The 137,170-nt window shown below is 40.1% G+C and overlaps 1 protein-coding gene across 2 annotated transcripts; it reads left to right on the top strand.

Moving 5' to 3' along the window:
* The first annotated feature begins 35,144 nt into the window (after positions 1-35,144).
* LOC132778223 (signal transducer and activator of transcription 5B) lies at positions 35,145-118,244 on the top strand. Of its 2 annotated transcripts, none has more exons than XM_060780981.2 (18): positions 35,145-35,240; positions 48,330-48,371; positions 87,740-87,877; positions 91,322-91,478; positions 91,639-91,728; positions 92,948-93,122; positions 93,326-93,456; positions 93,591-93,742; positions 98,166-98,321; positions 100,533-100,712; positions 101,531-101,618; positions 103,023-103,445; positions 104,808-104,902; positions 104,997-105,127; positions 105,498-105,653; positions 108,073-108,124; positions 110,140-110,247; positions 112,251-118,244. In XM_060780981.2, exons 3-18 carry the CDS (start codon positions 87,750-87,752, stop codon positions 112,375-112,377), a joined length of 2,349 nt encoding a protein of 782 aa, XP_060636964.1. In that variant the 5' UTR covers positions 35,145-35,240; positions 48,330-48,371; positions 87,740-87,749; the 3' UTR covers positions 112,378-118,244. The 2 variants fall into 2 exon arrangements, with proteins under 2 accessions (XP_060636964.1, XP_060636965.1); XM_060780982.2 differs by having other exon boundaries at positions 87,737-87,877.
* Positions 118,245-137,170: the final 18,926 nt, after the last annotated feature.

Below are 137,170 nucleotides of genomic sequence, written 5' to 3'. Positions count from 1 at the left end.
GCACTATTTTAAATCTTTATAAACCCTCTCTACACACTTATACACTACTTCACCCTCCCTGAACATGTTGTTCACATAATCCTCGGCTCTGGCTCTATACGCAGAGGCAGCCTCTCCATACAAATGCTCTTAAGTCCAGAGCGTTTCTGAAATTTATCAAACCAGCCCTTGGTGGCACTCAATTTGCCTGATTTGGTAGGAGAATGAGTTGATGTCAATTGTCGTGTTCATCATCGTCGTTGTCATCCTCTTGTTGTTCACCGCCATCTTGGTCCTCCATTTTCTCTGCCATGCGATCGTAAAGTTGCTTGGCTTTAGACCTACTAAGCACACATGACAGTCTGATGCTAAGAGCAGAGAGGGGAAGCCGCACATGGGATTATTGTTTTACTGAGTACCGTAAAAACCCGCAAAACAGCAAAAATACAGTGATAAATATTTTACATTAATATTTATTTAAAAACTGCAAAACAGCGAGTCCATGAAAAGCGAACCGCAAAGTAGCGAGGGATTACTGTATATGTTCCAACTGAGGGCACCATAGCCTGATGCCCCCACTTCACTCCCCTGCCCCCTACTCTAACCACACTGCCTTCAACTTCATCTCTCCACCACTTGCTTCAACTCAAAAGCTTCACTCTGAATACATAATTCTTCCACAGTGGGTGGCTCTGGGTGAACCTTGAGACCTTCTGTGCTGCCCTTGGCACAGGAGATCTCCACATCCATCCCACAAACAAAAACTTAGGACTGAGACCAAAGGAAATAGGTTGGATTGGTGTCAATGGAAGGAATTAATCTATTTCTCGTTTTAGTCGGAATGTAAAGAAACTATCCAAGAGTTGAACTTCCTTTTGGGATTAGATTTAGAACTTTTAAACTTCAAAGTAAAACCCACCCCGCTGACATCAGACCTACTGCACCTCTGTTCTCTCAGGCATTTGGCAGGCTCTGGAGAACTACACATTTCCTATTTCACTTTCTTGTCTAGCTATGTATATTCAAGTTGGCTGTGACATATGGTGGTCCTACAATGAAGGTCTTGGCCAGGTTTCTTCAGAGGAGGTTTTCCATTGCCTTTCTTTGATTGTTCCTTGCCAAAGATTGCCCAGTGGGCTTTCAAGGCTGAACAAGGACTCAAACTCTGATCTCCCGTAGTCCCAGTCCACCACTCCAACAAGCATACCACATTGGTTCCTCTGGTTCTACAGTGCTGCAATGTTCTGGTACCTCCACATGGAGAGCTTGCTTGGTCATTTCTCAGCAGAAGTGCTTCATTCCTGGCAGATGAGAGGCTCTTTAAAGACGTGTCAGGACATTTCTGGCATTGGTGGTTGAGGTGGTGGCTGGATTCATTGTTTTCATTTAATACCACTTGAGGATGCTTGCTCCACTTGGTTGTTCATTTCTGGTGTTGTCCTACTATCAGCATTAGGTGCTGATAATTTTCCAGGCTCTACACAGTGTTGCAGTTCCTGCCTCAAAGGTTTACATCTCCCTGTATCTCACTGAAAAACTGGCAATACTGAAATAGTAACACATGCATGTTTAAACTGCTGTGCAATCCTTGCTCCAAGGCACACCAGTTTTCAGCGTATCAGAATTAATTTCCAGACCAGTGAGATATTGTGTGATGATAAAGAAACATTTTCCATAATTGGTAAGGGGTTGCTGTTCAGCAAATCACTGGCCAAGCTCTTTCTCAATGTGCTACTTATGCTGTTGTAGCTTTCTGGGGACATTCAGGTGGTCATTTTGTGTTGTGGTGGGTTAGATGTAGGTTCACATGCCAGATCAGCCTTCCTGATAACTCTTTATGCTTAGGGTAAATGGAGAGCTGTTTGCATAAAGGGCTATGGATTAAGTCCCTTAAATGTAGATCTGCATAACCCAGATTGGCATAACGCTTCAAGAGGACTCTGACCTCAGATTTAAGGCTCCTGTAATTGCACAGAAGACATTTGAATTGTTAGGCAGATCTACTTGTTGCAAACCAAAAGAAGAAGTAGTGTTAGGCATCAATGAGATGCAAAACAGGATGGAACAGATATTAGTCATAAAACAACAAGGATAGAGTTAAAGCCAGACTTGCAGCCCCTTGACATAAATAAGATGTATGTTAGTCATGACTGAGTTGTTGGGTTCATTGATTTCAGTGCTAGTAAGTGACACCACTGAGCTGCTGAACTTTTTCATCATCATCATCATCATCATCATCATCTTTAATTACTTATTAATCGCCCTCCATCCAAGATGCTCCAGGCGATTTACATAGCAATTATACGGGATAAAACACATACATACAAATATTAAAATTAACATGGATCAAATGCTCTAGTAAAAAGCCAGGTCTTAAGTGCTAGGATAAAATGCCCTAAGTCACGCATGGCTCTCAAATAGGGAGGCAAGGAATTCCATAAGGCAGGGGCAGAAATAGAGAAGGCCCTGCGTCTGGTGCTTTCCAAGTGCACTTCCCTAGGACCCGGTATATAGAGCAAATCGCGTTGGGATGGTCGTGGCGACCTCCAATGATGGTGGAAGGAGGGACGGTCTCTAAGATACAATGGATCCTGGCCATATAAAATTTTAAAGGTCAGGACCAGCATCTTATACAAACCATGATACTCAATTGGGAGCCAGTGTAGATGCCGCAGCACTGGTGTTATGTGGCATTTCATGGGTGTTTTTGTGAGTAACCTTTTTGACCAAAAGGTTGCAGGTTCGAATCCGGGGACCGGTGTGAGCTCCCGCTGTTAGGTCCAGCTTCTGCCAACCTAGCAGTTCGAAAACATGCAAATGTGAGTAGATCAATAGGTATTACGTTTGGATGATGAGTTGACTCGGGGTGGGTTTTTAGTGATAACTGTGTATTGATGTTTGTTTATTGCTAGAAATGGAATTGTGTAGTTTAACTGTTTGATTCATTGATTACTGCTGTTTTTACTGTCTTTGTTGTTTGCTTTCTGGAAACCGCTGTGAGTCGCCCTCGGGCTTGAGATACAGCGGTATACAAGAATAGTAAATAAATAAATAAATAAATAAATAAATTACTCCAGTGGAAAGGAAGTTGTGCTCCATGCAGTCATGCTGACCACATGACCTTGGAGTTGTCTACGGACAACTCTGGCTCTTCGGCTTAGAAATGGAGATGAGCACCAACCCCCAGAGTCGGACACAACTGGACTTAATGTGAGGGGAAACCTTTAACATATATATTTATCAATATCTATATGTATATAGAATTTGCAGAGACTTGCAAATATGTGAGGGGGAAATTCATATATAAAAATAATATATACATACGGATACAGAGATACAGGAAATCTCTAGATATCTATATGTATAAAGGATTTACATTTTTATTTTTATTCTTTGGCTTAGAAATGGAGATGAGCACCAACCCCCAGAGTCGGACACAACTGGACTTAATGTCAGGGAAAAATCTTTACCTTTACCTTGAGTCCTAGAAAGTCTGGATCCAACCCACTAATTTCTAATTTCTCAAATCAGACATAAAAAACCCCTCTCCTACTACATATTTTAAAATATTATAAAATGAGATAGAATTTCATAGTCATGTAGTCTGAGCTACATTAAGATTCTCTTAGGTCTTGTTTTGAGTGCCTTTCTCATTGTGTGTACTATGTAAATACTGTTTTGTTTTTTCAGAAGTCCCAGCTTTTGGGTTTCTCTTTTTCCATAAAATGGACAATGCCCCAATTTTAAAGGATGGAGCCACTGAGTTCAGGTAGAATTATTTGCCCAAGTTGACATTTAAAACTTATATGATGTTTCAGTGTTGGTCTTGACTTTATTGTAGGAGAATTTTAAAGATGTTTGTGCTACTGTTTTATTGTACACTGTGCACTGCTCTTAAATCTTATTTGACAAAGGTTAATAGAGAAGGACAAAGAAGCAGCCAGTTCTGTCACAGCCATAGTTAGGCCAATAAAAGTTATTTGTTAAAGATGTGTGCAGGCAAACATGGAGTGAAGCAATAACACTTTTAGTCATTAGATGGCACAGTTCTTCATTCTCCATTGTAGTTGATAGAGTTTGAACTGGACATGGAATGAATAACTTCCATGGGGCTCCAATGGTAATGAACTCCCATGGTTTAAATAGGCACAATGAAGGTTTTTGAGTATTCCATCTTGTACATAATTCAGTATATTTGCTAGTAGATACAATGAGAAATTGGTTGCACATACAGGTAGTTTTATATAAGTGCACAGTGAAATATATTATAGGAAAACTGCACTGCGATGGTGGTTTGATGGCATTACTCAATGACTAAGTTAATCCAGGTGGAGAGAGATGATTTAAAATTGTGGTGGAAATATGTGGAAATCAACCATGTTTCTGTTGGTGGTCCTGCTAAGAGAACAGAATGTTCTGAAAGCAAATTTTGAAAGCCACTGGAATTAATTCTTCTTTTTACATTTATGTTTCAGTTGATTTTAAATCCAAGATTACATTTCAAGTAAAATACTCTGATTTATTCCTCCATGAAGGAATACGCCCCATTGCTGATTATAAACTGAGGGATTGGTCTCACTTTCAGAGAGAAAGGTGGGGTATAAATTCATTAAATAAGTATATAAATAAATGTGCAATGGATGTGTTCCCAGACTCCATATACACTGACCATGTAATGCAGTTTGGTTGCATTGAACTGCATTATATGAGTCTACTCTGCCATATAGTGCAGTTCAGTGCAGTTAAACTGCATTATATGGCAGTGTAGATAGGCCCTCAGATAATCTGAAACAAAGTGTAGGATTTCAAATCATCTCCATCATCAACCATTTATTTATTATTTATTTATTTACCCTATTTATATCCCGCTTTTCCCAACCTCAAATTGGACTCAAGGCGGCTTTACATATAGGTAACAATCCAATGCCTTAAAACAACATACAAGGCTTGATACCAAAGCAACATTTTCACTTTCCTTCTGAAGGCCAGGAGGGAGGGGGCTGATCTAATGTCACTGGGGGGGGGGAGTTCCAGAGCTGAGGGGCCACCACTGAAAAGACCCTGTCTCTTGTCCCAACCAGTCATGCCTGCAAAGAAGGTGTTTAGAGCTTTATAGGCTAAAACCAACACTTTGAATTGTGCTCGATAGCAGACTGGCAGCCAGTGGAGCTGACACAACAGGAGCTGACACAACATCCTCTGTCTGTGCGCTGTTCCGGTGAACAACCTGGCTGCTACTACCTCTGATAATGCTTGCCATAGATGCAGGTGAAACGTCAGGAGAGAATGCCTCTAGACCATGGCCATACAGCCCGAAAAAATCTACAACAACCCAACCTGGCTGCTGCCTATTGGACCAACTGAACTTTCCTAGCAGTCTTCCCATGTAGAGTGCAATTCAGTAATCTATTTGGGTTGTAACCAGAGTGTGGATTACCGTGGCCAAATCTGACTTCCCAAGGTATGGGAGCAGCTGGTGCACAAGTTTTAATTGTGCAAAAGCTCCCCTGGCCACTACTGAAACCTGGGGTTCCAGGCTCAGCTATGAGTCTAGAACTCCCAAGCTGCAAACCTGTGTCTCCAAGAGTAGTGTAAAGCTGTTCAACCTATACCGTTCGGCCTTCCAGCTGAGCAGGAGAACTTCTGTCTTGTCAGGATTCAATTTCAATTTGTTCACTCTCATCCAGACCATCACAGTGGCCAGGCATCGGTTCAGGACCTGAACAGCCTCCTTAGCAGCAGGTGGAAAGGAGTAATAGAGTTGTATGTTATGGAGAACTGTGGCCACTCAGTTAGGGAGATCCCACTGCTTGGCACCAGTTATAGAAAACTATGGCCACTTATTATAGATATCTCACCAGGTGCCACCAATGATAAAGGATACCGTCCCAAGTACCAGGAATATCCCACCAATTATAAAAGACTCAGCCCACCAATGATCACACACAATGGAGGACTGGGGGAAGAATCTGCCTGTGACACACACACACAAGATGGAGGACAAAAGGCAAACCAAAATTTTATTTATTTATTTATTTATTTATTTCGCTTACTTATACCCCGCCCTTCTCACCCCGAGGGGGACTCAGGGCGGCTTACAGGGAGGGCACAATTAGATGCCTAAATCACACAATGAACAATACAATACAACAATTCAACAGTCAAATTAAAACATCAATACATAATAACATAATAAAGTAATAAAACAATCTCATGTCAGAGTCCATATAACAGTGTCCATATATCCATTCATTCCATTTGTTCTCGTCTATTATCAGGTCCTTAAGTTAGTTGTCAGAATGACCAAAAGCTTCGTCCCACAACCAGGTCTTCAGTTTTTTCCTAAACGCTAGGAGGGAAGTCGCCGATCTGATCTCCCCGGGGAGTGAGTTCCACAGGTGGGGGCCACCACCGAGAAGGCCCTGCTCCTCGTCCCCGCCAGCCTCACTTGTGACACTGGCGGGGTCGAGAGCAGGGCCTCCCCAGAAGATCTTAAGCTACGAGGTGGGATGTAGAGGGAGATCCGTTCGGACAAATACACTGGGCCGGAACCGTATAGGGTTTTGTAGGTCAAAACCAGCACTTTGAATTGTGCTCGGAATTGGATCGGCAGCCAGTGGAGCTGACGCAACAGGGGGGTGGTATGCTCCCTGTACGCTGCTCCGATGAGCAATCTGGCTGCTTCTCGCTGGACTAGTTGGAGTTTCCGAGCAGTCTTCAAAGGCAACCCCACGTAGAGTGCGTTGCAGTAATCCAACCGGGATGTGACGAGAGCGTGGACCACCGTGGCCAGATCAAGGTTAGGCCGTGAGGGAAATCAGAGTACCCACACACCCTCACTCACAGAAAGCCCAAATAGTGGAATGCCACCACTATATATATTTTATTTTGCCTTTGATCCTTCCAACTGTTTATTAAGGATCACTTCCGCTACCATCTTTTACTATTTCATTATAGGTCACCTCCTTTACTGAAATGTTCAAAAGCCACGCTGAGACTTCAGTTGTAATAAAAACAGGAATTGTTGTTTATTTAGAACAGTCAAATAAGCTTAATGGTCGCAGTTAACTTGCTAGGCTTTTCTTCAATAGAGAGGAACAGTACTTAAATCTTAAGTTTTTTAGAACAAAGTTCCAGACATAGAAATTCAAACAGAAATGCTTTAAAATCTTTTGAATTCTCCCTTCCTTCCAGCACTCTAAACACTTTAGAGGCCTATTATTCCTCAAAAAGGTATCTTTCCTATAACAACACAGTTCCCAAGTCTCTTCCTTCCTTCCTTCCTTCCTTCCTTCCTTCCTTCCCTTCCCTTCCCTTCCCTTCCCTTCCCTTCCCTTCCCTTCCCTTCAGTATCCTAGTTCCTTCTTCTTTGTTACCATTTCCCCAACTTCTTCTTCCAACCCAGTCTCCTGACTGATCTTAAAATGGCTGCTGTCTCCTTTCTTTGGCTCTGGCTCAACCCATATCCAGCTCCGCAGCTTTTCCCTCCAATTTTATCAGCCAATCAGATTACACTTCGGCTTAGAGACAGCCCGATTCCCCCCCCCCCCGCCCCCCACACACACACAAACACACCCCGGAGCTCTTGCTTAGCTTCAGCAAGCAGGCCTGGCATCTGCCTTTTAAACCAACCCTTGGCATGGGGTTGGACTGTATGGCCCATGTGGTCTCTTCCAACTCTATGATTCCTTTATACACACCAAACCTTCAGAGTAGACCAGTCTATTACATACGTCATTACATACAATATCTCTTTACAATAGATAATTAAAGTATTGCATTAAGTTCTATTAAAGCATAGGTTTTAGTAAAATATACAATTTGTGGTACTATATTAGACACAAAATCAGCATTTATTTTAAATATATATTAATTTACATGATGATTACACAGCCATGAATGATCTAGTTAAATCAACCACGTTTAGAAACATCCACTTGCTGAGTAAGTGACTTGTTAAAATTTGGAATAAAATAACCATAAGAGACTTTTAGAACAACCTAGGAAAGGTTGTGTAATAGAGTACAAGAACTTGTCTCAAGCCCTTGATAATACCAGCAGTGGAGGAATACATGAGAGCCCGTCTCAACTTTGGAATTTGTGTTGTATGCCAAACATTTTCCAGTAGGAGTAAGTTGATCAAATCTCATAATGACTTTCTCTAACCCTAGTGAACACCACTAATTATTGATTTAGAAGCTGGTTGTGGAACTGCCCTCTTGTTGTGGTTTGTCTTCAAGTCATTTCCAACTTATGGTGACTCTAAGGCAAAACCTATCCAGGGATTTTTTATGTATTTATTTATTTTTGCTGCCATGTATGTTCAGAAGAGGTTTGCCATTGCCTTCTTCTGAGGCTGAGAGAGCATACTTTCCCCAAAGTCACCCAGTTGATTTACATGGCTGAGTGTGGATTTGAACTTTCATTTCCAGCATCATAGTCCAGTGTTCAAACCACCACACATCACTGGGCCTTCAACATACTTTTGTATGTGCTATATATTTCTCTTTCTCACTAAATCTTTGTAAGTTTCAGTTGCTTTTTATCTTTATTTTCCACTATGTTCTCTGTAAGTTCTTCTAGACTGATCTATGATCACAATAAAGTTGATTAATTGTCTCTGCTTTGAGGTTACTCCAAGGACAACATCTATTGTTCAGTGTGGTTTTCTTATATATGAAATTTAATACGTGAGAAGGAAGAATGTTAAACCTTGCCAAATAAAAAAGGCTTCCTGTATTATAATTAGCTTTCCTAAATTTATGAAAGGAGTACACTGGAGCCAAAGTGTGCGGGAGTGAGTTCCCTATAATGCTTTTTGAAACTCTTAATAGTTTGTGTCCTGTAGTCTCTGTGTGCTAATAAACTTGAATGAGACCTAGGACTTGTGTGCCTTTCAATAATTTCCAAATTACTGTGACCCCAAGGCAACTCTATCACAGGATTTTCTAGCCAAGAGTTGCTAGAATAGATTTGCCATTGCTTTCCTATGAAGCTGAGAGAGTGTGACTTGCCCACCATTGTCCAGTGGGTTTTCATGGCTGAGATGGGTGGGATTCAAGCCACGGTCTCCCAAAATACAAATCCAGCACTTAAGGAACTACAACAAACTAGTTCTCCATATAGGCAAATGGAACACAGATGGGAGGGAAATAAACTTATTATGATTTAAATGATTGTGGTGCATCTACACTGGAGAATTATTACAGTTTTGACACCACTTGAACTACTATGGCTCAATGCTTTAAAATGATGGAGACTTACAAGGTCTTTAGCCTTCTCTGACAAAGACTGCTGGTGCCTCATCAAACTACAACTCCCAGGATTCCATAGGATTGAGCCACGGAAGTTAAAGTGCTGTCAAACTGCAAAATTCAACAGTGTAGATGTACCTAGACTCAAGTTGCATAAGGCTTTAGAGGCCATAACCAGTCTTTTGAACTGTTCCCAGGAGAGAAAGGGTGGTCTGCAAAACTTTTGCAACAAAGAAGTTGTGTGTTCCTAGTAACCAGTTCTGGTCAGCGGTCTGGCTCAGCATTTTGAACCGGCTCAAATTTCCAAACTCTTCAAAGACCGACTGATGCAGAAGACATTACTGTAATCCAAAGGGACGTAACTAAAGCATGGTAGATTGTTTACCACGGCAACCAAAGACATTTTTGTTCCTCAACTGAGCCTGAAGCCAGATTGAAATGAATTCAAATCTATCTCATCGGGGAGCTGAGTTGCTAACTAGCCAATGAGTGTCCTGAAGGATGGGGTATTGGGGAATGTCCAGAAACCATCCAATACAGTCAGAAAGGATAAGATTTTATATTTGAATATTTCATTCTGTAAGAATTAGTAGAGAATTTTGGGCATAAAGAATAATAACACTATTTTAATCAGAAATGCAGAAACTGTGACCATCATACCTGGCTATTGGCCATACTGGCAGAGGCTGATAATTCCCAACACTTAGATTAAACACAGTTCTGGAAAAATATTTGCCATTTCAATAATTTGTGAATAATAATGTCTACACATGCAAGGAATATTTCTCAGTGTGGTTACTAAATCCAGGCTTTTGGCTAAACAACACCTTTCCATATCTCTAGAGACTTCCCAATCATTCCTCAACTTTCCAAACTTCCTGTTAAAATGAGGTACAAAGATGATCAATGACAGACCTGGAATCCAATTTTGGCTGGAGGTTTGATTAATAATAACCTCAAAGTCTTATTTGTCTCCTCTTCCTCCTCTGTGTAACCCTTTTCCAGATGCTTCTTTCTTTTTCTCCACTAATAGGCCTTTTAGATGTTCCTTCTAAACTGTATGACACATGCCTTTTGAATAAATTGGAAGAGTGGGAGAAAGGGAATCATTTACTCTGTTATAAACATCATTTCAGAAAAGGTCAAAAGAAAACTGATCATTGCAACAAAGCATTAAGATCCCTACTAGACATCTTTATGCAGCTTTTATGGACAAAGCGTGCAATTTGGCTAAGATAAATAATATATAAGGCAAATTACCATGAAGAAAGGTGTTTTGGTTTGCTTCATGTTCCACAGTAATATTGGGGCAAAAATCAAAGGAGGAATTTATCTTTCATGAAACAAATTGCAGAGACTCAATACATTAAAACTTGGTGTAAAGGCTTCCTCTTCGTTGTCTGATATTCTATTCAATCTAGTATGCTGCCACCATCTGTGAGGTACTAGGCTATGCTGCCACCAATTAATAAGGGTTTCCTATTTAGTTTATTAATGGATTCCCGTATTTTCAAATAGATTCACTGCTACCACTCTGTAGTGTTTCTTTTGGTGTGTAGAGGTTTCCTTTTTTTTCTTTGAAATAGTACACTGGAAGGGTCTTAATGGTTTCAGAGTTCTCTTCTCTTGAGGTATAAAGCTTTACGAGTTAGTTTCAACAAATCTTAATATAACTTTAGGATGTCTTTTACTTCACCAACTAGTTCTTTAGTTGTTACACTTCTAAATATGTTTCCTTATTTGACAGATTAACTAAGGTCAGCTAATGCCCTTGTCTCCCTTCAGCTTCCAGCTGAAGTAAAGATTCCCAGTGGGATTTCTTCTCCTATTAGCACAGCTAAACCACAAACCTAAATAAGTCCCCTTGACTTATTTAAATCACTCAGGCTAAAAGCTTTCCCTTAGTTTGGTTCACCACACGTTTGCACCACCTTCTCTTTGGCTCGATGACCAAAGGACTGAAGCCTCAAAATGTCTGCTTCTGGTAAGTGCAGTTGGCTCCACCCCTTTCTCCATGGCAACCTAACTCAGAGTGCTGAGCTTGGTCCCATCCCCCCTAGTTCTGCCATTTCTAAATGGTTAACCCTTGATGTACATCCATAACTGTCTTTTACCTCCTGAACACATTCATATAATAATATTCAACCATCTAAGCATATATACACACACATACAATCATATTTAACTGTAGAGACACATATACATAACTATGCTTAACTTACAGTTAAAAATCAATGCTTCACCACACTTGGCTTCTAAAGTTTTCAGTTTTTTAATTACCTATATCACTGTGTAGTCAATCTGGTCTTTTATTCTTTCCACCTTCAAATGATTTCCATTAAGTCTTCTGTTCTTCTTTATGTGGATAATATAATACTTTTTAGATGTGTAGACTTGTCATTCAGACTTGGCTAATGCTACAAACAAAGTAAGAATAATAATCATGAAAAACTCCAAGTTCTTGTCTTTGGAAAGAAACGGTACAAATAATGTTGTTCAGTAGATATCTTTTGTAAGATTAATTTGTTCCAGGTAGTTTTTGGCAGTATAAAAATGATCCTTATAACTCTGTTTAGTTTTTTTGTTTTTCTAAACTCAACTTTCAGACTATGATGTTGGCCAATATTCCTGGCCTCTTTTGGCTTGAACTGTGACAGATTTCCAGCTTTTATTTTTCTCTTTGTATTTAGAAACCTGTTTTACATGTCTGCTTTACATTTTAATTGGATTATATATATAAAAAATAACAGTAAATGTATGCCACCTATTGTTAGATAATAATCCATTCATTAATGGGATCTCTTTCTTATGCTTGTTGCTTCAAGTCTTTGTGCAAAGAGCTTTTCCAGAGAGGTATAGGGGAAGCTTTCTGAGGAGGACAGGAAGGCTTCTAAGCTCTGGACGCATTCTGCTTTGGCTCAGGCCCCTTCGATCCTTGCTTCAGCTTGTAATCAGCCAGAGCGGCCTTAACGGCATCCTCTGCCAGCATAGAGCAGTGCAATTTGACCGGAGGGAGGCAGAGCTCCTTAGCAATGTCCGTGTTCCTGATCTTCAAGGCTTCATCAACCGTCTTGCCCTTCACCCACTCAGTTGCCAAAGAACTGGAAGCAATGGCCGATCCACATCCAAACGTCTTAAAGCGGGCGTCAATGATTTTGCCGTTTTCATCCACTTCAACCTGCAGCTTCATGACATCGCCACAAGCCGGGGCACCCACCAGGCCAGTGCCCACATTCTTGGCATTCTTATCCAACGAGCCCACATTCCGGGGGTTTTCATAGTGGTCCACAACTTTCTCGTGGTAGCCCGCAGCCAGGGAGGTGGAGGCTGGGCTCGGGCGAGGCCGCAGAAGAGCTGCCGTTGCGGTCCGCATGCTGTTGGCCCAAAGCGCTGCCATTTTGAATGTTTTGAATAGAGGACAGCGAGGAGGAGTTGAGGACCCTTATAACCTAGAAGAAGAAAGTGCAAAAGCTGGGTTGTAGTTAAACATAAAAAAACAAGATTATGGCAACCAGATTGATTGATAACTGGTAAATATAGGGAGAAAACATAGAGGCAGTGACAGGCTTTGTCTTTCTAGGCACAAAGATTACTGCAAACACAGACTACAGTCAGGAAATCAGAAGACCTTTACTTCTTGGAAGGAGAGCAATGATCAATCTTGATAAAATAGTGTAGAGACCACACTGGCAATGAAGTTCCACATAGTTAAAGCAATGGTATTCCTCACAGTAACCTATGGATCTGAGAGCTGGACCATAAGGAAGGCTGAGCGAAGGAAGATAGATGCTTTTGAACTGTGATATTGGAGGAAAATTCTGAGAGTGCCTTGGACCGCGAGAAGATCAAACCAGTCCATACTCCAGGAAATAATGCCCGGCTGCTCACTGGAGAGAAGGATATTAGAGGTAAAGATTAAGCACTTTGGCCATATAATGAGAAGAAAGGAAAGCTTGGAGAAGATGATGATGTTGGGAGAAATGGAAGGATAAAGGAAGAGGGGCCAACCAAGGACAAAATGGATGAGTGTATCCTTGAAGTGACTGGCTTGATCTTGAAAGAGCTGGGGGTGGCCAAGGCTGACAGGGAGCTCTGGCGTGGGCTGGTCCATAAGGTTACGAAAAATTGGAAGCAAATAAATGAATAAACAACAACATACATTGTTATAGCAATGCTCAAATTTGATCTGAAGATAACTCTTTTTTAATGCTCAGATTACTATTTTTGATTTTGAGAAATTATTTTGAGTGCGTTCTAAATTAAGAATTCATGCTGGGTACTTGTAAATGCAGTTTGTAGCCTATTATGCTTTTCAATTTGTTTGAATAATTTGCAAAGGCCATAAGTAATAGAGGTTTGGTCTGGCCTAGTGAGTCTTTAAAAAGTAGAAAATCCTCCAAAACAAATAAATATTGCTGTTTCATTTGAAAGTGGTAGTCAGGTTACTGTATACCAAATGTCATAAGCAGGCAAACTCTCAAATGTCACATTAAACTGTCGGATATTGCTGTTCTATTTGGATTAACTAAAAACTATGGAGTATAATTATGAGACAAGACGATACTCGTTTTAATTTGAATGTGAAACAAAATTCCCTTTTCTATAGATTTTTTACTTACTCATCATTTAATTCTGTTTCCTAGATTTTTTGAACTTTTTTTTTCATCCAATGGATTTATATGGTTTTAAAATTGCTAATGAAATACTGTACTGAAATCCTCTCTGCCCTCTCAACAGAAAAAAATGAAAGATCTAGGATCAGTTTATAATCCGAATGGTAAACCACAGTCTTGTGAGATTACAGCAGATAATAATACACACAAAGAATTACTGTAGTGGGAAAAACAATTGCCGATTGGTGCTTCTTCTTTTATGTATGTTTTCTTTCTTAGTTCAGTGCCAGATCAGACATGAAATGATAACACTTAGAAAGTTTCTTCTCAAAAACCAGTTCATGTGCCCCCCTCCCCTTATCCAAGGACTCATTTACTTATGTTCCAAAAAGTAATCCTCCCTGCAAGTGTTTTTGAGCCTCTCTAGGTCCTTCAGTGTGATTTTGCAATATGCTTCTAGACCAAGTATAGTCAAAATAGAGAGTTTGCTATTATTCTGTTTCAGATATCCATAGGGAGTCTCGTAACATATCCCCTGTCGATATTGAGGTCATACAGTCATTTCCCAAATTTGCGATTTTGACTTTGTGGATTTTATTATAGATTGGGGGCGGGGGGGGGGGGGGAGAATTAAAATGTTTTATCTAGGAATCTCTAGCTCCTCCAATGTAACTTTATGATCAATTTCCTCCAACCATGCTAAAAGACCTATAGATTTCTAGAAAGAATACCTCTCTATGAATCTCTAGGTCTTCAAGTGCAATCCTATGTTCAACTTCCAGGAAGGGTTGACCATGGAGTAATGCTGGAACACCTAGAAAGTCCTAGAAAGGTATTCCCTCAAGTAAAAAAAAAAACCCACCCCAACCCAATTTTTTCACTTTCATGGTGGCCCTGTGCCACTAACCCCAGCAAATGTGGAGAGCTGATTAGAGGTTAGTAATGAAGAAGTGAATTGTTACAATGCCTTTTGCTGCTCTGAGGGGCATTTATTAAAAATTTCCCCTGACCCACTTCCTGTGGACTGAGAGCAATGAAACTTGACACAGTTTATTAGTCCTTCTTTACATAGGTGCCACCTAGGGAAACACACTTCTCCCATCTTTTTAAGCAACTATAAACACCTCGCTTGTAGAAATTGACAGGTTGCTCCAAAAGCTACATTGGGACTTTGGAAATCAGTCTTATCATCTGAAAAATGCTTGCCCTTCAAAAATAACTTCATTGTTGGAAAAGATGGAAGTCCGATGGTGTGAGGTCAGGTGAATAAGGGGGATGTGGTAGACTTTCAAAGCCACAGGAGCATGCTTCCATTTGGGTAACATGTGAGTTCTGTGAGTTTGCAGAAAGCAGAAACCTTTGGTGAGCATGCAACGTCTTGTGGTTTTGATGGCCACCTGAAATTTCCACAGCAGTGAAGAATTGTATGCCCCAGTGATCATGGTACCCTTCTTTGGTAGTACCTTCTTTGGAGGCGATGAATCATGATAATTCCATTGCATCGACTGGACTTTAGTATCAGGATCATAGTGATTGAACCAACTTTCATCCTGTGTGATCAGTCTGTAGAAAAAGTCCTCCTGGTTTCCATGGCACATTGTCAATAGAGCCCGAGAGCACTCAGCTCATTCCTGCTTCTGGAAAGGTGTGAGCAGCCTGGGGATCCAAAGAGCTGATACCTTATGCATGTGAAGATGGTCTTGGATGATTTTTTTTCCCATGGACCCCACACTAATCTTGACATTTTGGGCTAGGTGGCGAATGATTACGTGGCAATTTTCCAAAATGGCGACCTCCATTGCTGGATGGTGTGCTCATTAATAGCAGGGTGGGGTTGACCTGGAATTGGAGCTGTTTCCACTGAAGTGGTCACATTTGAATTGATGATGCCAGTTCTTGACTACATTATATGATGGAAAATCATCACCATAAACCTCTTTCATCTCATCGAATGTCTTCTTTTGTGTGCGGCCTTTCAAGTAAAGGAACTTGATGACTTCTCTGTGTTCCACTGGGTCCATTATCAACCCTCACACCATTAAGCACCTGTAAAATCAAGACCGTTATCTATTCTGAGTAGTAAATTGGCACATAAGCTATAGAGACTTATATCATTACACATGTGCAGTTTCATTGTCTTGCGATAAATAGAAGTGAGTCAGGGGAAATCTTTTATGAACGCCCCCCATACTTTTCAATTACCTTTTGTTAGGGCTTAGATCCTGTTCAGTGCTAACAGAGCATAAAGTATGGTTGCTGGGCTTTTCTTTCTGCTCCAAGACTTCATCTCATCTTGAAGTGTTAAGGTACACTCTCACAACCGATTCATGGGTAGGCAATTCCTCGGGGGCAGGAAGGCTTCCCAAACATTAACATTCTGAAGCTCTGCAACTTGGAAAAAGGGAGAGCGGTTGCCCTCTTGGACCTTGGGAAACCAAGGGCCCTTTCGTACTACACAATTATAATGCAGTGATTCCACTTTAACTGTCATGGCTCCATTCCATGGAATACTGGAATTTGTTGTTCAGTGAAGCACTGGAAGCTCTCTGGCTGGGAATTCTAACCTCCCTCACATAATGTCAGTCCTTGGTGATTAACATGGACCACAGTGCTATAATTGTGTAGTGTGAAAGAGCCTCAAGTTGATCAGGGACACAACAAATCCAGGAGATTTTTGTAAAACTCTAGCCTCAAGGTACTTGAGAGCCCTTTGGTTCCTACAGCTACTGATAAAATCATAGAATCATAGAGTTGGAAGAGACCTCATGGACCATCCAGTCCAACCCCCTGCCAAGAAGCAGGAAAATTGTATTCAAAGCTCCCCTCGGCAGATGAGGCACTAACAGGATGAATCTGGAATGGCACTGAGACAAAAGTACTCTGAATTGCCCCTGGATTATTTTTGCTGGTGTACTTCCAAGCTCTGAGTAATGTGCTGCCTGGATGGAGTTGCAGGCTTGAGTTAACTCTACCAACTAGTTCATGGGAAGTACAAAATGATGTTATAGTGCCGATAAAATTATATATCGCTTGAAGGTATATGTTAGCCGAGCAACTTTTACTCCAGGGCCCTGTCCTGCTAGGCACCATGCACTGGGTTTAAAAAGAAGGAAAGGGAGGTGTTCCCCAAATGATTCCATCTAGCAACTGAACAGGAACAGAATGTTCTGTTTCGTAATAGGAGCTTTTCATTATTTTCACCCGCCCAGCAGAATGCTGCATTGAGCAAGGGCCGAGGAAGCTTTGGAAGTGATTTTCTGGCTCATTAGCAGGTAGAAATGCCAAGGGCCCAGCCAGACTCTCATGCTGCACGTGAATTAATTATTCACTTATTTATTTATTGTTTGGAATTAAACTTTCTCACCTTTCCTGCTGCATCCAGTCTTCTTTTGCATACAGATACAGCAAAGCCTCTAGTTCCTGTAAAGAGGGAAAGGGAAGAGAAATACACTTACTTCTGGGATTTGACACCTGAAATGTTAGCTTTGTTTTCTTCCACTATGTTGCAGAAGATATTTTATGATAGTAACCAAGAACTGTTGAGTTGCAAGAATAATGCACTTGGCTGTTGAGCAAGAAAAAGACAGAAAAACTATTAACACTTAACAAATCGTTTTCTGTTTAATGACTGATTGTTGTGACAAGTTGCCTAGGAAATATGCCCTTCTTTTGGGTCAATCTCTCTGCATAACTTCCTCCTTCAATTGTCAGCAGAATTATCCCCTCCAATAGAAAAAAGAGTATTCATAGAGAAAGGAAAGGAAAGAGAGAGGGGAGGGGCATGACCTCTTTGCTAACACTCTGTGCAAAAATATTCGGGGGAATGGGACAATCTTTTTACCAAGCCTAAAGAAAGGAAGGAGCTGGGGTTCAAGAAAATGGATAAGATGGAAAAAGAGGAAAGGAAAAGCAACGCTTAAGGGCACAATAGCATGATTGGAGGCAGTGTGAGAATGATGGTTCTCAAATGGGTATGTCGCCAGCATGTTCCTCTTTGCAGTACCCATGCACCAGAGGTTTACATCATGCTGAAAGTGATAAATGGATGAGTTCCCAGTTCCTCATTTGTGCAAAAGTGTGAAGGACATTTCCATTCAGAAACATAGTATTACCCTGTTTTATTTATAGGCTGTTTCGCCCAAAATGACTTTCAGAACTGTTCTGTGTAACTTATCCTTGTGATTGGTAGATGTCTCCTTTAAAACAGATAACCATTCCTTTCAATCCAAACACTTATTTCTGTGCGACACACATCAATAATCCAGATGATACTTACAAATAAGTGAGTGAGTCCTAAATTCAACAGTAAGATGGAGCTACTCTGATTGATATGTTCAAATGTTTAGGAGATAATACTGTATAATGCTGAATTCTGTGCAGCACATACCTTTATGTATGTGTAGAATATTGTCATGCCCCCGCGACCCCAGAATAATAGTAAAAATAAGCAGTCTATTGCCCTCCACGGGTCTTGTAAACTCAGGGTTATTGTGTTGTCGAAGGCTTTCATGGCTGGAATCATTGGGTTGCTGTGTTCCGGGCTATATGCCCATGTTCCTCAGGCATTATCTCCTGATGCTTTTCCCATATCCATGGCAGGCATTCTCAGAGGCTGTGAGGTCTGTTGTATATATCAGATACATAAACCTCACTTTTTTCAACAGCCTCTGAGGATGCCTGTCAACCCTCCCATTTAAAAAGCTCCACTGACTGCCAAAAAGTTTCCAGTCCCAATTCAAGGTACAGGTTATTACCTATAAAGCCCTAGACAGTTCGGGATCTACCTATCTTTGCAACTGCATCTTCCCTTACAAACCTGTATGATCTCCAAGATCTTCCAGGGAGGCTCTCCTCTCACTCCCACCCCCATCATAAGCAAGGTTACTGGGAACAAGAGAGAGGGCCTTCTCGGTGGTGGCCCTCTGGTTTTGGAACTCCCTCTCCAGGGAGATTTGGTTAGCACCCACCATGTCCATTTTTTGTAGAGATCTAAAAATGTGGATGTTCTGCTGTGATTTTGACTAGACAATTCCCCAGATAACTTGGCCCCAGGTATGACCCAAAATCCCATCCTTGCACTTTACTACTGTTCTCTTCCCAAAGATATAATGTTCCATTTTACATTGCCCTCCACCCCTAATTTTGCTTTTTGACTTATGCACTTTATCCATCAGCCTTATCCTCACAATTGTGCATGCACATGCCACATGCACAATGGAGGACCTTCTTGCAGCAACACCAGAAGCACTCCAAGTGGTCAGCTACTGGTCAAAGGACATTTAATCAACTACCAAACTCACAAATTTTGTATTTTGTCTGTTTGTTTGCTTTGTTCTGCTAGAAATGTAATATAATTGACTGGTTGCCTTGACACGACAAATAAAAATCCTCACAATTGATTTGCACAGTCCACCCGCCCGTGCCCAGAAACCGATATTATTTTAGGTTCATTGGTTGTGGATTCGATGGTTGCTTTTATATTCTGTTATAATGTTGTTTTATTCTGTTTTATACTGTTTATGTATTTTAGTGTGTTATAGTTTAACTATGTTGATCCAGCTTGTCCCTATGTAAGCTGTCCTGAGTCCTTTCAAGGAGATGGAGGCGGGGTATAAAAATAAAGTTGTTGTAGTAGTAGTAGTTGTTGTTATATGCCTGCCATAGATGTGGGCGAAGCATCAGGAGAGAATGCTTCTGGAACATGGTCATACAGCCTGGAAAACTCACAGCAACTTGGAGCTATTGTTTCCTTAATCTGTAATAATTAATTCTACTTAAATTTAGCTTACATCATAAGGAATGAAAAAAAACCTTGACAATACATGTATAAAACTCCCAAAATAGTACACATTTCACACATGCAAATTGTTTCAATTAGCAGAGACAAATGGTGTGTAACTTCGGCTCCATTAGAACGGTAACATATTCTCGGAAGTGGTTGTTGCCCTTATCTCAGCAACTACTGAAAGTGAAAGTGCAGGAAACTCCCAAGTGTCTGCCTAGAGCACTGAAGTATAGACAACTGCTGTGTATTGCTTCCTGCATTAGAGTATACAACATTCATGGGAACTGCTTTCAGAACAGAAAGGAAGATAAGTCTGAGTCGGAACATTTTCTGCTTTTTTCAAGGGTAGCTCTCAGCTTTTCAGAGAAGTTCGTGTTTCTATTTTACGCTGCACTCTCTGGGTATTCATATAGTATTCATTTCTGTAGAATTAGGCTTTTTTACATTCATTTCTGTTGTTCTTTTCAGTTGCAAAATGCTTTCGACTTTTTCGTAATTTTTAAGAGTTTTTGGAGAAACAGGGCGGGTATGCTCAGTTTAGGAATGGTTCCAGCAGCAAACCACTGATGACATATGCTTCGTCATTTAGCAGATGAAACCCGCTAAACAATATCATAGTGTAACCAAGATGACAAAAATTATTAATGAGGAAGAAATTAATAGCCGTGTGAGTTTTCAGTAGCTTTTGCCTGAGTCTACAGTAAAGGGCAACACATTCCCTCTGCTTCGTTAATGGATATCAAACTACATTTGCACTTTGAATTTAGTATCAATCCAGCAACGGAAGTAAGACAAAAGTGAAGGAGGAAAGTGGGAAGAGGAGAAAGAAAGGGGGATTAACCAGAGGATTAACTGTAACTGTCCCCACCAAAATGGCACAGTTCAAAGATGAGTAATGACAATGCACCAGACCAAAGATATTTGACCACCTGCTGGAAATGACACTCTCAACTTCAATGAGGTAGGCAAAAGAAGAATTACGGATCCTTTGCCAATGTTACCCCCCCCCCCCCCACAAGTACTGCTCCTGCCCACTAGTTGCTCAGCACATATAATCCTCAGCAAAGGCGTACATAACTTGGGACCTCTTTAACAGAAGCAGCCTCTTATTTCACTATCACATACAATCTCACCACCACAGACAGGTCGTACTAAGGTGCGATTTCCAATAGTACTTCACATTTTTAGGAAAGTGGACTTTGGCACTAGAGTTGAGCTCAAGAGAACTCTGGCTGATTAAATCTTGTAGCTATCAATGCAGTAAAAGCACAGAAATAGATGTCTCATGAACAGTTACTGCAATATTTGCCATGGGGCTTAGTTCATAATTTATATTGTTAATTCTTTTCATATGTTTCAGTCTTATTACTTTTGGTAAATATTACAGCAGACAGTTTTGCCTGCTAGCTATTTTCACCATGGATGTTCTGTTTCCTGGAAGCACTCTTTCTTCTTGTAAGCTGGAAAGAGAGTAATACAAGCTGTCCTACCACAATTATTTTACTTTTCATGGTTCCTCTGTGTCTGTACATATGTGCATGTCTGAGGGGAAAGAGCTAATGATACTTCTTAAAGTCTGAAGTGATTGGTGCTATATATTTGTTATTTGCACAGTAGCCAAATAAAAGGGGGAAAGGGGAGGAGAGGAGGTCTGAAAAATGGCTATAATATTTTGATTAATAATAATAATAATAATAATAATAATAATAATACTTTATTTATACCCCGCTCCATCTCCCCCAGGGGGACTTGGTGATGCTTACATGAGGCCATGCTCATCAATACAGTACACACAATATAACACAAAAACATAGTAGAACAAAAAAATATATACATACAATGCAAAACCAATATATAAGCGACACAGCAATATAAAAGCAAACATTAAAAACACAGAAGATTTCACTGGGCAGGGACAAATTCAAGGATAAAATTTTAAAACACTGAGAGATAGGACAATGTAAATTATAAGGAGGAGGATCCGGGAATGAGGAAGGATTAAATTGCACGAACCATAAAATAAAGTGCTTCTAAGGACATTTTGTGCAAAGTTTAGTCAGGGAGTATAGTTTGCCAGTTCATTTTCTTTTGACATGAATGAGATACATAGGGCTTTGCACTTGCTTCATGAAGTATTATTTATTTATTTATGATATTTCTATCCTGCCTTTTTCAAGCCCAAAAGCGACTCAAGGCTGCTTACAAATTGGCAACAATTTGATGCCATCATAATCCGCAATATACAATTAAAACATTTAAAACAACACTATAAAATCCATACAAAAACCATTAAAACATATAGTAACCAATGTCTTCCTGTTATGAGTCTTTGTTGTTCTGTGCTCAAGTAACCTACATGCCTTTAAGGCAATTTGCCTCCAGTCACAACATTCATGCTGAAAGACCAGTTTGTTTAAGACATTCTTACACTGGTTTTCATCTGGCTGTCACCAAGAAGCTTCCATACAATTATCAAATAAATTGACACCAATAAGAACTAGGCAATGAAACATTATGGAACATTATGCAATGAAGGCTATACAACATAACAAACAAGAAATGCTGACACTCTCTGAAAACCTATGCTACAATCTTCAGTCTGCTTGGAAAAGTTGTTTTTTGAGAATTACAAATTAAAAAATTCTATCAGCTGGGTTGAAAACTCAAAAAGTTGAGTCCTATAGCTCTGTGCTGTAGGCTACTGAGAGAGGAGACACCCCCATGGCATTCTACCAAGGAAAAGTTGAACAGCAACTCCAGCCAAAGCATGAATAGTCAATGTGTTGGGTTGTTTTATTGTCCACTCAGGCAAGGCGTCTCAAAGGAGGTCAGAAAATCTATTACTGTATCATGTTACAGGCAGTTGATTGTTGAAATCCATTTAACTAAGAACATATCAATTTACTGTGGAAGCTCTGTGCTCCCTTCTTGTACAGGAAGGGAATACCAAAGTTCCTTCCATTTCTAGTTTGCTTCAAATTCACATATAAGATATAGTTTTCCCAACTTAGAGCTGGAAATACTGAAAAATAGCCCTGACTGGGGAATGTGTAGCCTTCTAGATATTTCTGGACTGCAGTTCCCATCAGTCCTAATTAGCATAGTCAAGTAAGGGATCTGTGAGCTCCAGAAGCATCTAAGAATAACACTTTGACACTTTATTATAGTCTGTCCTTCTGGTGTGTGAAATCCAACGACCCCTATTTTTAATTCTTCTTTGTGGTTACCTGAAGATGAGGAGTATTTTAATCTGAAGATCCCAGTGGAGTATGTGTGGATCAGACAAATGGAAAGAGGCATCTGTGGTCTAACAACTTTGGGGTGTTGCAACTGGTTTATTTTGATTTTGCACACAGAAATGAGGTCAAATGCAATATCCCTGAACAAGTTGCTCATTGATGAGTTTACATTAATGTGATTATTCTACAGGATTATATAAAGCCTGACTTACTTGGTGGCGTCTGCTGCCCGTGGAACTGCTACTACGGCTATTAAGTGGTCATGGGAGGAAGAGAGAAAGGAAGTGCCTGGACAGTGCAGACCACCTCTCATTCCCTTTCAGTCCACAGAGGAATGACAATTACTGCTCTCTCTCCGACAAACTGCAATGGGACAATAGACCATTCCACAGCACAGTTGCTTACCTACTTGTCTGCAGCTAGGGCTTGGCGGCTGTCTGGATGATTGTTTGGGAAAGAATGCAAGAGGTTAGAAAACAGCTATCTGTATGCCATTCAAAACAGGACATACACAAAGCTGGCAAGAACATTATAACCAGTCATGCAAACAAAGCATTAGCAGACCAGTGATTACACCCAAATCTGAACACAGAGCATCCCAGAACAAACAGTTCAGGACAATGGCAGTATTATAATGTCATTAGTACAAACTATCAACTGTATTTTTATTAAGAAAATATGGGGAGTGGGGAAGGGCAAAAGAACTGATATAAAGTAATGGTATATTGAACAAAATCTCAACACAACTGGGCAAGAGATATTGCTGAAAAAACGTCCCTTTCCAAACTTAAGCTGCAACCTGCTTCAGTCAAATTTCACAAAGCAGAAGGCATCCTAGGTTCTTTGAGAATCCTAGGTCACCTACAAACAAAACAAGAGTACCATTTGATAGAACTGATATAGTCATATCTCTGTTGAAGTCTTCATCTTTCTGCCTTCCAGCCTTCATTTTAAACACTATTTAGTTCAGTTGTGCCTTGTGCCGCCATACTCACAGTTACTTCTTTTACATAAGGGTTTTGATCCCATATGTGAAAGAGGTAATGAGAGGGACCAAATGCCACTATATCTGCTTCTCTTCTACACTCCTCATGTCTTGATAAACATCCAAAGTTGGTATTTTTGGCTAGACTTACTAAACAAGAACAACAACAAAAACTTTATAGTGGTGCATCTCCCTCTTCCCTGTGTTTCAAGATACTTCACATAGGGTTCCCAGATATCAGTGCCTAGAATCTCTAGTCAAGTTCTCAGGGTAAAAGCATTGCTTTGAAATATTCATCATATATATTGTTCTCATTATTTAGACTTGGTTTTTTGAAACATCTCAATGCCATACTCATCACCAGAGTGTGTTCCCTGTGACACCAAGGGATCACCTCTAGGTCCATGAAACGGTAGCACTTAAAAAGTATTTATTCAAAAACCATGTTATCTGACCCCCTTATCCAAGGACCTAATTGCCAAAATTTAATTTTACTTATGGTCCAAAAATATTCTCTCTGGAAGTATTTCCGAGCCTCTCTAGGTCCTCCAGTGTGCTTCTGCCTCATGTACAGTCAAAATATAGGATTCATGATTATCCCCGGTTCAGGTATCCATAAGGGGTCTTGTAACATATCCCCTATTGATATGGGGATCATACAGTCATCCATCTACATTTGTGATTTTGACTTTGCAGATTTTATTATTTGTGGATTTAATTAAAATATTTTCTCTAGAAATCTCTAGCTCTTGCAGTGTGATTTTATGTTCAACTTCTTCCGGTCATGCTGGAACATCTAGCAATCTAGAGAGAATACCTCTCTAGGAATCTCTAGGTCCTCACCTCTAGGTCCACAAGTTTAGCCTTGAACTGTCAGGATTGATAGGCTTGATGTCACAACCTTACAGGCATTTCCAGTATGATCTTGTATCCATGGGAGTAGTATCTGTGGTTTCATTTATCTACATCTAACAAAATATAGGCATTTTCTAGATCCTCTGGTGTGACTCTATGAAATTCTTGGGCCAGATGTCCTACATTTCAAAAGGAGGTATTATTATCTCCATACTATAATATTTTTCCATACTCAGGGTGGTCAGCTAATTGAACCTGCTCTAAAAAATTTCAGTAGCAAAGTATTGGCACAGATGCTGTATGGTGCAGAAATCTGGGGCCTAGATAATAACACTTGTAAAACCTTGGAAATATTACTGAACAAGTTCCTCCCAAAACTTTATTCTCTCCCAACTGGAACTCCCGCAACACTTCTGCGTACTGAGAATGGATAGCCATCAGTCAAGACAAAAGTAGACTGTGCCCAATTAAGATACTTTAAACAAATTACCGCTTTACCAAGTAACCATCTTCTAGCATTGTGTTACTTGGAAATAAGTAACCATCAACATTGGAAAATAAGGTTAGAAAATCTCCTACACAGCTACAACCTCTCCAAGTTGAATTTGGCCTTGGACATGGATAAGAGGCAATTACAACAATGATTCAAAAAGGGATCTGCATTCAATCAGGAACACAAAGTTCTCCCCATGTTTTCCCTTGTTGAAATTCAAACATTTTTGAGCCAGATATGTGACTAAATTTAAGCCATCCTCCTTAAGAATTGCCTTCACCTAACTGCAATTCCAAGTAATGCCCATTGCAGTGTTAGATGGTCATTACCAGAATGTGCCACTGGAAAACAGACTTTGCTTCTGTAGCCAGTGTCAAGTGGAAGACATTGTGCACTACATGCTAAACTACCCTTTGCATAGTGACCCAAGAGAAAGATATTTGAGAAAAATATAGAAGTCAATGACAACTGTCTTGTAGAAATGGTTCAGTTTTTGCTAAGCGATTCCAATGATTATGTAATACTATATATAAAGTAGCTCTCTTTGCTTTGTTTGCAAAAATGATCAAAAAGAGAGAACTAGATAAAATTGCCATCAACTGCTACGGAGACTCAAGGGGCTAATTTGACCCTCCCCCAGTAACTATCGACAATTCACATTTTTTTGTTCTTTGCATGAGCATGAAGCTCGCCTATGGTTGTTATCTTTTGCTTCGTGTTTGGTACTATTCTGTGTACCCTGTACCTATATCTTTTTTGTCATGGCCTTACAATAAACTATTTGATTATCTCAATACAAAGTCTGAGAATATATCTCCTGCAGATACAGGGGTCAAACGGTACATCCATATATGTAAAATATGGCTAAACCCATATTTTTGGGTTTGATAAACCTTGCTTTGGAAAACAAGTTTGTGTCAGAGAAAAGTCCCACTATGTTCACTTTGAATTATTTTCCATTTAGGGCACATAATATGGCAAATTGCCCAAAACAATTTGGGAATTTCCCTATTAATTCTTTGTACTGGTTGGAACCTATAATTCATGACTTACACCAGCAAACATTTCATCTAGCTAAGTGTATGTCTTTCTTCCTGACAGGCATACTTGTGGAAGAGTAGGGCAGCATAAAAATATCCCTGTCATGAAAGAAAGCTGCACTACCTGTTTCCAAGCAGCCTGGGAGCTGGCAGGACAGCTTTAGCTTCTGAAGGAGATAGTTTCATTACCAAAGATCAAGACGAATCCTCTAACCACTGCAGGAGTCTAACATATACCATGCAGTTGTGGACAAATCTACATAGGAACCACCAAACGCAGTGCCCAGACACGAATCAAAGAACACGAAAGGCACTGCAGACTAATTCAACCAGAGAAGTCAGCTATAGCAGAGCACATAAACCAACCTGAACACAGAATATTATTTGAGAACACAAAAATTCTGGACCACTTTGACAACCAATATGTCAGACTACACAGAGAAGCCAGAGAATTCCACAAGCAAGTTGATAATTTAAACAGAAAGGAGGAAACAATGAAAATGAACAAAATTTGGTTACCGGAACATCCGAATCAAGACAGTAAATAATGAACACTACTCAGGAACAGGAGAACTCCAGACAGTAAGCAATCAAGGACCAGCTAACACTTCTCAAACAGAAAATGCCTCTAGACCAGTGGTTCTCAACCTGGGGTCCCCAGATGTTTTTGGCCTTCAACTCCCAGAAATCGTAACAGCTGGTAAACTGACTGGGATTTCTGGGAGTTGTAGTCCAAAAACATCTGGGGACCCCAGGTTGAGAACCACTGCTCTAGACCAGTGTTTCTCAAACTCTGCTTCTCCAGGTGTTTTGGTCTTGAAATCCCAGCCAGTTTACCAGATGTTGGGAATTGTGGAAGCTGAGGTTCAGAATATCTGGAGGAGCACAGTTTGAGAAACTCTGCTCTAGGCAACAAAGACCAGGCTATTTCTATGCATATATCCTTACTGATTGACTTTGTAAACTTCATGGCTACTCAAATGCTAATTGAAGCTTATTAATTACAACATTAACACTATCTTTAAACAGACAAAGGGTTCTTTCTCCCACCCTGGATATCAAGGTATATGTACACTTCACTGGCCTCCTTGCCAACAGAACCCTCTAAAGATGCCAGCCATGTTGGTTCTCTTGGATATCTCTGCAGCTTGCGATACATCAACCATGGTATCCTTCTAGAGTGACTCTCGGGAATGGATCTTGGGGGCATTGTACTGGAGAGCTGCCGCGGTTCTCCTGGCGCATAGAAGTTATTTGCCAGGAGAAAGGGGGGTGGGAAGAGGAAAATTGCTCCCCCCCCCATTTCTCTTGGTGCATTATGGAAGGACATCTGGACATCCACCCCACAAAGCATGCACTTTCTGGGGTGTCTGTGGACAGGGCCCCAGGAAAATTCACGCTTTTTAAACACAAATGCTCCTGGCATAAAGTCCTGTCTGGAAAGGCCCTTAGAGAGTCTATCCTATGGCATTCCATATGGCAGTTTAAAAAAGGGTTCATCTGATTTCCCATCCTCCTCGAAAATACAATTGGGAAGTTGGGCACGTCAGCAAATCATTATTTCACTGCAAAACATGTTAGAAATTGCAGATAGATTAATTGGCATTTATAAGACGTACATTACAACAAAAAACTGTTACAAGTGATTGCATCAAAAGGACTCACTTAACTTTTGAAATATCCCTCTTATTAGATGTAACCACAAATCGTTTTTCACAATGGATTGTATCAAGATGGCTAAAACTGCATACTAATTTACTTTTAGAACCTTCACATGTGTATGCTGTCATACACATGCAGTGATGCTTCAAATTAAGTGGTTTTACCTGCATGTACAATAAGCAGAAGGTTTTGTTTTTGTTGCTGCTGCTTTAACAGTCACTAATTTTGTCAAATTTCCCTGGTATTATGGTCTCATATGGGAGGAGGTCATGAGGGTGACACCATGTGTAACTGCACTGGGTGACACCAACCCTAGTGACGTGATTGTCTGGTGTTTTCTTTATCATTTTACCGTTGCATGTCAGTAAAGGGACCATTATGATTAGTAAAGGGACCAATAGCATTTTAAGAAGTGTACATGCAATATTCTCACTACAAAAAAGGGAGAGAGGAGTAATCTTTTCCATCACAGTATGGTTTCAGTGCCTCCTGTGTTGCTTTTTGCAAAATGTTTAAAGCTGGATTAATCAATCTCTGACACAAGCTTTGCTCGAAAATTAGATTGTTTATTCTTCCCCATTCCTAATTCTGAGGAAATTGAGAAATCGAACCTTGGGGACAAGGATTCTGATTTAGTAATCTCTTTGGGAAGAGGTTAAGATATTCTTTTTCAGATTTTTTTTGATAAGCCGGGCCTGCACTGTTCTTTCCTCCCCTCTAGCTTGTATTTTTGTTTTCTCCTTGCTGTATATCTTATTTAATAATAGTATATGGCATTTATTATCATTCTAAATTTATAATAGAATGTATTTCGTTATCTTATATTGACAAACAACAGGAATTGACAGACAACAAGAATGTAAAGAAAATAATGTGTGTTTATGTGTGTGTTGTTAAAGGCTATATAAATTTAAAGGTGCAATTCTTTCTTATCCATAATCAAATGTGTTTTGCTTTATTTGCTCTGTTGTCCTGCTGCTTCTTCCTTGTGAGTTCTGTACAAGACAGGTGGGGAGGGATCTGTTTTAAGGAAAATATCCAAATGGATTCCAATGCTAGATATCTGTCAGTCACTCAAAATCCTATATTTTTTTCTTCCAATATGAGACCCAAGGCAGCTAATTTTAATGTTTATATGATTTTAATGTTTATATTAGGTGGTTTTAATTTTTATGTTTCTATGTCTAAATGTTGTTTTGTCTTATTAAAAAAAATCTTAATAAACTTTATTTATACCCCACCACCATCTCCCCAATGGGGACTCAGGGCGGCTTACATGAGGCCAAGCCCAAACAACAAATTACAGCAAAATAAAACCGAAAACACAAACAGTAAACAACAACATCATAACTACATAAAACATAAGAATGCATAACAATATAAAATTTCAGTAAACACAATCACAGTGACAATGGATGGGATACATTTAATGATAAAAAGAAAAACTAATTTAAAAACTGATTAAAAACTCGGGTGATATAAAGGAAAAGGTTATTTGCGGAGGAGGGCTCATTAAAACGGAGGTTGTGGAATCAGACTTTCCCACAAGGGGGACACACGTATACTCCAATGACAAAATGTTGAGGCTAAGCAATAGTGTGAGGTTGTATACCTACTCACCAAAGGCACAGCGGAAGAGCCAGGTTTTAAGGTTCTTTTTAAAGGTGTCTAGGGTAGGGGCTTTCCTAATCTCTCCAGGTAATGAGTTCCAGAGTTTGGGGCGGGGGGGCACCAAGGAAAAAGCTCCCTCCCTTGTGCTTACAAGGCAAGCTTTTGAAACTGGCAGGGATGAGAGAAGGGCCTCCCCAAAAGATCGGAGGGCCTGAGCTGGTTCATGGAGGGAAATACGGTCACGAAGGTAGGCGGGTCCCAAACCGTTTAGGACTTTATAGGTTTGTCTTATTGCTTTTAATGCATAGTTATATGTTTTGTTTGGATTTATGATTTGGTTTTATATGTATGTGAGGCATTGAATTTTGCCATTATTTGTTGTAAACCGCGTTGAGTCCCCAGGGGTGAGAAAAGTGGTATATAAATACAATAAATAAGTAAATGCAGTGTTTTTAATGTTCACAGTTTATCACTGATGTTACTACTCCACAATGCTGTTAAAATATGAATAAGTAACATATAGAATAAGTATCATTCACTGAAGGAGTGCAAACTTTGCCACAGTAGTGAGGTGATAGATGGAGGCCAGGATAAACAGGGGAAGGATGTGGGCTCTGCTGTATCAAATGTTTAAGAACAAGATGAAGACTAAAAGAGGCTGCGTGTCAACAGGTTCACTGAAAAGGAGAGTTTTCAAGGGTACGAGAAAGGACTTGCTTAACTGTTTGGAGGAGGAGGGAAGAAATGCCAGATGTGTGGGCTGCAAGAGAGAAAAGGTCTGAGAGCTCTTCAGACTATGTGTGGTGGCAATGTGATACGTGCATGTGTTCTGTATGTGCTGTCAAGTTGTCTGTTGACTTATGGTGATCCCATTATTTCATAGGGTAAACTCAGAGAATCCTGAAAATGTAATGGAGATATACGGGTTTGCAGAAAATCTGAAATGTTCCAGACTCTAAAATTATTCACATGGCTGGCTCAGATATAACACACAAACTTTGTTTCTTGCATAAAAGTTATTAGAAGTCTTGTGTGTAAAATTAACTTCAGGCTATGTGTATAATAAGATGCACATGAAACATCAAGGAATTTCATGTTTAGACTTGGGTCCCATCTCCAAGATGTCTCATTATGTATACATGTAAATACAGGTGGAGCGTCTCTTACCAGGAATTCTGAAATCGGAAATGCTCCAAAATCCTCCACGTAGGGGCCTTAGATAGTGACACCTTTACTTTCTGATGGTTCAGTGTACGCAAATTTTGCTTCATGCACTCAGTTTCATGCAAAAAGGTGATTTAAAGATATTGTATAAAATTATCTTCAGGCTATGTGTTTAATGTGTCAATGAAATATAAATGAGCTTCGTGTTTAGACTTGGGTCTTATCTCCAAGATATCTCATTATGTACGAACATGCAAATACAGGTATCCTAATTTGCTCCCAAATCCAAAACACTTGTGATCTCAAGCGTTTTAGATAAGGTATGCTCAATATTCTCAAATCTGAAAATGCCCGAAAACCAAAACACTTCTGGTCCAAAGCATTGTAGGCAAAGGATATGTAACATTCCCAAATCTGAAAAATTTCCACATCCAAAACACTTCTGATTGGAATCATTTTGGACAAGGGATACACAACATCCCCAAATCAATAATAATAATAATAATAATAATAATAATAATAATAATAATCTTTATTTGTATCCCGCCACCATCTCCCCAAAGGGAGAGATTTAATAAATGTAATAAATTTCAAAATGGGAAAAAATGAAGAGAAAATGTTACTTTATCTATCTGCTGCTGCAAGAATTACAGTGGCACAAAAATTGGGGGGGGGGGGGAGGACCCCCCGCTAATAGAAGACTGGATATTCAAGATAATTGAATATATGAATATGGACAAACTATCGCAAATATTGAAGAATGCAAACAAAAAGAATCAAATTAACTGGGATCCACTTAGAAGATATTTGCAGAATGAAGTGAAACTCCAAAGTAAATAAAATAAGAAGAAGGGGAAAAAATGAACCAGAAATATTTAGTGAAGGAATTCAAAGAAAGAAAACTCAATTCAAAACTGTCCCTCTGCGGATCGAACCGGAAGAAATCTCAATCCTTTATCTGTTCCTTTTCCCCCTATTCCCCCACACTCCTCTCCCCAAAACCCCTCTTTGCCTCATCCTTTCCCCCAGTTATTGCTCCCCCCCAATTCTTCTCTAGATTTTCTTACTTCTTCCCCCCCCCCAACCTTATTGTTCCCCCTCTTTCATTGTAATTTGAAAAAGTCTATAATAAAGATGATTAATACAAAAAAAAATCATGAGTAAACCAGGTTTTTTTTTAACCTGAAATTTTGAGGGGCCTGGCAAGAACAGGCCTGGCAAGAACACATAATCAAAGCCCTCCAGACAAAGAGCCATCCAGCCATAGATATAGATCAGGGGTCCACAAACTTTTTAAACAGAGGCCCAGGTCACAGTGCCTCAAACTGTTGGAGGGCAGGATTATAATTTGAAAAAAAAAATGAATGAATTCCTTTGCACGCTGCACATATCATATTTGTAGTGTAAAAAATACTTTAAAACAACACAATAATTAAAATGAGGAACAATGTTAACAAATATACACTTATTAGTATTTCAGTGGGAAATGTGGGCCTGCTTTTGGCTGATGAGATAGGATTGTTGTTGTTGTTGTTATGTGCTTTCAAGTCGTTTCAGACTTAGGTTGACCCTGAGCGAGGGCCGAGTAAATGACTGTAGAGGGCCGCATCCAGCCCCCGGGCCTTAGTTTGAGGACCCCTGATATAGATAGATAGATATAGTATCATCGATTTGACAGGGACCCCTCAAGAAGGACAATTGTATGTTGCATGTTCCACAGTAGGCAAATCAGACAATCTCCACATCAACACTGATAAAGAAACAGCAAGAAATACTCTTTACCCACAAGCAGAAAGAAATTAGATATATTAGAAACCAACACTTTCTCTGGGTTGTTGTAGTTTTTTTGGGCTATATGGCCATGTTCTAGAGGCATTCTCTCCTGACGTTTCGCCTGCATCTATGGCAAGCATCCTCAGAGGTAGTGAGGTCTGTTGGAACTAGGAAAAAGGGTTTATATATCTGTGGAATGACCAGGGTGAGACAAAGGACTCTTGTCTGCTGGAGCTAGGTGTGAATGTTTCAACTGACCACCTTGATTAGCATATAATGGCCTGACAGTGCCTGGAGCAGGGGTCCTCAAACTATGGCCCGGGGGCCGGATATGGCCCTCCAAGGTCATTTACCCGGCCCTCGCTCAGGGTCAACCTAAGTCTGAAAGCACACAACAACAACAACAATCCTATCTCATCAGCCAAAAGCAGGCCCACACTTCCCACTGAAATACTAATAAGTTACAATGGTTCTTCATTTTAATTTTGTATTGTTTTTAAGTGTTTTTTGAACTACAAATAAGATATGTGCAGTGTGCATAGGAATTCATTCATGTTTTCTTTTTAAATTATAATCTGGCCCTCCAACAGGTTGAGGGACTGTGACCTGGCCCTCTGTTTAAAAGGTTTGAGGACCCCTGGCCTAGAGCAAACTTTTGTTGAGAGGTGATTAGATGTCCTTGTTTGTTTCCACTCTGTTGTTGTGCTGTTGTAATTTTAGAGTTTTTTTAATACTGGTAGCCAGATTTTGTTCATTTTAATGGACAACTAATCACTAGGCTTGGGTAACAACGGAAAAATTTGGTTCTAAACTCGTTTCGTTTTTAGGGGGGCCCTTGCGTTTCGTGTTTTTAAAGAATTCCGAAATTTTCCTTTAAAAAAGTTCGAAATATACAAAATTTTGTAAAATTATGAATCGATTCGTTAATGGTGGACGCGATTGCGCAATATGCTAAAAAAACCCTCCAAATGGGACAGGGGGAACTTCTGAAGCTTCCCTCTCCCTCTGTTGTTGACTGTTGGTGTGATAATTTATTTTTTATCACTGATAAAACAAACAGCAACTATAAAACTTGCACCAGACATACGGAAATAATTACGAAACAATTTCGAAACAATTTTGAACCAATTACGAAACAATATGAAATAATGTATTGTCGAAGGCTTTCATGGCTGGAATCACTAGGTTCTTGTGGGTTTTTTCGGGCTATAGAGCTATGTTCTAGAGGCATTTTTCCTGACATTTCGCCTGCATCTATGGCAAGCATCCTCAGAGGTAGTGAGGTGATGAGGATGCTTGCCATAGATGCAGGCGAAATGTCAGGAGAAATGCCTCTAGAACATGGCTCTATAGCCCGAAAAAACCCACAAGAACCTAATACGAAATAAATTGGAAAAATTGTTTTGATTTTTAATTACTCTTCACAGTAGTCCTGCATGGCTCAATATTGGATCGTAAGCTAATTTAAATACGAATTAATAACGAATTACGAAATTAACGAACGAAACCGCCCAAGCCTACTAATCACCTCTCAACAAAAGTTTGCTCTAGGCACTGTCAAGCCATTATATGCTAATCAAGGTGGTCAGTTGAAACATTCACACCTAGCTCCAGAAGACAAGAGTCCTTTGTCTCACCCTGGTCATTCCACAGATATATAAACCCTTTTTCCTAGTTCCAACAGAACTCACTACCTCTGAGGATGCTTGCCATAGATGCAGGCAGGGCCGTAGCCAGAAAAAAATTTCGGGGAGGGTTGACAATTTCGGGGGGGGGGGGGTTGAAAATTTCGGGGAGGGGGTTTGAAAATTTCGGGGAGGGTTGAAAATTTCGGGGGGGGGGGGATTAAAACCTGCCTCCTAACTCACGCTGAAGCAAAGAGCACAGCAGGGGGCAGAGCAGCCTTCCATAGCCTGCAGCTCTGCCCCTGTCAACCACCTCCACCAAGTCTGGCCTCCTTAATGAGAGCGTTCAACACACACACACACACCCAACTTGGTTGCTTCACTACATCAGCTATTGCTGCAAGTAATGACAGTGTGAATAAATTGTCAATATTTGCTTGAGATAGTGCTTACAGTTCTGGAGGGACTCTTAATTTCTTGCATCTCATAGACTTAGCATGGGGATTTGGTTAACCAGTTAAAATTCATGAGTAAACCAGGTTTTTTTAAAAAAAATCTGAAACATTTCGGGGGGGGGGGGTTGAACCCCTAAAACCACCCCCTCGCTACAGGCCTGGATGCAGGTGAAACGTCAGGAGAGAATGCCTCTAGACCATGGCCATATAGCCCGAAAAAACGACAACAACCCAGTGATTCTGGCCATGAAAGCCTTCGACAATACAGTCAACACTTTCTCATTACTTTTTTTTTTCCAGATCACCAGACTGGGCCACAGCAACTCCTGGCAGGGGACGGCTAGTAAACATAATAAAACCATAGTGCTATTAAACATGGAACCTATAAAGAGACAGCGAAGAGAGAGAGGAATTCCCGCCTTGTTGTTGTTGTTGTTGTTTGGCGCCTCAGTCCAGAGCGGAGAAGTCTGCGAGGGGGACGGACCAATGAGGGAAGAAGAAGAAGAAGAGGCAGCAGAGGAGGAGGAGGAGGAGGAGGAGGCGGTGGCCTGGGCGCCTGAGGGAGGGAAAGAAAGAGGGAAAGAGGCGGGCCTGGCGGGGAGGGAAGGAGGGAGGGAGGCGCAAGGCCGAGGCAGGAAGGGCTGTGGCTGGAGCCGGGGCCGAGCCAGGCCGGAGTCGACGCCGAGGGACCCTTCCCGCCGGCCCAGGTAAGGAGAAAGCCCCCAACACGAGGGGACAGCCTCGGAGCGCGTGCCCGAGGAAGCAGCGCTGCGCGTGGGGCGGGCACCCGCGCCTCTTCCCTCGCCTTTCCTCTTGCGCCTTCAGCAGCGCGGGAGTGAGCGTGATCGTGATCATAACAGTCCTGCCTCCCTCTTTTTGGGGCACTGTCTCTTTAAAAGGGACACACACGGGCTCAAGTGGGAGTTGTAGCTCGCCAAGATCCTTCACCTTTTCTGTCAGGAAGCAGCAGTTCCCTGGAGCAGCGATGCCATTTCTGAAGTGGGTCGAACTCAGGCCAGAATTAGAAAGTATAGGATTAATTTCCAGACGATGCAAATATATACTAGGCTATAACCTAGGCCAGGCTTGGGCAGAGTTGGGCCCTCCAGGTATTGTGGACTTCAACTCCCACCGTTCCTCACAGCCTCAGGACCTTTTCTTTTCCCCCTCAGCCGCTTAAGCGTCCTGAGGCTGTGAGGAATGGTGGGAGTTGAAGTCCAAAACACCTGAGGCTGTGAGGAATGGTGGAAGTTGAAGTCCAAAGCACCTGAGGTTGTGAGGAATGGTGGGAATTGAAGTCCAAAACACCAGGAGGGACTGAGGCTGTGAGGAATGGTGGGAGTTGAAGTCCAAAACACCTGGAGGACCTGAGGCTGTGAGGAATGGTGGGAGTTGAAGTTCAAAACACCTGGAGGTCCTGAGGCTGTGAGGAATGGTGGGAGTTGAAGTCCACAACACCTGAGGTCCTGAGGCTGTGAGGAATGGTGGGAGTTGAAGTCCAAAGTACCAGGAGGGATTGAGGATGTGAGGAATGGTGGGAGTTGAAGTCTACAATGCCTGAGGCTGTGAGGAATGGTGGGAGTTGAAGTCCAAAACACCTGGAGGCTGTGAGGAATGGTGGGAGTTGAACTCCAAAACACCTGGAGGCTGTGAGGAATGGTGGGAGTTGAAGTCTAAAACACCTCGAGGGTCTGAAGCTGTGAGGAATGGTGGAAGTTGAAGTCCACCACACCTGGAAGGCCTGAGGCTGTGAGGAATGGTGGGAGTTGAAGTCCAAAACACCTGTGGTCCTGAAGTGGGTTGTGAAGAATGGTGGGAGTTGAAGTCCAAAAAGCCTGGAGGGCCCAACTCTGTCCATGCCTGGCCTAGAAGATAATAGATTGCTTGGGCAAGAAATTTAGGAAGAGTTCTATCTCGAGAAACATTACAACTTCTCTGGAAGATAGAATTCAATTTTACAATAGGGGAAATGTATATAAAATGTTTGAAAGACGTTCTACAATACCAGCGAACTTGCAAAAAATAGTCAAATCTCAGGCAGACAGGCGTTGGAAGATGTAAAAAAGCAGAAAGGAAGTTTATTTCACGTGTGGTTGTCCTGTGAGTGCGTTCAAGGATTTTGGAACAACATAATAAAGGAAATGAACGAAATGTTGAGCAATAAGGTTTAAAAAAAATCTAGGGATAGGTCTGCTGGGCTTATTTAGGGAAAGCACCAAGAATCTCTTCCACACAGCTGAATAAAATTTTCTACATTTTCTGCTTTGAACTGGAATATATGGCAGTGTGGACTCAGATAACCCAGTCCAAAGCAGATATTGTGGGATTTTCTGCCTTGATATTCTGGGTTATATGGCTGTGTGGAAGGGCCCTGGGCTATCTGAGGGCTCTTCCACACAGCCCTATATCCCGGAATATCAAGGCAGAAAATCCTACATTATCTGAGTGTGGACTCAGATAACCCAGTTCAAAGCAGATATTGTGGGATTTTCTGCCTTGAAATTCCAGGATATAGGGCTGTGTGGAAGAGCCCTCAGATAGCCTAGGGCCCTTCCACACAGCCATATAACCCAGAATATCAAGGCAGAAAAATCCCACGATATCTGCTTTGAACTGTGTCAAAGCAGTGAATTGTATACATTCTCAATAGGAATTAATGGCTAAACCCATTAGAAGGGTAAATAAGAATTGCTATAGGCATCATAGTGACTAGGGGTGGAAGTTAAGGTGGTGGGTGCAGGATGTAGACAAGAGGGTTGTCTTATATGTTGTATTGTGTGTCATATGTGTGGTATGTATACTGTCTGTATTTATTATATTTGTAAATATATATATATATATATATATATATATACATACTAGCTGTCCCCTGCCAGGCTTTGCTGTGGCCCAGCCTGGTGATCTGGAAAATAAAATAATGAGAAAGTGTTGGTTTTTAACATATGTAATTTCTTTATGCTTGTGGGTAAACACTATTTCTTGCTGTTTCTTTGCCAGTGTTTATGTGGAGATTGTCTGGTTTGCCTACTCTGGAACATGCAACATATCATAATCCTTCTTCAGGGGTCCCTTTCAAATCTCTCTCTCTCTGTGAATCATATCTATCTATATTTATGATTTACCCGAATTCAGAATGCTCTTTGATTGTCGGTGAACTATAAATCCCAGTAACTGCAACTCCCAAATGTCAAGATCTATTTCCCCCAAACTTGATCTGTGTTCATATTTGGGCATATGGAATATTTGTGCCAAGTTTGGTCCAGATCCATCATTGTTTGAGTCCACAGTGCTCTCTGGATGTAGGTGAACTATAACTCCCAAACTCAAGGTCAATGCCCACCAAACCCATCTAGTGTTTTCTGTTGGTCATGGGAGTCCTGTGTGCCACATTTGGCTCAATTCCATCACTGGTGGAGTTCAGAATGCTCTTTGATTGTAGGTGAACTATAAATCCCAGGAACTACAACTCCCAAATGACAAAATCAAATGTTTTTGAGTGAAGGACATACATTGGATTGTTAGGTGTATGCTGTCCAAATTTGGTGTCAATTGGCCCACTGATTTTTGAGTTCTGTTAATCCCACAAACGAACATTACATTTATTTATTTATATAGATATATATATATATATTTAAAGTCCAAAACACCCGGAGGCCTTAAGTTAAACCATACCTGGTTTAACTGCATTTCTACACTGTACAGGAAGTCCCCAAGCTGCAAACATTCAACTTACAAACAACTCCTAGGTTGTTGGGTTTTTTTGTGTGTCAGGAGCGACTCGAGAAACTGCAAGTCACTTCTGGTGTTAGAGAATTGGCCATCTGCAAGGATGTTGCCCAGGGGATGGCCAAATGTTTTACTATCCTATGGGAGGCTTCTTTTATGTTCCTGCATAAGAAGCTGGAGCTGACAGACGGGAGCTCACCTCGCTCCCCGTATTCGAACCGTCGATCTTTTGGTCAGTAGTCCTGCCATCACAAGGATTTAACCCATTTTGCCACCGGGGGCTCCTGGCTCCTAATTAAGATCAGGAATAAGACAACAGGAAGTGAGATGAATCTACCCCTTAGATCGGAAATTCACTCTGAAAGAGTTAACATGGGGGAAAGGTGTCTCTGATGAAGCATTTTCACCAATCCTTGTTTCCATAAGAAGCCAATTTTTTTCAAATTCTCACAGGGACAGAAAATGAGGTGAAATCTTCTAAATGGACATAGACAGCAAAACAAACGCCACAGGCATGTTAACCTTTCTCTATACTATTCAAAGCTAACATACACACGCACATATATAGGTTGGAGTTGCACTTAAAAATGTACCTGTTCCAGCTTACATACTCAACTTAAGTACAAACCTACAGAACCTATCTTGTTTGCAACTTGGGGACTGTCTATATATGCAGGGGAGGTGTGATATAATAACGGAGTGAGGTTGGTTCACCCGCCCTCCTTGTCTCTCTCATGCTCTGCCTCTCTCTGTATACATTCATGGTGGTAAATATTTGCTTCAGTGTGTGACACGTGCTGTTGACCAGCCCTGAGTGTGGGCTGCCAGCAAGATAAGGAGGGCAGGGTATTTGTTGCAGTGGGTATTAAGAGCTGCTTCAGTAATGAGGACAGCCTCTGTGTTTGTTTGTTGGGTTCACGAGTTCCTTCAGAGGAAGGCCGCGACGGGAAGGAAGACAAGACGGAACAAAACAGCAGGCTACTTTGTCACTCAGGATCGGTTCTTGTTCTTAAATTGCTTGAAGTTTCTCTGTTATTCCCTACAAACCCTTCTTCTGAAGCAGCGTTGGGTACATGAACGCTTTCTCTGTGTGTATACTATGTGTGTGTGTGTGTGTGTGTGTGTGTGTGTGAAAAACATTAAGTATGCAAAGATAGAAGGAAAACATTCAGAACATGAACAAAGTATACTGGTACATATAGGAAGGAAACATTAGGTATAGGAAGCATTTGTGAATATTCATGTTCTGAATGTTTTTCTCGAAATGCTTCATATACCTAATGTTTTTTCCCTATATGTACTGATATATTTTGTTGTTGTTCTGAATACGGTGTATATGTCATATATTGCTCATGTAGTGAATGCTTTTCATACATTCACACACACACACAGAGTTTATGTATTGAACATTTTGCCCCTATTATTTTATGTTCTTAATGGTTTTTCTCCCCTTCTCTCTCAATATTTATCCAGAACATGAGAAATATAGGTACATGAACCAATTAGACAAAAATATTCAGAACATGAGCAATATATCTATATATGAGGAAAACATTCAAAACATGAGAAAAATATATAGGACAAAAACATTTGATACATGAACAATATGTATATTTGTGTGCGTGCGTGTATACATTTATATATATATATACATATAGGAGGAAAACATTTAGAACTTGAACTATATTTAGAGAGAGGAGAAAAATAATTAAGTACATGAAATAGGAGAAAAATGTTCAATACATAAACTATGTATGTGTGTATGCATTTATGAGTGTGTGTGTGTGTGCGTGTGCGCATGTATCATCCAGTACATGAACAATATAATTATATATAGGAGAAAACTATTGGATACATGAAGCAATATGAGGAAAACATTTTGTACATTGTGTGTGTGTGTGTGTGTGTGAGAGAGAGAGAGAGAGAGAATATTCGCTATACAAATATAGGAGAAAAACATTCACTATATATATATATATATATATACACACACACACACATACACACACGGTTTTTGAATTCTGCCAATAGGTTTCTTCTCATATGAAGCCCTTGCACACAATAAAGTTTGGGGTTGATTGTACTCTTAAAATCAAATTATTATAGTTATTTATTTATGTATTTATTTACTATATATACTGCTCCTCTCAGCCCGCAGGGTGGTTTACAGTCAGCATCAAAGACAAACATACAATTAAAACAGTTAATTTAAATATAAAACCAAATAAAACAATATCAATAAAAACGTGTATCAGTTTCAGTCTCCTAGTTGAAAGCATATCCAGTAGCGTCATCCAGTAGTTCCGTTTTTTTCTCTATGTCTGTTATATTGTATCTGCAAACGCTTGTTCAAAAACCCAAGTCTTTCTTTTGGAATGTTAAAAGGGAAGGGGCCGATCTAATATCCCTAGAGAGGGCGTTCCATAGCTGAGGGGCCACCACTGAGAAGGCCCTGTCTCTCGTCCCCACCAGATGTACGTGTGATGAAGGCAGGAAAATCACATTCAAAGCACCCCCGAGAGATGGCCATCCAGCCTCTTAAAAGCCTCCAAAGAAGCAGCCCCCACCACACTCCGGGCAGAGAGTTCCACTGCTGAACTGCTGAACAGCTCTCAAAGTTAGGAAGTTCTTCCTAATGTTCAGGTGGAATCTCCTTTCTTGTAGTTTGAAGCCATTATTTCGTGTCCCAGTATCAAGGGCAGCAGAAAACAAACTTCCTTCCTATGACTTCCCCATACATATTTATACATAGCCATCATGTCTCCTCTCAGCCTTCTCTTCTGCAGGCTAAACATGCACACATCACACCAGTTAATGAGTATATAAAACCAATAAACACAAGGGGCCAGCTGAACTTTATGTATCATGGGTGATCAACAGCTATGCAATTTTTTGTGGGTTTTAAGTGGCCTGTTTCCCCCTTCTTCCCTCTTTTTCTTTTCCTGCTGTGTTGTAAACAGTGAGTTCTGTATGGTGAAGGTGGTGGAATGTTTACCTCCCAGCAGCAGCAACAGGGTAATAAATCTGCTGGCTCCTTCCCCTCCCTTCCTCTTCCCCAAAGTTGCTGTGGACAGTTTCAATTTCAAAGCAATGTCATTGGTACAAGGGTTACGGATATGGGCAATATCCTGCCTCTCTGTTGCCCAATGCTCGCCTCTTCCTGTCGCTTTTGATAGCATTGCCTTTTGGAAAAAACAGAATGTGAGCAGGGGAGGATTTGTGAATCAAGGGGCCAATATCCCTTGTAATTGAGTTAATTTTTAGATGGAATCTCTGTCAGGGAGAACTTGGGTACCATTATTTATTGTTTAGAACCAAGACCTTTTGCATTATGTAGAATTGCTCACAGTTCCAGGCACCAAGGCCTTGGGGACATAAGCTGAATTTTTCTGTGAACTTCATAAGATTCTTGGTGTCATTGCAAAATCCCCCCCCCCCCCCCTTGTTGGACCACTTGTGGATATCACAATTACAAACATTTTAAATAATAATAATAATAATAATAATAATAATACAACTTTATTTGTACCCCACTCCATCTCCCCGATGGGGACTTCGTGCGGCTTACATCAGGCCAAGCCCAAAACAACAATTACATGAAATAAAACAAAACCGAAAATGCAAGTAATAAACAATAATAACGCAATTACATAAAACGAAAGACAACATAGCAATATAAAATTACAATAAACACAATCACGGTAACATGGGCAAGCTACATGTAATGGATAAAAGAAAATTGGGTAGAAACAGATTAAAAACTCTGTCAAGATAAAATTACAAAATTAAAATTAATTACAAAATTAATTACAAAACAGTAAAATAGCAATATATTTAGAAGTCAAAACAAATGAAATACTTTTGGCTGGTTCAGAGAGAATACAGAAATAGTGACATTAGATGAGCTTCTCAGTGAAAGAATTCTGTAAATAAGATATTAGAGTTGAAAAACTCTACATGGTTGTCATTTACTTTGCTTCAGGTAGTAGGAATTACTGGAAAAGAACCCCCAAAATGACCTCAGTATATGTGGAGGTTGCAGTTGTAGCACTTTGAGTTGGTTTCAGTTCTGTTGTTATTTAATAGTGCTTAGATCATAATTTTGTATATTTTAGCCATACATGCTTTATTGTATTGTCTGCCTTTTGGTAAAACAGTTTTGGGTTGAAGCCTGAAAGAAAGGTGGAATATAAATAAAACATTGAGTGGATGAACTTGTACTCAGAAGTGGAGTGGTAACTGGCATAGTTCTTTAAAAATCAACATGATGGCTGAGATTCTACATTGGTGTATGATCTCCAGATGTAGTGTTATGAATAATAATATTCATAATAATAATAATAATAATAATAATAATAGTAATAATATTGTTCAACTTTATATGCATTTGCATGCTCAGCTCTCCTATGTTAATGTAAATTGAATATGGATGTTCCATAATGGATAAAAATGGCATATTGGTTTTGGAACTTGCATTTGTGTAAGATACGAACAAGATTCTGAACAATATATTGAAAAAGGTTGGACACAGCAATCCAGCTGCTAGTTTTCAAACAGTCTTTAAAGGCAGCCCTACTTGCAGCACATTAATCAATTCTAAGTCTTATCAGGGCACGGGGTTTTTTTTTGGGGGGGGGGGGGTTGTGTTGTATTTTTTGTAGTGTCATGAGCAACTTGAGAAACTGCAAGTCGCTTCTGGTGTGAGAGAATTGGTCGTCTGCAAGGACATTACCCAGGGGACGCCCGGATGATTTGATGTTTTTATCATCCTTGTGGGAGGCTTCTCTCATGTCCCCGCATGAGGAGCTGGAGCTGATAGAGGGAGCTCATCCGCCCCTCGCCGGATTTGAACCTGTGACGTGTCGGTCTTCAGTCTGCCGGCACAGGGGTTTAACCCACTGCGCTACCAGGGGCTCCAGGTAGCTCCAGGGGGCTCCAGGGCATGGGTAACATGAGGGCAATGGTAATACTAATTTTCATGGACTAATTCGATTTTCTATTTTTGGTATTAAATCACGGATGGATGGATGGATGGATGGATAGAGGTGGTGCTGTTCAGTGAGCAAATAATGTTAAATATAATAGCCTTTTGAAATAGCTTGAGGTACAGAGAAATGATTTGGACACTCTCTGGATTGTTTGTTTCTCCTGCACTAGATTTGACTGACAGTAATAAAGCTTACAACTACTTCAAGTCGAGTTGCTTGGTGATCCTTGTAGTTTTCTTAGTTTACACTATGTGATCTGACTTTCTTGTGTTACTCATCCTCACCTTTTAACTCTGTAAGCTGCTCCTGCAGTGTTCCTTCAGATAAGGCATCTCCTCTCCACACTTGGCTTTAATGTTTATTCTGAAGCTAAGTACATACAAGTGCCTCACCCCAGTCTGTCTAGAAGACAAAATATACATGGAATCAAGTTTCCATGTATGCAAAGAATAATTGGATGCAGAACTTTGGCATTGTATGTCTTACCTCTTGATGATCCAGTAGCTAGTTTTCTTTTTCACTCCAGGTTAAAACTTGGAAAAATGTCCTTTTCTAGACTCTAAGTCCCAGATTCCTCTGGTCAGCCTGACCAGTTGCCCTGTTGCTTGGGGATTCTGAGAATTGTTGAACAAAGGAATATTACCAAACTACTCCAGTTAGAATATTGGTAGTGGCATTGAATAACCATTTGGGATCCTGGGTTTTGCTTCCCCTTCTCCCCTAAACATCAGGTGCTATATCTGATTAATTCATTAGGGTGTGAGTAGGATATGCAAATGTAGCTGATTGAGGCAACAATCTCTTACACCAACCTACCTGTCATGATTGTGAGATAAAATAAGATCTCACTTTGCATCTACCACTTTTAAATTCCTTTGTGGAAAGACACGGTACAAACATAACTAAGATATACATGGGCATAGGTATGATGATGAGGGCATATAAACCGGCAAACCACCTCTGAGAATTCCTTGCCTAAAAAAATCAGTTGGCCATTGAGGTTCTGTGTGTCAAGTTTGGTCCTGGTGGTGGTAGTCACTGTCTCCGAATGTAGGTGAACTACTCCCAGAAATTAAGGTCAGTTCCTCTCAGATCCCTCCAGTAAAAAAAAAATGGTTTAGCAGATATGCGTGCCAAGTTTGGTCCAGATCTATTGGCTTTTGGTTCACGGTGCTCTCTGGATGTAGGTGAACTACAACTCCTATAAATCCACCCAAAGATTGGCAGTATTTTTTGTTGGTCATGAGGATTCTGTATGCCAAGTTAGTTGCAGGTCCATCGTTGGTGGGGTTCAGAGTGCTCTTTGATTGCAGGTGAACTATAAATCCCTACAACTCCTATAAATCAAGATGAATTCCTCCCAAACCTCTCCAATATTTTGGCTTGGTCAAGGGGGTTCTGTGTTCCAAATGTGGTCCATGCCCATTGTGGGTGAGGATCACAGTACTCTGTCTTGCTGCAGGGTGAACTACAACTTTCATCACATTGAGTCAGTCCCCCAAACCCCTCCAGTATGAGCAGTTGTTGATAAATTCCTCTGTGTTTGCTCTGTGCCATAGGAAAGAGCAGGAAAGGGTTATTGGAGAGTCATGCAAATTCCACACCAATGGAGAGAGAAAGGATATCTGTGGTGGAGGAAAATCATAAAATCTATAATGAAATGGTCCCCGTATGAAAGCCTTCACTTGGGTGAGGGGCAGTATGGTGTTTGAGGAGGACATTGGCAGGACTCCTGTCATGTTCATGGCACTCACTGTAGCCTGCAATGTCATTGGAGGGAGGGCCACTGGTGTCTCCTGAGTGATGGGAGCTATAGCTGTTTGTGGAGGCAGGAGCTTGTCTATAAGTGGACACCCCAGCCACGTACACACATACATATGTTCTTATTATGTGTATAGATAGGAAGTAAATTGCTGGGTGTGTATGGAGTACTTGTCCAGTGCTCTAGATACTGGAATTCTGCAATGATGCTTGCAATTGCAGCCCTTTAACTTTTCTTTCATATACAGAATATAGACAGATGAATTCTGTTCCTCCTGTCCTGCAATATATAGATCTTCCATTCTGCTTTTTAGTCATGCTATTGGGTGTTTTTCTGAGAAGCACACTATTGCTTTGGGGAGCATGGTGGTGTTTTGGAAGTTTTGAAGCAGAGCCTGGATGGCCATCTGTCGAGAGTGCTTTGATTGTATTTTCCTGCATAGCAGGGGGTTGGGCTGGGTGGCTCTTGTGGTCTCTTCCAACTCAGTGATTCTAATAGGGCTTTGCACATGAGTCTGCAATGGCCAGAAGTATTGTGTGTTGTGCCGTACTAACTCTTCTCATGATACATTTCCCTCAGGGGCAAATGTGGAGCAGTCACTCTTAAATAGGGTAGCTCCTTCTACCAGCTGGTCTGAAAGTTGATTCCAATTGCTGTTAAATGAGCAGTTTAGAGCTATCACTGCTTAATTCTTATGCAGTGGAATTAAATAACTTTATTTGTATTCCGTCCTATCTCCCCGAGGAGACTCAATTGATAGCATATTTTCTTTCTAGTTTCATTTGAAAAGTCTTTTTTGCATAATCGGTGTTGTTCCATACCTCTGACACTTTACATACGAAAACTGGGAGACATGTAGCCAAGCAACGCCAAAGTGTGTTGAAGATGGCAAAGTTATTAATGAGGAAGAACACATCAGCTAGGAGATGCTGCAGCAGTTTCCTTTTGTTTGAACCTACTGGCAAGATTCTGGTCTCTCCTCTTCCTTTGCTGACCAATGAAAGTAACTGTTTTTTGCACTTTGAACTCAGTTTGCAGCAATTGAAGTAAACAGGACTGTACTGAGTGAGCTCAGGGTTCTTGTCTCCTATTGCATTTCTTACAACAACCTTTCACATAGTTCAGATCAGGAAATAGTGACTGTCCCAAATTCACGCCGTAAGTTTCATAGCTCAATGATGACGTGAACCTAGATCTTGTGAGTCCTAGTCCAGTAATACAGGTTGAGTATTTCTTATCTGTAATGCTCGGGACCAGACATGTTTTGGATTTTGGAATGCCTTTATGTGCATATACATCTATAATGAGATATGTTGGAGATGGGACCCAAGTCTAAACATAAAATTAATTGATATTTCATATATACCTTACTAGTGTATGTACCCAACATTGCCTGGATATGCATTTTCTAATGGTTTTAATAAAAGTTTCAGTACTTAGCTTTTTAGCACAGATTAGCTCAGGTTAATCCTTTTCTCCATAGATAAAATACATTGCCCTGAAAATAGGTTTCTTTTAAGAGCTGAATGATTACCCAAGTTTTGTCATCTTAGGGACTTCTTTCTTCCTTTTCCAGCTCGCTTCCATCTTTGCCTATCCCTCTAAGGCCTCCCTTAGAATGTCTCCATGGCAATGCTCTGGCCCTCTGTGAGGGACTCTTAGAGTGTCTCCCTGATGGCACTTTAGCCCTCTTCCATTCGTCATCTCTCCCTCTGAGTTAATTTTTCAATCAATAATACTACTCTCTTGTTATTGCGTCTGAGCACCACATACATCCATAGCCATTTATTCATTCTTAGGGCCCTTGCCTCTGGATTTTAAATTGAAATCCCACCAATATTTTAGGCTGGAACATGAAAGCTGTGTGTATCAAGTTTGGCACAGATCCATCAAGCCATGTAGGAACCTTTGTGGAACATACATACATAAAGTCACATAGCATAAAGGGAATTTTATACCCAAAATTCAAAATAATTTTATGCCTGAAACAAAGTTTGTGTATAGAGAACTAGCAAAGGTGCCACTATCTCAGCCACCCATGTGGAATTGTTTTTGATTTTTAAAGTATTTTTTAGTATTGGAATTCTAAACAAGGCCTGCCCAACCTGTAAATCCACTGCAACACACCGACTGTCTTGAAAAAGCTAACCTTTTTTTGAGCAGAAGCTTTGTGCCTTCAACAACTGCCTGGGAAGGTCAAATTCAGTTACTGAAGCAGCTTTTTACTGTCACTGTCTCCTTGTATGGTGAATCCTTGTGTTTGTTTTTCTTGGACAATGTGGCCATGGCACAACATATTTCTATATTTGTAGCATTACATAATAAGGCTACAAATTATTAAATTATGTTGTTGTTTGATACAGCAAATCAAAAGTTTCTAGAACAGTACCCCAGGTTTTCTTCTAAGACTAATTGGCTGCTAATATGTAGTAAATGCATAGGTTGCTTCATTTCTGATATTTTGTATGTATAAACTCCTGTTCTTGTTACAAGACAGTAAATAGATTGAAGGATTATAGAAGAGTGAGAAAAGAAACTAAACATCTTGAATACTATTGCAAATACATAAAATGGGTATTTAGAATTAGACGTATGAATGGATCAATTTGAGGGGGAAGGTGTTATTTGTGGTTTGAGAGTGAGGGACCTGATCCCAAAGCTTAAGGATGAAACACTCTTCCTGTTCAGGTTAGTATATGTACTGCCTGTGACTATTTATTCTGCAGGTTTCTTTTATAGTGGGCTTCCCTGCTGGCAGTGCTTTGTGATCTGGATCAAATGAGTTGGTATGAGTAGTTAACTGGGGATGGATGGTTTTGATGGATGTTCATACTCCCATTTGAGATCTTACGATTTTAACTATAAACGGATGTTAAGCAAATTGTGGTTTATGGCTTGTGTTATATTACATTCATTATATCTCATTTTTCTTACGAACCGAAAATGTTCGGTTCGTAAGAAAATGTTTAACAGTGCAAAATGTTAAAACATACAGGGACCATATTTTTTTCTTAATTGAATTATTTTTGAAATATGATGGATATATAACTCATCCTTGTAGAAGAGTCCAGTGAGATTCCCTTACCCTCTTTTTTATCATTGAGGAAGGCAAGCTGAATTCATAATGCAGTGTTTTGCACAAAGTGAGATTTTCGTTTGCCTCCCATGTGCAGAGAGTGGAAAAAAATACTTTCTTGCCTTGAAAGAGAGGAGCAAGGAAACCACAGTCAGTCTATAGCCTGGTTGTGTTAGGAATTGGCGTCTGAATACTTTGCACTGCACTGCATTTATTTTATTCTTTCCCTCTTTATTTTTTGTAGTGGTATTCAAGAATTCCTGTCAAGTTCAAGGAACCAGGGGAGGTAAGTGGTATATAAACCCACTCATATTCATATAGATCCTCATTATTTTTGGTGTGAGCTCTTCTTCTGTCATTTATTCTTTTCTTTCCCCTATCATTGATCTTAGTGTATGCTTTATGTATCCTCAGTGAAATTAATATTTTCCCTAAGACCCTGTGGCCAAGGATGATGTAGTCTGCTTTTATTGTGGTTTGCATTTTCTGTCAGAACACAAATCTGACAAAATGTTTTCATGGAATACAAAGGAGGCAGAAGCTTAATGTGAGCCAGCAATTTCTAAAGACTGATCAAGAACTTTTGAAAACAAAGTGTGCCATAAAATTAGTCTGATGACCAATATAATTCTAAAAGATTAGCTGTATGTCAGCAAAGCTGTGGCTAGTTACAACAAGCATCTCATGTGTAGTTCCGTTCTGTTTGTTAGGATTGTCTTTCCTTTCTTATTGCTTTCTTAGCCCATTGAAATGAAATTTCAAAATCCTCTTGCTTTTTCTCTTTTTGCCACCACTTCCCAGTTTTGCATTTCTTTCCCTTCAACCAATTTCCATGTTCATCAATCCTTCTGTAAAGCTTTTGAATCTTGCCCACTCTCAGACCTGTTTCCTTTTCTTGTCTATTAGATACATGATAGCCATGGATAAATAGGTGAGGAGAAGTCAGGGGGAGGAGGGAGCAGGCTTGTTTTCTGCTACCTTGGTGACTAGGACACAGAACTACAGGAAAGGGGATTCCACCTGAACCTGAGGAAGAACTTCCTAACTGTGAGACCTGTTTAGCAATGGAACTCTCTGCCCCAGAGTGTGGCAAAGACTCTTTATTTGGAGGTTTTTAAACAGAGGCTGGATGGCCATCTGTTGGGGGTGCTTTAAATGCAATTTTCCTGCTTCTTGGCAGGGGGTTGGACTGAATGGCCTATGAGGTCTCTTCCAACTCTATGATTCTATGATTCTTCTGCATCCATCTTCTCACTAAGAGACAAATACACCTTCGTTTATGCCCAGTTCCTTCTTAGCCTAAAGAAATCCCCCTCCCTTGGAATTACTATAATTTTCCACCATAAAGTAGCATTACTGTCATTACTTCCTTGCCGACATTTTTACACACTTTCTCTTCCTGCGTGGTTAGAATGGGTGAATAGAGAATACCAACTTACTAGGTGGTAAATGGAGGGAGGTAGACGTTTGCCTGCTTTTTAACAGTGTGGTAAAATTCAGTACAAACAATTGTGGCTGGCTTTGTAGCATTCTGTGGTTGCTCTTACTCCACCTCTTGTTACTGACAATTCTGTTGCAATGAAGAGAAGATCTATCTCCGTGATTGGAGCTGTCTTTTGCCATTACTTCCTGGTTCTTTGTTTAGGGAAGCAGATTGTCTCATAGTTAAAAGATTTAATGGTGTTACTTTAAAAAAATAAATAACAATTTATTTAAAATACAAAAAAATTCATAGGAATGAAAAATATATCCTTACATCTCAACTACCACTGCCTTGTTCTCAGAGGGAGAAAAGAACCTGCCATTCCTTTTGGTGTCTTGTCTCCAGTTACTATTTAGCTGAGGCACCCACTGGGGCCAATGAAAGCTTTACTCTTGGAACTAATAGTAATTTCAGAACATGATTTTCATCAGGATTGCTGTGTGGGCTAATGGGTTTCAATTCCCTCTCCACATGCTGTGAATCTGATCTTAATCCCCCTTCTAATAGCTGCTATATACAATTTTAAGAAGATATACATAATACCAAGCTGTCTGATTACTATTATATGTATTTGTCTCTTAAACTTAACATCTTAAAGCCATGCAGAAAAAATAGGGAAGATTACATTCTTCCTTGGTTATTATTAGTTGAAAAAAAATCTGTAAGTGATTTTAGTTGCAGCATGTATTGCTTAACCATCTTGCCTCATTGACAGACATGTGCAGCTTTCAGACAGTGTTATCTTTCATTTGTAATAACCCTTCCTTCTCTTTTCATCACGCTTTTCACCTTTTTTCCTTTCACAAAAAATAAGGGGGATTAGAAAGAATATCTGCACTTTACCTTTTTATTATAATATAGATCAAGCCATCAATCAAAAAATAATCTATGGCCTGAGGATCCTTTCTCTACTCCGTGTCATCTGCCATGGGATTGCTAATGCTGACCAACAATTTATTTATGCATCTGTATTAAGGCTGGTGTTTTTAAACGTTTACAAAGAAGATAGGCAATGATCAGCCAGGATATCAAATTTGCTGACTGAATTTGAAGACATAGACGTGTTAGTCTGTAATATGCAAAGAGATTTGTATCAATGTATTGTCGAAGGCTTTCATGGCTGGAATCACTCCGTTCTTGTGGGTTTTTTCAGGCTATATGGCCATGTTCTAGAGGCCTTTCTCCTGACGTTTCGCCTGCATCTATGGCAAGCATCCTCAGAGGTGAGGTCAGGAGAAATGCCTCTAGAACATGGCCATATAGCCCGAAAAAACCCACAAGAACTGAGAGATTTGTATCACTTTAGAGATCAAGAGAATGGAGTCAGTATTATAATTTTTTGTAGACTAAGTTTAATTCTCCAGATTTACAGATGCTAGTGAAGAATGGTTATATCAAAAAGAGATGCTAGGGAACTCCAAAAAGGGGGGAACAGTCAATTGAAATTATAATAGCAAATGAGCTTGAGCAGGGGTCCTCAAACTTTTTAAACAGAGGGCCAAGTCACAGTCCCTCAAACTGTCAGAGGGCCGGATTATAATTTGAAAAAAAAATGAAGGAATTCCTATGCACCCTGCACATATCATATTTGTAGTGCAAAAGCCACTTTAAAACAATTTTATTTATTTATTTATTTATTTAAACGTTTTGTATACCAGCCTTCTCACCTTTCTTGAGGGATTCAGACCGGTTTCCAACCATAATATCACATACAATCAATAAAACATCATAATACATATTACAGTAAAACATTAAAACAGCAATTACAATCAATAACTATAATGGTCAGTCGTCACACCAAAATCGTTGCTCATCATCCTCTATCCATATCTCAGGGTGTTGGCTCACTCGTCGAATGCCTGTCTCCATAACCAAGTCTTCACCTGTTTCCTAAATGTCAGGATAGACGGGGCGGTTCTGATCTCCAGTGGGAGAGAGTTCCAGAGTCGAGGGGCCACCACTGAGAAGGCCATGTCCCTCGTCCCCACCAGACGCGCTTGCGAGGCCGGTGGGACCGAGAGCAGGGCCTCTCCTGACGATCTTAATAATCTTGATGGTTCATAGGGGAGAATACGTTCGGAGAGGTAAACAGGGCCGGAGTTGTTTTGTTAAAATTGAAGAACAATTTTAACAAATATAAATTTATTAGTATTTCAATGGGAAGTGTGGGCCTTCTTTTGGCTGATGAGATAGGATTGTTTTTGTGTGCTTTTGAGTCGTTACAGACTTAGGTTGACCCTGAGCAAGGGCCGGGTAAATGACCTTGGAGAGCCGCATCCAGCCCCTGGGCCATAGTTTGAGGACCCCTGAGCTTGAGTTTAATATAAAATGAGACGCATTGGACAAAAAGGTACTAATTTCACACATTTGCCAATAGCGATTGAGTTTGTGCTGACTGATCAAGCAAGGGATCTTCAAGTAGCAATTTATAGCTTGATAAACATGTGTGCTCTTTGTAAGATTGGCATATCCTAGGACCTAATTCTAAGTTTCCAGTTTTCATGGGCTATATCCAGAGAAGAAATAAGGGTGCAAATTCTCCAGACAGAAAGAAATCTCCATCTCAGCTCTTAAAGCAGCAGCTTGCATCTCAGCTCTTAAAGCAGCATTTGCAAGAATTAATTGATTTCTTGTTGTAATTTGCACATTTTCAAATCTTTTGTATTTATTTTGCTAGCTACCGCCTCTCCTTTCAGTCTTGTGGTGACAGGGCTCATTCTCTGCTCTGCATTCACCTTCTGGATAGAAACAAGTAGGCTGGAGTAAATGTTCTTTATTATGTCCTCTTAAGTGAGAACAAATAATTTCCTTATTTTTCATTTATCTATCTAAGTCCTATTGTACAAATTGGGAAAAACAAAGTGTGTGTTTGTGTGAATGAATGACAAACTGTGATCACTGTGGTTGGTACCTCACATGTAATCCTTAATGAGATCACTAGAGACTGTCTTCAATTTTTTGATTTTGTCTTGGAATCTTCTAGCCTTAGATGACCGGGAACTGGCAACCTTACTTAAATCCTAGCTTGTTGGGTGATGACTTTAAAATCTAATAGAAAAGGGGGGAAAAGTAAAATTCCATATTAGAGATATTTGATGATATGTGATTTGGCTATATAGTGTTTGCAATTGCATGTACATTTTTGTCATTGCACTTAAAAATGGCTGGAAAAGCAAAAGCAAATTGATGCAGGGAAATGGAAGAGCTTCTCCATAGGCAAGGTTTATAATATTTGGGACTCTGTAGCTTAAAAAGATAATGAGAAGGACATTATAGAGATTTTTTAAAATCATGTTTGTGATTATTATTTTTTTGGTCGTGTCAGGAGCAAGTCGCTTCTGAGAGAATTGGCCGTCTGCAAGGACATTGCCCAGGGGACGCCTGGATGATTTGATGTTTTTATCATCCTTGTGGGAGGCTTCTCTCATGTCCTCGCATGAGGAGCTGGAGCTGATAGAGGGAGCTCATCCGCCTCTCCCCAGATTCGAACCTGCGACCTGTCGGTCTTCAGTCCTGCCGGCACAGGGGTTTAACCCACTGCGCCACCGGGGGAATTATCATTTTAGAACACAGGGGCATTAAATGAAGCCAAATGGCAGGAGATTCAGAACAGAGAAAAGAAAATACATCTTTGTTCACTCTACAGTGAAACTGAAGAAAATTGTCATATGATGTTGTGACAGCAATATAGATTGTTTTTTTAAAAATTAGATGGATGATAAAGCTATCCACAGCTACTAGTATATTACTTCAGTATCGAAGGCCCCTGTTTACCACTTTTAGAGAATGTGAAAGAACGTGGAAATCATGTACTGCTTGTGGCCTTCCGAGAAACATCTTTGGAATAGAATGATGGACTGAATAGATCTTTGATCTGATCCCAGAGAGCTCTCCTAACATTGTTAAATGCCCTGTGTCTATTGTTTGGGTTTTCCAATAAAGCTAGAACAAATGCTTAAAACATGATAAACAGAAACCTCCCATTCATACAATTCATAAGGCAATTTATAAATATGTGATAGACTTATAATATGCCTCTCCAGTAGGAAAGGTTCATTTGGCACAGGCATGGCAGAGATGGGGAGGAGATAATTGTTTGCAGAAATTGCATTGTTTCTCAGTAAACAAGATAAAATGTAAGAGTTTGGGATCTCTTAATGTTGGGTCAGGTGTGTTTTATATTTATTTTTATTTATAAGAGATGCAAGTTTGGTCTAGCGATGGATGCAGAATGAAGCCTCTGATTTGAGAAGAGATTAGAACACAAGCCAAACCAGCTTTGTCTATGTTGGTTTCCTTGTTTAGCTGTTCTCTGTAGCTTTTAGGTCCACAGAATTAAAGATGTACCAGCTCTTGGGAGAGGGAGTGTCGATTGGGAATATAAATTGGAAAAAGGGAAAAAGGAGAAGGATTAAAGATCATCTCACTAGCACCACTGTTCCAAGCACATACTAACACACACATTGCGGTGGTTGTCTTTAAGCACAAAACAATATGTTGAGAGATCCCATTACATGTTCCATGAGAAGCACAGTTTGATTCTCTCATTAGATTTTGCTTCTCTCCTGCTCTCATCCATCTCCCTTTCCAGCCATCCCATTCCCCCTTCCAAACATTTTGTCAGTTTTTTGTTTCTCTTATTCAGTAGGTTCTGGCGTTGGTGCCAAATAGGGTGAACTTACAAAGACTAGAAATGGGACTGTGCATGCCAGCCCTCTTAATCCTTTTACTTTTCCCAGCTGGGAAACTATGTTTCTATCATTGTAGGCTCAAATAACATTCACCTTCTTTTCTATGGCATGTTTCATGTTCAATAATAATCCCAAGAGGCACAGGGCAAACAGCTCTATCTCTCGTCTTCATGTAAGGGCATAAAACTGAGTGACTTGTACAACATTTGCACACATTTCCAGAAAACAAGCACATTTGCCCTGTTTGTGGACTAATCATCGTTATCGTATTCAAATATGGAAGCATGTTATTATGTACATATGTACAGTTGACTGAATGTGGTATAACTACGGTGACTCATAATGAGATCTATTCAGTTTCCTCTGAGAAACAGTCATTCTGTTAATTGCTGAGGCATAAAAGGAACTTGTCACAGAACAGGGCCATGGAATGGGTGCATCACCACAACATGACATTTGCTTTCCTTCTGCAGCCATGGGGAAATGGTCGAATGTTACGCCAAGTAAAGATCATAGTTGTCATCTTAATACGTGTGCGCTCTTTGTAATGGTGGCATGGGAGTGTCTAGCATATCATGAGTTATTACTCACCTATGAAACTGAGAGATGCTTCTGTTACTCAGTAATGAAACACACCTCTGAATTCGACTTGAGAAATATGCTTTTCCAGTCATCAATGAATTTATAGGATATGATAATACAATATTTCTTTAATTCTAATACGTTATCTCTTGTAATTTCAGTATTGCCAACAGAAAAAAAAAGCTTTATTTATATACCTATAAGAAGTACCCACAATTCTAAGACACGCCTGTTTTTAGAGATGTTTGTTTTTATTTGCTTTTCCTGCATGGCAGGAGGTTAGACTAGATGGCCCATGTAGTGGCTTCCAACACTAAGATTCAATTATTCTGTTTGGAAGGAAATGTTTATCTTAGAATCAAAGAAATACAGTGATTTTAAGATTACTTCTATCAGTTCATTTAACACCCTTGGATCAAGTTCATCCACTGCCAGAGACTTTAATTCATTTGGGGTAGCTAGGTGTTGCTGTACTGCTTTTTTACCTTTTCAAGAATGGGCAACCTGGAAGTCCCTGAATAGACTCAGAAGCGGAGTGGGCAGATCAAAAGACAACCTGGCAAAATGGCACTACCTAAAAGAATCCCATACCTTGTGTGACTGTGGAGCAGAACAGACAACTCTGCATCTGTATGCTTGTCCATTGTGCCCTGCCTCATGTACAGAGGAGGAATTGTTGGAGGCTACAGACAGTGCCATTGCTGTTGCCTGTTTTTGGCCAAAAGATATTTAGCCACCTGCATACCTTCTATTTTATCAGTTTTATGCAATGCTTTTGATACGAAATAAATAACCTTTTCCATGTTGTATTTCTCCAGCTTCATTCCCCAGTATTGAGTATTTAGCCCATATATGTTTGTGCATATATATGCAATCACTTCAGATATGGAAGCATGTAATTGTATGCATGTGAATACATGTGCAGTAATCTTCTTTGTGCTGTCTCTGAAATTGCACATATGGGTATTTCCTGCGCCTGCGCAGTCAGTTCAGAATCTTCTAGAAATTCTCTAAGATACATTTTGGTAGATGCAGGAAATACCCATATGTGCAAATTTCACAGATGTCCGCTTGAAAAAAACATGGTTATAGGTAAGCAACCATCTCTTAGATGCTTACATATTTGAAAGTGATTGCCATATAATTGTCCATATTTTTGAAATGTGCACACTTAGCGGGCTGTACTGCTTCATTGTTATGCTTAATCAAGGTCTGTTTCCTGCAAGCACCCTTGAGTATGTGACCATAGCTTCTCTTTTTTATGGTTCATTTTGTGATCAGGAGAGCATGTATTTTGTACATCTCTGATCACACAATGTGCTTTCAAACAGTGTTTATTCCAGGTACAGAATTTAGCACTCTGAATTTCAGATGTAATGTAGAAAAGCTATGGGCATCAATGACATCTCAGAAGCCCAAGAAAAAGGGTCAGGAGAAGCACTTTGCTCCTCTTCATGTCTTCTTACTCCTTTCAGTGGTTAACAAGGCAGCCATGCAGAATAAGTATGTGAACATATTTGCAAACAGTTTTGAAATTTTGCATTTATAGTTATGTTTGTGGAGAGTTTGGATTTCCGGGAAATGATGAATCTACAGCATATGTTTCCATGATTGAATACGTAGAAATTTAGATCTCATAGCTCACACTCCTAACTACTAGAAAGTGCATCTAACGCAACTAAAGTATTGTTTTGTTCTCTAGATTTCCTTAGAAAGTTCCATTATGGACAATGTAGGGCTGAGTTGGAAGGCTTGGGTGCTTGAAGACATGTGAATCTGCACTGTACTGAGGTTGACTCAGTCTATTTGTCCCAGTATTGTCAAGCCCATCTAGTGGCTTTCCACAGTCTTAGCCAGATATCTTTACCGACACTACTAGAAACTGCTTAAATTGAGAAGGCAGGGATTAAACTTTTGTCCTCCTGAATGCAGAGCCTGTCTTCTGCAATTAGAGGCAAGGTGAAATAGCGGGCAGATCAGAAAAGGCTTTACTGAGGATGGAGAAAGGAGGTAGTGAAATGGATGACCTCACACATTCTGCCCAAGGCGTAAGAGAAAGGCATAGACGTGGAAACAGAATGGGGAAACAACTAGCTGTATATGGATATAGATACATGTCTCATTTCCCAGATTCAGGGGATCACAGTGAATTCCCTTTTTCAGCTCCCACTAGGATGATAGCCTATGGACGTCCCGCATACTACAATTATTTTAAATTTACGTGTAGCTGGCAACATTACTGCTCCCTTTCGGTGAGTGTCACATGCTAGAAGGATCAATTAGGAGTCTTTTAGTCCAGAAGTGGAAACGGAACAATACAACTGGCCAAATAATTACCCTACAATGTAGACCTCAATTTAACTTGGTTTGGAAAGGCAGACAGAAGACATCTTTTGTTGTAATTAGCGTCTTTGAAGAAAGTTCTACCTAAAATGAAAATAATACATTACAAAGCCATCTTAATACTTCCCTAGCTTGCTCGATTCCTGTAAAATTTGTTCAGATAGATTTGGCAAATTTTGGAAACAAGCTCCATATATATCATTTATTTGTGAAACAAATGTTATGTTTCTGGCAAAAGCTTAGAGCTACCATATGTTTACCCACGGTACAAACCCTGTCAGCCAGTTCTTCTCCTTTGCCTCTTTATTCTTTCTTTTTATTCCCCTCCTAAATTCTTTTAGGCCCTTCTACTCCTAGCAATAGGCCCGTATATGTATAATATGTTTCATGTCACTTGGCAACTTAAGGAGACACTGTGAATTTCATAGTGTTTTATAACGTAAGAAGTACTTAGATAGTTTGCCATTGCCTTCCCTTGTAGAACAAGACATGTGGCTCCTGCCTGTCTTGTTTACAAGTGAAATCATTCCCTTGGAAGTGTCCTAGGAGTGTGACTGCTTGCAAACAAAGACATTTTGTTAAGGGGAAAGCACGATTTTATTTTCACTACCATTTCAGCAGATGTCAGAAGGGGTGGGGGACAGTCCTGTAACCTTTGATGGGTGTCTGTGTGGTCTGCTACCAGCAATTCTTGAACTTTATTGACCAAAAATCAATTCATTTTACTAGACAGGGTGTACGTATGATGCTTTCAGTCAATTCTATTATTTTTACATGGACTGATTTTTCATTATAAAACACAGGTGACTTGTAGGTACACCTCCCGCCTTCACTTACACCATTCCTGTTGTAAAGTAGTCTTAGAGGTGTGTTCCTTTTTTGCCCTTTTCCTCTACTGGAATAGGGTCTTAATTTATATTCAGTTTTGTGTGAGTTTTTAAGGGATGTGGTGCATACAAGTTCATAAATTGGAAGAAGAAAGGTGAGATATTACCAGTGTGAAATGTAGGCAGGAAGACTGGATCATACAGAAAAAAAGCCATGTCTTTGATTTGTGGTTCGGGCCTTTGCCTCCTTGCTTTGGACATGTCTATAGATACTAATTTCCATGGAAGATGGCGTGAGTTGTTTTGTTCTAAAGTGCTTCATGGAAAGGCCCTCTCATTCTTTTTCATTAGTTTTGCCAGTTTATACTCTTGTTGTTTCTAACAAGATGTGGTTTTGCTGCCTATGAAGAAATTATCCTTTTCCCAGGTACACCAAATCTCTTTACCCTCATTTAGCCTAGTTAGAGTTGGCGATTAAATGGCTTGATAGGACACCATGTCCTCACAGTTATCTTGGTGTGGTTGTCATAGGTTTTGCATGGCAAAGGTTTTCCATGGCAAAGGTTTTCCATGGCAAAGGTTTTGTGTACTCAAAATCCACATTTTATGAGCTGATCTGGAAAAAAATTCAGAAGGACCTACAGAGCTGGAAATATTTGAAGCTATCTTTATTGGGCCGTATCTCCCTAATAAAAATGAACATATTGCCTAAGATATTGTTCCTATTCCAGAACATACCGATAATCAGAAATCAGACTATACTTTAAAAAATGGAATAAAGATCTGCTGAAATTTCTGTGGGATGGGAAAAGACCAAGGATAAAATATATAAATTTAATAGATAAGAAAACAAAAGGAGGATTAGGATTCCCAGATGTAAAGACCTATCACAAAGCCTGTGCCCTCTCATGGATCAGAGAATGGATGTTAAGAAAAGAAGCATGTTTAAACTTAGAGGGCTATGACTTACTTGTGGGTCTGGCATGCTTATGCCTGGTATGATAGGGAAACTAAAGAGAAAAAACTTTGGGAATCACTTTGTGAGAGCTTCTTTGTTAAGGACCTGGATAAAGTACAAAAAATATTTCTATAACAAAACTCCGTTATGGGTCTCCTCGATGGAGGCCCATCAGAGAAGACTGTTGGGCTGGCGAATCTGGCCAACATACAAAGATATTTTGGTTAAAAACACAACCAATATTAAAACATATATGAAGAATTAAAAACCACATTTGGTAATATTACATGGCTCCACTATTTACAGATTAAATACTATTATAACAAAGATAAAAAGATGGGTTTTAACTGGGAAGAAACAACTTGGGATAAGATATTAAAATTGGAAAAGAAAATAACAAAAATTATAATAACTTGTTAACGTGGACAACGGAAAAGGAAGAGGTTAAATCCTGTATGGTTAAATGGGCGGAAAATTTAAGAAGGCCAGTTCAATTCAGGGAATGGGAACTAATGTGGAACAAAAAACTAAAATATACTTAAGCCATGGACTTAATGAAAACTGGATAAAAATGTTCCACAGGTGGTATACCTCACCCAAACAATTAGGCCACATGTATAAAAATATTTCGGACAAATGTTGGAAATGCTGTGATCAGGTGGGTACATTCTTTCATATGTGGTGGACTTGTAAGGTAACCTCAACATATTGGTCACGAGTCCACAAGGAGTTTTAAAAATCCTAAAGAGGAGTTTTATAAAGAAACCTGAATACTACCTCTTAGGTTTCACAGACTCGGACTTACAGCTTAGTGAAAATGATGACAAACTTTTTTTCATTTATTACAACGACTGCAAGGATTACTTTTGCAAAAATGTGGAAACAGGAGCAAAATTCAGCTCCTGTGGATTGGTTGGACAAGTTGAGAGAAAGAAAAGATATGAATTGACTTTTTTTACTAAGGAAGAACACCGGGAATATACTAAAAAGGACTACAGTATATTCTGGCGTATAAGACTACTTTTTAACCCAAGAAAATCTTCTCAAAAGTAAGGGGTCGTCTTATATGCGGGTGTAGTCTTATGCATGGGAGTTGACTTAACTCTATATTTTAACTGGAAAAGTTGGGGGTCATCTTATACGCCCAGTCGTCTTATATGCCGGAATATACGGTAATTGGGATCTTTTTCACGACTATGGCAATAACAGTAGAGATAAAGGTTAAATGTAGAATTAAAGTTTAAACAAGGACTACAAAGTCAAGAAGAGAAGAAACCATGAAGATGGAATGGAAGTCAATTTTTTCTCTTTTTCTTCCTTTTTTCTCTTTACTTCCCACTTTCCTATCCTCTTTAAAATATTCCCCCACTTTGATGTAATTATATTTACTTTCAATAAAAATTACTTATTAAAAAAATCACATTTCACCCTTAACCATTTCCCAGTAATAATGTGTTTGCTCATAATTAACACGAAAGTACATTGAGTGTGCTTGGGATTTCCCACCTTTCTGTCTATATGTTATATATAATAACAAAAACTAAACATTTTATTAATCAGGAAATATTTCCATGTCTCGTGTTTGTCAAGTGTTATGGGAGTTGTGTAGGAGAGGAGGCATTTCTGGTAACTATCTGAATTCTAATAGATGAGTTTGCTTATGACAGAAATTTAATTGATTCATTGGTTTCTCATTTGGGCAGTAATGCGGTCTGTTCTGACTTGTGATTTCCAAGTGCTACCAGAGAATATATTTTAGTGTGTTTAACAAAGGGAAACTTGAACATTTAAAGCCTTTCTTCCAGAAATCTCCATTTCTGTCCTCAAATATTGTCTGTTGTTGATATTTAACAGCCAGGATTTTTAAATACCCACTTCAATCTATCTTTAATTTTTCAAACCTTCTCTATTTGCTCTCAGCAATAAAACCCAGGGTGTTTTTTTTAAATCAAACCTTCATTAGAATCAACCAGAATGCAGGAAAAGTGTTTTAATGAAATTCTAGTGAAAACTTACACATTTTGTGATATTGCTGTTGATCATAATACATAGGAGTCCCTGGTGGTGCAGTGGGATAAACCCTTGTGCCAGCAGGACTGATGACTGACAGGTCGGAGGTTCGAATCCAGGAAGAGCATGGATGAGCTCCCTTTGTCAGCTCCAGCTTCCTATGCAGGGACATGAGAGAAGCCTCCCACAGGATGATAAAACATGAAAACATCTGGGCGCCCCCTGGGCAATGTCCTTGCAGACAGCTAATTCTCTCACACCAGAAGCGACTTGCAGTTTCTTGAGTCGCTCCTGACACATACAAACATAATACACGCATCCCTGCTTATTCAACAGGTTCAGAACCAGACTTAAAAACTGGAAAAACTTGATCTGTGGAACCCAGGTTTTTTTTTTAGCATACAAATGCATTTTGCCACCAAAAAGAAACCATAAATAATGCACTTGAAAATGTGGGGAAAATTGAATAGCATAAATGATTAAGAGAAAAGTAATGTGTGACCAGAAAAACATGTGGAAGTTCACACAAACAATAGGCTGAACTCCAAACGTGTGGATTCTTGTTATACTTTAAAAGGATCATAGTAACAGATCGCCAAAAAGTAGATCGGTGAAAAGCAGAGGATGTATATAAGGGTGTTGCCGAACTGGAAATTTTGTATTTAGTGATGGAACAGCACTGTTACTTTGCTTTGTGCGCGAATTCGCTTCAGGGGATTGGAGGAAATATGTCTTGGCAAGAAGGCATGTTCTGTGGTGTGCTTTTCAGTAAATGCTTGCTTTCTTCTGCCAGGACAGACATGAACATCTGTCAGCTGATAGAAGGTGCGTTGCCTTTAACTGTTCTTCTCTGCAATTCTGGGAAGTGTTGGGGGTGGCTCTTTGCAAGCACCGCTTCCTGGATGATATGGCTAGGCTCAAGCTGCTGATAAAGCAGGATTCCCCCATCTGACTGGCCCAGACTGTAGAATAGCGAGTGCCTTCATTCACTTGCAAAACTCAAAAGCACTGCTTAATCTGCTGTCTCCACTGTGCATAGTCCCCTGTTGTATGGGCAGCCTATTGTTGATGTTCTTCTCTCTGAGAAAGTACGTTGGTTTCCCAACTTGGTGCTAACAGTTTCCCACTGTGTAAAATTGTATTTTTTGTTCCATGATTTGGAGTGCTCTTGGTTCATACAATTGTTGGTAAATTTGGCAGCCACTCTTTCCTTTATAAAAGTATATGCAGGCAATATACTTTTTGTTCTTGGTTGCAGCAAAGCTGCTCCTGTAAAACTCTTGCAACATCATGCATGCGGAGAGTGTTTGTTTTTATTTTAAAGACCGTACATTCGGTACATTGCTTTCATGTTTAAGGTCCTATTGTTAATTCTGTGAGCTGGGTGTTTTGCATGCTTGTCTGGTGATATCTGCTAGATGGAATAGGGAAAGCCAATGAAACATTTGCCTATTTTTGTATCTTGCACAAATAGGCAGCATGCTCTAAAGCAATTCAGAATAGCCGTGCTGTTTTTTAAAATTAAATAAAGCTGTGACCTTCCCTGACTGCCAAGCTTGCGTGTTTGTGACGTCTCTGGCTGCTGGCTCTGGCTGCACTCATTATGGTCTCCTTTTGTATCTCTTTCTCATCAGCACCTCTTTTGTGCTAATAAGAAAACATCAAGTAGTGCTCCTAGGTGACAGCAGAGGTCTTAATTGGGGTGGGTAGGTGCCATGGATTGTGACTGTCAAACCCTTTCAATTCCTTGGGTACATGAAGTAAACCTGTTGATAGTTTGATTCCGTTTCAGAATTTTCCAATTTTAATTCTTTTCTCTCCCAGTTGCCTAGAAATGCATTTGTACCAAAGTGTTTGCAAATTTAATTTGTTCTAAACTGATAAGGAAATTATGCTGGGGGAAAAGGCAGATATGGGTTTAGTATCCTTTATCCAGAATTCAAAAATCCAAAATACTCCCAAATCCAAAATGGTCTGTGTGGGTGGCCGAGATAGTGAAACATTTACTTTCTAATGGTTCAGTGTGCAGAAACTTTGTTTCGTGCAACAAATTAGAGATAATATTGTATATAAAGTTACCTTCAGGCTACGTATACATGTTGTATATCAAACATAAATGAAATTCATGTTTAGACTTGGACCCCTATCTAAAAGAACTCCAGTTATGTATATGCAAGTGTTAAAAATATCAGCTATACTCAACACTGAACCGTTTTCACCATCCCCTCTGTATATGCTTCTAATAATAATAATAATAATAATAATAATAATAATAATGCCCCAATTTATCTTTTCAAAGCTGACTCAAAGCGGCTTGACATAAAAGTATTAGTTTACAATTTAAAATATACAAATATACAAACTTTAAAATGGAATTAAACACAAACAGCACTAAAATATCAGTTCAAATCCATCAGAACATATTCAAGCTACAGTACCCCCTGACTAGATCTTAAACACCTTCATCTTTAAAAAGCCTGTCTGAATAAGAAAGTTTTAACCTGCTGCCGGAAGAACAACGGGGAGGGGGCCATTCTGGCTTCCCTGGGCAGGGAATTCCAGAGTTGTGGGGTAGCCACTGACAAGGCCCTCTCACTCATTCTCACCAACCAAGCTTGAGATGGAGGTGGGACTGAGAGAAGGGCCTTGGCAGGTTCGTTCAAGAGGATGCGGTCAGCCAAATAGATGCTTCTAGATACTCCTGCATTCACCCTGCAAGCTACATTCACCACCTGATGATTCTGTAATGATTCCTGTCACCGGGGTGAAGCAGAAGGCTGTGTGTGTATTGGCACAACATTGATGGAAATACTTGCCTACACTCCAATTGTAGAATCAGGCAGAAAGAAGTTCCTATAAAGTTATAAGCTTCTCCTTTCGTTTTGGATAACAGCTAAAAATATGTATGAGAGAGAGAGCTATCCCTCCACACCAGTCTTGTGATATCTCATATATCTGCAATACTGAATATGGCAACAATCCTAAACAGAATTCATGTACAGGTGTATATGTGTATATGTTAAGGTCTTACTGTAAAATTGGTTGCAGTAGATATTCTGGGAATATCTACATTTTCTGTCTGCAAAGTAGCTGTTGTGGCTTTTATCGTCTTGATGAAATAGGCGCCCATGTAGAAAAGAAATATTGTATCTACTCATCTATAAATTGACTATGTATAAGTCAAAGGCACCTTTTGAGGCGAAAATTATGTACTTTGATGTGACTTATGGATAAGCTGAAGGTTTTTTCTGCAGAGAGGGAAAACTGCTAGCACAGTTTCCCACCCAATCATTCAAAAAGTCCAAAAACTGTGCCAGGAAGGAGAGTGTAGAAGGGTTGGTGCTTCTACCTGATTCTCCTGGCACAGACTAAGGTCTCACCTGTTGTAACTTTATTCTGAGGTGATTCCTTTTCTGATTGGAATAAAGTTGCAATATTTTCATTGACTCTTAGACAAGTCAACTCAGTTTTTTGGGTTGACTTTTTAAAACTAAAATGTCTAGACTTACATATGACTATATAATAATTTCTTCCTTTCATTCCCCACCCCTTGCTTCATTTTTTATATCTATTCAGTGTATATTCTAGTTGGATGTCCATGATGATTTGCCTGAATTACTAAGGTCTCTGTTCTGAATTCCAGAGGCAATACTCTTTCTGTGATTTTTTTTTGTTTAAATAGGATGTGAGTGCAACTGAAGTAATTCATTCAACATATAACATGGTAGCTGAAGTATAGCCACCGCTTCTTCAGCTCTGACCTCAAAGTGGCCCATGGTGCCTCTTGTCTTGTTGCATACTCCTTTGTTTCTTTGCAACTACTCTAAACGTTCCTTATACATTTGCTGTGTTTACATTCTTTAAAAAATGTAAGAGAAACCATCAAGAATGACAGCATGTAAGCAAATAAAGAAAATGGTTGACATAGGAATCTCACAAATGCACTTGCAAGTTTCTCTCAAAGGCCAGCCAGTTAGTTTCATTAAAATTTCTATTGAGATGACTAGAATAGCTATGTTGTCAGGAAGTCCTTCCAAATCTTTTGGCAATGTAACAGGATTGTTCAAAGTCTAAGCTTGTTCAAATAGTCAATGAATTGGAAGGTTTTTCAACAAAGTTGTTCTTTCTGCTTTTTCCTTTGATATACCTTATGCTCATGGCCAATTTTCCATATAATGGCAAGTCAAAAACTTCTTGGAACCATGTTTGAATATTCAAATCATCTTAATACTTCAAATGTTTGGTGATTTGCGTATGAACAACAAAAAGAAATTGCAAAATTAAGTATTTGTTATTTAACAATGCATTACTATGCAGAAAAAAAAGAAAAGTATTGACTCCTTTTTATGATTTTTTCTTTCATAATACCTTCAATACGTTTTTAAATACAGTGTTCCAGAATGTAAGCTCCATCTACCCACATATGAACTGGCATTCCTTGTACCCTGCACCTCCTTTGGCAAATTTCTTGAACATCTTTGCAAAGTAGGAAAGGTTTCAAGGATACTAATGCCATCTATATATAATTTTAAAAGCACTTCCCCTCATTTTAGCAAAGATGAAGTGGAATAGTGAGTTAGTCAATAATTTTACCTAAATCTCATCTGGAAGAACTAAATTTTATTGATCTTAGTTGGGTCCATACTTGTTTTAACTTTTGAAACTAATAAATTACAGATTTGTAAATCAGCCCCCTTGTTCCTAGTTGAGAGAACAGTTCAAATCAACTCAAAAACTAGTAATTGCTTTGGAGGTGTCTGTAGTCATTTGCTGTGTTTCAGGCTTCAAACATCCAACCCAGTGGTTCTTGTATTGGACAATTTCCTTTTCAGCGATAATGTTTAAATTTCGAATCCATTAAATAAACCTGTAATTGATAATCTGTTGTGTATATGTTCATTGTTTTCTCATCCAATAGGAAAATACAACTTATAGAGAGGGCAGGGGAAAATAATGTAGTTTATTTTCTACAGCATTATTTCATTTCTTAAATAAGTTTATAACCAAAGCTAAGTATTCTTTCATCAATATCAACAAAATGAGTTCCAAAATTCAAATACTTTTAATGTATCTAAGGAGGGGATAATGGTACCTTTGTACAGAACAAAATAATTATATATAAATAGAGCAGAACTTTTGTCTCCCCATTCAAAATTACCCCTTTGGTTAAGATTAAGGTGATCTGAATTTATTCAAAATCCAAAATAGTCAATTCAGCTTCCCCACCCCCTCTTTAAGTTGATATAAAATTGACTTTTTTTGCAAGGTAAAGCTAGCAAAGTCTTGAGTTTCACACATTTATATTTGTTTTTTTGACTTGAAATCCTTCTATAACCCCTTACTACTGTCTTCATTGTGTCCCAGTTAATGTGCTAGGCACTTCATTAACTGAAAAAAAAAAGATTCTGATGTTTTTTGTAAATCTTGGCAAAAGGTTTCTTGTAAAGCAGTGAGAGGTGGAGACACTAAACCTTTGTCCTTTTATCAGGCTTGGCCAACTTCCATGTTAAACTCAGAGTTGTGATCAAAAGCTGTAGCAAGTTGGATTGTTATGTCTCCATCTTTATCAATCACATCGCCAGACACCCACATGTGATCTATATTTGTATAGAGTTTGTGCAGATCTGAGTAATGGGTGTATTCCTTGCCTGTTAGGTATTTCCACCATGTAAGCCCACAGAAGTAAAGATTGACAAATCCCATAGAACTGAATCTTGTATGTTTACTTTTAATAGAGTGCTGTCTAATTTGGCATTGGATTCAGTATTGAAGTCAGTATCAATACAGTATTGAAGTCTCCTCCCTAAAAGAACAGATCATTCCAAGAATGCCATCAATTTCTGTAGTAAATGCTTTTTTATTGGGTTATTATTATTATTATATTTATTTATACCCCGCTTTATCTCCCCAAAGGAGACTCAAAGTGGCTTGACATAAAAGCATAAATATACAATTTAAAATATAAAAATAATGCAAACATTAAAATAGAATTAAACACAAGCAGCATTTTAAAATTCACAGTTAAAATTAAGGAAAACAGTTAAAAAGCATGAACTTTTTATTTCCAGCATTCCCTTTAATAACAATAAATCTGTTACCTTGATCTACTGAAATATCTTATACCTGTAAGGTATTGTAACCCATTGTCTGCCAGAAATCAACTTAATTTTATCCAGGATTGTAACTTGTAGTTAGAGCTGATCAGGTATTAATTTTGCTCTCTGTCACTCTGGAATTGACATAACAGCAATCAAAACACAGAGAAATACAGGCATTCCTCCTTTCTATCTACCTCCCTTTCGGTGGATGGCTAGAAACTATCCTTGGTCTCCGCTGTTGTACCAACTGAGGCAAGACTACTTGGGAAAAATAGAAAGTACAAGACTACCCTCTTGAAAAATATTTACCCCTGCCTCTTCCTTTTGATTAAACTAGACCAACAATTATGTAAATTCGGTAAATGTGAAAGAAGATTGCCAAAACAAATTTAAAATTTGAACTATCTCAGCAGTAGAGAGCAAACAAGATGGCAGTGTGTCCCTCTGTCCAAAATGTTCTAAAATATTACTCCTGCTTGCCAAACAAGATAATTATGTGTGATTCCTTCATTTCTTTCACCCAGTTTCCTTTCTTCTTGTCTTGGAGTATATTGCTGCAATCCAGGAGTTTGACAGGGTCTAGATAGGAAAAATGGGGGGGACAGGTAGAGAGGTTGTGTCCCATTACTCTCTACTGTTGGCCATGTGCTCTGCTGTATTTGTATTCTTAACTTTGCACCAATGCAGATCTCCATCTCTGTTGTCCCTCACCCACAGGTCTCTAGACATCTTGGGTCTCCATTACCTATATGTTTCTATACATATAGAAACATATAGGTAATGGAGATGTGTCTCTTTTCTACTTTGGGGTGCGTATTTTTCTACTTTGCAACTTAATAACAGTCTCTCTCTTTTGCACTGTTATGGATCTCTCTGCACTGCCGTTGGTCATCAAGCCTTTTTTTCTCTATGAATCTCTTCATCTCATAGCATTTTCTTTTCTTTGTACTACACAGATCATCTGCTGCCTTTTTTTCTATTGCTCATCCATCTTTTAGCCTTCTGTTTCTCCATTTACTCCTTTTCCTCCTTGTTCTGTGGTTGTTTTTCTTTTTCTTTTGCTGTCTTATTCTTTGTGTTTAGTGTAACATCACAATGATATCATTTCCCAGCAATTCTCATGCTAAGGGAATCTCAGGCACAGATGCGTCTTGTGTCATGACATGTTGGAATAAGTCAGAAAAGTTGTGCCAAATTCTCTACAGCTATGAAGATAGGCAACACTGCACTTCCATCCATACCTGTTTTTATGTAGCTGGAGTGTGGGGCACATAGGCTTCATTTCTTCTACTCCACCAGTCTTCCACAGGCAAATCCTCTCTGTGACTATGATTCTGAGGAAATTCCAAATGTTAACCCTCTGTGGCCGCTTCCTGTGCCTTTATTAGGAACATCTAAAATGTAATCATGTCAGCAGCTATTCCATAGGCGTAATGCACCAAGTTTCACACCACATGGGAAAGGCACATGCTATAGCTCCCAACTGTTCCATCCTTGTCTCAGTTTCCATAGCAGAACTTACAATGCTAGTATGTCACACAAGCCAGACAGCATTTATCCTCTGCCCAGCTGGTGTGAGAAGGAAGCTTCTGATTGGAGATTATGAGAGCTGTAGTGCAGAGAATGAGAGAATAGCAAGTTGGGGGAAAGCTGTGCTGTATGCTGTTGATGTAGGAGCTATTGCAGTGTAAATCCTTCTCACCAGTGTAGCATATGAAACCACAGGAACTGAAATTCAACACCTGGAGGGCCACACATTCCCCAGCCCTGCCCAAAATAACCACATATCTGGTCCTGCAATAGCATTGCAATAACCCAAGTTCCTTTTGTGCTTCACAATTCTCTGTGCTTAGAGACAGGTGGCAGTTCTAAACTTGGAGGATTTTTGTTTGGCAGTCTAGACAAAGATGCATGCCAACATGACATACTTGAAGACAAAAGTCCTCCCTCAAGACAGAACTTAGTGGTCTGATTGCCTGAGGCCTTCAGAAGCAAAGCTCATAATTTATGGATGATGGTCACTAGTTTGTAAAAAGGCTTAAACAGAATCAGGGAGGGTGGTAAATCCCCCAGTGGATATTAGCCATGCTGGCTAAAAGGAACTGCCACATTGAGAGGTAGTGTGGCTTTTAAGTACCAGATGTGGTGAAGCAACAGTGGGAGAGGTTTAGTTCTGCTTGTATCATCTGTTTGATCACTGTGGGAAACAGGAACAGATGTCGGACTAGATCATTGCTTCTTAAACTGTGGGTCTTGACCTCAAATGGAGTTCTTTTAGCTTGAGTTGGAGTCCACGAAAAATTTGTCAACTGTAAAAAGTTTCTGAATGCCACACATTTGCACAATCTCTTAGCAACAAAATGCAGTGTTTATAATGACTCTGAAGAAAATGCTTCAGTTGTACTCCACAAAGAGGAAAATCAGCCTGTTTAGTAAGCCTTGCAAATGCTGATTTATTATTAATATATCTATTTTATATACCTATATACCTGGGGCCAGATAAACATTTCTCAGGTGGAAAGGGTCATAAGTAGAATAAGTAACCTTGGACTAGATAATGGACAAGGAACATATCACCCTTCATATGTTGGATTTCAAGCACCAATCAGCTTTGAATGTTGGTAACAACGGTTAGAGCTGAAGGGAGCTGCAACCCAGTGACATTTGGAGATAATAGCAATAGTTCTCCATGAAGAAAAATATGTCCATGAGGTATGGCTGTTACTCATAAATTTCTATACTCTACATTAACAAAAGGTAATATATATATATCTCATTAGATCATAAGTATATCACTTAGCCTTAAAATCTATGGATAAATCAAACACTAGCCTTCCATAGGCAGCTTATAATGGGTGTGTTATATTGCTCGTAACTAGTTTAGATTTTCTTAATATTAAGAGATCTCCAGGTTTAGTCTCAACTTATGCTACTTCCTAATAAGAAGGGTTTCATTTTGGTAAGCTTGACAGAGGATCATGAATTTAGTTTTAAGAGATATTGTGTGCTTTCGAGTTATTTGTGACGTATAGTGACCTCTGAGGCAAACATTTCATGGGAGTTTCTTGGCAAGATTTGTTCAGAAATTTATTTATTTATTTCAAACATTTATATCCCACCCTTCTCACCCCCAGACTCAGAGCAGCTTACAGCTAGCAATCATTAGATGCCACACAAACAATAGCAATAACATCCCAATTAAAACATTAACTAAACAGTAAATTAAAAACATTCATTAACAAATCCAAATTCAAATTCATTGCTTTGGATCCACATTCAGAGGTCTCCCAGGAAATTTCCAGAGTTGAGAAGGGCTCAAACTCTGGTCTTCCAGAGTCCTTAGTCCAAGACTGAAACCATTATACCATGTAGGCTCAAATGTAGAATGAAAATGTTTTGTGTTGAATTCAGATTTCATTATAAGCTGCATCCCCATAAGCTGCATAAAATTCAAATTTTATCAGAATTAAAGAATTTTTAAAAAAATCAATTAAAAATAGAATCTTGTTGGACTAGTGATGGAATAAAGGAGTGCAATGGAACTAGAAGCGAAATGATATGCCTCCTTTATATTGCAGCCAATTGTAGGCTCCCTAATATCAGTTCTTGAAGGCTAGGGAGACTTCAGAAGCTGGTTTTGAGTCAACATGAAGGGCTAAAAGTGTGTGTGTGTGGAATGATTCTGTAGTGACTACCAACACAATGTTGAATTTAATGCATTCACCCACCAAGAAAGTCTTGAGCAAGGCAAATAAGGCTCAGGACAGGGGCTGATTCGTTAAGATCTCCTCCCCAATTGGAAAGTCAAGGTAACTAGAAGGTGAGATCTATGTCAAGGGTTAAGTTAACACAAGAAAGTATTATGTTGCTCTGGAAAAAGTACTGCTATTACTCATTTCTTTAAAGGACTTATCACTACCTTTGCAGATGCAGATCTTACAAACCGACAGGTGGAAATCAGTTAAGAATTTCTCAGTTTCTGACCCACATTCTTGTTCTGGTCTATTTTCATTTCAGATTGCAGGATTTTATTTTCAGCCCCACATGGAAACTGTGCATATTTTGGTACACATTTGAAGTGGTTTTAATCCATGTTCTTTGCAACGACTAAAGCATGTTTTGCCTTCATTTTATAAAATGCCCATAATTCTAGTTGTTGGCATTTCAAAAACACTTGCAGAATGCAACACTAATAGAGCCATCGAGGCATAGTGGTTGGGTTTATTGTAACTGTTTATTGTAACTATTGTGTTGTAACCACAGTTCAAACCCTTTCCAGGCATGGAAACCCACTTAGTAATCTTGGGCAAGGCAAAAAATCCCTTGGACAAATCTTGCTAAGAAAACCCCATGATCGGTTCAATGCAGTCTCACTAAAAGTTGGAAATTACTTAAAGGCACACAATAACAACAAACCTCACAGGTTTTTAGGCAAGATACATCATAGTCACTTGTTAGTCTTGGGAGAAGCAGAATTGGTATTTTAATTTGAAATTTAACATTTAACATTTCACGAATTTAACATTTCTTCCTCAGTGATGATTAAAAGGTTTCGGATATCAGTACCTGATCTCAAGGCAACCAGACACCTGGATTTTCCTAGTTTTATTGCGGTACTTCCCAGACCTCCTACACAAAAACCAGTCAGCTCTGAACTTGTTCTTGCTCATCATGGTAAACACACTGGTTTTAACTGTTAGCATCATGGTGGTTTTTAAAAACTGTACAGCTTTCTCATACCCTGGTTTGCCTTGAACTTTGGAACCAGGATGCATATTTGTACAAGATGAAGCAGAAAGACTTTCAAGTTTGATTCTAGATGCTACTTTCTATCATATACATATTATTGACCTGGGAACTCTGGGAATGTGCCGTCTGTCAGTATTTGCAAAATGACACATTTTAAAGTGTATCTGTGCAGACAGATGCTGCTTTATCCGGAGTGATTTGTTATTATGTTAGAGATTAAGGACAGGTTTAACCTGGAATCTCCCAGTCGGATTAGGGTTTTGTTGGCATCTCTCATCACAGAGAAAGAAAAATACCTTGTCCCATCTATTGGTTGAGCCCTGGGGTTTAGTTAAACAGCTGCTGTGGCTGGTTGCATTTGGAACTGTAAACATATCTTTTTGGTGCCTTTTGGGCCTAGTGCATTTCTACAGAAGGGTTTCTGTATGAATGTGTGTGGAGGCATCAACAATTTCATAGGAGTTTGGGAAATCAGAAATTACTTCGAATTTTACTTCAAGGATAGCATTTAACAGAACTGGAAGGATCTCGTCAAGGCAAAAAACCTGATACAAGTGAAAATCCTATCTAAAATTCTTTAAATGTTCAATTCTCATTTATTACGGGTTGTGTGGATGGGTACCCAAGTATCATTCCTGAAGGCAATATTTTAGGTTAATAGGTATCTTGTTCTTCCCAGACTTTGGAAATGTTCTGTTTCGTTGCTGAGGAGTTTCAACTTTCCCCTCTTCTAGCAGCAAACTTGCAATTATTTCTATTTTCCAAAATAAGGTTGTGTGAATTGCCTTGGCCAAGAATGGCCTAGCTTTGTTGTACTAGTGGTATTTCATGCCAGTTTCTAAAATCTACTTTTATTTGAGTTGTTTGTTTGCATTATGCTCCCTTTCTGAACCACTTGAGTATTGTCATACTCACACAGCTGTTAATAGTGGGAACTATCAAGAAGAGGATATTTTCCTCAAACATTAATGGAAAAAATGATGAAAGTTCTGAAATATCAGGTACTATGGTCTATATTTCAGACTTAGGCAGTGCAAATCAAACTCTACATAACTGGTATATCTGATAAGAGCATGTAAGAGGTCTTTCTTGGTGGCTACTCTAAGGCTATGTAGCTCCCTTCCTAGGGATGCTAGACTTGCACTATTCTTTCTTTCCTTTGTAGGCAGGTGATCTTTTGCCAGATCTTGAGGGCTGACTGCTTATGGGGAAGAACTGTTTACATTTGTTCTTCTTTTTTCTATTGGTTTGCTTTTAATTTTAGTGGTAGTTTGATTGTTTTTTTAAAAAAACTTTTGTACAATGTATTTTTTTAAGCTATGTGTGCTTTCACTTTTTAAACTGCATTGGGTCTCAGACATGTGTTATGAGTACCACTACTTCCTTCACAACAAATCAGGGAGATTCTTTACACCTCTCACCAGGGCATCCCAACAGTGAGTTTTCTGTGCTTTTTACAACTGTTTAAAAGTTGCTTACATCACTCTCCTGTTTGTTCGCTGATAACTGGCATAATAATTTAGAGGAACCTGGTAGTTCTGTTCCTTTTCTTCTTCTTCAGCATACTAATATAGGAAAGAGTGTACGTTTCTGATATGAGATCTTTGAAACACCCCCCCCCCCCGAAAGAAATGAAACTTCATTTCCTTTCTTCTGACTCAACCTTGTAGTAAGTAGAAGGTCTCTCAGATGAAGCTTGATTCCCTCTTTATTTAACAAAGAGCTATTATGGGCAATATATTGGTCACTCAGTCCTTTTTATTATTGAAGGATGTTACAGCAATTAAGTAAAAAAGGGAATTTTGACAAGAGGCATCTGCTGAAATTCTCTCTTTTTCACAACCATTAAAGATATAAAAACTGTCTTCAGTTTTCAATCTGCCAACCTTTGTCAGAGAAGGAATTTAATCAATGTATTCAATTATGAGGGAAGACAGATATTTTTTCCCCTTTATGTCTCATAAAAGTAGAACTTGGGATACAAAATGAAACTGAATGATAGTAAATGGAGAATTGGCAAAAAAAGGGAATACAGTACTTCATGCCACACATAAAACTCTGATGTCCTGGATGGAATCTAATGCATTTTTGGGGACTATCAGCTAGTTAGAAATATTCCCTTCATGGGCAAGGTACATAGGAAGGTGGCAACTGGACAACTCTGATGTGTTCTTGGATAGCCACTCATTATCTGGATCCATCAGCAGAAATTGCTTTTGGTATCCTGAGGAATTTCAGCAAGGGGGTGCTGGATAACAAGCAATCTGCTGAATGTCTACTTCTTCATAACTATTAAATAAACAGCATCTCTTTTCAGTTTTCACTCTAGCCTGGTGGGTAATCTATGCTAGAAAAATGATGGAACATCTGAAAGTCCATCATTGATCAATACTATCAACCATAGCATCATTGTAGATAGGTTCTTCCAAGTAGATGACATGATGTTTTGCCTTCCTGTCCTGCTTGAAGACAGAGAGAAAAAGAGCAATTCTAGACAGAGGTGCTGGGAAACTTTTGCTAAACCCTGTGACAATTATCCTGCAAGAGTTCCATTATATCTTTTTTTCTAATTTTTTAACTGGAGTGGAGAAAGTGCAGTTAGGACCAATGCCCCCCCCCCCCCCCCCCAAGAATATGTTGCTTCCTTTTGGTTTGGTGGCAATTTTACCTTTGGGGGGAGGAGGAAGTTCAGCTGCTCTTAATCCTGGTGAGTGTTTTTATCAAATAGGACCTGATGTAGAAGTTTACATTTTGGGCAATAAAAAGGGAGCAGTGGGGTAGCTTTCCAGTAGCCCTCAGGGACAGTGCAGGTCTCATATCAATGACAGCTTCCTATCCATAACATCTGTTTGAAACCACTGGGAGAAATCATCTTGGGATTTTGGATGAGGTGTTATCAACAAAATCTGAATGACATGTAACTGAATTTCCCCTTTATATCTGAATCAAGTGAGGCAGTGGAGTCGCTGAACTGGTGTCTGGGATATGTAATGGACCAGACAAAGAACTAATATTTTGTGATTTCTATATTTATTAGGTTTATATCTTATTTTTCTCCCTCAAAATTGGACATAAGACAGATAATAAACAGAAGCAGGCCTACTGAGATGGAGTAGTTTATCTACATTGATGTATTCTGCCTTTTCTGAACACTGTTATACTACTGCTAACAGTATACTACTGCTACCGATGGGGATATTTGTGGATTCAGGTTCCTTACTGGAGTTTGGCCCGAAACTGGAACAACAATCTGCAGACTTGCCTATGTGCTATACACAACACTGCCTTTGAATTGCTGTTGCTATGTGGTATACGTGATACTACCTTTGAAAATAGTCTGAAAGGTTCAGTTAGTTCCAAAGATAGGACCATGGTTATTAGCAGGGGCTCAGGTATGGAAGAACATTATTTCAGCACTTAAGGATGTATCTGAATTGACTGCTGGTCTGCTTCTGTGCACTGAAAATAGCGGTTTGCCATGGTCAGCAGGGAATCCTTGTTAAATTGGACCTGAGTGCATCTGTAATTGGAGGGCTTCAATTGGCAGAGCCATAGGAAGGAAAATCAGGGTCTCCTGTGGGTTTCTTAGCCAGGAGGCTTGCTCATGTTTACCTGACCAAATCACTGTGAGCTAAATTGCTCCTGTCCTGGCCATTCATCAGGCTATTACTGTCTCTTTACTTCACCTCTCCCCAGAGTCCGAATAAGCAGTCAAGCAAGTCATTGTTCTGCACCAGGAGTTGTGATAACTTGCCTTCTACATGGAAGACTGAGCCATATAACTGTACCTCCTAGCCAACATACAGATGACATAGATTGTACTGTGAGCAGATATGGGCATAGATTTATTCTTCTTCATAATCAGGCAGAAATGTAAGGGACATTAAGTACTTAAGCTGTAGTCTTTGGATGTTGAAAGTCCTGTTCAGCATCCCTGCTCATGCTCTTAGATTTCATTAGAACTCTGTATTCTATACATATACATTCTGGACAATCTTAAGGGGAAAGAAATGCGTGTTTAACAAACAAAAATAATTACAGCATATGAGATTATCAGAGTACCAAGTTCTTTGTTATAGAATCTCTGACAAAGTTTACAGGAGTTTGCTATAAAAGAAACGAAGGATGCCATTTGTTATAATGTTTATCTATCCAACAAGATTAATATAGGAATACGGGTACATTTCACCTGTATTAGAGTTACATTTGCCTGAAGTACAGGAGAAAGATTTCGCTGTTGTTTCTACCAGTTAAAAGAACTCTCCTCTGAGGGATTTTCCTCCCTGCTGTTCTTAATAATTGCAAAGTTTTAAATACTTATCTGATTGACTTGATTCGTTTTTAAGGCTTTTGCATTTAATGTTGTGTTTATGTTTATCTTAAGTGGTCTGGTGGCCCTCTTATACTTTAGTTTGTTAGTTGCCTTGATCTTTCTGAATAAAGAGGCTGGAATAAATTCATTGAAACAAGTAAAGACCATAGATTTGTGCTATTCTTCTTATTTATGTAAACAAATTAATTTACAAGCTTTGTAGCCTGTGGTGACCAATTAGTTTTGTAATTCGTTTGGAAAACAGCACAACATAGTTCACGTTGGGGTCCCTTTTGCAACAGGAGAAGTGGCTGCTTTATTTATTAAGTCTAAGACACTGAACAGCTGCTTCATGTGTTCCTACAGGAGTGTTGTGAAACAACAACAAAAAAGCAGAGGCAACAGTAGGAAAATGTCAGGAGCAAGTTGGTGATGTTATTGTCTTCAAGTTGGCTCTAGCCTAGGAATTCCTCAGTTTGGGAGCAGCCACCAAGAATGTCTCACCAAGAACTTGCTGGTGGGACTGAGAGAAAGCCTTCTCCTAAGGATCTTGAAACATAAGCAAACTTAAATAGGAAGATATTGCCTTTCAGATCATCTTGTATAGGGCTTTATAGGTCATAATGAGGACTAAGAATTGCAGCAGTAACCTTAATCCATTTCTCTGGATCCAGGCCATAGTGTGGAATCAAAGAACAGTATAGCTCTTCCGGCTCCCGGGACAGATGTATGAAATATAGAACTTGTATCACATTGGAGCATGGTTTCTTTTTGTATTGGCCACCCCAACCTATTTGTTAGGGTATTCTTTATTTATCCCCATGGTCCTCGTCATTCAAATAAACTCAGAATTGCTCTGCTGCCGAAACCACTCCTACTGCAACAACTCCAGGAGTTCATAACACTGTGCATTTGTTTCCCAGGCAAGTAAAAAGCGTATGGGTGAATGCTGATGTTGAACGTTGAGTGGGAGGAAGCTGGTTTACTAGTGGCAGCTGATGTGCTGGAAGGAAATTACTCTTTCCTGTCGGGGGCAGCTGGAAAGGCAGCAGCAACAAGAACTGTGAGGCCCAGGAGGTTACTGCATGAATGAAGCTACTGGTGGACACGTGCTTGTGACCCATCAGTGGAACCCACCAGCTGCTATTAGAGAGATACCAAAATCAAGACAGGTATCAAATATGTGTAAGAATGTCATAATCTGTTTGGCAGGCTGAAGTCCCGGACTGCTTCATTCAGAAGATTATAGCATTAGATGCGGGTATGTGATTGTGGAAGGGTAAGATGCTGCATTGGTTTGGAAAGAGACAACGTGTTCAATTGCACACTCAACCACATGTTGGGGGGGGGGTATATTATTAAACTTTTTGCAGAAATTTATTTTTAAAATTCTATGGGGGCAAGAAACCTCCAAACATGGTGGAAATGCTTTCTGTCAACCACAGAAGGCATTTTTTGGGTATTTGGGAACTCTCTCTCTATTTATGGGGATTCTCCTTTGCCCACTTCTGGTGTAAGCAAACTGTTTCAACCAGAGAGGTAGCAAATTTTCTCTACATTCAGAATAGCCAAAGAGATAAAGAGTTTCTTATATGTATTGAGTAATTTATGGGACCAGGATTTTGTATACTTGCATGCTGTGTTTTCGCTGCAAATCACCACTGCATGAATTATAACCCCATATTGTGCTGTGAGAATGCACAATCAAAGCACTCCTGACAGATGGCCATCCAGTCTGTGTTTAAAAACCTAGAAAACGAGACACCACCTTATTCCAAGGAAGCATATTCGATTGTCAAACAGCTCTTACAATTAGGAAGTCCTACCTCATGTTTAGGTGAAGTCTCTTTTGGTGTGGTTTGAATCTGTTGCTCCACGTGCTAATCTCTGGAGTAGCAGAAAACAAGTTGGCTTCATCTTCAATATGAGTAGAGTGCAGGACTATTATTTTGTTCCATTGCATTGCTCTGTAGGTAGACTGTTGTTCTGTATAACAGTTTGTGCCTGTGCTTCTGGGTTGTTGTGACCTTGTTTTTTAAAAAAAGGTTATTTGAAATGTGTTTGTGAGCATCTCAGATTTTATATGCATGAGAATCTTTGATGTGTTTTAAAAATGGAATCAGATTTATGAGTTCAAGCTGCAAGTTTATTATACCTTATCTGAAATGCTTGGAACTAGGAATGTTTTAGACTTTGGATTCTTTTTTGGATTCTTTTTTTTAAATTACAGTACCTATATTTGCATAAACATACATAATGAGATTTCCTAGAAATGGGACCCAAGTCTGAACATGAAATTTAATTAGTTATGTTCCATATATAGCCTGAAGGTAATTTTCTACACTCTCTTTAATAATTTCATGCATGCAAGAAAGTGTATGTGTACGCTAAACAATCGGAAAACAAAGGTAGCACTATTTTAGATATTCACGTGGATCCTTTGAGATGAAGTGAGCATACCAACGATTCTTCCTCCATCTGATGAGGTTGTAAAATAAAAATGTGGTTAAGTGACCAAAGTTTCAGACAGCAAAGCTCGTAGTGCAAGAAGATAATAAGAATAGTGAAAGAACCAGTGGAACAACTACGGACTTGATTTTGGATGGGATGATTTTAATAACTATTTTTAAATCATGTTGTTTATTGCTGGGTTTTAATATAAATGTTATTATATTATCGATGCTTAAATTTTTATACTTTATGTCTAAATGTTCTTTATGTTTATGTTTTAATTTGGTTAGGTTAATTTATAGTTATATGTTATTGTCTTGTTATCTTTCGATTTTCACATGTATGTACGACATTGAATTTTGCCTTTATAATGTTGGAAACTGCTTTGAATTCCCTTAGGGGGAGAAAAGCGGTATATAAATGTAGCAAGTAAAAAAATAAATAATTTTTTTGATATGGGACTTCCAGATAAGTGATGCTCAACCTGTACTATAATGATTTAATGGAGGGACAATGGGAATCAACATGGGAAGAAACTCATAGGGCTTGTCCTTTCTCCACCCACTTCCAAAGTCTTTTCCCCCCACTTAGCTGCTTTTAGGTATCTATTCGAACAGGTAAAACTTTTCCCCCTATCTTTTACTACTTCTGGAAAGTTTCATTGAGATTTCTTTTATACAGTATCAGTTCCATAGATGAAACTGAAACAAATGACAGTCCCTTTCTACCGCTCTTCTATTTCAGAGGTCAAATTTCTTGTCTTTTCACATGCCCAAACTCTCAAGGTTGACATACATGTGCACATGCATATAATGTTATAAATAACATGTGTCATATTTGCTTACTCTTATCCTGAAAGTATCACTTTGGCAATTTTAAATATGATTATTGGTATCTTGGCATCTGAACGTGTTGTATTTTGAGTTAGACCACTTTATTTATTTATTTATTTATTTATTTACTACATTTGTATACCGCCCCTCTCAGCCCAGGGGCGACTTGGAGCAGTTAACAATAGGCAACAATTTGATGCCAGGACAGTTACAACAATTAAAGCAATCATAAAATATTGTTAAAACACTAACAACAATATAAAAATATAAAAACCATACAAAGCATTAAAAACATTATCCAAGCGTCTCCATATCAAATAATTGTCCAGTTGCATCATCAGTGGTCGATAATATCGTATAACAATGCCATATTTGGGAAGGCCTGCTCATTGTAATCAGTTAGAATTGCTTTTATTCAAGCAGTGATCCTGAGGATGCAAATCGTTTGGAGAACATGTGGTCCTCCAGATGCGAGCAGCTCTGCGCATAACCCTTACAATTTCCAAATAATGTTGGAACTATAACTTCTATTATACTTTACCATTGGCTATGCTGGAAAGGACTCCTGAGAACTACAGTTCCCATAGCTCATTGTTTCATTTTCCTGTCATTTCGCAGTTTGGAATAATTCTGCAGCTTGTGACCAAAGAGTCATCCATTTTTATTTTAGTGGCTACTATTATTGCAGCAATACTATGGAAAGCTGTTGCATTTCATTTTCCAGTGCATCTCACAGGGTTTTTCTAGCCTAGGTTCCTACTTACTTTCACAATATAATAGACATTGACTTCCCTCCATGGCCAAATCTACATGAAAGAAGTAATCATTTATGTTATGCAAATGTTATTCGAATTCTTCATCCCCATTCCATCATTTTTAGTCTATAGTAGGAGTGTGGGGGGGGGGGGAGTACATCGTGTGGATGCCGTTTTGGTCAATTCATCCTTGCAGTCCCTCTGTTTCTCTTAATTCCTCAGAATCCATCTGCTTTCCCCCCAAAAATTCAAAACACTTAAGTTGATTTTGAAGAGATTTTCACCCAAATGGCCCCAAATGTCAGAAAATCACATACAAATGAGTTAGCTTTGCTTCCCCATATCCCATAATCTCTGAAATTATACTATTTTCAGCTGAAAACTGATTAAAAATGGTGAGCGGAAATGATGAACCCTGACATACAGATTGGTAGTGGTAGCAGAAACAAAAATCTAGCCTTGAATCTATGGGCCCTTGATCTCATGGAGGAATAAGCCACTTTTTAGAAAAGGGAAGAGGTTGGCTGTAACGGAATCCCTAATAACTCTGTCACCAATTCACTAAGTATAATCATGCTGATGACACACAACCCTCATACACACAGGGAAGGCACCAATCACCTAGAATAGGGAAACACCATGATGGCACGGCATCAGAGGCCCCTTCCACACAGCTGAATAAAATCCCACATTTTCTCCTTTGAACTGGGATATATGGCAGTGTGGACTCAGATAAAACCAGTTCAAAGCAGATATTGCGGGATTTTCTGCCTTGATATTCTGAGTTATATAAGCTATATGGAAGGGCCATTAGAACGCAATCTTAACAGTATGATCCTGATGATATATTCTTCTTGGAGATCTTCTAAATCAGTGGTTCTCAACCTGTGGGTCCCCAGATGTTTTGGCCTTCAACTCCCAGAAATCCTAACAGCTGGTAAACTGGTTGGGATTTCTGGGAGTTGTAGGCCAAAACACCTGGGGACCCACAGGTTGAGAACCACTGTTCTAGATCAAGGCTGGAAAATGTATGGTCCTACAGACACATCCACTTTGGTCCATTAGCAGCCACTACTTCCAGATATTGTTGGAATGCAATTCCCAACATTTATTACTATTGACTATGTTGAGTAGAATCAGAAAATGGGAGTTTCATCAGTATCAGAAGGGGCATGTGAGATGTTTTGAATATGTTTTGATGGATTTAAACTGTGAATTTTTAGTGCTGTTTGTGTTTAATTCTGTTTTAATGTTTGCATATTTGTATATTTTAAATTCTATGCTAATGTTTTTATGTCAAGCCACTTTTAGTCATCTTCAAGAGCGAGATAGTGGATGTTGTTGTTATTATTATTATTATTATTATTATTATTACAACAACAACGTGATACTTTCCTTCCTTCTTTTTTTCTTCTGCTGTATGCTGGTGCTTGTTCCTTCTAGCACTTTTCTTGTTCCCAACTTTTGTTAAGAGTTAGATTTCCATCACCATAGGTGGCAATCCTGTACATAGGGACAATGCTAGGTTTCATTATGGTCTTCACAACCACAGGGAGAGCCTGATAGTGATGATGCATGATGGGAGCAAGTGCAACAGTGATGGCTGAATGAGTAATTAGGTGTCATTGTCTGGTTCTCTTTTTATCTGATATTTCTCAGTCAGCCTTCTCCATTGGCCATACATTTCCTAATAAGTCCCCACTGAAGATTGTGTTTAAGAATTTGCCTATTGCAGGAGATGACTGCAATGGAAATAAAAACTTTTTAGTGTAGGAAGTTTCATTAGACTTGGCCTTCAGCTTCTGTTTGTTCTGCTGCTGTGTGTGCTTTGGCTGTGATTAGTGCAAGGAAAAAATCAGCTGTTTCTGTTGGCAGAATATTTGGTGTTCATCAGCAGCAATGGCTGTGCTCCTGATAGCTGTTTCTGGTGCATGTTACAAATTACCCCTGAAGTTTTGATTTGCTAGCAGTGGAGCCCTCCTTAAGGCTAACTGCATATAGTGAAGCCTCCATATCTATGGATTCAACCACCCATGGCTTGATTTTTAAAAATCCATAAAGCAAATTTTCTTTATGCTATTTTTATGTAAGAGATGCAATTTTACTGTGCATCGTATATAATGGGATTGGTGCATCTACAGATTTTGACATCCATGTGGGATCCTGGAAAGTTGGTGCCAAAGGAAAATGTCAGGCACATCTCTCCATTAATAGGAATGCCACGAGTGGGGTGCCAAGGCTGAGAAGACTCTGCTCCAGTAATCACCTGTCTTATTTCAGATGACTCGTGGCAGGTTCACATAGCATCTAGTAGTCTTCTCAGGGAACATTTGTGCTGTAAACTGCAGAGGAAGAAGTACAGCTTTTATATTCCTATCCAAGATAGGAGAAAGAAGGGGATCCTACTATGAACCACTTCCCTTTTCCATCTCCTTAATGTACTAGAAACAGAAGTGGGTAATGCTGGTCTCGTGCAATGTTTTTCATTTCCTCAGTCCATTCTGGTCTTTTCCCAGGCTGTCCTTTGGCTCGGAAGATACTTGCATTTATTTATTTCTGAGCTTGCAGTGGTATGTCATGTGCTTCAGCGGCTGGCAATTCTCCGGCTCTTCCTCTCCCCTTCTTCTGAACACATGGTACTTCCTTATTTTTGATCACTATTGCGTCATCTCCTAAGATTCTAGCTACTGAATCTGACTTGTCAAGCTTCAGATGTAAACGTGACAAGGCAGCGGCTTGCTTTTTATAGATGGATTGCCCTCATCTGTCCTTTCTACACAACATTTGTTGTGCCTAGTACAATACAAGCCAGTTTAAATGCCCAGGGTCCTGAAATAAACTGCCAAGCTTGAGTGTCGCCCAGGGCAAAAATAGAAGTTGGCATCTCTGTGCTGGTGTTGGGAAGTCTTACCAACCCAAAATAGCACCACGAATTCAGTGACGGGACTCATCCTATCATCATGTTCTTGTGGCTGGATGTCTTACTCTGTGCGACATCCCAAAATCCATATAGAAACGGTTTTGCTTTATCGGGCCCAAGGCCTATCTGTCTGGTTTAATCCAACGGCAGGAAACCTACTGGGGCACTTTATTACTACATAATTATAGACTGTATTCTACCTCCATTGCCTGTGTAATCCTGGGATTTTGCAATTTATGGAGGGGTTTTTATAATGGTCTGCTGGGGAATTCTAGTACCTCAAAACCTCCAAAAGTTGCAGCCATGACAGTTAAAGTAGAATTATACTGCTATAATTGTATAGAGTAAAAGGGCCCATGCTATTCTTATGCTTTCCCCATAGCAACAGATGCTGAAGTGTAAGCTCCCTTTAGCAAAATATATTGACATGTAAACTGCTTTTGTATATGTATTCAGTTCATTAATTTTCATTGCACCATTCTTTCAGTGAACTCAGAGATCTTACCCTTCCCCTACTTTGTCTTTACAGCAGTCCAGCAGATAAGTCATGTTGTAATTACCCAACGTCACCCAGTTTGTTTCATAGCACAGTGCGGATGACAACCTGCATCTCCCAGTGCCAGCCTAGCAGTTTAAACACAATACAACATTTGGTCATCAACAAATTTGGCCTTATCCATAAATGTGCACAATTATCTTAGGGCATATGATCGTAATGCTATTTGTGGTAGTAAATTCCATTAAGTTGATTCTAAGTTATGTGAATCAAACCATGCTTTTATAAATCACATCAGTCAATCTTAAAGAATGCTGCTCCCCAGGTATTTGTGTTACGAAAAGGAAAAAGATTTCTGTGTCCAGAGTCTAACATGGATGAAGACTATATTGTTATAGAATCATAGAGTTCTCAAATCTAACCAAAAACCATGCAAATGTATATAAAGCACTAAACTGGTGTAAGTTATGGCTATACCAATTTAATGTGATAAACCTCCTTATAAAAGCTTTTAGTGTTGAAAAGAAAGATATAATTACCAGAATATCCGTCAAAAATCTTGTGACACCTTGAAAAACTTAACATTTGTCACAATATTTACCATACTTTTTGTTTAATTGTTGTCTTGTGTTCCTTCAAGTTATTGTTGAATTCTGGCAACCATAAGTCTTGGGGTTTTCTTGGCACGATTTGTTCAGAGAGGGGTTTGAGATTGAGAATATATGACTTGCCTAACGTCTCCCATTGAGTTTCCATGGCTGATGATAATTTGAAGCCTGGCCTCCAGAGTCACAATCCAGTGCTCAAACCAGTAATGGTCACCATATAATATATAATGATCTAGGTGTTCAGCTTTTGCAATTCGGTTCCTACTATACACACACACACACACACTTCCAATCCAAGCCAGTATAATAAGTATCTGTCAAAGGAGTCAGCATCCCATGCATCAGATGAAGGGGTTGTATTCCATAAAAGCCCTCTGCTATAATAAAATTTGTTAGCCTTTCAGATGCCACTAGATTGTTTGCTCTTCTTTGCAGGATTAATAAATGCACCAAAAGATATGCAATTGCTTTTGTGATATAAGGGTTACTTTTCAGAAAATATAGCTGTGAGATTGATGCTGTTAATTTTTTGGTGAAATTGCTGCAGGCTTTCTGTGTGCTTTCTGTGTTCTTTCCCATCTAAATGGCAGGCTTTTCCATCTGCCGCAGGCTAAGGGACTGGGAGCACAGAACCCCCCCCCCCCTCCCCGGAAGGAAACTATATAAATATCCCATTTAGTCAAACCTATATAGTCCCATCAGGAAACCAGTTATGAATGATCCAATGTAAAATGTATTATGACCTTTGGTTCCTTTTCCCACTCTAAATTATAAAGAGCTCCAAATAGCTTAGCCTCTTAGCCTGGGGCCTCAACAATTAAGAGGGGCAATATACCCTAAGGCAGTGGTTCCCACTTTTTGGTCCTCCAAGTGTTTTGGACTTGAACTTGCGGACATTTTACTTGCAGTTAGGAATTTTGGGAGCTGAAGTCCAAAACACCTGGAGGTCCAAAGGCCTTAAAGGCAGCAGATGCTATAAGTAGAGTCACTTCTAGTTAGTACTTGAGTGGAAATGAATGCCAGGTACTGAATGCTATGTTTTAGAGGAAAAAATTGGGAAAACTACCTCTGAGGATTCCTTGCCTTTAAAAAAAAACTCCTATGAAATTCATAAAGGTAAAGGTTTCCCCTTGCCCTTAAGTCTAGTCAAGTCTGACTCTGGGAGGTGATGCTCATCTCCATTTCTAAATCAAAGAGCCAGTGTTGTCTGTAGATGCCTCCTAGGTCATGTGGCGAGCATGACTGCATGGAGTGCCGTTATCTTCCCACCGAAATGGTAATAATAATAATTTTATTTTTTTACCCTACTTCCATCTTCCCGAAGGGACTCGGGGTGACTTACATGGGGACAAGCCCGATCAAGGCAGTTAAAATGTAACACATTAAAATACATAACAATGTAAAACAAAGTAAAACAATAACATTGTAGGGTTGTTGTAGGTTTTTTTGGGCTATATGGCCGTGTTCTAGAGTCATTCTCTCCTGACGTTTTGCCTGCATCTATGGCAAGCATCCAGGATGCTTGCCATAGATGCAGGCGAAACGTCAGGAGAGAATGCTTCTAGAACATGGCCATATAGCCTGAAAAAACCTACAATAACCCAGTGATTCCGGCCATGAAAGCCTTCGTCAGTACAATAACATTGTACCTATTGATCTGACATTGACATGTTTTAAAACTGCTAGGTTGACAGAAGCTGTGGCTAACAACGGGAGATCACCCTATACTGCGGATTTGAACCACTGATCTTTCGGTCAGCAAGTTCTGCAGCTTAGCAGTTTAACCTGCTGCACCACTGCACCCCCCTATGAAATTCATAGAGTAGAATTAAGTTGACAGGAAGCCTGAAGCACATACACAGTCAAAGAGCCTGTGAGCATGGTAATTTCCTTGCTCTCTGTTTCTCTTTCTCTTTCATTCTCTTTCTCTCTCACACAACATTTAAAAACTAAAGTGGTCCCTTGTTATCTTTTGGGATTTGGTTCCAAGACGCATTGTGGATACCAAAATCCATGGATGCTCAAGTCCCATTATGTACAATGTCTTAATAAAATTGTGTCCTTTATATTAATTGAAAAATCAGGGTTTGCTTTTTTAAAACGTATTTTCAAAATGTGGATGGTTGAATCTGTGAATGCAGAATCTGTGGATGAAGTGGGCAGAATATACAATCAGTTACTAGAGCTTAGAGAAAGGGTCTTTTGGCTTCGAGAATGCAGAGCAGTCTATTTTACTTCTGGACTATAATCACTATAGATGTACTTAATCCACCCACTCTATACTTATTTTCCCTTAGCTTTTCTGGAAAGAAAAGGATAAAATGGTTAAAATAAAATAATTAAATAATTATAAAAGAATCTGGGTATTTCTACACATCTGTATTTGAGCTATACGAAGATGCATAATAAGGAACTACACATTCTGCATGTGTAGCTTTAATCTATAATGGGAGGTTGGGGTGAGTCCAGAGCAGCACAGGCTAAGGATGCATTGATCTAAAACAAAGGTGGGTAGTTGTGAGAAGGTGAGGGGGCTACATTAACTCCCTCTCCCAGTAACCCTTCTTTCGGTCCCACCACCATCCCAAGTACAGTTGGTGGGGATGAGAGAGAGAGCCTTGTTGGTGGTGCCCCCCCCCCCCCCCGGCCCTAGAGAATTTAGGATAACCTCTTGTGTAGATTTTAAGGGTTAGTCTGAGGACTTAGTGTTGGCATTATTTTGGCACTTGGTTCGCTAATTGGAAACAACCAGTTTTATCCACAATCATGACTGCATTTTATGAATTTTAATATTTTATTATGTGTTATTTTGTAATGTGTTTCCAATTGTAATCTTACGTTATTATCGTTTTTATGTCTATATATTGTTTACTATATGTGTGGCACCTTGGAGTGCTTTGTCAGCTCCCTGAGTCCCTTCGAGGAGATGGTGGCAGGGTACAAATAAAATTTATGATGATGATGATTATTTAAGGCTGTATCTCCCATATCGAAAAACAAAAGAAAAACCAAACCCTTTTTGCTCATAGAAACCATCAGTTTTGCGAGGCTCCTTATCCTCAAGTAATTTAGGCTCAGGAGAGATCTTTTTAAAAAACAGAAAGTGATTGTAAGTCACTCTTCTTTTACTTTCTCTTTGAAAAAGAGCCTCTCCTGGTCCTAAAATGGCCCAAGAAGTCCAACAACATGGCAAGTGTTGTTTAGAGGCAATTTGAGGGCATAAAAAATTGTAGGGCCACATTGGCCTATGGACTGCACTTTCCCCACCTTGAGCTAGAGGCCATATAATAATAATAATAATAATAATAATAATAATAATAATAATATCACACAATCCTAGACACTTGGGAAGTGTCTGACGAGTGATCAAATACAAATACCAGCATAGTGATCTTGTTTGCTGTCTACTAATCTTGTTGTATCAAATAATAATAATAATAATAATTTTATTACCCTTCTCTCCTTGTGTCTCAAGATGGGGTACAACATGGATTATATGTCATATTTATGTAGTATTAACAAGCCACCTCTTCAGCAGGTCCTGAGCTATGGCAGTGTGGATCCAAGCCCAGCAGCTGCAGGGGGATGCCCTGCGACAGATGCAAGCCCTTTATGGTCAGCACTTTCCAATTGAGGTCCGCCATTACCTCTCACAATGGATTGAAAGCCAGCCATGGTAAGTCAGCCTAGCTGTCCAGGGCCATCTTCAGCCTTGCAGCGGAACTAGGCATTGCGAGTTCATTGCAGGTCCTTTATGAGTGAAGGAAATCCTCTGTTGCACATTGTGGAACTGTCAACTGCTGCCATAGTATATTTTGTAGGCAGCCCCTCCCACATATGTCTCGGTATCTCTGTTTTGTACTGGTACAAAACAGAGGTACCAGAGCAGTGGCATTTTAACCCTTTGCTTCCTCTCATGCAATCCAGTCCAGAATAGAGCCCTCAACTGCAATTTATGTCATCTTATTAAAATGGGGATGATGTCTCTGACAAAGTAAATTGCAGGTCCTACTCCCAGTGTTAGAACCACAATGGGCCTATGGTAACAGATAATTTTTGACAGGGAAAAGATCCAGGCCACAATGATGCAACTGTGATAGCATATATTTTGGCCTTCATTCCACATGACTGGCAAGCTACTTTGGTTTTCCAATCAAGATAATTGTCTGCTATATGTGCCTTCCAGGTGTTTTTATCTCAAGCCAATTTTTTAACTGGTTGCTAATTCTCATATCAGTCACTTGCTTCTATTTTGCATCTTCCAGCGATGCTATCTTGAGACTACTCTAAATAGTCGGTGCCTGCTCAGCGGACATACAGTTCTTGGACAGTTCTTTCCAAATATTTCTCAAACAATCTGCTATTCTAGCTCCACAGTCCTCATGAAAGGATTCTATAATTAATTCATTTGTCCAGGTAGCTTTCATGTTAAACAGCTTCCTTTCACTTGCTGTATTCACAACAACAGACAATTCTTGCTGGTGAATCCTGCCATACCATTAGTGCTAGTCAAAACTCTTGCTCATACTTAGATTTTTCCAGAAATGTGAATAGAATTTTTAAAAAAGCATAAAATATTTTTCTTCCTGTAGGATCCTGGTTTGTTGATGCCAAACAGGCCAGAGCTTTTCCTCAGGTTACAAAACTATAGAAACAGACTATATCTCAAAACCCATTGTGGATACTGCCCTTAGAGGCGGGACAGAGAAGAGAATTAGTTTGGGAAAGTTGGCCTACATATAAAGAATTACTCACAAAAGAGAAAGGAAATTACAAGCTAAGAAAATAAGAAGTAATCAATCAAAAATACAAAAATGTTTCCTGGTTCCAATATAGACAGCTGAAAATACTACAATAAGGACAATAATATGGGATTTGCTGATAAAGACTCTTTCTGGGATAAAATAATGATAACAGAAAAGAAAGTCATCACAAAAATTTACAAAAAACTGCTAAAATGGGCCACAGAAACAAAGCAAGTCAAAGAATACATGGTAAAATGAGTGGCCAAAAAAGGTCACACAAAATTTGAAGAATGGGGAAAAAAATCTGGAATCATAAGATAAAATACACCTATGCGTATGACTTAAAAAATAATTAGTAGAAAATGATGTACCAGTGGTACGTCATCCAACAAAAACTTGCTAAATGCTATAAAACCATACAAAATAAATGCTGGAAATGTGAGACCCAGAGAGGCACTTCCTTCCACATGTGGTGGACATGTGGAGCTGCAAGAAAATACTGGAGAGAAGTTCAAGAGAGAATTCAGAAAATGTTGGATATAAAAATCAAATTGGAACCAGAATATTTTCTATTGAAAGTGTTTGACACAGAAAAAGAGAAAAACACCTAGTAACAGCTGCAAGAATAGACTAACCCAACTGTTGTCAACATACCAAAGAAAACTCATGATCCAAACCTACTGGCAACCTATCAAAGAATATTTGAAGTGAGAAAAGATGGAAATATTAATATGTTCAAAGAAAAGATTCAAGAAAATAGTTGTTTCACACGATAGTACAAAAGGAGAAGTTGAAAATAAGAACTTTTGAAAGGACAAATAAATACACCACTATGGAGTAGATGAAGTTACAATACCCTTTTTTACCTGCCCTAATTTTTTATATTACTCACCATCTTTTTCCTTCTCTTTTTTTCTTTTTCCTTTTTTGTGAAAATGTTTTGTCTTTACTTCCCCTTTCCCTTTCCCAATGGCCTACCCCATATTTCTTCCTTTTTAATAATATTGAAAAATACTTATTTGTGTTAATAAAAAGTATTTTAAAAAAACCAAACCTTGTCTTAATTAGGAGCAACATATCAGGCCTTTGTTCAAGTTGTATGCATTTTAGGCTTGCTATTTTAGGCTTGCTAGCCACTTGTCTGAAAAGAGGAACCAAATCTAGTGCTGAATGTGCACTACTATGCAGTTAATTCAAAGTAAGTTTCCCAGGAAGCTTATTTACTATTTGATATGAATGACGCCACCGCCTGTTACCCAATTTTGGTTTCCTCATCTTCTCTGATTGGGGAAAAGGCAAAATATTACTTGAGTTGTAGGACTATTCTAAAGGGGCATGTGTCATGTATTTTCAAGTTGTTTTCTCTCTGTGACTGAAATTTTAGACATTTCTGCAGCTCATTTGAAACGGGCTGTGCCCATTTTAAAAATTAGAAGAGAAAGGTTTTTAAACAATTAAAAGTTTATGAAGTATTTAAAAATATTTTGATAACAGCATGCCCCATCCAGTCTGCAATGATAGGAAAGGGTGATGTCTAAACCTGTATTCTGTTTGTTTATGTGCACATCTATGACAGTGGTACAGTGGAAAGGTAGTGAGAAAGATCTGTGCTCTATGTTAGTGTCATGTGTTTATGCACACTGAGCTAAGTGACAAATGAGTGAATTTCTATTTGATTTGAATACCTCTTTATGAAGAAATTGTAAATTGTAATTAGTGATTGTAAGAAACTGGGGAGTGGTAGTACTTTCAGATGAACTAAAATCATGCAGAGGGACATACGTGTGTTACAGAGCTAAGTAAAGGTAAAGGTTTCCCCTTGACATTAAGTCTAGTCGTGTTGGACTCTGGGGGGGTGGTGCTCATCTCCATTTCTAAGCCAAAGAGCCAGCGCTGTCCATAGACACCTCCAAGGTCATGTGGCCAGCATGACTGCATGGAGCACAGTTACCTTCCCGCTAGAGCGGTACCTATTGATGTATTCACATTTGCATGTTTTCAAACTGCAAGGTTAGCAGAAACTGGGGCTAACAGTGGGAGCTCACCCCACTCCTGGAATTTGACCTTTTGGTGGGCAAGTTCAACAGCTCAGCGGTTTAACCTGCTGGCCCCTGTTACAGAGCAAGATAGTCTCTAGATCAGTGGTTCTCAACCTGTGGTCCCCAGTTGTTTTTGCCTACAACTCCCAGAAATCCCAGCCATTTTACTAGGATTTCTGGAAGTTGAAGGCCAAAACATCAGGGGACCCACAGGTTGAGAACCACTGTTCTAGATCTTCCTGTGGCCAGCTTGCCTCATTTTGGGATAGAGCCCATGGGCAGAAATTGCCCTGTGAAACTCATGCATGCAGTCCTGATTTGTATCTAATCTAACAGGGACTCCATTGACCTGGACAATCCCCAGGAGGGTGCCAAAGCCACTCAGTTGCTGGAGGGTCTGATTCAGGAACTGCAGAAGAAGGCAGACCATCAAGTGGGTGAGGACGGCTTCCTTCTGAAGATCAAACTGGGTCACTATGCCACCCAGTTGAAGGTGGGTTTCAGCTGCTGGGGGATATAGTAAAAATTGGGAAACAATTGAGAAACTTTGCATTCAGGATTCCTAATGGATGGGTGGGCTGTGGGGCCACTTGCTACTTTTTCCCATTCTTTCTACCCTGAAATTTCATTTTGCTGCTTCTTATTGTCTATAGAACACATATGAACACTGCCCTTTGGAACTGGTGCGCTGTATCCGGCACATCCTCTATCATGAGCAGCGTCTAGTCCGAGAGGCCACAGATGTAAGTGAAAAGTAATTGGTGGAATGGCAATTGATATAGTTGGTTGGAAAGTTATATTTAGTTATGTTTAGTGAAGTGAAAGTTATGTTTAGTGAAGTGAATGAACGAGAATCGGGGGACAGGTTAGGTTAGATATAGGAATAATCAGTGGTGTTTAAGGCCTGCAGTAGTTTGGACAGGAGAGAAAGAGAGCATGAGATATGTTTTAAATGTAATAAAATTGTTCTGCTTTGTCACATTCAATTTCAGTTACAAAAGTATGTGTCCTTCTGGAATGCAATATATTATAAATCTCGAATTCAGACACAGTATCTGTGGTGGAAGCAGTGAATAAAGAGGGGTGATATAAGTTGGATAATAGTTCACATAGGTCACATCTAGATTAGGGCGTCTGGGAGGCCGCTGCAGTTGGTGGCTACAACAGAAAGACAAGTCCATGCATGGGTAGCAGAGGGGAACAAAGAAGAGCCCTCACTTTTCTATTCTGCCTTGGTTAGACCACACCTGGAATATTGTGTCCAATTCTGGGCACCACAATTGAAGGGAGATGTTGATAAGCTGGAATGTGTCCAAAGGAGGGCAACTAAAATGAACAAGGATCTGGAGAACAAGCCCTATGAGGAGCGGCTTAAAGAGCTGGGCATGTTTAGCCTGAAGAAGAGAAGGCTAAGAGGAGACATGATAACCATGTATAAATATATGAGAGGAAATCAGAGGGAGGAGGGAGCAAGTTTGTTTTTTGCTGCCTTGGAGACTAGGACACGGAACAGTGGCTTCAAACTACAAGAGAGGAGATTCCATGTGAACATTAGGAAGAACTTCCTGACTGTGAGAGCCGTTCAGCAGTGGAACTCTGTGCCCCGGAGTGTGGTGGAGGCTCCTTCTTTGGAAGCTTTTAAACAGAGGCTGGATGGCCATCTGTCGGGGGTGCTTTAAATGCAATTTTCCTGCTTTGTGGCAGGGGTTGGACTGGATGGCCCATGAGGTTTCTTCCAACTCTATGATTCTATGATTCTTTGTCCCTTTCTGCTCCCCATGCATGGACTTGTCGTTCTGCTATGGTGATGGCAATGAGATTTTGGGTAGTTCTCATATTTGGTATCAGCGAAGGTTTGGGAGAACCTCATACCTGGTGGAAAAGTTGTGGGATAAAGGAATAAATTCCTCACAGTAGTGATCATCAGTGTTTTTCTGTTCCTCTCTGCTGCTACATGTACAGAGCCCCTCCCCAGCTAGCAGTCTGGCTGATGCCCTGTCTCAGAAGCACCTACAGATCAACCAGACCTTTGAGGAGCTTCGCTTGGTTACACAGGACACCGAGAACCAGCTAAAGAAGCTTCAGCAGACGCAGGAATACTTCATTATCCAGTACCAAGAGAGCCTTCGTCTACAAGGTAAGGCTCCTTGAATCTCTGGACAGTGTTAAGAAAAAAAAGTGGACAATTCCAAGTTGAATGACCTGAGAGGGTATCACCTCTTATGCTCCTAAGCTGAATTTTTCAACATTACTGATGAGCAGCCGAGAAGACAAGATTCCTCTTTCTGTCATTGCCTGAGGTGACCTGGGAAGGTAATACTTTCTTCTTCCTGCTCCCAGCCCAACTTACTCAGCTGGCTCAGCTAAACCCCCAGGAGCGGATGACCCGTGAACCTACTTTGCAGCAGAAGAAGGCATCATTGGAAGCTTGGCTGCACCGGGAGGCACAGACATTGCAACAATATCGTGTGGTGAGTGCTGACGTTCAAGTAGCACACTGAAATCCCTGCAAAGCAAACCATGCTTCTTTCTTTCTTCAATTTATCTTGATACTGTGTTTCTGGTTATTAACCCCATGTGCACATTTGCTCTTTTTCTTCCTTAGGAGCTGGCTGAAAAACACCAGCAAACGCTGGCCCTGCTCCGCAAACAGCAGACAATCATTCTGGATGATGAACTTATCCAGTGGAAGAGACGGCAACAGCTAGCAGGAAATGGCGGGCCACCCGAGGGCCCTTTGGATGGCCTCCAGGCCTGGTAAGTTAGGATGGTAAATTGGGAAAGCATGAGAATGGGGATGGAGGAGTGCCTGTCTCATTCATTCAGTGAATTATGATGAATGAAGGCATCATACTGGACAAGGACAGTAGGAATCAAGAACACATTTGTCTTGGCTATATGCAGAGTCCCCTTTGCATCCAGCAATGGTAGGCTGTGTATTCCAGATACTAAACGGAGTCAAAATTAATCCAAAAATATCAAGATTTTTAACATGAAAAGATGAATTATGGAAGCCAGGCAAGGAGGAACTAAAAGCTACATAAAAGGCTGAAGCTTTGTCCAGTGAAGCTGTTAATGTCGCACCGGGACTGTGGATCAGCTGGCTGGAAGTCAGCTGCATTAAGATCACTACTGACCAAAAGGTCATGAATTCGAAGCCAGCCCGGGTTGGACTGAGCTCCCGACCAAATTTGTGTAGCTTATTGTCAACCTTTGCAGCCCGAAACACAGTTGCATCTGTCAAGAAGGAAATTTAGGTACCACTTATGTGGGGAGGCAAATTTAACTAATTTATGAGGCCATAAAAAATCTTCAAGAAGTATGCAAAGAATGAGGACGCCAAAGCTCCCTTGGTGGCCAGAAGCTGGAATAATAGCCTCTGTGTGTCCATCTATATATGTTGTGTGTCTATGGCATTGAATGTTTGCCATGTATATATACACTGTAATCCGTCCTGAGTTCCCTGTGGGGTGAGAAGGGTGGAATGTAAATACTGTAAATAAATAATAAATAAATTATTCAACCACCCTTCAGAATCATCAGGCACACATTTCAAGAACATTATTGAAGCCAGAAAGAAATGAAAACTTATTTTTAAAAAGAAAGAAATCTGACATGCTTAGTAATTTGTACCAATTTATGCTTTAATAAATAAAAAGAGCTTACAGGTCACATTAGGGCAAGGGTGAGCTTAGTTCAGTCCATGGACCCCATGTGACTCCTGGGCCCTGTTCTTGCAACCCTCAAAGCCCCCAAAATAACCCAAAAGGTTTTTTAATGTCAGCATGATTTAGGTCCTGCAAAGCATTTCACCCTGAAACTACAGGAAAATTCCACAACATGTAGATAAAAAGCGCTAGCCCGAAATAAAAAGTCACTTATGATCCCCTGCCAAAGAAAAACCCCAGCCCCTAGCCCTATTTTCATTGGAATCCTTCTCACCATGTTGGGAAATTCTTAGATTAAGATAGAATCATTAAGAAGTATTATCAGGGCATTCTGTCCATGGGGGTGAGTAGACCCCTGGATTTCAGACAGTTGTTCACCTTGCATTCAAGGAAAAAATTCCAGAAAGGTTATATTTTGCTTTGATGGAGAGTTGGATCTGGAGAAAGAAGACCTCCCTGATGTGTTTCAGGAAATATATATAAGAAAGCAATATTTTAGCACTTTTCCCTCTGTATTCTTAGGTCTAGTCAAGCCGTCAAGTCCAGTTTGGAAGTGTTATTTAGTCTTTTTATAGTTTTAATTGATGTCTCTAATTCATACCCAAGCTGTCAATTCAAGGCTAATTTCAGGATATCTTTTCTTTCATGGCATCTGATGAATCTCACCTTATTTGTTTGTTTGTTTGTTTGTTTGTTTATTGTTCTCACATGAATTCTGTGTCAATGGCCTTGTTGACATGTTTGATTTAGGGTTATGTATATGATTACTTCCATCATTTTTCTGCTGGTTGGAGAGCAATTCTTCATGCAGGGTCTGGTTGAGAGTAGGAATGTTGTCTGTACACAATCCTTACAAATCTAAAACGAAGATCCGGTCCCACCTTCTCAATTACATCCTGCTGTTGATCAGGACATGGATTTAACATTCTGGCTATACTGCATTGGATGGCATTCCTAAATTGTGAGATGATAGTTTTTGTGGGACTCCTGAGCAGAAGAACCCTAACAGGGACATTCAGTCTCTGTTTTAGTGTCCTGACTTATGTAAGACTGCATTTGAGGACCTGCTGAGCAGTACTACCTTACTGGGGACAGTCAGTTTCAGTTTTGTAATCCTGGTTAGTGAAAAGATCACATCTTTGAGGGCCTACCAAGTAGTATGACCCTAACTGGCAAAGTTGGCCTCCGTCTAGGAGTCCTGAATTGTGAGAATATTGTTTTTTCATGGCAACTGAACATAACAAGGACAGTCAGTCTCAGTTTTAGAGTTGTTAAAATGTCACATTTGAAGACCTACTGACTAGTATGGCCCTGACGGGACCACTTGCACACAATTTTTGGGTCCTGAATTGTGAGAAGATTACCTTTGTTGTTCTACTGAGTAGTACAATTTTAATGGGGACTGTCAATCTCAATTTTGAAGTCTTGAATTATGAGAAGAGCGCCTCCTAAACAGTGCTACCGTAACATTAATTTCTGATGATATTTTCCTCTTTTTTCTGTTTTAAGAGAAATCTAATATGTATTGTCGAAGGCTTTCATGGCCGGAATCACTGGATTGTTGTAGGTTTTTTTGGGCTATATGGCCATGTTCTAGAGGCATTCTCTCCTGACGTTTCGCCTGCATCTATGGCAAGCATCCTCAGAGATAGTGAGGTCTGTTGAAACTAGGAAAAAGGGTTTATATATCTGTGGAATGACCGGGGGGGGGGGGGGAGGGGGGGGCAAAGGACTCTTGTCTGCTGGAGCTAGGTGTGAATGTTTCAGCTGACTACCTTGATTAGCATTTGATGGCCTGGCTGTTGTTTGGTGTGGCTTGTTAGTGCCTGGAGCAATCTTTTGTTGAGAGGTGATTAGATGTCCCAGATTGTTTCCTCTCTGTTGTTTTGCTGTTGTAATTTTAGAGTTTTTTTAATACTGGTAGCCAGATTTTGATCATTTTCATGGTTTCCTCCTTTCTGTTGAAATTGTCCACATGCTTGTGGATTTCAATGGCTTCTCTGTGTAGTCTGACATGGTGGTTGTTAGGGTGGTCCAGCATTTCTGTGTTCTCAAATAATATGCTGTGTCCAGGTTGGTTCATCAGGTGCTGGTCATCCAGATGTTTCTCCTCTGTTCCTCATGACTGAAAAAACAGTCTTGGGATGGTGGTGGTGTTCCTTTGAGGCATGAACAATTTAGCAATGTCAAAAGCAGTGAGGATCTGGCTGTACTGTTGAGGCCCTCTAGAGGCCAAAAAGAGCAAAAACAGGCACAAAAATGGCACTCTCCTGATTCTTCCTTTGTTTCTTTTTTCAAAAAACAAAATGTTCAATAAAAATAGAGGAAAAATAATCTCCCTTTGTTGCTAAGGAGAGGGAAGGGGAATGTGCTGGTGATGGTTTCTCCCTTTCAATAAGTGATGGCATATTTCACCTATATCTTCTATAAGGAACTGTGTGCCTTCAGTCTCTCTGATGGCTTCAGATAAGGAAGGGGGAGAGTGACAGCCCAGATGAAGAGAAATATCCTTTTTGTATGTACAGTCAGCCCTCTACATTCACTGAGGTTAGGGACATCAGTGAAAGTGAAAAACTACAAACATATATATATATATAGAGAGAGAGAGAGAGAGAGAGGGTTGCTGTGAGTTTTCCAGGCTGTATGGCCATGTTTCAGAAGCATTCTCTCCTGACTTTTCACCCACATCTGTGGCAGGCATGCTCAGAGGTAGGGAGGTCTGTTGGAAACTAAACAAGTGGGGTTTATATATCTGTGGAATGTCCAGGGTGGGAGAAAGATGTCTGTTTGTGGCAAATGTGAATATTGCAGTTGATCACCTTGATTAGCATCAATTGCAACATTCACACTTGCCTAGTCTCCAACAAACCTCACAACCTCTGAGGATGCCTGGATAGATGAGGGCAAAACATCAAGAGATAATGCTTCTGGAACAATGGCCATACAGCCCGGAAATCTCACAGCAACCCAGTGATTCCAGCCATGACACTGGAATCACACTGGAAGACACTGGAAATTCCTAGAGAGAACCTATCCATATTTAATCAAATCTGCAAAAGTGTTTTAAAATTATTTTAGTTGTGCACCATCCTGAGTTGTGCACTGATCTATTACTATACCGAGATCTCATGCTATAGTGAAGAATATAAATATTTGTATAAATGAAAAATCCAGATGAGGCTCAACTATAGACAGGAAGGGAACACCTTCTTACTTTTTGGGACACAGTTCAGGGATACAGGGGTTCACAATCTTGGGAAATTCTGGCACAGTGCTTCTGTCTAGGTTTCAGTAGCAATTGGTTAGGGTCACTTTTTTCTGTTTCAGCTTTGCTAACGGTGACTGTTGTGGAGATAAGATGTCCATAGGAGGAGCTATATGCTTAAATGTCCAAAGCAAGGAGATGACTAGAATGATGAGTTAGCGACCTGGACATCTTCTGGATTCAACTCATCTCATTTATGACTTCTTGCCTTTCTTATCTATCCCTAAACTGCTTCTTCTCTCTCAAGGTGTGAGAAGCTGGCTGAGATCATCTGCCAGAACCGTCAGCAAGTTCGACGTGCTGAACATCTCTGCCAGCAATTGCCTATACCAGGCCCCATTGAGGAGATGCTGGTTGAACTCAATGCCACCATCACAGACATAATTTCGGCCCTGGTCACAAGGTAAGTAGATGGCTGAGATGGACAGAGTGTTTTTATTTTGTTTTTTTTCAGAAAGGGAAACACATGTATTTTAAGGGGGGATGGGTTGAAATGTGGCATGTATGGTTTGTTGATAGTGTTGCATTCCACTCATCTGTTATGAAATGTCAGGAAAGATATAATTTCTGAAATGCTGGGAATTGCTTTTTTAGTTTTGGCTTCTAATTTGCAACAATATCGGCTCGAATTCTCTTGGGAATTTATGATAGTGGGCTTCAGAACTGGCCAATTCCACAATGTCTGTATCTACTAAAGGACTGTTGTTATGTTCCTATGTAGGGGAGCCAACATAGTAATAGATCAGTCCTGTTGTTCCTTGAGATACTGGCTATGGAGTGTCGACATACTTCAGGACACTCTTCCCACTGTCCCATTATGCATCTTTTCAAGTCACTAATGCAGTTTATCAGTTTCTCTTCTATGTAGCTAATATATTTAAAATTACATAACATAGAATGTTATTCATTTTTCTGTTATGCCTAAATATGCTAAATAATAATAATAATAATAATAATAATGATAATAATTTTATTTCTTACTTATTTCTCTTTGAGGCTCAAGGCAGTTTACAGACTAATTTAAACATGTACACATTGTAAAAATACCAGAAATACCAGGCATTCATTCAGAGGAGGTATGCTATCCTTAGTTGAAGCTAAAGACGGCAAGTGCAATCTGATTGTGGTAGCTGAGCAGAGCCAGGATTGGTTACTTTCTGAAAGGGAAATTGCCAAGGAATACTTGGGTGCGTAAGCTGTATTCCAAGGAAGGCAATGGCAAATCATCTCAGAATAGTCTTTGCTTAAGAGAACCCTGTGAAATTCATGGCGATACCAAAAGTCAACAGGCATAGATTCATAGGTTGATAGAATCATAGAGTTGGAAGAGACCGGATGCATCATTCAGTCGAATTCCCTGCCAAGCAGGAAAAGCACAATTAAAACACCTCCGACAGGTGGTTATCCAGCCTCTGTTTAAAAGGCTCCAACAAAGAAGCCCTCCACCACATTCCGAGGCAGTGAGTTCCACTGTTAAAACTGTTCTTATGGTCAGGAAGCTCTTTCTTGTAATTTGAACAATTACTCCTAGTCTCCAGGGCAGCAAAAAACATGCCTGATCCATCTTACATGTTTAAACATGGGTATCATGCCTACTCTCAACCTTTTATTCTGCAAGCAACTTGAAGGCATATTCAGTATATTATGATATTCACCTTGGACCAGAAAGTTATATTTTAGACAGTTTCCCCCAGAACCAGCACCTAGCATGATGACCAACAAATACATATGAAATAAAAATGTAGTTATGGGCCTGGTAACCATTTCAGCCTTTTAATTCGTATTTTCGTGCCATTTGTTTCATTCGAATGGCAAGAAACGGTACACTCCCCCCCTCCCCCTACGGTGGGAACGGTAATCGTTTGGTTGCCTGATTTTTGCACTCACCTGCAGGCCATGGCAGGCATGGGTGCTTTGGGTCTGCTCTGCAAGCCACACACGCACTCTCTTTCCAATGAGAGTTCATGTGTGGTTTGTAGGTCCAAAACGCCCGTGCCTACAGCCAAGCGCTGAGCACTTCTTTGGAAAGAGAGTGCATGTATGGTGTGCAGGCCCAGAAAGTACCCACGCCTGCCAGTGCCTCAAACTGAGGGGAAAGGGAGTGTGCGAAGGCCGCCCATTTCCACAAATGGGACGAAAATACTAATTTTTCTGGACTTGGGATGAAAAAGCTCATTTGAATAGACACCTGTTTTGGGGAGAGACACTTGAAAATGAAAATGGGGCCTTGTGAATGAAACAAACAAACTGATAGAGTTTCTATACAAATGCACAAGACTATAAAAATGTGTATCAGAAATAGAGGTTCCCCATTGTGTAAAACTTGAAAAAAGTTACTTGCTGGAAATAAAAGCTAATAAAATTTAGGTAGTCCACACTCGTTGGGAGAGTCTGGAAACTGTCATCTAAAAAAATAACTTTCTGGAATTTTAACTTCAGTGGATAGTAAACCCTTCTTCCCTTTGTTCTTCCCACAACATGAAATTCAGTTCTTTTCAAAAGTTTAATGGAAACTTAGAAATTAGAAACACTAGTCAAGTCAAGCATTTTCTATGATTACCTTATCTCAGTGTGTAAGCAATGTTTCCCTTTGTTTACTCCCCTCTCCTTACAGCACCTTCATCATTGAAAAGCAACCCCCTCAAGTGCTGAAAACACAGACCAAGTTTGCAGCCACAGTAAGGCTGTTAGTTGGTGGAAAGCTGAATGTTCACATGAACCCCCCTCAGGTGAAGGCCACCATCATCAGTGAACAACAGGCCAAAGCCCTTCTGAAGAATGAGAGCACACGCAAGTATGTATAATCCTCACACATCACTTGTGTCAAAGAAACAGTGGGATTTGGCAAAGAAAGCAAGGAGATGTTACACAGTACCAGAAACCAAGAAGAGAAAAGAAGCGGAGCTGCATGTGGAGGCATGAACTTGAACTTTATGAAATCTTAGAGAAGTTAGTCATCCCATTTGGAAAGCAATGGCTAGGAGTGATATAAGAACAAATATTTTCCTCTTGTGTGCAGGAAGATAAGGAACTAAAATGCAGAAAAGTAGAAATTTCATCCTAAGGAGTGATATAAGAACAAATATTTTTCCTCTTTTATGCAGGAAGATAAGGAGCTAAAACGTAGAAAAATAGAAATTTCACCCTAATCTTTTTTTCTCCAGAAATTTCAAAGTTTCTTTATGTACCTGCTTCCTTGTTGTGTGTGCTTTTAAGTCTCATGCCAAGTAGGCCCTTCATGCCCAGTACATGAGTACAGTATGTTCTTGTTAAACTTTCTTCTGAGGAGAAAACTTTATGACATGATAATAACTTACTCCAAGACTGTCAAAAGGGCACAAGGGGAAAAGCTTTCATCCACTTGTAGCCTTTTTAATATGTATATCTATGTATATGTTCTGTTTGTTGATTTTATTCTAATAATGTATTTCTAGTTTTAAAAATAACAAGTTTTTGTTTAAACAATTTGCAAAAACTTGAATTCTCTGCCAGGTGAAGTCACATCACTAGTCTCTCCATGATGAACAACTGGACACTGTCCATGGGAAAATAAAACTTTGCCCATGGTGCAGTGCTTGCATTCTCCAAAGCACAATTATTTTCTTTTGGCAGTGAAAGCAGCGGTGATATCTTGAATAACTGCTGCGTGATGGAATATCACCAAGCAACTGGAACACTGAGTGCTCATTTTCGCAACATGGTGAGAAAAATGTCTACTCTAACTCCTGCTCCATCTTCCTAATTCCATATTGCCCTTTTACTGTTTTTAAAAATGTTAGTAATACTCCAATGCTACTTTCTAGTAAAAGCATAGACAAGTATGTTAAGCAGGGGACATCTTCTAAAGCAGAATTGGATAGGTTTTAATGAATGCAAAAGGAAATGTTTCTTATCTTTTCTTATTTCTCTACTGTTACAACGAACACTAGGTATCAATTGGAGTTTAGCTTGAGGACATACACATACAAACCTCATGGATACAAAATCCATGGATGCTCAAGTCCCATTGTGACATTATAGAATGGTGTATTTTATATAAAATGGCAAAATCAAGGAATCATCTTTTTAATAATTTCAGGCTGTGAATATGAAGAGCCTACTGTATGCCTACATCTACCTACATGGGTAAACTTTCTAACTTGGGGGCTGCATGCTAGCACTCCCTGCTAGGAAGACTGGCTGCCCGGTGATGGAAGGAAGGAAGGGAAGGAGGAAGGAAAGAGAGAAGGAAAGAAGAATGAAAGGGAGGAAGGGAAGGATGGAAGAAGAAAGAGGGACAGAGGGAAGGAGAGAAGAAAGAGGGAATGAAGGAAAGACAAAAGGAAAGGAAGGATGAAATGGTGGGAGGGAAAGATTGAAGGAAGGAAGGGAAGGATGAAGGAAAGAAAGGGAAGGAAGAAGAGAGAGAGAGAGAGAGAGGAAACCAGGACAGAAGGGTGGAAGGGAAGGATGGAAGGAGGAAGAGGGAGGGAAGGAGGAAGGAAAGAGAGAAGGAAGGAAAGACAAAAGGGAGGAAAGGATAAAAGGGTGGAAGGAAGGGAAGGAAAGAGAGAAGGAAGGTGGAAAGAGAGAAGGAAAGAAAGGAAAAGAAGAAGAGAGGGGGGGAGGAAAGGGAAGGGTGGAAGGGAAGGATGGAAGGAGGAAGAGGGAGGGAAGGAGGAAGGAAAGAGAGAAGGAAAGAAAGACAAAAGTGAGGAAAGGATAAAAGGGTAGAAGGAAGGAAGGGAAGGGAAGATAGAAGGAAGGAGGAAAGGGCAGAAGGGAAGGAGGAAGAAAAAAGAAGGAAGGAAGGAAGGAAGGAAGGATAGGATGGTGAGAGAGAAGATGGCCTGAGAAAAGAGCCCAAGGGACAGCATCTGGCTCCTGAGAATGAGTGTGCCCATACATGGCCTACATAATAAACTTTCAAACTGTAGTCACTGAAAAGCTCTTTGGACAGATCAGTTCATGCTAAGTTTTGTCCCCTCTGCAAATTTGCTTCACTGGATAGCTCATGCATGTAATTCTCCCTGTGTTTATCCATGCATATTGCTTCTTTGCTTCTGACAGCATGCATGTGTTTTTTTCCTTCTATGTTTACTTCCCCCATACCTCTCTTCCATAGTCCTTGAAGCGGATCAAGCGCTCAGATCGGCGTGGAGCTGAGTCAGTGACTGAGGAGAAGTTCACCATCCTCTTTGAGTCTCAGTTCAGTGTTGGAGGCAATGAGCTGGTGTTCCAGGTGAAGACATTGTCTTTGCCTGTGGTGGTGATTGTGCATGGTAGCCAGGACAACAATGCCACTGCCACCGTATTGTGGGACAATGCTTTTGCGGAGCCGGGCCGCGTGCCCTTCGCTGTGCCTGACAAAGTGATGTGGTCGCAACTCTGTGAGGCTCTGAACATGAAGTTCAAGTCTGAAGTCCAGAGTAGCCGAGGGCTCACTAAGGATAACCTTCTCTTCCTGGCTCAGAAGCTCTTCAACAGCAACAGCAGCCACATAGAAGACTACAACAACATGCCTGTCTCCTGGGCTCAGTTCAACAGGGTAAGATGCTGTGCCTGTAGGGAACTGGTTAACAACAACAACTCCTTTTGCCAACCTGTTTCCGTTTCCAGTCTAGGAAAGTCTTGTTCCCAACCTGTTTTGGCCATTAGCTCCCTTGACCCCTCATTGTTGTTTATGCTTGCTCAGGCTGATGCAATTGTGGCCCAAAATTTGGAGAGTTCCAGGCTGAGTAAAGAGACTAGAACAGGCATTGGCAAACTTGGGCCCTCCAGGGGTTTTGGACTTCAACTCCCACAATTCCTAACAGCCTATCGGCTGTTAGGAATTATGGAAATTGAAGCCCAAAACACCTGGAGGGCTGAAGTTTGCCCATGCCTAGATTAGAAAGTAACTTGGCCTGTAAACCATTCCTGTCACCATTTCTGTATCTTTTCTCTTACTCCCAATGTATACTACACTGGCCCCTGGATCTTAAGAAGCCTGAAAACATACCTCTGCTGAGCCTTGGTTTCCCATGGCAACCTTTTCGAGTATCATTATCTTAGTTCCAAATCTGTAAAAAGGCATAATAATGATCCATATGAGGTGATATAGAAAAAGGGGAATTGAGATTTTGACATTATAGTAACAGCTCATTATCATCATCATGTATTTAGAGGGTAATAAAAATGTATAAGTGAGATTGGATATTAACTGCCGATATATAAATAAATGTAATGTAAACTTAACCTGCAATAATAAAAAATGATTTTTTAAAAAGTCTTCCAGCAAGCTCTTGGACAAACTGAGATTTGAAGTCTGTGCTTCCAACTTCAGAATGCATTTTTTTCAATCACTATGCTATACCAGCTCTCCAGGTGTTTGATAATCTGTGCTTTCAAGTTAGCTTCTTAAAGAATGCTTGCAGCGAGCTGGCTGTGTGAACAGTTTGCCTTCAAAGTCACTCATTTGATACACTATCAAAATTCTTGAAGTAGATTGAAGTGTAGTTGGCAGGGTCAGTATTTGAGCTCTGCCAGCACCACTTGCGCAAACTTTCCAGTGCAGTGTTTCTGACCTAGATTGAAAACGTGACCCGACACATGGATAAAAGTTGTATACATCTGACTTAACTTCATAGATAGATTTTTCATCTCATTGAAGAGCCTTCTGTGTCAAATTGTTCAAATCCATAGAGGCCATTCCTGCTGTTGATGTCAGCCAACTGGGAATCAGAGTCAAGTTAACTTATGGGTTGCATGTGGAGTTTATGAGTAATGGGGCCACCTGTGAACTTTGCCACTGTATCAGTCGGTGCTTTTTGTAAACCATCAGAGAACTTATAAATATACTCTGCTGCTTTGAAAAGACTGCAAAGTGAGATACAGGCAGAAATGTTGGTCTCTTGTTCTATTGAACTAGGAGAATCTCCCAGGGCGAAATTACACATTCTGGCAGTGGTTTGATGGAGTGATGGAGGTCCTGAAGAAGCACTTGAAGCCTCACTGGAATGATGGGTGAGATCCCTGCGTACCTCTCTGTTGTGTTATCTGAGTTTTCCAGGGTGAATTCAATGCAGCCTGATGTTATTCTCTTTCTCTCTCTTTACAGGGCGATTCTAGGTTTTGTCAATAAGCAGCAGGCCCATGATTTATTAATCAACAAACCAGATGGAACGTTCCTCCTGAGGTTCAGTGACTCTGAGATTGGTGGTATCACAATTGCCTGGAAGTTTGATAATAGTGAGTATTTTTATTTCGCTGGAGAAATGTTGCATTTTGTCTTTAACTTTTCTGCGGGTGTTTAATCTGAATTTTTTAGGCAAATGTAGTGTTGGGGGGTGTGGGTGGGTTGTTTTTAACACAAGCAGAGCACATATTTTACTCAATTGTAGCTGGAGTTCCATTTTTCCCTGTGTATTCTCATATGTAGGGTTAGACTACATATTTACTATAACAGTTGTGCTCATAGCAGCTGTAATAGTTATTGCTTCCTCACCACTACCTCTGCAATTGCCTTGCATTTCTTTGAAAGTATGCCTCATCTCCTAGTTGCACACAGATCTGTTTGTTGTATCTTAATGCTATGTTACAGCCATGTTTAATTTTACAGCTGACAGAATGTTCTGGAACCTGATGCCCTTCACCACCCGTGACTTCTCCATCCGGTCACTAGCAGACCGTCTTGGAGATCTCCCATACCTCCTTTTTGTGTATCCTGACAGGCCTAAGGAAGAGGTCTTCTCCAAATACTACATGCCAGTCCTTGGTGAGTGTGAATTGCTAGGAAACTGATCTGATCCATCCAGCCACAGTCCATCCCACAGGCTGTATTCCAAAAAAAGTAATGTCACAGTAATGTTTTCAATTCTGATTAGCCCCAAATCTCCAAACCTTCCATTCAAACCTTAAAACATGGCTATTTACATGGGCCTTTGATCTGGAGTAAAGTACTGTGGTCATGTGATGATGTTGATCATTGTTATTCGACGCTTTAGTTCGTGTTTGAAGAAACCCAATGATCCACAAGTATCTAAAACAAGTGTTTTAGATTTTTTTAAATTTTTAATTTTATCGATCAATGTTCTTCATTGTTGTATTTAGTCAAATTGTATATTGTCTTGATGAGATGTAATTCTATTTTACGTGTGGTACCTTGAGTGCTTTGTTAGCCACCCCAAGTCTCTTCGGGGAGATGGTGGTGGGGTATAAATACAGTTTTATTATTATAAATTTGTATCTGTAGACCTCTAGTGTAGGGATCTAATTACAGTCAACAGTGACACCTGTTTTTATCAAGGCATCCTATTTATTCAAGATATGGAATTATGTAAAGTTATTGGTAGTTTTAATTCCATTTTAATGTTGTTCTCTGGTATGTACTCTATTGTATTGTTTCAACTCTTAAGCCAATTTGTGTCCTGGTTTGGGGAAAAATGTCTTACATAAATAAAGTTTAGTAGCAATAGTAGCAGCAGTAGAAAAAAAATCATCACTATCTATGATTCCAAATGGACTGACAGAATATCTGAATGAAATTGCCATAGATAGTGTCACAATAGCTTGGAACATGTCACATTGTCCAACACTGTCTCATTGATTCCTAGATCCTTGGATAGAAGCTGAATCTTTGGTGGTCCAAAAACTATTCCAGACAAGAATACTGTGTTCCCTCACTTATTGCGGGTGTTACGTTTCTTCCACACTCCATCGTTGCCAGGAGGCGGGATTAGAACACTGCTTTGGGCAACGGCAACCAAACATAAATTGGGAGGCAAAAACCCGTGAAACAGCAAGTCTGCGAAAAGCAAACTGCAAAGTAGTGAGGGAACACTGTATATGGTAGACAGTGAAACTGAAATAAGAACAGCAACAGCAACAACAGACAAAACCTGTTATTAGAAGAAAGCACCTGTGATTTTAGTAGTGATAGGTGCACTGAAAGCAATTCCAGTTGTACTGATAAAACTTCTAAATGAAATCAACACATTTACTTACTTACTTAGGCGATCTCTCATAGTCAACACAGACTGGATAACAATAGCACAGTTACAAAAAATAACACTTCTTGAAACATTCCACATTGACTGACAATACTTCACTGATTCCTAGATTCTTGGGTAGACTCTGAATCACTGCTGATCCAGAACTACTCCTTTTTTGTGAAATCAGTCTAATAACAATGGCAGATAGACAACATTTATTTTTAAAAAAGGAAACAGCTGTGATTCCAGTAGTGATGGGTGTTCTAAGTTGGACTGAATGAATTTATCTTTCCCGCTTCATGGCAGGGGGTTGGACTGGATGGCCCACGAGGTCTCTTCCAACTCTGTGATTCTATGATTCCTCAAAACTTCCATAGATAGGATTACAGCAAACAATTACAAAAAGCAACATTGCTTGCAACATTCCACATTATCTAGCAATATCTGACTGATTCCTAGATTCCTGAATAGAATCTAAATAATTGATGGTCCAAAAGCCTTATCAGTAACACCTGGTAGTGTATAAAACTGAATTTTAAGTATTATGCCAGAAGGGGAAATGTATAAAATAGATTAAAAACAACTCTTCAAAGAGAAGTGAAAATAGGAGAGGGAAGTTGTTATAGAAGCTAGACTTGAAGTGTGTAGATTTCAAGAAGTTGGCGTTGTAGGTGAAATTGATTTGTTGACACTTTTTCTTTGTGGCCAATGCGATTCCTGGTGGAAACAAACTGGTTTGTTTTTTTAATTGCTTATCAGAAATTGGATTTGAAACTGGAGTCTCGGGAAAAGTAGCATTTTCATATCTCTTGAGACTTGTGGCCAAAAGAAATGCACTTCTGCCCTGATAATACATTTGTTGGTGGTGGGGTTTATTCGCCTTTTCTGTGAAGAAGAATACACAGAATGCAAATGGCTAAAAATTCGGACTGTTGAAAAATATACATAAAACATTCTTTAGTTACTGGAAGCACATGTGTAAATTAGAAAAATGTGTACAGAAATATGCACACTGGGAAAACGCAAGAAAACTACGCAAAGTCTTGCAACCCCTTATGACAGAGCAGGGACGCAATAAGATGAAGAAGAAACATTCAACAGTTTTCCTGAGTCTATGCAATGCAGTGCAGAGATTGGGGGTCAAGGTGTTTACCCTGACCAATGTAATAATTCAGTGCTTTCCTCCCCTTTATTGTTTTGCAGCAAAGGCTGTGGATGGATATGTGAAGCCACAGATCAAGCAAGTTGTGCCAGAGTGAGTTTCATGGAAGAAAAGGGTGATGATGGCGGTTGGGTTTTTATTAGAGGGGAGTTTATAATTATGGCATGGAGGGGAGCAGATGTCTCTTCAAACTTTGGCTGCATATTCTCTGCAGCACCTTTTCCAGAGTTCTGCCTACAGTTAAAACTCCTGCTAATTTACCACCTCCATTTCCCTTGAGATTTTATGTTTTTCCAAATCTGAAAACAGCTCTAGGTCTTCTCTCTTCTCCTTTCCTAAAAGAAGAGATGAGTGATAGAAGGGACAGATGCTAGAAAAGTAGAGGAGGAGTACCCTGAAAGCTGGTGCTGCTACCATCTCCTCTCATACTGTCTTTTTTACTCTTTTTGTTCCTTTGCCTTAGTTCTGTATTAAACCATCTTCAGTTGTGGTGGGGGAAAAAAGATTAGGTTGGGTCCATACAGAACAAAGGAGGTGGGGGTTCTTGAAACATATAATATGGAAGGAGCAGAGCAAATCTTGGAAATGTTACCTTTTTTGAGACTATTATTCTCCTAATAAACAAGATTTAGGGAGTTAGAGTCCAAAGGGGTATCTTTTTAAAGTCCCGGAATGGAGGAACCAGATATTTTCCTTTAAGGTAGCGTTTCTCAACCTGGGGGTCGGGACCCCTGAGGGGGGGGGGGTCGTGAGGTGGTTTCAGAGGGGTCGCCAAAGACCATCAGAAGGTCTGTCCTTTTTGGAAACATACAATGAATCTGTACAAGGCTGGAGGGAGGTTTGCACCAGCGAGTCCCTTCAAGGCATGGAGGTTCCATGTGGGAAATTTGGCCCAATTCTATCGTTGGTGGGGTTCAGAATGCTCTTTGACTGTAGGTGAACTATAAATCCTAGAAACTACAACTCCCAAATGTCAAGGTCTATTTTCCCCAAACTCCATCAGTGTTCACAGTTGGGCATATTGAATATTTGTGCCAAGTTTGGTCCAGATCTATCATTGTTTTAGTCCATAGGGCTCCCTGGAGATAGGTGAACTACAATTCCAAAACTAAAGGTCAATGCCCACCAAATCCTTCCAGTATTTTCTCTTGGTTATGGGAGTTCTGCATGCCAAGTTTGGCTCAATTCCATTGTTGGCGGAGTTCAGAATGTTCTTTGATTGTAGGTTAACAATAAATCCCAGCAACTACAACTCCCAAATGTCAAAGTCAATCCCCCCAACCCCACCAGTATGCAAATTTGGGCGTATCAGGTATTTGTTCCACATTTGGTCCAGTGAATGAAAATACATCCAGCATATCAGATATTTGGTTGCATATTGCAAGTCATGCAACAAAATATCAAAGGCACACCAGAGACACACGAAGTGACCAGCTTCTGGTCAAAGGACATTTAGCATTAACATTGTATTTTAACTTTTAATTTTAACTGTACCACAACTTGCTTCTGACACAATAAATAAAATCAGATATTTATGTTACAGCAGTAGCAAAATTACAGTTATGAAGTAGCAACAAAAATAAGTTTAGGATTGGGGGTCATCACAACATGAGGAACTGTATTAAGGGGTCACGGCATTAGGAAGGTTGAGAAACACTGCTTTAAGGTGAATTGATCCATTTGTGTGTTTGGACAGAATGCAATAGACCAGCTGTTGTTTCTAGTGTTAGGCTTTGTTGAAGGGAGTGGGAGCAGGAAGTAATCAAGGAGATGTACATACTTTTTGTTTGTTTATGTCCAGCTTTTACACCAAATGATGTTTACGGTAATGCTGCTCTTGCTGCTCAGGGAAATTGGGTGACTCATTATACAGAAGTGGCTCGGTCTGACTTTCCCTCAAATGACATATCTTTGGAGATGAGTCAGACAAAAGACTCTCTAGAACACTGCTTCTTAAACTATGGGTCTCAACCCAAAATAGGGTTCTCTTAGCTCAATGTTAGGGTCACATAAACATTCCTTGGGCCAAATGGGATCCCCAGTGGAAAAGCTTTAAGAAGTCCTGTTCTAGAACTACTTGATTTCACTTCCTCCCACATCTGTTGCAGGTTTGCTACCACGTCAGGGGACTCTGCAGGTGGAGGGACTACGTATATGGAGCAAGCGTCATCCCCAGCTGTTTGTCCTCAGTCCCACTACAACATGTATGCACAGAAGTAAGTCAATTGTTGCAATAGGCTAGACTGGGGGCCAGGTAAACAGAAGAAAGTGGAAAGATTAAGTAAGAGACTGCATCCCATCTTTTTTCAGAATGAATTGAGACAGGATTTGGTGGTGTAAATGGGGAGAATGATGTGCAGGAATAACTCATAACATGCACTGCCCTTCCAGTAACAAATGCTTTACTTCTTCCACCAAATAGCTGCTTGGTGAGCTGCAGACAGTGAAACTATGGGTGAAAAATAACAGGGATGTTCCTCATTCCTTTCAACCTTTTGCAGGAAAGTCATTTCCCAAACACAAAAATCTGACAGAAATCTTGTGGACATCCCAAAAATGCAAACAGTAATTTTGCACTTAGGCAGTCCTTCACATAAAAAGGGTTAACTAGATTTCAAAAAGAAACAAAAACAGCAGAACTAAATATCCCACTTTTTAAAATTAGGAGCTAAAGACAAAACAAGTGAATTGGTATAGGCCTTTTGCACTTCAGGACATGCCTACCTATATGTTTCCCTACCCATAGCTTTCTACTTTGGAGTTCCTTTAAAGACCTCAAGCTAATCTGAGATCCAGCTTGGTGTTTTTTGAACATTGAATTTGGACTCTGGAGACCAGAGTTCAGTTCTCCATGATGTTATGGAAACCCACTTGGGTGACATTAGGCCAGTTGCACACTTTCAGAACCCCAGATAGATTCATCTTAGAATCGCCATGTCAGAAATAACTTGAAGGCACATAACAACACAAAATCTGCAAGCCAATCCCTCTGTCTTCTGTCTTCAAAAAATAAGGACATACCTACTTTAAAATGTAAATGGCTTTGAAACCAGTTCAACTTCATTGTAATCATGGGGGACAGGAATCCCATATAAAAAATTGAATAGAACATGGTTAAAAATGAAAGAATATCTAGTGTACAATAGTTTATAAAAGGAAATCTGTACTGATCAAGATGCAAGATAGAAAGGAGATGGGTTTACCTCTACCAAAGACATTCTGGAGGAACTGTGCCATGTTGTTTTGTTAAATCAGTTCATGTATATACTATTTCTCACTCCCACTGAGCTGTAAGTGGTTTACACAGATCTATTTAATCATTTTAAAATAATAAAAAAAACTTTATTTATGTTCTTCCCTATCTCCCCGAAGGAACTCAGGGCGGATTCCAATCACAAAAAAGGCAAACATTCAATGCCTGATCATAACAACTAATAGACACATAATAACAAAAAATAAACTCTACAGCATATAAAAACAAATTATAACTTAGCAAATTGAATAAAAATTAAATAACATATTGTATGAGACATAAAACATAAAAGTAGAAGTATCAATTTCCCAGAGTCAACAGAGTTCCTTGGGGGCATATACATTGATCACTGCTCAAGATGTCAACTGAGCTTGTGGGGTGGAAATACCCAAGTACAGATGGCAGATGTTACTCATAGGTATAATAGCAATGTCAATATCTATTCCTTCTCCTTGTAGGCCAATGAGCAGAAGTATGTCTTCAGCTGTTTCTTAAAGGCGATGAGGGAAGGGGCCATCTTTAGTTCCTTAGGGAGGGAGATCAAGAGGTGGGGAGCAACCATGGAGAAGGCCCCCTCTCTGGTTCCCAGCAGCCATGCTTGAGACAGGGGTGGGACTGAGAACAGGGTCTCCTCTGATGATCACAGAGTCTGTTTGTCGTGGGAGATGCAGTTCGTCAAATAGCCTGGACCCGAGATAGATCAGATTGCTTTTCCAGGAAGCTTCATGACCTAGTGGAGCAGTGCACCTGGATCTCCCACCAGCCTTCTGGCTCTAATATCATCCTGAGGTCCGTGTAGGGTGGCATCATCTAAACAATCCCAGGAACTGTAATTTTCAGGGGATTCTGAATATGATTAACGGGACAGATTTATGGCTTTGCAAAAGTGGATAGGAGTTGGGCAGGAAGGGGGGATTTTTTTTCTCTACAGGCCCCCTGACCAGCATGCTCTTTCCTTTGTCTCAGCTCTGACTCTGTACTGGACCCGGATGGGGACTTTGACTTGGACGACTCGATGGATGTGGCACGGCACGTAGAGGAACTGCTGAGGCGCCCCATGGACAGCCAGTGGATCTCGCATGCACAGTCATGACCTTGCCCCCATCCCTGAAGAGACCTTGGAGAGACTGTGAAACATGGGTGCGGGGAGGCCATTGCCATGCAGGAGAGCAGCTGCTCTGGGAGTGCACTTCCTCATTCTATAGTGGGGCAGACTTGCCATGCTCTAGCTGAGGGGTGTTGTTGTGAGGACATGGGTGCCATCCTTCCCCTTGCCCATGTACAAAAGGCAGTGGAGTGCTATTGCTTGGTTTTCCCATCTGCTCTGCTGAGAGACTTGCCTCAGGCCTTCCGCTTCAGCACACTGCCTCCTTCTGCCAAGCTACTGTTTGATTTGTGTCAGGAAACCATTACCTCCCACCCTCCCAGAATGCAACACACTGCCATTCTTTGCCTAGCAGCCTTTTGGGGGGTAAGGGGGTGGGGGTGGTCTGGGCGTGGGGAGGACTGAGCTGTGGAAGAGAGTAGGCCTTATTTGAAGGATCGTATTTTGTAATCTTTCTGTGTATGAATTTTCTTCTCTCAGCTGCGCCTCAAAAAAACGGTGTGTGATTGTTTGTGTGCAATTGCGTGTATGTATGGTGCATGTGTCTGCGTTTGGCCTGTTTCCATTGTGCGGGCATGTGCATGGCATCCTGCACCAGAAGCATTTGGTCTATGGGAGCATTGCTCCTGTTTGTACTCAGACACTGAAGCCAGCCCCTGCCAGGTCCCTTTGGGCTTGGCAGAATCTCTTAGAGCCTTTTTATGTGCCACTGTCCCCATGGCTTAAACCTGGTCTTTTGTGTTAGGCTGCTTACATTTGACTGCTCCATCTAAAGCCCCTTGACTTTTGACATGTCTGAAGTATCATTTTCAGAAGACTGTGGGGTGCAGGAATGTCTTTTAAAAGAAATCATGGAGAACTAACATGAAATAATGGTGTATTTGCCTCACCCGCCCACTTAGAATACAGAGTGGGGAGCAGGTTCCAGAATTTCCTTACTGGGTTCAGAAAAGAAAGAGCTATCCAGAGGGGAGAGTTTTAGATGAATCAAAAAAAGCTGCCACTTCTCTCTTTCTTCTCTCCTCCTCACAACCCCTGACCTCTCATTTGGTTGAAACAACTGCGAAGAATTGCAGCCTACAGGCACTATTTTTATACCTATTAGACAATAAAGCTAAGACTATTTTAACACAATGTTACAAGATTTCTCACATATATGTCTGTCAGTCAGATTTTTGTTTTAATGAATGGATCCTGTCACCAATTCAGCCACCACCATGTTTTTTTTCCTTAGGTCCTCAAGAAAGTGTCAAGTGAGTCACATATATCCTGTAGTTCCACCACTGACCTGTTCACTTTTAAAACATGGGCCTTCCCACAATTTTGGGCTATGGGGATGTTGTTTAGAGTGTCCACCTTACCTGTGACAGGTGAATGGTAAAGCCACATCCTCTTCCATGGGCAGATGCTTGGAGTTGATACAAAGGTAGTAGATCAGTGGTTCTCAACCTGTGGGTCCCTGGGTGTTTTGGCCTTCAACTCCCAGAAATCCTAACAGCTGGTAAACAGGCTGGGATTTCTGGGAGTTGTAGGCCAAACACCTGGGAACCCACAGGCTGAGAACCACTGTAGTAGATGCTAAGTGTTAAAGTTTGATGGAGTCAGGGCCAAGCTGAAAGCTAATGCATCCTAAAGCTATGACTCACTTCTCTTTGTGCCATAGATATCCCTGTAGTTTTGTGTAGTTTCATGGCTCCACCTGAACATCATTGACCTGTGATTTCCCTTGTACAAAAAAATGGTGCTTTCTCCACCAGCATCCCACACAAGTCTTTATGTGAAAGAGCACTGTTCTGATTATTTTAGATTTCCATCCTACTCCCTTCCAAAGAAACTTTTGCAGAAAGATTTAAGTAACTGTTAGTACAATGTTTGTCCTTTGCTTATCCAAAAGTTAGAATCATTGGATAGATGTGTCTGGGTGCAACATTTGTAAGAGACAGTTGTGACTGCTCTTTGCCCTTCGATATCACCAAAGGAAGCATTTCTTTTGAACAATATTTTGTCTCCTAAGCACAATGGACCCTCTCCTCCCCTCCTACAGGTTTGCTTATTGAGTTAGAGGAGCAGAAATTGCATGCACTTTGCACCTGAAAACAACTTGTTGAAGGCTACGCAGGCAGACATATGTCTTCAGGGCAAACGCAGTATATTCACACTGAGGTCATGCTGTGAAGGCTAACTGGCGTTGAATTGATTTCATGCCGTCTGCTGTCTTGAAATGTTAACAAATAGTCACTTCTCAAAGGGTCATGCCAGACACGATTTATTTTCCCAAGAACAACCAAATGATGTTGTTTCAGACAATTTGTTCCTTCCAGTGAAATCACCAGCAAAAACACCGAGATAAACATAGTAGCAGGAAAATATAATTCCTTCCCCTGACTTAAGAGTGGCTACTCTGGCTTGCAGATCATTTGGTAGGTTAGTTGCAGTCATAATATTTTGGTCAGGGCCTGTGCCGCCAGCAAGAGATATCACAACTTCTCCTGCCTTGATGCACTGAACACTTGGGAAAAATGAATAAGTTTATAAACTTTCTTTTCCTTTGCCGTTTTCTCCCGTTGCTGTGTGCTTTCCTTGACCAATATACAGGCACAATTTTTTTACAGCTCTTGCCTGTCCTGTCATTGCAAGATTATCATTATGCTACAAGGGTAGCACCACCCTGTTTTTGTTGCACGGAGATAATGACATTGCTGCAGATAGAAATGGAACAGAAACTTTGTGGGTAGATGCCAGAGAAACAGCCCTCTAGAAGAACTTGTAAATTTCATTATTCTGGATCAGTACAATGAAATAGGACTCTCTTAATGGCCAAATTTTGTCCCTGTAGAAATGTCCTGTTCATACTGCTTGTACATTTCTATCCTTAACAACTGGAAGTTCTTTCCCATTTTTGGCATCCATGTGCATATACACACGTTACACTCTACCCCTATTTCCTATATTCATTATCATCCCCCTCAGTTTCCTGCCACCATCTTATTCCCTTCAGTCCCCTTTGGCTCCAACTTCCTCCACAGTCTCAGCACCTCTTTAAGTGCCAAACATTAATCTATTTAGGCTAGACAAAAAGTACTTTGGGAAGGAGAGAGGGAGAGAATAAGAGTTATTTTGGTGTGTACACAAATGTATATTTCTGGTTAGCTTTTGAAACAATATAAATATCTGTTTGTCAGATGACTATATTCACTGGTAATTATGCCTCTTGCATACCATCCTCAATGCAGGGGAATACACACCTATTATCTGCTTTAGAAATGGGGAAAATGTGTCCTCACAATGTTGTGAGCCACCTTTCCCTATTGGCTATGCCTAGCTAGGACTGATAGGAGATGTGATCAACATCTGAAGGGTCAAATACTCCCAGCCCCTCTCTGTATGCATTTCAAAACTTGCCTAGCCTTAACTTGCTTGCCAGCCTTGCATATTGGTTCATCCCTATTTATTCTCACTTCTGTTTTCATCTGTTCACTGTAGATGACATGCCCCATGTTCTTTCTATGATTATATACATCCCCTAGCAAGCTGTAGGCCTTGAAGAACAATGCCTGTTACTAATAGGTGGGCAAAGTGTTTTGTTTGAAGCATGCCTTCAAGAAACCATTATAGTCAGGGATCATGGAAGTTCTAGTTCAGAAAAAGATTTTTTTCAAGTTCTAGTTGGAACTGACTTAGAATACCATCTTACATATGTCAACTTAGAAGTAAGCTCTATTCATGTCAGTAGGATTTGTTCCAAGTAAGAAAGATACATAGGATGGCAGCCCAAGTTGTAAAACACCATAGGATACTGTTCTCAGGACCCTTCCACATAATATTATTGATTTTCTCTGAAAAATTAAGGTAATAATTTCATGTAAAAACCAGAATGGGGTTCCAAAACTATCAAATGGCACATTTCGCTTCCTTGTAGCTGGTAAAGCAGTTTGTCCGTGTAGCTCTACATGGTCTATACTGCCAGTAGCTCTTCTTAGCATACCTCTATGCCATCATTTCCCACTTGATACCAAGGATGAAATCTGGAATATTTTACATGTAAATAATGTGTTCTACCACTATGCCACTCCATAACATTTTCAAAACTGTTCTATAACTTGCCCATCTGCTGAGGAAGTGGCTACGTGTCTCTCCTGTTTTGACAAATTTTGACTAGGTGTGATTGTAACTAAAAAAAGAAGTAGAACTGGACTTCTGTTGCTCCCTCTGCTCTGAAACTGAGAACAGTCCTATCTTAAGGCAAGATGTGGTAGGTACCACAGGTCCAGATTCCAGATTCAGACAGCTTTGATTTATGGAGTACTATTGTTTCAGCTGTTCTAGTTAGCCCATGTTGAAATGAACAGAAATTGTGGGGTGGAGTGGGTACTCAACAAATTGTGTTTTTAATTAACTATTGTGGGTGATAGTGGGTTAGGCATCCTGCATGATATATCAGTTTGAGTCTTGGATTCTGGAAAAGCAGGGTTCAAATCCCTGCACAGTTGTGGAAACCCAATGGGGAGCCACAATCAAGTCTCACTATCATCCTGGGAGGAAGGCAGTGATAATGTGTCATGCTAAGATGCATGATATGGCCACCATTAGCCCGAGTCAGTTTGGAGGCACATAACGGCAACCAAAATGGTGTCAATGTAATGCACAAAATTTTAATTTCCCACCCCAGGGAACAAAATGTCATTCTTCAGCAACAAAAGAGGGGGAAAAAAAACATACCTCAGTGATAGGATATTTGCCTTGCATGCAGAAGATCCCAGGTGTCAACACCCTTACAGGTAAAGAAAGTCCTACTTGAAATTTTGTCTGCCTATGGTTACCAATCAAAGTAGACAATATTAAGATGGATGGAGCAATCCGTTTATTTTGGCTGGATCTTGTCTGCCACTCAGATAATGTGGGATTTTCTGCCTTGATATTCTGGGTTGTAGGGCTGTGTGGAAGGGTGCTTAGTTGGGAGACCTCCAACAAATGCCAGCTGCTGTAGGGTAGATTTAAAGGAAGGAACTGGCAAACCACCTATGAGAAGTCTTTATCTAAAAACCTATGAAATTTATTGGATCACCATAATTCAACAGGCAACTTGAAGACAGATATGCACAATGTGAGGGCAATTGCCTATATATATTTTTACAAGTGGATAAATTGTGTTACAGACACACCCTAGGCAAACACAGCTTTTGATTGGGAACACAAACAGAATCTAGCTAGCACAGGAATAGCATAGTGTGGCTTTTTGTTTCTATTCCCCACTAACATTTTGAAAAGTTTAAAAAGTGAGTTTTAAAAATACAGTCCACTTAGCATAACCATGGTGGGGAATCCCACAGCAGTTCCCCCCCCCCCCCATATGAATGGGACTTGTACAAGAGCACAGTGTTTTTGTTCATTTAAATAGAAATCGCACAAAAAATTGCAGTGGATTGTGCCTGAACCATTCTTTGTGAATGAGACCAGCTCGTATCCAGCTACATGTTACAAATTTTCTTTTCATTGAAATGAAATTATAGTTAAAGCAGAGGCACACAACACAAAGATTGCACTATTTTAAAGAACTATTTTAGCCAAACAATCAAGATTTTTAATGGTACATTGAAAAAAAAGTTTTCTGCTAAATTACCAGTTTTGAAAAAATAAATTTAAAAAGCATGGGTTGGATGTTATTTTTTGTATTACCTTTGTATAAAGGGAAAGAAAACCCTCAAGAGGTATAATTTAAAATGCCTTCTAGGTTTTATTTGGAGGAAAAGACACTTAAATGTGGGGGGAAATGTATTTTCATGAAAATATTTCTGTTTTGAAATGTTGTCTAGCATCTGCTACCAATAAAGTATTGTCTGCAATTTGCAGGGCAATGGCTGGCTGATGTAATTCTTTGGTTATTATTGACCACTATTATTTGAGATCAAAAGTTCATGCATGAAACTGAAGAGTTTTAACAGTCATTTGATAAAGTCTGTTTTTTAGGGAATGGAGAATAAGTCCAATGGATATTAGAGTTGCACGTGAATCTGTTTTCCGTTGTTACATCCATTCTTTCATTACTTTCATTACCTTCAGGAGCATGTAACAGGAAGCCCCCTCCTGGTACAAAAATCAGCTCATCACGAAAGCAAGCAGGAGCCGATACCAGCTCCTCGTCTGCTTTTCATGAGCAGTCTCCTTGCCTCGGAAAAGTGCATGTGTGGCATGCAGGCCCAGAAAGTATGTGCACCTGCCTGCAGCCAAGCATCTGTAGAGTAAGAAACTGATCTTTCCTTGCCTTGGAAAGAGTACGTTGTGTGGTGTGGAGGCCCAGAAAGTGTGTGTGCCTACCTGCAGCAAAGCACCTCTAGAGTAAGAAACAGAACTTCCCTCCATGCCTTGGAAAGAGTACATGTGTGGCATTCAGGCCCAGAAAGCGTGCACACCTGCCTGCAGCCAAGTGCCTCTAGAGTAAGAAACCTCTTCCCTCCTTGCCTTTGAAAGAGTACGTGTGTGGCATTCAGGCCCAGAAAGTGTGTGCGCCTGCCTGTAGCCAAGTGCCTCTAGAGTAAGAAACAACCTCCCTCCTTGCCTTGGAACGAGTACATGTGTGGCATTCAGGCCCAGAAACTGTGTGCGCCTACCTATAGCCAAACACCTCTAGAGTAAGAAACATCTTCCCTCCTTGCCTTGGAAAGAGTACATGTGTGGTATTCAGGCCCAGAAAGCGTGCGCGCCTGCCTGCATGCAAGCTCCTCTAGAGTAAGAAACAGAACTTCCCTCCTTGCTTTGGAAAGAGTACATGTATGGTGTGCAGGCCCAGAAAGTGTGCTCCTGCCAACAACCGAACACCTCTCCTCTAGAGTAAAGAAACAGGTAAGAAGCCTCCCTAAAGCATGCACCCACCTGCAGCTAAGTAGAAACAGCTTAAATGCCTATGATGGGGAAAGGAAGCCTGGGAAGCCCTCCCCCATAATGGGCTGAAAGCAAACTGATCTTTCAGTACCCCAGAGTGAAAACAGGTATCTGCCCTCCTAATTTTGGGAGGCTCCCAAAAATGGATCGGGACCCCCACTGAAAGCCGAGACACAAAACGCATCAAGGTTTACCCGCACAAGCCTAATGGATATTCCTATACTGACTGAGCATTGGGGAAAAAATGCAAAACTAAAGAAGTGAGGAAGGGAATTGTGTGGATGGAACTTTGCACTATCTCATGCAGCAACATTTTGTTGAACATCCATTTCTGTTTTGTCTTTCTCCCTCATCTTTTGTTTTTGATGGGCATAGGAAGGGGTAACAGGCAGTACTGCAATAGAGGCTTTTCTACTAGAAATTTTGTTTAAGGGACCCATCTGTCAAAGTGGACTGTAGCCCATGAAACCTTCAATAATAAATGTATTAGAAATGATATCATGGAAAGAGACTGAAGTTGTGCCAGCAATGACCTTATCAGGGATACCTCAATGGCAACTGAACATATTGAAACAGCACATGTGTGTGGGAAGAAGGGTCAATCTCTTTCTAAATTCAGTCATTTCCATCCCTCCCTTCTATTTGAATGTGAGGATCCATTTCCAAAAAAATCCACCCTCGTCCTATCAATGCCTGCCTATTCTTGGGATTTTCCATCTTCATGAAAAAGAAGTCAAAAGGATAGAAATGAAAACCATTTATGCCTTAAGATTTCTGTGCCACCAGAGGGTGCTCAAAAGCCACATATTCTGAATTTTTCAAGGCATGCCTGATTATTTTGCCTCCATTTTCCTTGGGTGCTTATGTTTTGAAGCAAGGCATTTAAAAAGTAATCTTTGTGTGGCGAAATGTACTTTGTCCTTGAACTTGGACACCTAGTATAGTAAGAAGACACATTCAATTTGATCCGATGAATACATTCAGATTGGAAGGTACAGAGTAATGCTAGGACCTGATGAAATGGTCTGTGTCTATAAAAGTTTATAGCACAAGTGTCTTCTCCCCAACTAGACTCCAAGGTGCTATTAGGTTATGTCTTTTTCTGCTAGAATATGAGATGTGTGTACATGTGTTTATTAACTTTCCTTTTTAAAACCTCAATCCAAATATCAGGGCTGTGTAGAAAAGCTTGCACACATGGATTATTTGCATGAAAAAAATGGACTTCCAATAACAATTTTTTAAAAAGTTTGAATGTCCCTTATCTGAAATTAATGGGACCAGAAGTGTTTTGAATTTCAGATTTCTTTGGATTTTGGAATACTTGCATTTGCATGTATGTACATAATGAGATATCTTGGACATGGGAGAGAAGTCATTCATATATGTTTTGTAGAAAACTTGCACACATAGCGCTTTATGGTAACTTTATACAATATTGTAAATAGTTTTATTCTTGAAGCAAAGTTTGTACAGATTGAACCATCAGAAAGCAAACATGTCATTATTTCAACCACCCATGTGGAAAATTTAGGATTTTGGAATATTCCAGATTTCAGAATTCCGACTAAGAGATGCTCAACCTGTTCCTTGTTGCAAAGGGGTTTTTGGTGCGAAATTCTGAAGTGAGGGCACTCATCATACACGCAAGGAGAGTCCAAAACTGTAGATCAGATGGTGAGAGTAAAAAAAAAAAAAGCATCAATTTGGATATCTTTTCCCTCTCTTTGTTCCACTCGTTCACTTACACACACAGATGTGGGCTTTTCATCTTAAGAACAGACAAATATATCGACCTCTACCAATTACCTAGGAAGGAATCTCACTGGAGCATTGCACCACACCAAAATGCTTGTCAGTTACTCTGGACCATGCTCTGACTTATAAGAAGCATTACCAAACTATCAAGCAAAAAGTGAATGTCCGAAATAATATCATACGAAAGATGGCTGGCACAACCTGGGGATCACAACCAGACACAGTGAAGACATCTGCCCTTGCGCTATGCTACTCTGCTGCTGAGTATACATGCCCATCAAACAGTGGATGTGTCTCTTAATGAGACATGTAGCATTATCACAGGATATCTATGCCCTACACCACTGGAAAAATTACACTGTTTAGCTGGTATTGCACCACATGCCATCCACTGGGAAGTGAAAGGACCAAGACGTTGACATCTCCGGCCCATCCTCTGTTCGGATATCAGCCAGCAAATGCCTTAAATCACAAAATAGTTTCCTAAGATCTACAGAGATACCAGCAGAAACATCTCAGCAAACGAGAGCCCAAAAGTGGCAGGCAAAAACCCGGAACATCAATCAGTGGCTGATACCAGAAGAGAAACTCCCTCCTGGACACACAGAAGGCTGGGCAACTTGGAATGCACTGAACAGACTGTGCTCTGGCACCATAAGATGCAGAGCCAATCTTAAGAAATGTGGCCTCAAAGTGGAGTCCACGACATGCAAGTGTGAAGAAGAACAAACCACAGACCACTTACTACAATGCAGTCTGAGCCCTGCCACATGCACAATGGAGGGCCTTCTTACAGCAACACCAGAGACACTCCAAGTGGTAGGATAACATTTAGAATAATGCCAAACTTTTAACTTTGTTTGTGGTTTTTTAAACACTATAACTGTATTCTCCTGCAAAGGATCATTACCTTGTCAGGGTGTTAGAGCTTGAGTACCTCAATGATGCCACAAGCGAAACCATGAATGGACACCCAAGACAATAAATATGATCCTTGGAGAAGGTAATAGCAAACCACCCCAGTATTCTTGCCATGAAAACTAAATGGATCAGTACAACCAGAGATATGTCATTATACTATCGAAAGATGGGACTCCCAGATTGGAAGATGGTCAAAATGCTACTGAGGAGGAACAGAGGATAAGTTCAACTAACCCCAGATGTGGTTACGCAACTAGCTCAAAGCCAAAAGGAAGGCTAATGGCGATGGTGCGGGAGGTGAACGACAAATCCAATGTTCTAAAGATCCTTGAAGTGACTGGCTTGAACGTGAAGGAGCTGGGGGTGGCGATGGCCAACAGGGAGCTCTAGCATGGGCTAGTCTATGAGTTACAAATTTATTATTTTATTTATTTATTTCTGGTATTTCTATCCCATTGCTTCTCAACCCCTGAAGAGGGACTCAGGACGGTTCACATTTGGCAGCAATTTGATGCCACTACATGTAACAGAGCAATATAATAACAATTAAAACAATACATAAAACATTCATTAAAACAGTAAAAAAAAATCTGTATCACCATTCCAGTCAATTCCATATCCAATTCCATGTCCAAAGTGCTATCTATGTCTGTTGTCCAAAAGTTTGGTCCCAGAACCACGACTTCAATTTCTTCCTAAATGACAAAGAGTCGGAAACAACTGACTGAATAAACACCAACTGTATTCTCAAGTCTCTTCTGGCAAAATAAATAAATAACTTACACAAAACATTAGAACACAGCAGAACACCAATTTATTAGGATCTGCTGATGGACTGCCTATTCTTAACTATGGCTGGAAAGAACACATTGTATGAGCAAGGGAGAGTAAAACAGCACATCCCAAATCAGTATAGGACTAACCGTTCCAAGATTTTATTGGAATTTTACTTTGTAGAATTAAAGAGTACACTTTGTCTTAAGTTACCCAACAAATTCTAGCAAGTTTATTTCCAGCTGCTAGCAGGTCTCTTTTCAAAGTTAATGAGTCTAGAATGCCTCTAGAAAATGACCATATAGCCCGAAAAAAACCTACAACAACCCTTAATGAGTCTTAATTGCATATCCAAGAGCAATCCACCCCAAAATGCTTTGTGAAACATGAGGTTTGTTCTTGTGTACAACACCCCACAATAGGGTCATCTTAGGCTGAATCCACACTGCTAAATAATCCAAATTATCAAAGTAGATAATCCAGATTGTCTGCTTTGAACTGGATTATATGAGTCTACATTCCCATATAATCCAATTCAAAACAGATAATCTGTCTTTATATGGCAGTGTTGATGGGATTACCTTAAGTCAGAAACAATGTGAAAGTACATAAGAACCAACTTCAGTTAACACAGATGGACATGACTTCTTTAATAGAAAATGCAATGTCACAGGGAGAAATAAAAAGTAAAAAATTGGGATGGGTTCCCACACTGCAAAAAAACTGAGAGCAATTCAGCACATTTCAGGAAGCTTTTAATCAAAAAGTAAAAGTATTCAATATTAAGTGAAATAACTAGATAACATAAGTCTGGCATAAGTAAAATAAAATGTAATACATTTTAATCCTTCTATGTTTCTATGATTCAACCCTTCTGGACACTGATTGAAAACTTCTTCCAAAATGCACCAGCCTCCACTTTTATTACGATTTCCATTTTGCATGCTTTTAAAATATGCGATGATTAGTTGATGACATGAGCTTACCCGCTTTCTAATTTTTTCATGTTTTGCTGTTCACCTAAGTAAGGGGTTCTGGGGTCAGCTGCTGTTGATCCTGGCTGTTGTAGATAGGCACACACACCTACAGTCAGATTGAGTGAGATTCATTCATGCTCTTTCCCAGACTTAAGTTTTATTGCAGTTGATGTCACCCATTGCAATAGGTGCCACCCAATGGACACCTCCCAGACAAGACCAAAATTTTGCAGATAAAATACCAGAATATTGGACAAAGACAGCATAAAAATACCCATAAAAATAACACTGCATGCTTATAATGCATGTTGATCTAAACACATAATTCAAAGCATTATTGTAATTGAATGATAATCACAGCTCTCAGTGGAACTCATGTGCATTTGAAAACTCAAAAGCAAATTATCATAGAGTTTTAGCTTGTAGTTATATTGATACACAGTGCATGTAAGCTGTGCTGATGAAAAATGTTTTTGTAGTTTTATTTAACCACAGGGATATTTTTATTTAAAAAATAAATTTATGCTTAAAAACTGCACAAAGCAACAACAACACACTTTATTTATATTCCACCATTCTCCCCTAAGGGACTCAGAACGGATTACAGCATTTACATATGTAGGCAAACATTCAATGCCTTTTACAATAATATACAATGAGACAGACAAACACAAACAAAGGCAGAGGCGTCTCCTTTCATTTCCGGCATCTGGAGGCAGTGCTCAACTCTGACTCTGAGAGGTACTCTTCTCAATTTTCAAGCTGAGGAACCTGCGTTGTCACCTCGTGATCATGTGGCTGGCAAGATTGCTTGGAGTGTGTCTTTGCCTTTTCCCACCAAAGCGGTACCTATTTATCTACCCACATTTGTATGTTTTCGAACTTCTAGGTTGGCAGGAGCTGGAGCTTACAGATGGAGCTTACCCTGTCTCACAGATTCAAACTGCCAACCTTCAGATCAGCAGTTCAGCAGCACAAGGGTTTAACCCATTGCGGCATCATAAACAATCACTCTGGTGTGATCCCTCTGATGATGTCATGAGGTGGGTTTTGTATCTACCATCCCACCTAGTGATGCCATTTCCTGAAGAGTGTGTTTCTCTCATCCCCTTTCTCCATCTTCTCAGTCCTCAGCTAGAAAAGAAACCTTTCAGGTAGAGAGAGATGAAGGAGGAACATCTATGGGGCTAGGAGGCATAAAAAGGCTTTGTAAAAAGGAACTTGACTTGTTTGCTGGACAAACTCACCCTGCCCCCAGCACTGTATGCATTGCAACTCATATGAAAACAAACAGGAAAATCAGGGGGAAGACACATCCCTGCTAATCAAAAATTCCTGGGACTCTGTTATGTGAACCCTGGCACCACAACACTGTTGTAGTCCTTATTGTAGATCAGCTCCGCAACTCCGGATGGCAGTGCATTATTTTCAGCTCAAGGTCAAAGCCTTTTTACTTTCCCGGGCATCTCAAATTAATTGATGAGATTTATCTATGTCATGTGTTTGCTGCCTTTGCTTGTATGTCTATATTTGTTTTTCAGTTCTTTTTATTATATGATCTTAATCTGGATCACATTTTAATCTACTGTCCCGTTGCCTGTAGATGCGAAATTGTGTAATATGAACAGATGAACAACAAACCATATAAGGAGAAGAGAGGCTTAGACTTTTAGGCTGACTTGAGAGCCGGGGCGCTTTTAGATTAGGAGTGTGAATGAAATCACTATCTCGACCAGCATTTCTCAGCCTGGGGGTCAAGATCCCGAGGGGGGGGGGGTGGTTGCGAGGGGGTGTCAGAGGGGTTGCCAAAGGCCATTCAGTAAAACAGTGTTTCTGTTGCTCATGAGGGTTCTGTGTGAGAAGTTTGGCCCAATTCTACTACTGATGATGTTCAGAATAGTCTTTGATTGTAGGTGAACTATAAATCCCAGCAACTACAACTCCCAAATGTCAAGATCTATTTTCTTCAAACTCCACCAGTGTTCACATTTGGGCATATTGAGTATTTGTGCTAAGTTTGGTCCAGATCCATCATTGATTGAGTCCATAGTGCTCTCTGAATGCAGGTGAACTACAACTCCAAAACTCAAGGTCAATGCCCACCAAACCCTTCCAGTATTTTCTGTTGGTCATGGGAGTTCTGTGTGCCAAATTCAGTTCTATTCCATCGCTGGTGGAGTTCAGAATGCTCTTTGATTGTAAGTCAACTATAAATCCCAGCAACTACAACTCCCAAATGTCAAGATCTATTTTCTTCAAACTCCACCAGTGTTCACATTTTGGCATATTGAGTATTCATGCCAAATTTGGTCCAGATCCATCATTGATTGAGTCCACAGTGCTCTCTGGATGCAGGTGAACTACAACTCCAAAACTCAAGGTCGATGCCCACCAAACCCTTCCAGTATTTTCTGTTGGTCGTGGAAGTTCTGTGTGCCAAATTTGGTTCAATTCCATCACTGGTGGAGTTCAGAATGCTCTTTGATTGTAGGTCAACTATAAATCCCAGCAACTACAACTCCTAAATTACAAAACGAATCCCCCCAATCCCATCAGTATTCAAATTTGTACATCTTGGGTATTTGTGCCAAATTTGGTCAAGTTAATGAAAATACATCTTGCATATATACAATACGATTCATAACAGTAGCAAAATTACAGTTATGAAGTAGTAATGAAAATAATTTTATGGTTGGGGCTCACCACAACATGAGGAACTGTATTAAGGGGTCGTGGCATTAGGAAGGTTGAGAACCACTGATCTAGACATTGCTGGATGCTGTTGGACTTTGTAATCCAACCGCACCAGGAACATTGCACTTTGCCCACCTCCCCTGCTTTCAAGTGTTTATCCACTAAAAGTCAGAATGTGTAGCTATTGCATTTTATTTTCCTGTTGAGAAAAAATATGGCAAAACAAGAGCAATGGGAAAAGAAAGAAGGCCTTCATAATGAAAAGGGCTTGTCTGGATCCTCCCCCTATGAATGAAGCAGCGCCATGAACAACTGAAGCATCATCTTGAAGCAACTTCACAACCCTCTTCCTTTTGAATTGTCTGACCTCTTTCAGTTGCCTTATAAGCTGAACATGTCCTGGTTTAGGAGCAATGACAAGATAGCGACACATACGCACATACACACACACGTGTGTGTATGTATGCTTATGTGAGTTTAAAAGATGAAGTGAAAAGACGAAGGATTATCTCTTTTGCTCCAAAAGTAAAAGTAGTCCTGCTCTGTGACCAGGAATGAATTTCCTTTAATCCCCATTAAGAGATGTTGCTCTTCTTCTGCAACAGGGAGCCAACGTTCTGTTTTGATTAAAAAGGATTCCTTTTGCAAGAGAACTTGGGTTCCTGGCAAAGCCCTTTGGAATCCAGAATCCCTTCCATGGCTGGCTGGGACCAGCTGGCTTCTGTGCACACATGCAGGCTTCTAGGAAAGAGCTGGGCCTTCCTGCAGAGGGAACCTGCTGGGTGGACAGCTGCTGCCCGGAGATGGGGGACCGGGCAAGGGGAAACAACGGTAGAAGCAGGAATCATATTCCTAAAAATGTCCCCTCCCTTCTACACTCAGTAGGCAGCCTTCTCTAAGCTGGCATTCTCAGGACATTTCAGACCACAACTCCTATCATAGCATTTGGGCTGGAGCAGATGGGTAAGGGCAGATTGTTTGAAAACAATCCAAATCACAACAGGAACAATCAATAGTTTTCCAAAAAAATCTCTATCACCTTCAAAAGTGGGGATTTTGAGAGGAGGGAATTTCTACCACTGTATGCCTCCAAGAACTGTGAATCTACATTTAAAAACATGTGCCATGCTTTGACTTCAGGACACTTCTAGTTCAGCCCACTACATGTCCAAGGGGTTGAACATTGATCCCCAGGCCTCTGGAGAACATGCACCCTGAGCTACACCTATGCTTTGCTAACTGCCCAAAGAACTTGGGTTACTGATAAGTATATACATGATGCAATCAGTGTTTTTCACACATCTGGCATGCAGCATGCTGTGCAAAATATTCCCAATTTTAAATATTTATTTATTTCAGGCATTTCTATCCCGTCCTTCTCACCTCCAAAGAGGGACTCGGGACAACTTACAGCAGGCAGTCATTTGATGCCGAAAAACAATACATTAAAACACACAGTTGCAATTAACACAATTAAAACAATTATAAGCATTCAATTAAAACAGTTCGCTGGTTCAAAACATAATCCAAATTGCGGTTCACTAAAACATTCCTTTCCCAGTTGATCCATTTATTTTACAAATGCTTGATCCCAAAGCCAGGATTTGTGTTTTTCTCCAAAAGATCAGGAGGGAGGGGGCGGAGCTAATACCATTGGGGGGAGAGTTCCACAGCCAAGGGGCCACCACGGAGAACGCCTTGTCTCTCGTCCCCACCAGTCACAATTGCGAAGGAGGTGGGACCGAGACCCAGATGATTTTAACGTCCTTGGAAGACCCATATTGTTGTCAAGAGAGTCTAATATTAAAGTCCCATTTTAAAAAAATGAATGGAATGAATACCTTTTATACTCCAAAAACAGATCTTAGAAAATATATGTATTTCATACACATTTTGGTAACTTTTCATAGGTCTGATGAGAAGCTGTCAAGGTCCAGTCTCATAATTTCTCACCCATCAGTGTTGAAATAAAATTAATTTACCCATCTAGTTGCTTTTCATGCATGGAAAGGGAAACAGTGCTCTCTCTTCTTCTCCTTGGCCATCAGATGCCTAGCTATGATCCTATGGAGATCTTCCAATTAGAGTGGTGAACACTTTTAGTCTGTCCAGGGTGCTGAACTTCAGCCCCAAAATTGGCTCAGCACCTCAGACAGCTCTGTTAGAATTATTAAATGCCCAAGTGCATTCACCACATAATTAATGTAGAAATCACTGACTGATGTTACCCACCACTAGCCTATCTTTTGCTTGGCTCCTTTGTGTATAACACAACATGAAATATTACGCTAGATATTTCAACTTAGACCTGTATATCTCAGCTGTTATTAGTGAGCAGTGAACTTCTAATGGCCAATTCATACACTCGTTGTCTAGAGTAGTGCCATATTGTCTCTAGATTTCCATTCCCCTGCAGGATGGAAGGAAGATGGAAAAACAATTTTGCCTGGCCATGAGGATGAAATGAGAGCTAAAGGACATTTATTGGGGAATGTCTTTCTGATGAATAGATTTTCACCTCTGAATTGATATTTCACTAAGGTTAAGCCTGCTGGTTCACATACCTCTGTTTTCTTCCAAGGCTGGCTCAGACTATATTTGTTTTTCCAAAGACAGCAAAATCAGCATCCAATGTTTTTTTCCTATAAAGAAAGCTTATTAAAAATGGTGATCAACCTTTCTTGAAAATTGGAGGTAACTAGTTATAAACAATTATTTCCTTACTTTTAACTTGTTCTTGCAATAACCAAGTTGCATTAGGATTGCAGTGCAACAAGGGTAGCTCAATTCCTTTTGCAATCAAACTTTAACTGTGTTTTAATTATTATTGTATTTACAGGTGTGGATAGTCTATTGCCATCAGTGAGTATGTGTGTGTGTCAACTATAAAATAAAATGCATGAATCTGATTGGTCGGGCTATGCCTGGCGAGCAGGCTGAGCCTGGGACTTTTGGATACTGTTACATTTTTGTTCAGGCTTCAGCTATTCAGGTAGTTGGAGAAGCAGACAGAGAAGAAGCAGAGAAAGACAGAGTTTCAAGTGTGCTCTTACTTCATGAGATGCTGAAGGAGTTTATCTAAATGGACAAAGAAATACCATTTCAAATCTCTCATAAAAGGACATCATGTGAGTTGATGCAACTGATCACACTGTACATATGTTGTTCTGAACTACAAAGAGTAAAATACTTGTTCTTTATTGTTCATCCACGTAGCTTATTTTCTTTCTCTGGCAAGGCAGTGTGTGGGCTGATCAAAAGTGAACTACACGTGGTTTATTTTTACATTATGTCACATATTGCATTCTAATCTTAAAGACAATATTTTAGTAATACTGCAGGCTATAATTCAGAGGAAGGCAATGGCAAATCACCTCTGAGTATTCCTACCCAAAGAAAACCCAATGAAATTCATGGGGTCGCCATAAGTCTTCAAGGCCCATACATGGATACCCTGTTAAAATTACATACCATTCATAAGGTCATCAGAAGTCAAAACTGACCTGACAGCAAATAACAACAGGAAACTGCTACAGAACTGAAAAATGAGGTGGTTAATTACATTTTCTGAGCCTCAGAATAGTAACTGGAGCTAATTAGTTCTGACCTTTGTTTGTTCTTCTCAGAAATCCTCGGCAGAGTCCCAGCAGGTACTTGGAGCAATCTAAGTTCCTAGGTGATCAGAGTTTGAATGTTGGTAATCTTTTCCTTCTCTCTGTATCAATGAGATTTGGGAATATGTGTATTAGGCACAGCTCAATGGTGGGTGGTGACAACCTTTTCTGTTATAGCTGGAACTTCAAATGAAATTTGCAAGGTTTCAACCTATCCTCAAACTAGAAACAACACCGTGGATTATTCAGATTGATACCCCTAACAGATTCAGCATGCCACTGATACTGGAGCCACTAACCACCCCTTACTTCTGTCTCCTGTGCTATGCTAATAATGTAATGTAATGTAATGTAATGTAATATATTGTATATACATATAACCTACAATATAATACTAATAATGATATGATGTTATAATTATATGTTTTATATTACATGTAATATTACCAATAATATTACAATATAATGGTATTGTACAATATAGAATATATGTATAATATATAATACTGAAATTGTACTATGCTAATAATATAATTCAGCACGCCACCGATATTGGAGCCACTAACCACCCCTTACTCCTGTCTCCTGTGCTATACTAATAATCTAATCTAATCTAATCTATTGTATATACATATAATATATATTATAATGTAATACAATATAATACTACTACTACTAATAATATGATATTATAATTATATATTTTATATTACATGTAATATTACTAATAATATTACAATATAATGGTATAGTAGGTAGGTAGTCCCCTGACATTAAGTCCAGTCATGTCTGACTCTGGGGTGTGGTGCTCATCTCCATTTCTAAGCCGAAGAGCCAGCGTTGTCCGTAGACACCTCCAAGGTCATGTGGCCGGCATGACTGCATGGAACGCCGTTACCTTCCCGCCGGAGCGGTACCTATTGATCTACTCACATCTGCATGTTTTCGAACTACTAGGTTGGCAGAAGCTAGGGCTGACAGCGGAAGCTCACGCCGCTCCCCGGAATCGAACCTGCGACCTTTCGATCAACAAGCTCAGCAGCTCAGTGCTTTAACCCACTGCGCCACCGGGGGCTCCAGTGGGTTATAGTACAATATAGTAATATATAATACTGATATTGTTGGTGGAGTTCAAAATGCTCTTTGATTGCAGGTGAACTATAAATCCCAGCAACTATCAGTATACTGATACTGAGCACCGGGACTGTGGCTCAGCTGGCTGAGTGTCAGCTGCATTAAGATCACTTCTGACCAAAAGGTCATGAGTTCGAAGCCAGCCCGGCACAGAGTGAGCTTCCGACCAATTGTGTGGCTTGTTGTCAACCTTTGCAACCTGAAAGACAGTTGCATCTGTCAAGTAGGAAAATTAGGTACCACCTATGTGTGGGGAGGCTAATTTAACTAATTTACAAGGCCATAAAAAAGACTCCAGCAAAGCACTCCAGAAAAGCACTCCAGCAAAGCATGCGGGGAATGCGGAAGTATGTCATCAGTGTCGCAAATGGACGATGAAAGCGACAGCTCTCCTGGCGACCAGAAAAGTTAAATAGCCTCTGACTGTCTGTCTATATGTGTTGCGTGTCTTTGGCATTGAATGTTTGCCATATATGTGTACATTGTAATCTGCCCTGAGTCCCCTGCGGGGTGAGAAGGGCCAAATATAAGTACTGTAAATAAATAAATAAATATTGTACTATGCTAATAATATAATATATTGTATGTATATATATCTTGTAAGCCGCTCGGAGTCCCCTTCGGGGTGAGAAGGGTGGCATATAAATGTTGGAAATAAATAAATAAACAAATACTCCCTCGCTCCCCCAAACCCCTTGGTTCTGCTTCACATCCTCCATCTGCTTTTTCCTGCATGGACCTGCAAGTATGAGCCAGTCTTCCCACTTTGATGCTAGCAGCTGGCGCTCAGCAGGTCCAGGTAGGGGTTCTTTCATCTCCAGGCTAATTGCTGCTTCACTGTAAAGGCCACAGGGCAGCATCTCCTAGTTGTCTTAGTTTGGCCAGGTCCTTGCGGAGCACTGTTGCCAATTATAGAGCACCCAAACTCCAGGACCTCATTAACAGCTCTTGCAATCTCAAAGAGATCAATGGAGAGACTGGAGGAAGGCAGCCCTTCTGGTGGCAATTTCTCTTGTCTTGTAGTTGCTTGGATTCAGTCAGATGGAGGAGGGGGCATCTGGAGTGACCATTTCTGAATCGGGTTTTATTGGAGAAAAACCACAGAGGTTTCTGATGTCCAGAGTGAAGGACTGACCTCTCTGAAGGAAAATTATACTTGCTTGTTCTTTGTAAAAGCCTTTTTGTTTCTTTGAGCCAGGAGCATTGCAATCACTCTGTAACACAGGGTTTCTAAACCTAGGGGTCAGGACTCCTGGAGGGGGGCTTGTGAAGGGGTGTCAGAGAGGTCAACACAGTGTTTTCTGTTGGTCATGGGAGTTCTGTGTGGGAAGTTTGGCCCAATTCTATTGTTTGTGGAGTTCAGAATGCTCTTTGATTGCAGGTGAACTATAAATCCCAGCAACTACAACCCCAGCAACTACAACTCCCAAATGTCTCAAACGCGTCTGGGGACGAGGGACAGGGCTTTCTCAGTGGTGACCCCCCGCTTATGGAATTTGCTCCCCAGTGAGATTAGATCAGCGTCCTCCCTCCTTACTTTTAGGAAAAAATGAAAGACGTGGTTTTGGAGCCAGGCCTTTGGCTAGTGGGCACAACAGCACTTTAGGCACTGCTCGGTCAATAGGATTGTTTGAAAATTGGAAATGGCTTTATGACCTGTGATTATGTGATCTGTTCTATGTGGTTATGTAATTTTAATTAATATCACTGTTTAATTGTTATGTAATGGATTTTATATTGCTGTTTTATATTGTTGTTTTGATACTGTTGGCATTGAATTGTTGCCTGTGTTAGCTGCCCTGAGTCCCCCCTCGGGGGTGAGAAGGGTGGAGTAGAAATGGTCTAAATAAACAAACAAACAAATAAATAAATAAGGTCTATTTTCCCCAAACTCCACCAGTGGTCACATTTGGGCATATTGAGTATTTGGGGCAAGTTTGGTCCTGATCCATTATTGTTTGAGTCCAGACTGCTCTCTGGATGTAGGGGAACTACAACTTCAAAACTCAAGGTGAATGCCCACCGAACCCTTCCAATATTTTCTGTTGGTCATGGGAGTTCTGTGTAGGAAGTTTGGCCCAATTCTATTGTTGGTGGAGTTCAGAATGCTCTTTGATTGCAGGTGAACTATAAATCCCAGCAACTACAATTCCCAAATGCCAAGGTCTATTTTCCCCAAACTCCACCAGTATTTACATTTGGGCATATTGAGTATTTGCGGCAAGTTGGGTCCTGATCCATCATTGTTTGAGTCCAGAGTGCTATCTGAATGTAGGGGAACTACAACTTCAAAACGCAAGGTAAATGCCCACCAAACCCTTCCAGTATTTTCTGTTGGTCATGGGAGTTCTGTGTGGGAAGTTTGGCCCAATTCTATTGTTGGCGGAGTTCAGAATGCTCTTTGATTTTAGGCAAACTATAAATCCCAGCAAGTACAACTCACAAATGATAAAATCAATCCCCCTCAGCCCACTAGTATTCAGATTTGGGCGTATGGGGTATTTGTGCCAAATTTGGTCCAATGAATGAAAATACATCTTGCATATCAGATATTTACAAGTACATGATGATTCATAACAGCAGCAAAATTACAGTTATGAAGTAGCAACAAAAATAATGTTATGGTTGGGGGTCACCACAACATGAGGTATTAGAAGGAAACTCAAGACTTGGTTGTGGGACCAAGCATTTGTTCATTGAATAGTGGCAAGTGAGAAGAAGACATAAGCAATTTGAATTGACAATTAACTGACCCGAACTTTGGTTTTAACTGGTGTGTTTTTTAACAACTGTTTATTTAATGTTGTTTTAATGAATTTGTTGCATATTTTTTATGATTGTGATGGCACTGAATGGTACTTGCTGTGCGGCCGCCCTGAGTCCCCCTTGGGGGTGAGAAGGGCAGGGTACAAGTGTATGAAATAATAATAATAATAATAATAATAATAATGGGTCACAGCATTAGGAAGATTGAGAGCCACTGCTGTAACCTCTTCTCTGAAATGGTTAACAGGACTGCATTCATGGCAGAGCTTGGGAAAATAACTTTTTGGACACTGTCTCCCAGAATCTACTAGGATGCTGAGAACCGATGTCCAAAGAGTCACTTCCCCTAACTTGAGTATGGTAAGGCTGGTTTTGCCAGACGACCTTCCCATTCAAGTTTGTAAATCCAAAGTCATTCTCTTCCACCAAGCTCACAGCTTCATTGGGGACAAATGTGGGTCAGTGGGAAAGGGATCTCTGCCTACCCAGCCTAGCCAAGCAACTCTTGTGATCAACAGGTTGACAGATGTCACAGTCAGATCACCCTCAAAATCTGCATCTCACTCTACTTCCAAAGAGCTCATATGTGTGGCAATTTAATATCCTCTCAACAAGCCAGTGAGATAGAGCAGCTAAGACAGCCTGACCTCCCCTAGACTGACCTCCTCTTTACCTTCTAGTTGCCTGTGATGAGAATAGCCTCCAGTTTATCCATCCAAAATTTTGTTTTTGCAAATAGTAAAATAAAAGATTGTGGGATTTTTTTCTTACAGGCTCTGATAAGAGGGAACCTCTAGCTCAAAACTCTTATTGAGTTTTTGGAGGGTTCAAAATTACTTCTCCAAACCGTGCACACTCCAGATACAGTAGATGGGAGAGAAAGGAGATAGCAGAAGTGCCATTTTCACTCTCAACTGGCTTTTTCAAGGGTCACTTGGGATTCAGCCTGAGGAAAATGGAAGAGGAAGGCAATCACAGTGTTTGCAGGGAGTGCTTTGCTCCTTCTTTCTCTTCTTCACACGCTACACCAGGCATGGGCAAACTTTTTTCCTCGGGGCCACATTGTGGGCCTTGCTGGGAGGGCCCAGCCAGGAGGGAGAGCAGCTGGGCACATGCTGGGTGGGGTGGATCCAGAAGAGGGAAGTCCTGGGAGAGGGCAAGGCCAGGAGAGGGTGAGGAAGGGACCGATCATCCTCAAGTTGTCCTCCTGGCATAAGGGCACCCCATCCTTATGCCGGGAGGAAAAGAAGACATGTTGCAGCTGTCCCAATCCTTCTCTGCAATACTCCTCCCTTGATCTTTGGGTTGTCCTCTTAGCATTATGCTAGGGGGATGGTGATCCAGGCACTCTGGAGAGCTCTCAACCACTACATGCCTTCCTCAAGCCATCCTCCCGATATAAGGACAGGGCTGTTCATGCTGTCCTCATACCAGGAGGGCAAGACACACAATGGCTGAGAGCACTCCAGAGGGCTCTCAGCTGCTGTGTGCCATCCTCCCCCATCCTTTTTGCATAAGGATGTGGTGGACCACCATGTCCTTATGCCAAGAGGGCAGAGAAAATGAGGAGGGCTTGAAGTAAGCACCCAGGGAGCTGCATCCGGCCCCTTGAGCCTGAATTTACCCATTCTTGCTCTACACTAGTGATTTTCAACCTGTGGACCCCCAGATATTTTGGCCTACAACTCCTCAAAATCCCAGCCAGTTTACCAGCTGTTAGGATTTCTGAAAGTTCTGAAAGTTCTGGGGACCCACAGGTTGAGAACCACTGTTCTACACTGATGGCAACAGAGTGGTGTGTTTGGAGGAGGGGCAGACCAATTTGTTCTAAGTATTTTTCACTATGCATAAGAAGCCAGAAGGTTGGTGCCAAGGACATATTTCTCCCCAATTTGTGCCATGTTATTTTGCATGAAATGCATAATTGAAAGTGAACGTAACAACCTAATTAAGACCTAGACTGAAGATACAGTATTTTGGCACTGTCCCTAAGTGGTCATACTGTGGACCAAACTAGAATGGAACAAATTCATGAAATTGTGATAATAATGTTCTTTGTTCTTTTGGAGAAGGGGGAACAGTACTTTCTAGTCTACATCAACCCTGGTGTTGATAGTCCTGGTGCAAGTGGATTGCTGGATGCAGCTGAAAATGTCTATAGTCACAGAGTCAGATCCAGATGGAATAGTAAAATAGACGGTCCCAATATTTAGCTTTATTAATATAAGGCTTAAAAACCAGACAGAAAAAGGTTGTTTATTTTCTATTTCTTGATATTTTTCTCATATATGTATTATAAGACGTCTGTTTGGTTCTGATGAAAGCCCATACTGCCAACTGCACAAACTTCATGTCCCTACTGTATGTGCCATTCTCCTATGACACAAAATGTATCCAGATACATATGATAACATGGTTGGCCATTGTGGAAGGGGAGCATTTTTGCCATGCTTTTAGATTGCCACTTTAGGTCCTAGAACAGGCTTTTTTTATTAACAGAAATGGAGCAGAAATCTGTTTCTCTTCATTTCCTGTTTCAATAAAAAGGCTTCCCTTGGGTTTAAATTGGCCCAGGGGAGCAACAATATGGTAAAAATGTCATCCATTGGACTCCGATGTCTCTTAGAGCCCATTTGGGGATGTTTGGGGCAAAACATTCGGTTCCAGAAGATAACCCGTACCTTAGAATAATACTTGCCTTGCTCCAGAAAGTTATTTCCCATTCCTATTAGGCTACTGATGAGAGATACAAGATTATCTATGTAAATAGGCTATGAGCATTTTAAGCACTAGTATAAAGGTAATCCTCCATGGAGCATTTGAAAGCTACACCCACCTCATTTTCCTCCATCACCTCTGAACTCAACACACACCTATTTTCATAAACCCAGAAGTGATGAAGTTACTTTATTTTTATTTTTAAAAAGATACTATTTCAGACTCAAAGAGGTGCTGGCAGGAGACAAATGGCATTTAAAAGGAGAATTTCACTCCATGAAGAGATTTTTTTTCCCCTCTGTCAATCCCCCCTCCAACAATTGGGGGGCTCTTATATTACAGAAAAGTTCCCTTCAGTAGCTCACATGAGTTAGTAGGTGGATTATTTATTTATTTATCATGTCAGAAGCCAATTAAGGATACAGTTTTAATGTATTTGAAAACACAAAGTTAAAAACTTGGCATTATAATCATAATATAATAATAATAAACTTTATTTATACTCCGCCACCATCTCCCCAATGGAGACTCGGAGTGGCTTACATG

Source organism: Anolis sagrei, chromosome 6, assembly GCF_037176765.1.
Source record: "Anolis sagrei isolate rAnoSag1 chromosome 6, rAnoSag1.mat, whole genome shotgun sequence".
NCBI classification, from domain to species: domain Eukaryota; kingdom Metazoa; phylum Chordata; class Lepidosauria; order Squamata; family Dactyloidae; genus Anolis; species Anolis sagrei.
Note: the sequence above shows the minus strand (reverse complement) of the source record. Positions and strands in the feature narration are given on the sequence as shown.

Coding starts and splice junctions, on each gene's coding strand:
- LOC132778223 (XM_060780981.2), top strand. CDS start 87,750: ATGGCAGTGTGGATCCAAGCCCAGCAGCTGCAGGGGGATGCCCTGCGA. Junction 93,743..98,165: donor TTGGATGGCCTCCAGGCCTG/GTAAGTTAGGAT, acceptor TTCTCTCTCAAG/GTGTGAGAAGCTGGCTGAGA. Junction 105,128..105,497: donor TGCCTGGAAGTTTGATAATA/GTGAGTATTTTT, acceptor TTAATTTTACAG/CTGACAGAATGTTCTGGAAC.